Source organism: Notechis scutatus, chromosome 2, assembly GCF_049901735.1.
Source record: "Notechis scutatus isolate UNSWTSFEM ecotype Mainland chromosome 2, rNotScu1.2, whole genome shotgun sequence".
Lineage (NCBI taxonomy): Eukaryota > Metazoa > Chordata > Lepidosauria > Squamata > Elapidae > Notechis > Notechis scutatus.
In genome coordinates, this window is record NC_142010.1 from 37634555 (window position 1) to 37778733 (window position 144179).

Here is a 144179-nt window from a genome sequence, read left to right on the forward strand (position 1 = left end):
TTTAGCAAAGTTTCTTGTTTCTGTGCATCTTCTGCATTCTTAAAGGAGGCACCAAGAACTGCAAATTGCAGGGGAAATGTGGCTGGAAGTCTAGGGAGAAAGGCATAGAAAGAGGCACGTTGTCTATGTTAGAATCCATTCTCACAATTGTTATAAATGGAAATTATTATTTCATGGTAACAGTGCTCCCTGGAGTGACCTCATTGGTAATATAAGAACTGCATTTATGGTAGAGAAATGGGTATTTAAAAACAATGCATAATGTTTATATATGCAGAAACATGCACTTAATGCGGGCAGTTAAGAATATTAAACCGCTAATGCAGTTTGCTGGAGAGATGGGGAGAGAGATGTTGCTCAAGGAACTCTTTAGAAATCCTTATTAGACTGTTTTGTGAGCCTCCAGATGAGAACAGTTTTTCCACTCGCTCTAAAGAGTGGGGCAGATAGGTTTCTCCTGCTTGTTAAAGACAATGCATTAATTCTGAGGTTTGTGCTTTCTAAAATGAAAAAAAAATGGGAGGGGGGGAAATTGGGGCAGGACAGGGGAAAAGTGACAATCTTGATGAAAAATGCTAATTTTGCCATCGCTTTCAAATAGCGCTGTGTAAAAAATTTCAATTTCGTGAAAAAGGAATTGCTTTCCGTTTTTTTTCCTCCAAAGAAGAATACATGTTTGGGTTTTGGCATTTATCATAAGGATGTGTGTGTGTGTGTGTGTGTGTGAGAGAGAGAGAGAGAGAGAGAGAGAGAGAGAGAGAGAGAGAGAGAGAGAGAGATTTGTTGTTGTTATTTTTACTGGAGAATATCACTCACAGTTCAACAGAATCCCAAGTAAAAATGAGGAAAGAAGGTCTATAAGAGATTTTCTCCTTAATGTGGCTTTTTCAGCTCAAGAACTGGGCAGCAGAGACCCTAATCCAGGGGTGTGAAACTGGTGGCCTGTGGGTCAAATGCATCATGTGTAGGTCACACCCAGCCCAGCTCCATGAAGGGGGAAACATGGCGAAACATCACGTGATGGCAACGTGATGCTGTGAGTTTGACACCCGTGCCCTAATTCATGGTAGAAGAAAACTTAAGGCAAAAAAAAAAAAAAAAGGTAGTATCCTTTACCATCTAGGAAGATTTAAAAAAAAAAAAATCCAAGGTACCCAGGAAAAATGAAAAATTTCTTTAACAGGAAGAACATTTTTAAGGCAAAGTCTGCACAACACTAATTTCAATCATAGGGAAAAATATATGGATTCCCCTCCCCCCAAAGAATAAAAAGGTAAAGATGCTTTCAGTAACATGTCCATGTATTTTTTCTTGATAGTAATATAGAAATGATTTCACACTGCTGCCTTCTGAACTTTGTTAAACCTTCAGTGTGGATTCACTGTTTGAAGGCAATTTGATCCAATCTACAAACTGAATTGATTTTCTGAATCAAATGATCTCATGGAATTGGAAGTCTCCAGATTGAATCAGCATTCTAAATTGGTAGTTCTGCATCAGTGCCCTGCTAAAGAATTGATAATGCATTTACAGATAATTCTGTAATATAAAACCAGATGTCTCTCTTGCCTCCTAAAAGAGATACCCAGCTAATGTTGTAGGAACAGAATAGGCAGGCTAAGGTAACACGGTATCTCCCAGAAACTTTCAACTTTTATTTCCATGGGCCCCAGCATGACCAACGACAAGGGAATTGTGGTGCAAAATTTCTGGAAAATTTCAGGTTGCCTACCACTGGAACAAAATTGAAGTTTTTAATGATGACTGTTATGCTGGACATACATCAAGCAGTACAAATATATTGGGGAACAGTTACTGGATCCTACAAAAACTGGAGGCCTCATTGCAACTGAGATGTGAATTTTAAAAACTCTATTAATTATTTATTCTCCACTTTTTTTTAACGTTGTCAAAAACCTTCATTTTTATTCTCCCAACAACAGCACTATGAGGAAGGCTGAGCTAAGAAAGAATGACTGGCTCAAAGTCACCGTAGTGAGGTTCCATGTCTCAGAGGGAAACCAAGATCTCTGCAGACTTAGATCAGATTGAATTTATAATCCAAGGATATTTCATTTCATTTGAAACTCCACCTTAATTCTTATATAGTTCTTCAAATGCTTATTTTGTGAAATACTACTCATGGCTATTTGAAATATTGGCAACAACATATTAAAGACAACACACAAGTAGTCTGTTTAGATTTATTCTCACTTTTCCCACCAAGAATTCAAGCTGGCATTCATATCATTCCCTGATTCTATTTTCCTCCAAACCTACTTTTGTATAGTAGGTTGGGCTGAAAGAGAATAACTGGACCAAAAATCAGCTCTTGAACTTCCATGGCACATGGTGAAATAGAACATGGCCTCCCCAATCTTAGTCCAATACCTTAAAACTAAACAATTTAAGCATCTTAATCCAAGTAGTGCAAACCACTGGTCCTTTTTAGTCCAAAGAGGGCTATTGGTGTTCAAATTGATGGTGAGCTAATCCAAATATCCCTTAGGGTTTTGAAGTTGCAGAATACTTCATTACTTCTCTGCAGGAAGCTTAGTTCCGAGCAACGTGATAATAATAGCAATTAACAAGTTAGACTTTTCAGTTTAAATTAATTGTTCTGCAGTATTGTAACATCAATACCAGGATACAAAATGTGATTTCCTATCTCCATGCAAATTAGTTATATATATTGGCAATTTACCTTATTCAAATATAAGCAATCATAGAGCTTAACTATTATATAGCTTAATTAGCTGAACACAGAAATACACTCTCTCTTCCCTTTTGGCCTTCTTGGGTGATGAACACTGTGGCAAACCAGACAATTTCTGGAGATTTTATCTGCTGAAGTAGTTGGTACAGATTGTATCAACGTGGTTTGCTTATTTCTAGTGAAATATATTTTAATGAGTCTGAGTTAATATTCCTAATAGGCAGTCAAGAAAAGAGAAAAGGGATAGTAAATCAAGGAACAGATATTATTGTTAATTAATAATATGCATTGGATAAGGTTTCTAACCAATACAATATTAAAATTAGCTTAGGATGAACTGAGTTATAGGCTAGTGTTGATGGGACCAAATGCTAGATGCAGAATGCTGCTTTTCACTCAGGACAAAACAGTTTTGTATGACATCAGTTCATGAGTTCTGAAAGAACATTACTCAAAATAGCATAAGTGTTGTTTTGTGAAAATACTGAAAATGTTCCTAGTATTCCAGCCATAGAAAATAATGGGAGCTCAATATGACCTTCTTGCTCCTTGTTTCTCCTCACCCATTTCGCTATAGAAGCAAGTGGTATGTTTTGCTATCACAAACAAAGTGCTTGATAATAGATCAACACACATTCCTAAACTTGACCTGTTATACTTTCCCTTCTTCCTTAATGTTTCCATTCCTTAATGCAGGGATGCAAAAGAGACAAAGGAATGTTGAACCTTGATTTTACTACAGTTAGGACTTGTGTTTGATATTGTGTTACTGGAAATATTTCATGATGGTTTCACTAACCATGCTATCATAGATCTTCCTATCAGAAATTTGGAATTGTTGGAAGACTATTTTTGCAGTTTCTTGCAAAACCATCTAAAACAAACCCAAAGACTCAGTAGATAAAGAAAACAAAACCAGAGGTATTTACAACATACAGTGTGAGGTTTGGGGTAAAAAACTATTATATTGTACAAATAGAAAGAATATACCCATGAACATCAGTTGAGTCAGAAATCATAATGAAAAGCCATTAATTTCTTGGCTTACAGACCAGTTCAAACAGATTCAGCTGGAAAGCTGTAGGCATTTTAGATCAACCCAGATCAACCCTACAATGCAAATAATAAAATAAATAAATAAAAATCCTAGAATTGATAAATCAGACTTGTAGAAATAAACCTGTTAGGAATCACTCAAAAGGTTAAAGATATATGAAAGCACCTCATCCCTTACCACATATCTATGAACCAAATACATAAGCAAAACCAGCATCTAATCAGTACAATATGCACCTGACAATAATATGTTAATCAAGGAATAGTAAACTATACTACCAATCAATACATCCTGCTCAATCCATTCAAGGTGGTTAGATAATCTGCTATATCCAGGGAGGGCTGTTTTTCGCCTTCCCCATAGTCCGAAGGCTTCCCTTGAGCCTCTGGGAAGGCGAAAATGGCCTCCCCCGGGCTTTGGAGGCTCTCCAGAAGCCAGAAACAGACCCATTTCTGGACATTTGGAACTTCCTGGAGGGCCATTTTTCGCCCTCCCAGAGCCTCTGTGTGGACCCTGCATTTACCTGCATTCAAAATGGACCACATGGAGATTCCTGGGAGGGGAGGGGAGGGATGGGCAGGGCCAGCCGGTCGGTTCAACTACCAGTTCAGTGAACCAGATGTAAATTTAACATCCAGTTCACCTGAACGGGCTGAATCCCACCCTTGGCTATATCTAAACAGACAACAAACCTCACTTCCCTATGTTGAGTGTTGAAGACCTAGTATGGTTATAAAACATTTGCAAAAAGAACATAGAGTCTGACTCAGCAGCAGGTAGAGTAGACTGAATTTTTGTCTCTTCGGCTGCATAAGCAGGCAAGAACAAGATTCACCAATATATGGACCTATTGCTAAACACAAAGACATCAAAATAATGGAACCTATATCATGGTATCTGAGAGAATATACCAAAAATAATTAAAACAACAGACTATGATAATCTGATAATCCATAGGATGCTTTATTACATAAGATACTGCAGTACCGGACCCCTAACCCTTAAAACAACAGTTTAGGAGAAAGGAGACACTCTCTTTTAGTAAATACAGCTTATATAGGGTCAGCACATTTAACAGATTACATAATAGTTCCTGTTTTCCATACATAGAAGTTATAGAGGTTTTTATAAGAAAGACATGGGTAGTCTAGGTGTTTTTCCATAACTCTTCCCATGCATCCCGGGAAATTCTCCAACTTTCTTCAGTTCACCATTTATCTTCAGATTTCCTGTTTTCTCCTTACAAGATTACACAAGATATCATTAATACCCCTATAATGTCAAGATTACCTTCTTATTTATCCAAGCCAAGAACATATTATTTCACAACCAGACAGGACATTAGCAAAACAACAACTTACATAAATGTTCTGATCTCTAACAGGTCAAATGACGAGCAACATGGCTTCTGTCTTGCTCTTTATATTCTTAGGTGTATAAGCCAAATTTCCATATATAACAGTATCATAACAAGGACCAGCCTTTTATACTTAATTTGCAATGTAGAGACATTTGTTGCCCTGTGCTCACCAAGTAATCCAGAGCAACACAGAATCTTTAGTTGTGACATTTTTAACTCCACACTGGAAATTCAATGCAGCAACAGAGCACAAAAGCATGCAAGACTTACATACACATACCAGAGTTAATTCAAACCGGCATTTTTAGTAGTCTTTGCATTTATACAACAATAGGATTAGCAATAATATCTCTCTGTAAAATAAAACAGCACACATGGAAACATAAATTCTAATTGCAGGGCTTGGAACATGCAACATACCTACAATGAGGCTATTAGACATAGTTAGGTTTTGTTCTTGGTTGGGGCATTTCAGGATCAGAACGTTTTAACAAGGGCAATTATTGAGGTAGAGAGAGATGACTTCTCTATCTGTAAACAGGAGCAGGGATCCAAAAATGCTTTTATGTTTTGTATGGGATCATGGATTATCTTATTTTTATGTTTTTTTAGTCCATTAACTGCTCTCACAAGCATTAGTTTCTGCTGGGTTCTTTGTTAGTACCTGGAATGAAGTACAGTGATTTATATGATTGAACTATTAATCTGAGCTCACTGATCAGAAGTAGTTCAGGTCTCACTATGGACAAGAAACTGACAGGTACTAGGGATTTCTTTAGAAAAATACAGTAATTGTTGTATTTCAATTTGCTAGTAAGTGGAATAAAGAGTTAACACTTCAATAGCAAAGTTACACTGCCAAAGTCTTTGCTTTGCTTAGCATAGAATAAAAGCTATGTTTATAGTGCACTACTACACATTACTTAGATCGTGATATTGAGTTTTTAGTTATTTTATTTAAGGACAGATGAGACTATCTTAATGTGAGCATGTCTTGAGATTGTAACTGGCAAATACAATGTTTTAAAATGATTGTTAGATGTAGTTTGAGCCTCTTCCAGATTAACACTAGTAGTACAATGACATAGGCAGCAAATTTAAAAAAAGCATGCTTTCAGCTTCAGAAGCATTGTGTTTGCTCATCTGTAAATGTAATGAATGATTCATTAACCGAAACTAATGCAGTTAATTTAATCATGAGACACCCTCATTATTATAACGTATGGAAGTGTCTTGGTTGTGTTTCACAAAGATTTCAATGATTTTCCAAATCACTTGCAATGGAATCCTTTTTGTATGCTGCAGACTTTTGTGATGGTGCACCAAGACACTGGAAACTGGTCCTCTGCAGTGAATGCTACCTGAATTTGCTTAGATTTATTGGACTTCTACTGTGACCATTAAGATTGCTACTTTTTTCAAAGTAGTATTAGGTAGTCCTCAACCTATTTAGTGACTGTTCAAAGTTACAATGGCACTGAAAGCAAATTGATTTATGACTGTTTCTCACACAACTGTTGTAGCATCCCCATGGTCACATGACCAAAATTAGAACCCTTGGCAACTGGTTCACACATACAGCGGTTGCAGGGTCCTAGAGTCATGTGATTCCTTCTGACAAGCAAAATCAATGCGGAAGCCAGATTCACTTAACAACCATGTTACTAACTTAACAACTGCACTGATTCATTTAAAACTGTGGCAAGGTTGTAAAATGGAGCAAAATTCACTTAACTAATGTTTCACTTAGCAACAGAAAAGCTGGGCTCAGTTGGTGGTCATAATCGAGGACTACCTGTATTTTCCCTTCCTAATAATTGATGGCAGTAAATAAACATGAATCAACAAATAATTCAGTCGTATCAGATCTTCTGGAGTCTCGATCCTAATTCCCTTTGGCTGTTATTTTCTCTAATCTGATGCCTATAATCCATTTTGGCCATTCTGGTAATTCTGAGATTGGTAGTTCTACCTGTTTGGAAGACATCAGGTTGGCAAAGGCTGATTTGGAACAAGGATTACAACTCATACCTCTTGTGCTTTGAGAAAATACAACCGTATTCTAATATTAGCAGAGTCCGCTAATTCTCACTTCATCTGAGCCATAACTTCCACATTACTTGTGCATAAAACTACTGGTGCTGCTTTGTGTAGCCAGAGGAATCAGGCACTGGGTCTAGTTTCCAGAGTGGCATGTGCATATTGACTTACATGTACAGCTGGATTTTTTTTTGTCTGCTTGAATCATTGTAAAAACACCTCTCTTTTTCTGCCAAAGGAACTTAAAATAGGACTGAACTCATTTTACCTGTGATTTAAAGTGTCTACATAAATGACATAGTATCTTCTGTTCCAAAAGGTTTTTTTTTATTCCTGGTGCTATTCAGATTGTTTCCCAGATTTTTTTTTAAAAAAATTGCTCTGTCTTTTTTAAATTCACACACGCTATGAGGAAATAAAATCCATTTATCTCCAGATAGCAGTCTTCTACCATTGCTCATTTTATAGGATTGGCCATTAAATGGCTGATTAGTTCTGTGTCTTTTATAAATATTTCAAGAGTTGCAATCTTTTCCAAAGGTTTGCAGAGATTTGTGTCCGACGTCTATTATCTATAGTATTTCAGCATGCATCTGGATTTGCTAAGATTTGCAAGCCATTTTAATAGCATTTCAATGGTTTTGTTGTATTGGAAGGAGATCATTCATTGTTTAGAATTGTATCAGGGTATTTATATTGTTCCCTTATCCTTCTATTAGTATTTTTTATTCTTCACATCACGGGTGAATTATAAACAGGTGTTTATGTCATAGCAGACCAATTGCTTGGATCATATGGCTATTTTGCTTTAAAATGTAATTATAATAAATGTGCACACTGTTCTCATGAGAATAATTTAGGACTTCTTGAAGCAGAATTGAGAGAATGTTATCATTACAATTGTTAGATTAAAGAACAGACCGTTTTGAAGCTGAGCTGCTTGAGGCAGAAATATTGAAAAAAGGTGTATCAGACACCTCTAAGTCCCATTGAAGAGAAGTAAACTGACTCAGGCACTACGGAACAAGTTCTGGCTTTCCCAATGTCATTTCAGGTCTTGCAGGATCATTTCAAGTACGAGATCAGCATTTGTGGTTTGGGCAGAAGTTTCTGTAGCATTAAGAGAGAATCTTGAGCTGATCCAATAGACTTGTTTGAGAATGAGATTTCACATTGGGAATAAACTTCTTATAAAATGGAAATAGAAAATTAACAAGTGAATATTATAGTCACTTATTTTTTATGAAGATTGTGAGATATATTACACTGGGGTCCCCACCCCTGGACCATGGGCCACTATCAGGCTGCAGCCTGTTCAGAATCAGATCATGCAAGTGGTGGGTGAGCATGTGTGTTGAAGGCATCTTAATTGCATATTCAGTTGTAGCCATTTAAAAACCATTGTTTGTCCTTTGTTAGCATGAAAATTGTTTCGCTCTTTATACTCAATGTGCAATTATGGTCCTTGTTCAGCAATAATAGTGGGGACTGCCAAGTTAGTCATAAAGCAAAGTTGTCTCTAAGCGAAACTGGCACTATGCTTATGATCTTACTTCAGCTTTCCTTTGCTTTCCAGACCTGCGAAGATCAAAAATATGAGGATGGATGGCAAATTGATTTTTTTCATCACCATTGTAACTGTGAGTGGCTGCTAAATAAGAAAGTCACTAACCAGGCATTACTGGTTTAGTCCAAACTGAAATAAAAGGGTTTATCGTGATGAACACCAACCAAAACAATGAGCATCAGTCAATTGCCAAAAAGCTCACATAGGGATCCCACTGAATAGCCACAGGATGACCATTTCACCCACAGGATTCCCAACGTGTCCCTATGGATCAATTTAATATATAGGCTACCTCAAGAGCAAAGTCCCTGGTCACAAATAAGGCATCTTTCATTATCAATTGCAATCCCCTTAGGCTGGTTCTGCCATTGAGACTAATGACCTCAGTAATAAGTAAATAATGAATGAATGAATGAAGAGATTTTAGTTAATGCAAATTACCTTTTGCCTCATGCAAACATTCATTTATTTAAATTTACGTCACATCTAGTTCTAGGTGACTTAAAAATCTCTACATTTTGCAATGGTTATAAGGGAACTGGTCCTGAGGCAGCCAAAGTTTTGAAAAGTGACCATTCTTGTCATTTTCTGATGCAGCATATTGATCAATGGTAATAGGTGCCACTGCTCTTAGTGAAGGCAGACTTTATAGCTTTTACTTTCTGAGCAAGGCCATAAATACATACATTTCATTATGCTTTTGCCATTATTTGCTCATCATTCACCTGAAATTATCCTAAGTCTATGGTAGAATCCATTAGGTTTTCAGCTTATAGATCACATGATTACAAAGTATACCATAACATGGTCATAAAATGTCTTGGAGTAAGATGCAGCTATTTGTCAATATTGGTCATTTTCTTTCCTTTGACATAATGGCAAAACTCATCTTGGTGATTGTGAGAATGGATAATCTTCTCTCCTCATCAGTTAGAAAGCCTTTCCTACGGTGCAGGTTAAAATAACATTTTGCTTTGCAAGGGGACGAAAGCTGTCTTCCTGATGGAAATGCCTGACAGATGTTTCATCTGCTCTTTCAAACAAACAAAATAATTGAGATTAAATAGCTACAAATATTTTAAGTTGAACTTTGGACCAACAGGCTCCCATGTAGTAGCATTTGTATAGCAGGCCAGAGAGGGAAATGATCCCTGACGGTAGAGCACCAAACTTTAGGGAAAAAAGCATCGATAGAAAAATCACAAACATACTCTACACTCAAAATTAGTAAGTAATTGATGTAGTAATTGATGAAAAATGTGTTTTCTAATATTTTGCCCAAAGTACTTTTTTCCCATCAGCTGATGTTTAAAGAGGGCAATTGGAAAGTGTGCAGCATTTTCCCATATACAGCAGGTTATAAATAAGCAATCAAACTGGCAACTAATATCCTGAAGCTAGGTGATATACTAAATAATGCCATCACATTTTACTGCCTTTTCTGAGCGATCCATAGTGCCTCAGTAAATGTCAGGCTTTACTTTTCATTATGTTTTAGAATCAGAGGCAACAGAAGATTCTTATTTTTATTATTTTCATTCCTTACCTTCGTTCCCTTTGATACAGATTTATATGGTATCAAATAGATTTCTGCATAGCCGAGACTCTAGTCTGCAAATGTTGGTATCTAGGTAGCATTTTTTGCAGAACTAGCTATAATATTTTTATTTCCCACCTCCATTCAATTTTATGCTTTCAGGTGTCTCTGGTGCTTTTCCAACAAAGTGGAGTTGGATCTTGTTTCTGAAAGGTGGAGGAAATAATGGAAGGGACAGCTTTTTGCTGTTAGAACCTCAGCTCTGTAAATAAACAGACATGCTTTGCAGCAATCTGCGAGTGAATTATTTTTCATTCTGGAGCAATTTGCGTGAAATCTCACTCTGTTCTCACATCATCTTCAAAAAGAAAAATATCATAAATATGCAGCACTTTTATTATGAAGGAAATGGGACTGAAATTTGAAAGAAATAAATAGTTTGAATTGAGCATCTTGTGCATGAAGGAGGAAAAGGAAGGGATAAAAAAAAGAGAGGGATAGAAAGTTAAGGTGTTGGATAAATATATGAAATAAAGGAGAATTTTAAAATAGACTGTTGAAGAGATTATTCAGGAAGAGTATTATTGCATGCAGAATTCCTCAAAAAGAAGGCTTGAGTGCCAATAAGGTGTGAATACTGTGACAGAAAAATCTGCATTTTCATGTTTTTCCCATCTTTTTCCCATTTACTGTACGACCGACAGAGCCTGGGGGTGGAGTCAAGAGAGGAATTAGCCTGGAATCTTTTGTTCCCATAAGAAGTCTATTAGCCTGGAATCTTACGTTCCCATAAGAAGTCTAAGTCAACCCCCTCTTGGATTCTATTAACTCTTATGTAGCGCTAATTTAGTGCTGACCATTTGTTAACTAGAAGCCAAATAAAAGTATCAGTACTATCTTTATTGTAAGATTACATTAAACAGAACCTTGCAAGACTGAAAATAAAATTAGGGAAGATCCCTTCTGAAACATTTCCTATGTTTTTCCTCCACTTGCAGACTGAGCTACCTCTTATCACACCATTACCTTCTTGTCTCTCAAGGTCATTCCCAAATACTATAAAAAAAATTAGGAGCTGACCTGTTGATTCTTAAACCCAGTAGTTCCAAAGTTGCTTTTTCAAAAAACAACTGGATTTTATTTTTTGTTGAAGACATTTCACTTCTCATCCAAAAAGTTTCTTCAGTTCTTCTTAGATGAAGCTTCTTCAGAAGCTTCTTAGATGAGAAACGAAATGTCTTCAAGAAAAAACAAAGTCCAGTTGCCTTTTGAAAAAGCACCTCTAGGACAACCATGACCTGGATGACTGAGAATCTCCATAGACACTTAAATTCAGTACCTTCTTACCTCCTTCTCTCTCACTAAGACGTTTTGTGTGCAAACAAGCACTACTATGTGTTACTTCATTAAACTGATGTCCTTGAATTTCAGAGTTTACAACTGCTTGCCCTTGACTCTTTGTTCCATCATGCACAAATCTATTTATTGGAGCTTAGTGTAGTTCCATGTAGGATTTTACACATATGCAATTATACACTGCCCAAATTCATTCTGAGAGTAGATGAGCAGTATTAAAATTTGATGAACGAATGATGAATGAATAAATGAGACACATATGTCCCATGTTCAGAGAGACAAAACCACTTTGAACTGTCCCATTCCAAAACTGATCTCCAAACCAAAATAACTTTTTATGCTGATCTGGATCAGTCTTAATATTTTTCAGTTGTGAAGTCATATAGTTAGTCTCTGTTGTGGTGTGGCCCACTTTGAAGTTAATACTTTACCCAAATATTCTTATTTTCCTCTAGATATGAGCTCAAGTTCATGTGTTCCTCTTGGAGATCATTGGTCCTGATTACCAACTCCTAAAACTTTGCTCAGTTAGAGGCAACATATATCTAATGTTGGTGACATCAAAAAGAAAAACAGGGACTTAAATTGAAAATCTTCAGGAATAGTTAGGCTCAGTGGTAGGATTCAAATTTTTTTACTATTGGTTCTGTGGGTGTGGCTTGGTGGGCATGGCAGGGGAAGGATATTTTAAAATCTCCATTCCCACTCCACTCCTGGGGGAAGGTTACTGAAAAATCCCCATTTCCTCCCTACCCCACTAACCTGATTTCCAGCCCCATTCTCCTGTGCAGGGCAACAAAAGAAGACCCAGCCGATCAGCTGGGACTCAGGAGGCAGAGAATAGATGGAGCCAGTCAGAGGTGGTATTTGCCAGTTCTCCGAACTACTCAAAATTTCCACTACTGGTTCTCCAGAACTGATCGGAACCTGATGAATACCACCTCTGGTTAGGCTGCAAAGTAAGCTAGGAAGTTGAAAAAAATTCCAAATAAAGGCAATTATAAACTTCCCTTGTATTGTGGCAAGAAAATGGCATGAACATATCCAAGTATTTATCATGCATCAAGGTTAACTCAAGCATTATCTCTTTTAAATTTGCATGGGGATTAGAATTTGCCATAAAACCCCAACTCACTTCTTAAATTTGGCATTTTCTAAATTTTGGAGCATATTCAGCTTTGTCATGGATGATCAACAATATCAGCCATGATTAAGCAGACACATCTTGTGTAGTTAGTTCAGCAGCAACCCATTTGTTTTGGGGATCAATTGTATTTTAAAATCTGAATAGAACAGAATAGAATAGAGAATAAAGAATAACAGAGTTGTAAGGGACATATAGGAGGTTTTCTAGTCCAACTCCTGCCCAAACAGGAATGAGCTGCAATGTGAATATATCTCTACAGAATCAATGGAGGTTGAAAACTAAAGCAAGGTATTACATTGTTTTAATAATATTATTAAAAACACTATTATCTTAAGCAAGAGTTTTCTGCTACCATGTAAAATAAGTTTCACATATATCTTAATTTGGAACAAATGCTTTAATTATTTACCAATCTTGTGGACCACATTGATTTTAGACTTTACACATGCAATGAAAAATAGCTTCGTATTTCTTGAGTTTGGAAAATAAAACATAACCAAAGATAGGATATTTTCAGTTCTGACTTCCTTTTTTTGGTAATCAGTTAATGTCAACATTTGAACTTTATATGAGGCCATATTCTTGTAGAGTCCACGAATCTCAATATGGAACCAGTCATTGTGAAGCTTTTAATGTGATCTTCTCTAGAATGTGATTTTTTAAAAACAATTATTGTTGGATTTGCTTTTTTGAGAGGCCTTTGTTCAGAACCCCACTTATTAACAAAAGCATACTATGCTGAAGGATGGCTTATCCAAAATCTCAAAGCCAGCGCTCCTGTTGAAGACAATAGAATTCATCCTGAGTCACCAGTCTTGCTGTGACACCTGGGAGGCCCACTTTCCCATCTGATTGAGCACATATTGGAAGGGAAGGTCACCGAGAGTTCATTTTGACAGAAGTGCTCTTCCCCTATTCTTAATGGGGCTCCCTGTTGCAAGAGTCCACTGTAGCAATAAAACATAAAGGGGACGATTTGTCAAAAGAGTTGTTTCAAAAGTCCTTTGGCTGATTAGTTATCTAAAACCATTGTGAGAATGGCTGTCAAGCGAAGAAATTTGTCTCAGAGTGATGCTGATACTAGAAACAGTCTCATTCTCTCTAAGAATTAATGAAGCTCCTCAACTTTAATATTCAAGATATATTGCTATGTTTTGCTGCCAACATAGATCCTCAATGTAAAATAGATTGAAGGTGTGTCTTGTTGTTTCTCAAGGCACACCGTAATTAAGATGGAATGGAAAGAATGGGGATTAGTTTTAGTAATCAGTGGCTGGGCAAAACAGCACTTACTTGGAAGCCAGAGTATTACAGAATACAGAATAACAGAGCTGGAAGGGAACTTGGAGATCTTCCATTCCAAACCCCTGCCCAAGCAGGAGACCCTATACCATACAGGACAGATGGCTGTCTAATCTCTTCTTTAAAATCTCTAGTGATGGAGCATCCACAACTTCTGAAAGTGAACATTCAACTAATTAATTGTTCTCATTGTCAGGAAATATCTCCTTAATTTTAAATTGGATTTCTCTTTGATAAGTTGACATCCATTACTTCTTGCCTTGCCCTCCAGTGCTTTGGAGAATAGGTGGTCCCCTTCTTTATGACAGCCTCTCAAATATTTCTCAATTTGAGGGCATAGTGGCAATAATTACTACATTCAACAATTAGATGGAAGCTCTGATATAAAATGGTCAAACAGGTGATGGCTTCCTAGACCAGTGTATTATATCGAGTGAGTGCTGAGTCTCTACAGACAAAGGAAGGCTGAATTTAGAATAATTTCCATTCTGGCCAGCAGTATCTGCATATATTGAAATGTTGTTGTAGCAGCATTGCATAATCTTATATGCCATTTCAAGGCGACTTACTGATGGATGTTCATTTCTAGAAACGCACACCTCCTCTTCATGCTTTTTCCATGAGTTAAAAAATATAATTAGTAAAAGTGGAACATTAAAATGTTAAACAGTGATTCACCCCACCTTTTCTTTATCCTTTATAGGATGAACAGCCCCAAGAAAGGTATTGTTATGGAGTGACTATGTGACTTTTATACCTCCAAGAATGATTCTGTAAACCATTTTCTTGAATGAGAAAAAGTGATTGCTATCATATCATCATCACCACCACTATGACTACCCTTACAATTACTTTCTGCTCTGTTTCCCAGAAGGGAGTACCATGTATTCAGGCAATAAAATCCTGATACTAAAAGATTTTCTCTTACAATAAGGAATCTAAATTTCTGTAGATTGGATCGGTGGATCCATTTTGGCTACACAAAATGGGGTGGAAATAAATGGCCTCCCCCCCTTCGGGTTTTCAACTCAGAAATAACTGAGTTTTGTTACACAAATCTACCGTATTTTTTTTTCCCTTAGGCACTTTAAAAAAATGTATATTTCCTTTCACTTCACAATATAAATTGCTATTCAAAATATAGAGGCACAATTTAAAAGTCTTCATCAAGGGCTTTCTCATGAAAATTAAGTTTCTTTTGCTTAAAATATATGGGGATTGTGGGTTGCAGAGAAAATATAAGGACAATCTGACTTGATTTTTTTGTCATTCCAGCTGCGAAGAATTTAAATGTAATCACTTTTGTGGGCTAAGGGGGAGAAAGAAGGAAACACATACACTGTTCCTATCTCTGATGGTCACCCTTTTAGTGTGACAATGTCTTTTCTTAATTAGTTTGTTTTCCAGAGGGATCTGCCCCCCACCAAGAATTCTTTTGGAATCAAAATAAGTAAAGGAGCTTAAATTGCTGATGGGTTCCTTTCATGTAGCTCCCAGACATTTGAGCAGTTTTTCTAACAAAAATCTGGTAACCTCTTTCCAAAGGCCACTGAAGATCAGATTAATTTACATATTTTCTGTTTATCATCCTAATTAATTCTCCAGCCAGTAGCCCCTAGGCAAGTTGTGATTTCTAATATCTGATAGCGCGTGTTTTTATTTAAACAGGGCTGGCGGCACTGATGAAGAAGTTCTACTTTTGTGGACTCTGCTATTTTTACCATATATGAAAGTGAAGGCATGGTAATGTCAATGTTTTAACCCAGCTCCCAAACATGGCAACCCCCCTGTAGTTAAATCAATGATTCCTTTATTAGGAGCGCCAGCAGCCCTGGCAAAAAGCCCTCTCTCTCCCTCCCTCCCTCTCCTGTTCAGCAGGGAGATGAATAATAAGTGTCTGTCACACCTATTCATCTCCGTCCCCTGCCTTTTATCCTCAGAGCTAGGATTAGGCATCACTAGCAGCAGTGGCTCTTCTGTCCCAAGGATCAGCCCATAGATTTCCACTGCTCTCCTCTCCTCTGGCTTCTGTGCATCAGCTGGACCTAGCTGTTCCTTCTCTTCCTCATTAGCCATCTCTGGACCTGGAGGCTGCTGACTCTCCATCTGAGGGCTGATGGATGGCCCAGGCTCTGCCTCTGTTTCTATCTCTGACAGCTCCATTCCCTTTTCCCCCTCTGAGCTCTCAGGTTGCCTTGATGCTGGTCCTGACTCCCACACTGTCTTCTCATCTGATTCGGCTGCTGGAGGGGCCGGCGGCCAACAGGTCACAACAGTCAAATTTCATAGTTATAAAAATAACATACTGCCGATCAGGGTTTTTTATTAGCTAGTAGTGTCAGCATGTTAATGGAACTTACTCCCATGAACACTGTGTATGCTTAGACAGTAATGCCTAGAAGATTTGACAAGGTATTGGTATACCTATCATTTAGCTCCATGACTACTTAAAAGTAAGCCATTAAAAAAAAAAATCCAAATGTGGGCCTAGAGTCACTGGGAGTTCGGCAGTATATAAATTTAATGAATGAAATAATGAGACAAATATAAGATTAAATTTAACTTGAAGTGTTGTTCGCAAATTTGGAGGTGACTTCTTCGAAAAATACACAGAAGACAGAATGAGGTTTCCATCTGGGACTTCATGATTCAGAAAAAGATACTGAGGTAATTCTTTTGTTTATGTTTTCATTTGGTTAATCTGACACATAGAATCAGCTCAGCGGTTTTCTAATCCAACACCCTGCTCCAGGCAAGAGCCTCATACCATCCCAGTCTATTTTTGAAAACCTCCAGTGATGGAACACCCACAACCCTAGGAGGCAAGCTATTCCACTGATTAATTGTTCTCACAGTCAGAAAATTTCTCCTTGCTTTTAGGTTGGATTTCTCTTGAACAAAGTTCCACCCATTATTTTATCATGCAATATAGCCTCCAGATTTCTTATGATGTTTGTTGCTATTCTCTATACATTTTCAAGGATCAATATGAAGAATAGACCTTTAAAAGCAAAGAGTGCCAAAAGCAGAATTCTGCCAACTGCAGCAATAAACTCGGCTCAAAAATACAAACGAGAAAATTGAAAAAAAAAATATCAGTTTGAGAATATGCTCAACAAAAGAAACCTATTTTCAGAGAAAGAAGCTTCTGAGAAACTACAAGGTAGGTTGTGACACAGATCAAGGAGAGTTTCAACCTATAAATAAGGAAGAATTTTCTGAAAGTGAGAACAATCATCCAATGGAACAGCTTGCCTTCAGAAGTTGTGGGAGCTTCATCATTGGAGGCTTTCAAGAAGAGACTGCACTGCCATCTGTCAGAAATGGTGTAGGGCCTTCTGCTTGGGCAGGGGTGGTGGTTAGGACTACATGATCTACAAGGTCCCTTCCAACTGTTAATCTATCTATCAATTATTTCTAAACTCAATGTTTATTCCCAAGTAGGTAGATGCTTGCACAGTTTTTACCAATCCTAAGAATAAATCCACATTCAGCGATCACAGCTAGAGAAATCTCAATATTTTTGGATAAAACAATACAAGGCTCTGCAGTGACAGTGCTGGGAATAATGGATTAAAACAGGCGAAATAAAGCCTACCACGATTGAGTTGAAATATAAAACAATAATTTATTTTAACTTCATTTTACTTGTTAATAACTAGTCATGTTTCCCATGAAAACTGCTCTCAATTTCAATACATTCCAATCTACAAAGCTGACAGCTACTACAATTGGCATTTCAAATTACACAATTGGTTTTGTAACACCATTAGACACACATGCACATTCGTTCAACAGGCCATAGCCTTGGCAAACTTCAAAACCTTTCAGAGCTGCAGCATGTAGTAGTTGCCTTCTGCTCTTTCAAGTGATACCTACTTTCTTCCTTCAGAAACCAGAGAGAGAGAAGCTGAAAAGGTGCAGCTGTTAGCTAGAGTCCTAAACAGTCATATGCATAATATTTTCAGTACCTAGGTATTGCCTGTCCCCATATACTTTTATGGAAAGCTTCCTCCACAGTCTCTGTACTTTAATCCAATGGCCTATCTCTGGCTACTTTGTTGAAACAGGACTGTAGTTCCCCAAGTATTTATAGTAATCACAGTGAGATTTTAATATTACCAGTCCAGCCAGCGCAATCCAAATTATTCCAATTAGGCTTCAAATCTAGGGAGGTACATCAGGATTTATCCTATCTGCCAGCTGTATTTAATTTACTTATCATAGGTACCATGATGGACAGGCAAGCCAGTACAACTCCAAAGACACAGCTGGTGTGATATGTTACTGCAAAACGATTCTATGAAGGGTTTGCTAGTTCAGCTAAAAATATTGATTAAAACAGCAACCTCTGCAGAAAAAGGACCTACTAGCAAAGATATATTGCAAAATACTGCCTTGTTAAAAATACATATTTGAGGTTGTCATTGCGTTTCTGCATGTGTAACCTTTTTTAAAATAGGAATATATGAATAAAAAGATATTACCTGTGTTAAGTATGATTAATATGTTTTCCTGTTATTTTTAAAACACTTTATGCAAAAGGATAACAAGTTAAAAAAAAAAGGTACTATTGGTATTCCAAGTAAGCTCTGCCTCTTCAGTATTGCCTTCAAAGATTTGGGGTGGATGATGTCTCTCTCCTCTTTGAAAATGCTTGAGAAACCCAAATTCTCCATTTGGTTGGTAGATCCGATGAACGTGTCTTATATACAAACAAGGAAACAAAACAAGTGTTGCCACATTGAACGAGGCAAGAATCTCTACCCTGACGGAAGGGTTTTATGTATTTAGCTTTGGCACAGAAAAATTATACGGTAGTCACTGAGAGGAAAGAGTTGTAAACTTTTGTCCCATCTGGTGATTTTGTGCCATGGGTTAGGAGTTCCTGAATTGTCATCCAATTGTCAAATATCTTTTTGTTTCTTTTCTTCATCATTTTTTTGTGGCTCAGTTCTATGATATTCATTTCCTTCTTGTCCTCAGTCCCTTGTTGTTCCTTTAAGCATTCCAACCGACTTTGCATCATAAACTCACGCCGCTTTCTCTGCTCCTTGGCCTTCACAATATGCTGCTTCCGTTCCTCCTTGCTCCAGTAACGTCCCATCTTCATTTCACTGATGGCATCGTCATCTGTTGTCATGCCACTGCGCTCCTCTCTGATCTTTATAGCACGCTCTCGTAGCAGCCGGTCCCTGACCGGCCTCTTGGTGATGTAGCGAGTACCATCACTTCTCACCTTGACTTTCCATTCCATCCTGGGTTCACTTTGGTTTGAAGAGTTCCAATCTTTATACATGCTCACCAAACTCATTTGGCTCTGTGCATATTCCACTGCGGATTTCTGTTGGATCAGCTGCATGTAGCTCTGGTAGTGCTGGGCGTGGGCTGGAATATGGGCATGCTTGTATGGAGAATGCTGATAGGAAGTCAAAGAGGACCCACCAGCTTTGGGAGCTGGAATTGAGCTTTTGCTTTCTTCGTTAATTTTCCTTTCCTTGATTTCCAATGGCTGGCTAAGGTCAGCATCTATGGGAGGAGGCGGTTTAGCCAGGCTGGATTCCTGATCTTCTGAACTAGGCAACAACAATTTCAGAGTGCCTTCTGCCCCCTCCCTGTCTTGTAAAGCGAGAGCGTCTGCTGTCCTACATAAAGAGTTGTTTGGGGAGATGTCCAAAGTGAGTGGTGTGCTTCGGCAACTCTCACCAGTGTTGTATGCACTGGAGCTGTCCTTATCTGATTTTTCTGGGAGCTCAGTAATATCCGAGAGCTCATGTCGGCGGACATCAATGCTGGTATTGTAGTTGCGGAAGCCACTGTTATGCAGCATCCATGGCTCTCGAAACTGTTCCTTCAATTGCTGCATCTTATGGGCTCGGACAATATTAAGACACTCCAGCTCAATATTACGCAGCTCTTCATTCAGCATCTCCAGCTCCCTGTCCACACTCTCGTGGTCACTTTTACTCATATCCAGAGTACTGTTGTGGCAGTACAGGCTGTACGGGTTGGTGGATTTGACCTGGCATTTCAGCTCCAGCAGTTCACGAAACCTTTCGCACTCATCCACTGAGATGCCAAGGAAGTCTGCATCTGTGCAATCAGCTGAAATAAATGACTCGTTGCTAAACTGCATGTCACCACTGCCCAGCGTGTCCTGGCTATAGGCGAGTTTCTTCTGGCTTCCCAAAGTGTTTGAGGAAGTAACGTGATCATCGGCATTGTTCTCTTGCTCGGAGCTCTCATCATTCCGAGTGCTGTCATCTGTACGCCCTACACCACTGTCTTTTTCATGTTGGTTGGATAAAATGGTTGCCGTATCTGTGGTACCCCCATCCTCTTCATTTTTCTTTTTCTAAAAAAAAAATTAAGAACAGGGAAATTTATTTTTTAAAAAAGCAAAACTAATATGCAAACTATGGGTTTCTTTTTTCTTTTTAGCCTAATCTTTATATATGGAATGGGCCACTATTTATTAAGATCTTATGGTAGGGAAGATTAATTTAGCCTACCTTTCAATAGTGGAATGCCAACTACAAAAAGACAATTCTTTGGGCAGCTAAAAATTAAATTATTTTAGTATAAGACGTAACAGAACTTGTTCATTTTACAAATGCAATCTCAAACTCAGTGATGCAAACCCAAGGTTTAGCTTGCATCATAGACTTTATTCATCACACTATTTCTAGTCTTCACTCAGATATTTTTAGAAAATTAAAATAAAAACGGTAGCTACAAGCCAGTGTTTTCTATAGAAAGATGTTCATCCAATCTGAAAGGGATTTAAAACATTGGGTTAATGGAGAAGATCATTGGAAGTAGTGGTAATTGGGTGAGCAGTACCCACGACTTACTTTTGGTACACAGGTGTTTTGTGACAGGTTACACGCACCATATAATACATGCTGCATACCTGCAGCCTGAATTTGACTAAGTTCTTATAACACACTCTCCATACTTTCAATATGCTCATCAGATGTTTGGCCCAACAATGATTTTTACCTGCTGCAGCATATTGGCAGTAAACTGCATTGCTTGGTGGTGCTGTTCCTCCAGCATGTCCATATGTAAGTCATCCAGAAAATCATTTCTGTCATCATCCATCCATCCCTCATCTAGCTGTAAAGGAAATAAAACCAAACAGTGTTATTAGGAACATAAATTTAAAAATATTATAATTTTTTTAAAAAGTAAAACTTTCCCTTGCCGAATCATATCCAACTGTAGAGGGCAGTGCTCATCTATGTTATCTAGCTGTACTACTGTACATAAAATTTAGCAATGGCCTTTTGGCAAACATTATGCATTATTTGGAGTAATCTTGCCACAGAAGTCCTGCTAAGTTTCTTCCATGCTGTGAATCCCAAGTGCAGAATAGAAGCCTATGTATTGCTGTCATCCCGGTTTAGAACAGTAAAATAATTCTCCGCTAAGTTTCCTTCTCAAATTTCAGAATCTCCATCATCCCACTAATTTCTAGAAATAAATTTATAATTGGTACAAAAAAAATATATCCAGATGGTTTCTTACATGGACATGTGCAGCAGTAATATAGTGTTATTACCAACTGAGACTGAGATAGGACTGCATCAGTTCAGTGATTATGCTTTGCAAACTACATTCAGTAAGCCTCTTGAGGTGATAGAAGAAGCTTCTGGACATCTACAAAATCATACCTTTCAAAATAAAAAAAATCATACTATCTCACCCAATGGTATCAGCCCACCCCATTTGGTCCTACAGAAGGTCCCTACAGGACCTTGTTGGTCAAAGAGTTTTGACTGGTGGGTAGGGGTGGGATTCAGCTGGTTTGGGCTGGTTCAAGCAAACCGGATGTTAATTTTATATCCAGTTCTGCGAACCAGTAGTTCTGAAAGCCAACTGGCCCCGCCCCACCCTGCCCCTCCTGGTTCTGGCTCCCAGGTAAGTGCAGGGAGGCTTCCTAGGTCCAAAACGGCACCTCCCCACACCCCGTTTTGGCTCTCCTGAGACCCCAGGGAGGCTTCCTAGGCCCAAAACGGGGTCTGTATGTGTGTGCAGGACTGTACCCCCTGCACCCCATTTTAGCTCCCAGGCCCAAAAAGGGGCATGAGGGTTGCAAAGAAAGAAAGAAATAAAAGAAGGAAGGAAGGAAGGAAGGAAGGAAGGAAGGAAGGAAGGAAAGAAAGAAAGAAAGAAAGAAAGAAAGAAAGAAAGAAAGAAAGAAAGAAAGAAAGAAAGAAAGAAAGAAAGAAAGAAAGAAAGAAAGAAGGAAAGAAAGAAAGAGAGATGGGAGAAAAAAGGGAGGGAAGGGAGAAAGAAAGATAGAAAGAGGAAGAGGGAAGGGAGAAAGAGGGAAGGGAAGAGAAAGTGAATGAGATATGGATGGATGGATGGATAGATAAAGGAAGGGATGAAGGGAGGGAGGGAGAGAAAAAGGAGAGGAAGGAAGAACCATAAACCCTGGCCTTAGACGCAGCTTCAGAGGATGCTTTGAAACAGCACAGCAATCCAGGGCTGGAAGGGACCTTGGAGGTCATCCAGCCCAACCCCACGCTCCATTGTTAAAGTGAGTTTCTGTCTTTTGACCCACCCAGTCACATGACCACCTAGTCACGCCCACCCAGCCATGTCCATCAAACCATGCCCACAGAACCGGTTGTTAAAAAATTTGAATCCCGCCCCTGCTGGTGGGGCTCTAGAAGCCTTTTCTACCATGGCTCTTGCTCTTTGGAACATCTTGCTGCCTGAGATAAGATCTGCCCCCACTTTTCTGGCCTTCTGGAAGGACATTAAAACCTGGCCCTGCCGATTGGTTTGGGATCCTTATAGGGGCACTATGTTGGGGAGGTGGATGGCAGACTAGCAGAAGATGTCACCACCATATTGATCTTGTCTTTTGCTTCATATTTCTGTACCTAATGTTTTAAAGTTTTAGATATTTGATATTTATGATTTTAATTGTAAGCCACCCAGAGTTATTCTGCCAAGTGAGATGGGTGGCATATAAATTTAATAAGTAATTAATAAATAAATGTCATTATCATGTCTTGATGAGATCAACCACTGCCTTATCGATCCCATTGAGACAAAAAGAAACTACTGCAGATGTAAAATATTAATGCTATTGTCAAATAACGATGTTTCTCCCTGTCTACTTATTATATAAATAATAATAAAAATTATTCATGCCTTACATTTTTTGCATTAACTGTTTAGTCTTCTATTTCCTAGCCCCAGGATCTTTAAAAATCATTTCACTTTATATTTCTTTAACTATGTGCTGCCATTTCTGCAAATAATTTCTTTGTAGCACTAGTTTCTATCTTGACTATCCTATCATGTAGGTAGTACTCGAATGTCTCATATGTATTATTTGACTGATTAATTTATTAATCAATGATATCAACTTGGTGATGGCTCTTAAGTGTCCACAAAGACAGACCTTTTCCAGGATGACTGTCCCTTGGAATATGGCCATCTAGCTTTTCCAAGGGTACACACACACCTAGCTGTACAGTAATTGGCTTAATATATTGATACATGCAACGATATTTTTTAATATCTTGATCAACTTCCATTGTAGATAATATCATATCAGTGACTGAAATATTGGAGAATACCTGGAGAATTTCTGGTCTTGCTATGAGTAAGGAGACATTCTTGCTTTCTTCACTAGTCAAGAGAGCTACAGCTTCTTCTCGATTTTGTATCTCAATTCCATTAATCTGATGAGAGAAAATTAAAAAAAAAAAAACTTCTGTCACCCTCTCCAATCACGTAGAAAGTGCAGCAAAGCATGTTTCTAGAAAAACCTGCTGCTATATGGATATTTTTGACAGATATATTACTCTGATTGTAGACATTTATACAGCCTAAGGCATTTAATTTATCAGAACAACCTACACCTTCATGAAACAAATCGAACTAGCTGAGCTCAATTCTGCATTCCCCCAAACCACTGATTAAATATTGCTTTTCATCTTCTTTCTGAATCTCTAAAATGCAAAGAATTTACCTCACACCCACTTCCTATATTCTTCTTTTGATTCTCCAAAACAATTAAGCAGCTACAGTGTTTAATTTTTTGGGGTTGGGAAATAACCCCCCATTTTATTTTAAAAGCATCTTAACATGGAACGAGACGATTTTCCATGTCAAGGAAAAATCTAGTTTTAAAACTTTGTGCTGGAAAGATAAATACATCTTCTTGCCACATAAACTTTATTGCATCAAAAAGTAATGTGACATTTGGGATTCACGGGACTGTTGTGAGGCTGAATAAAATAAGGATTATAAATCTCTATGCCTGCTAAAAGTGCTATATGATGGCAAATTCAATAACATTACACCAGTGTTAAGAGACTGTTGGATTATCCCCTGAGGTAGTTTTTCACAAACATAATGCTGTCAAGTAACACTTTGCCTTTCGTGGTTGATCTATGAGAGTAAATACAACTGCATTTGGCCTAAAACGGTTCGCATCTGCCCTTTCACCAGGAGACTGTTTTGGTGGGATTTCTCCAGGGGAACTTTCAAAATATGATTGGAAAAATCTAGACTGGAAAAAAAAATCTCAGAAAGCAACAATGGCAAACCACTTCTGCCAAGAACATTTCATGCACAGGCCCATGAAGTTGTCAAAAGTGCTGTTCATCTCAAATGAAACTTTAACTTTAGTGGTGTACAAAATCAGCATGTAAAGAACTGTTTTATCCTTCAAAACCTGGTTCTTCTTCCAGCAGGATTTGGGATCCCAGGAAAATAAGACACCTTCACAGTGGCTGCATTGTCTGTAGGATGCTGGTCCATTTTCCCATCGCCTTATTTTTATCTGTTTTTAAATTGTTTATACTGTTCCTTTATATCTGATTTAAATTATTGTTTTATTGTATGCCACCCAGTTCAGAGTCATATCTGTGAGATGGTCTGATATATAAATCTGATATATAAGTAAATACAAAAGTTAATGTATGGTTTCACATAATCAGAAAGATGCTTGGATTAGAAAATCAGTCAGGGTATCTCATTATATAATTTTGACTTAGTGCCTCTCTCTCAATAGGTTTACTTCTGTGGATAGTATTGGAGAAAGAAATACTATACATATGGCTTTCAGCTCCTGGAGGAAAGATAAATATAACTATAAGCAATAAATGAATACATATTTTGAGAGCTCACTTGAATTATGCGATCACCCTCTCTGATACGGCCGTCCTTTGCAGCAATGCTGTTGGGATCAATCTATAAAACAACAAAAAGCAGCTATTCAACTGTATTCCCATCCACCCAGCATGCTTTTAACAATTAACAAATATTTATTCCCCTGCCTCAGGGTAATGTAGTTGTTAAATGGGATTTAATAAATTTTAAGTGCAGCAGTTGCTGATTTCCCAGACTGTATTGGTCTATAAGTCTACCTTGGTAAGTAGAATTTAATCATGGATCTTATAGACCAGGTCAGGCACTCCATTTAATCACTCACTGTATCTTAAGCAATCTTTCTTAAGCAAACAGCTAAAGTATATTCTATATTTTTTCACTTTTGAATATTGCAGAAAGACCTTCATGTGTTTCATATGAACATCTAAAGAAGGTCAGGAAAGCATTCAGGTGAACAAGTTTACTATCTTATTTATAGTTGGGAATCCTGATAAAACAACATTCACAATTGTGGAACAAGACTGCTGTGGCATTTGTGCACTGAATTCTTCTCCCACCAACATCTACTTGCCTGATAGAATCTAGCAGAGGGAATGCTATTTGTGTCTCCTTGGACCTTCTCAGTTGTCTCTTTTAGGGAATACAACCCCCAGTATTCAAACAATCCCCTCTTTCCTGGTCCTAAGGAATATGAAGGCCAGTTTAGCAATGAGAACTCTTCTGCTCCATGAACCATTGGAGTTGGTCCATTTTAACTCTTTCTCCTAAGAAGGAATTGATTTTTTTTCTTCTGAATATGCTTCACACTTTTATGTTGTCATACTGCATTATTTATTTGAAATTTGACTTGTATCCCAATTATATATTGGAGAATTGTGCACTACTCATTAGAAGTAGAAAAACACTTGTATAGGCCTTGAGTGTTATCTTGTATTCATAAATAAATGTTGGAACATTTTTGTTTATTGAACATATTTGTCAAAAAGTTGCATTCAGCCTCAGCAGTGCTTAACGTATCTATTTTTGTTAATACGTCTAACAAAACAAAAGTGTTGCTAAGGGTAATCTAACAATAGTATTCTAACTAAAACATCCCCTCACAAAGCAACTGAAAATTTCAACCACACTTCATCCATGCTTCCTGGATCTTTTCAGACAGAAAAACCAATGCATAAACTTTATGTGCTCCTACATCTAAGTAAACATATTATATACTTGCATTTCATTAGACTTCAATGCTTAAAATTGCACATCCATCCAATGCTACTACGCAAACTTATAATGACATTTCATGCATTTCATGAGGTGGGATTTAGAGAAATGTTTATTACTGGTTAAAGACCCACAAGACTCTGGATTTTTTTGTGTGCAACAGACTAACAGGCAACCATTACAAATTAATTGGGGCGTTCTGAAATCAATAGGGCTTAACTTAGTTAATCTCATTATTTTCATATTAACCCATCTCAATTGAAACAAAAATACTTTTAGTTGTGACAGTTGACACATTCAATTACAAAGTCATCAAGGAATCAAGCAGTTCATGAGTAAGTCCCATAAGTGTAGGAACCTGGTGTATTCAATAAGAACAAATCAATTATTTATTTCTATAATTAAAGTTAATAAAAAACAGAAGGAATACAAGCAGCAAGAAAAAAACACCCATATCCATGTTGGTGATTTTGGAAACAATTTTAGGAAGCCAGAAAGAAAGCACCCCACAATAGAAATCAACTCTGATAAGACACAACTTGCCTATTTAATTCCTGACCGAAGAATAACAACAAATAGGTTTTGTAATGAAGACTTGAATAGATACTTGAGCTTTCAGCCAGGACTTTTGTGGATATCCTTCTAAAACCACATGTGGAATGTTAATTAAAATTCATCTTTGGATGAGAAAGTATAAACGCTAGCGCACCAGATGATTTTTAAAAATAATATACCAATTTTCTTTCAGGGTTACATAAAGAAGTGAAACTGATATAACCAAAAACTTTGTTGCAGCCACAGTCAAAAATATCCTGCTGTTTATGGAAATTTCATCTCACCTCACTGATATAAATACCAATATCATCTTCATCATCAGTTCTGTAGCAGACAGTAAGACCAAATTTGTCCTGGCTGTTCACTCGATGTAGGTCCACTTCCTAGAGCAAAAGGACAAAACAAGGTAAAATGTCAGTTTTGTTCTTCAGACTAAGTAACAACATTTTACTTATTGTTTCTTTTTCAATGCTTAAAATGAGTGCATTAAATCAATTTACTGTCCTAGAAGTGATTATGGACATACAGTCAATACTGAAAGCAATTGTGAACCTTCATCAATATTAAGCCATATTGAAAATACACTCTTTTATTGATCACCTGGAAGAAAAATGATCTGTCTCTTATGGTGTGTCAAAACCTGGAAAGCTAAGAGTTCAGCTAAAAGACAAGAGAGTTTCTAAAACTTCTAATTTTAGCGCTGCAATTGTGTGTATACAGAAGATCCCCTGATATAAAAATTGGAACTGGTTTCTCTTCGGAACTTGTAAATCTTTTGGCTTTAATAAAGATTTCATGAGCATAATTAAATTATTGAATGAATAATGAATGCTAGATGCATTTTTCCTAGGGATGCATCTATAAGTATATTTCTTTGATGATGTATGAATTATAACTCTGGCAGATTGTGATCCAAAGACTTTAATCCCCAGATCATCCAACATCATTTAAATACCCTAGTGAAAGTTTGAGCCATAAACCAAGCCCATTATTAAATAATTTCATAGCAACTCCTAAGAATATTCTCTGGCTTAACTTTGAAATGCAATAATAACTGCTCTGCACAATTTCCTAAAATCCACAAAATAACAGACTGTTGGAAAAAAAAGTTTGGAAGCTTTACAGAAAAGGCGTTGAACAGATGATAGATAATATGTGTTTTTTTTCACAACAACAACAAATAGTTGTAGAAAAAGACAGAATTAAGTTTTGAAGTTTTGTGTCAGTGTGAGTTTATGTTTTTCTCCTGCATTGTATTTGAGAGCATATTTTCACTGGGAATATACAGTATACAGTATACAGCCTCTTTGCTGGCTCTTATGATCAGGAGGAGAGAAGAAACTAGTAGCATTCTGAACCCTTGCCTTTCCTATAGGAATGTTTTGAGAAAAATTTCCTGGATTTTTTTCCCTCCCCAGAGTCCCAAATCAGAGCTACTCCATCTTCAACCTCTATTTTTCTTTTGTTGGCTTCTCTCCTTATCCAGATTTGCTCTGGTTCTGTTGTGTCTTCCAATATGTAGGCCAACAGAAACCTGACTCTCTTTTCAAAGTCTATTTTTAATATTCTGTTCCACTGGAAGAATAAACAAGGTAGGGAAAGTTGTAGAACACAACTTCTACAATTCTTCCCAACCCCTTTAGTAGACAAAACAATAGGAAGCATATATTTTTTTATTCTGTGTAACCAAATAACATGTGGGCATCTGTGTGTGCACTTTCTCACTGGGCACCATGAATCATTGCTGGCGTATGTTTGGGTAATCATCATCACAGAATAACAGAGTGGGAACGGACCTTGGAGGTCTTCTAGTCCAACCCCCTGTTCAAGCAGGAGACCCTGTTCCATTTCAGACAAGTGGCTGTCTAGTCTCTTCTTAAAAGGCTCCAGTGATGGAGTACCCACAACTTCTGGAGGCAAGCTGTTCCACTGGTTAATTGTTCTCACTGTTAGGAAATTTATCCTTCATTGTTACTTCTCTCCTTGATTAGTCTCCATCCATTTTTTCTTGTATTGCCTTCTGGTGCTTTGGAAAATAGTTGACCCCTATTCTTTGTGGCAGCCCCTCAAATATTGGAACCCTGCTATCATGTCATCCCTAATCCTTCTTTAGTTATATTGCAAAGTTCTGGACTTTAAGAGCAAGGATTGAATTACTGGAACTCTTATCAGTTGTGAAGTCTACAGGGCTTCATTTCATGTGTGCTATTATTTAAATTTGTTTATCCCAAAGGTGCTTTTCCTAAAGGCAATTGGACTTTCTTGGTTTTTTCCTTGAAAACATCTTGCTTCTCATCAGAAAAGCTTCTTCAGTTCAGTTTTTCATGGATGAGAAGCAAAATGTTTTCAAGAAAAAAAGAAAATCCAATTCCTTTTTGAAAAAGCATCTTTGGGGCCAACGTGACCTGGATGATTAAGAATCTCCATAGACATTTATTTATTTAATATACTTACATACCACTGAATCTGCCAAAAATTCCCAATAGATTATAATTAACAATTAAAACTAAAACATTCATAGTATAGAGAACATACAACATCTACACATATTAAATACTGAAGTTATTTTATTTTATTTATTATTAAACTTATAAATTGCCAAAGATTACTCTTACATTTAAAATTAAATTTAAACATAATTCTATAGTTTGATGGTGCTACTATTGTTTAATCCAAAATAACAGCATAACAGCAGCAATAATGATCAACACAAAATATTACTTACCTACTGCTCTCTAGTAGAAGCTTAATTATGACAATAATCATTAGATTTCTCATAATTTTAGGTAATAAATTAAGGAAGGGGACAATTTAATTTTTAAAGAGAGGTTATTCCAAACAATTGAGGTCCTAACCAAAAGTGCATTTGTCATTAGCCACCATTGTATCACTGAAGTGGGGAGCAACCAACATCTTCTCCTGGGATAATTTATAGGGCAGGTCAGTTTAATATCCAACTTTATGCTCCAACCACTGATGCAGAAAAACAGGAGGCTGTGGAGAGTTATGGTCAAGTTCAATTTCAAACTGACAAACAGTAAAGCAAGTTCCGCTGCTTATTGTTTGTAATGAAATGCCAAGTTTGAAATATTAATGAGGAAAATATATCTGCAATTTATGACCTAGGAAAGAGAAACCAACTTCTTTTGTCTTCACTGCGAAACCATTCTCCTAGGAACCAGAATGATTCCTAATATACGGACATTATCATATGGAGTACACAGAAATTGAATTGAGTTCTCCTTATATTAATACAGTAGTATTAATATAAGGCGAACTCATGTATAACAGCAAATGCATAGCTGACTGGGGAATTGATCACAGATCACTCATATATAAGCACAAAGTCCAGCTATAGCAAGGACAAAGCCAACCATTTCCCATGATATAATCTTGAGAGTATAGTCCATTTTTAAGGAGAACATCAGGAATCACTTTGAAATTCTAAACCTTAATATCAGACAACCACAGAAACTATAAAATGAAATCAAACAATTTGTTAAGAATGAATGTGAAAAGAATGCCAAAGACCAAGAAACAGAGGAAAGTGAATTGGATGTTAGGTAACAGATAGTAGAAAATACCAAAAAGAGAAGGAAGCTAAACAAGAAATAGTATTGCTATGACATCTGTAAAGATAAAAGAAGCCCACCAAGGAAAATTCCAACCACAAAGTGTTAGGAAAAAGGATGCCAACAGACACATGGTGACTGATTCAAAAAAGACCAGATGAAGTTGGAAGAAATACACTGAAATTTTGTATAAATAAGAGTGTCAAATTCCAAGATATTTTAAAAGGTATTCTTTATTTTTAAGACCGTCTAATACTAAAAGATAAAATTATATCAATAGCCCAGTATTAACCAAATTAAACAATTACTGGAATTGAATGGAATACCTACAGAAATATAGTAGGCAACAAAAGAATTGGTACAGTTTTGAATCAACTATATCAACAGATCTGGAGAATAACAGGGCCCAAAATACTTGAAGAGGCCAGTCTATATACTAATGTATGAAGTTAAAAAAGAATATTTAACACAATACATACTTTCAAATGGCAGCAAAATAATAATAAAAAAGATTAGAGCCCTGCACGGAAATAGAAACATCAATATTCAAATTGGTTTTAAGAAAGCTCAAGGAAAAGGCCATTATTGCCTATTTATGTTATATTATTGAGAACCCCAAAGAATACCAAAAAGAAGTGAGAGTGTGCTTCATTGATTGTAGAAAGGCCTTTGATTGCGCAAATAGCATTAAGTTATAGATAGAATGTTCTTAGGAGAATAGGAATCTCACAACTTCTTATTTGCCTTCATGCAAAATGTATTTGTATGACAGGAAAACACACTCTAGTCTAGATGGCACATGATGAAAGAGACCGGCTGCAGGTTGCCAAGGAGTGAGACAATGCTGTGTGCCTCCTGCATATTCATTCAACTTACTACATTTTGAAAGAGGCTTGACACAAAATATTAACATGGTTTTAAAATTAGAGAAAGAAAATTCGATAACTTGCACTATACTGATGACACTACTCTAATAGAGAAAAATATGAAAGATCTGTAAGCTGTACTAAGAAAAGTAAAAGAGCACAGTGAAAATATAGTGAAAAAAATCTAGCTAATACAAGAGGCATAGCAACCAGTCTTAGAAGTGACAATTAAGATTGTGAAGTTGTGGGTATCTTCTGCTTTTAGGTCAACTATCAATGAGTTGAGCCGTGGTGATGCAGTAGTTAGAATGCAGTATTGCAGGCTACTTCTACTTCTGCTGGCTGCCAGCTGCCTGCAATTTGGCAGTTCAAATCTGTTCTGTCGCCAGTAAAGAGACTCGCAGACCGGAGTTGAATTCAGCTCTTTAATAATAACAGTAACTTCAACTGCAGTCGAACCGCAGCAGCCCTTTTTATAGCGGTTGCTCTATGGCTCTCAACCAATGACATTAAGTTAAACTTCCTGCTGCTATTGGCGGCCAATCAGGTACTAACGTTACTAACCAATCGTATCATTGCTTCTGTTAACCAATAGGAACATCGCCCTAGAAGTCTCTATTTAAATACACTACAACCCTCCCCTCTTGGTTCGTTCCAACGTAACGTAGTCACGCAGGTAGGCGGGGCAATTGTGAGTCCTTGTTGACCTGCGCAGTTCAGTCCCTGTGTTGGTTTCCACCAGTTCGGACAGGCCAGCGGTCCGTTCCTCTCTTCCCTCTGGAATCTCCTGGAAGGGTGCCTCAACCGTGCCGCTTCGGTCGTGTCTTGGGTTTGTTGGTCTTACTCTGCGGTCTGGGCTTGCTGGATGGGCAGCGTGGTCTCCTCGCTGTGTGTGTGGGCAGGTCGAGTCAGCCTGGCTGCTTCTCCCCCGAGGCTCCTTCAACTCCTCTTGTTTCTCCAAGTCTTCTAAAGGTAAGTGATTTTTATTTTCTTTATTAATTTGTTCCCCCCACTCTGGATTTTTCATTATTGTCTGGGGGTGTTTGGAAAAATGTTTGTTCTGCGTTTCTGGGAACGTCAGTGTCTCATTCGATGTGTCGGGACCGTAGCTGGTCGATGTGTCGTTTCCACGATCTGCCATCGGTGGTTTCTAAACGGTAGGAACGAGGGCCAGTGATTTGAGTAATCGTTGCCGGTAACCACAATGGTTCTCTGGTAAGATTTTTTGCATAGACTAAATCGCCTGGTAAGAAAGAGCGGTACTTACTGGACGAGTCTGATGGCTTTTCTGAGTTGTAGGTAGGGTGCAGTCTATCCAAGTAAGATCGCAATTTTCTTCCCATCAAAAGTTCAGCTGGGCTCTTGTTCGTAGTTGTGCATGGTGTTATATGTTGGATGGTGAGCATGGTGTTGAGTTTTTCTTGCATATCACTTCCGTCAAGCCTTTCCAGTGCTTCTTTCGTAAAATGAACCATGCATTCTGCTCTACCATTCACCGCTGGATGAGCTGGCGCTGTCAAAGCATGTCGTATTCCATGTTCCGCAAGAAACTGTTCAAAAGCCAAGGCTGTAAACTGTGGCCCATTGTCTGATACTACTACATCTGGTAGACCGTGGGTGGCGAAAAGTTTTTTTTAGTTGTTTGGTGATGGCTTCTATGGTTGTTGAACTCATGATGATGACTTCCAACCAGTTTGAATAGGCATCCACGACGATTAGGTAAGTATAACCTTTTGTGGGGCCGGTGAAATCCATATGGATTCTTGACCAGGGGCCTCGGGGTGTCTCCCATTCGAGGACTGGTGTTGAGGGCGGGTTGGGTCTGGAAGATTGGCATTTGTTACATGTTTTAACCCAGGCTTCAATGTCTTTATCTATTCCTGGCCACCAAACATAGCTTCTGGTCAGGGACTCCATTTTTACTATCCCGGGGTGTCCTTCATGTAGCATGGTTAGCACCTTTTCTTGTAACATTTTTGGAACCACTACCCTGTCTCCCACAAAATGCACCTTTTTTCCAGCGATAATTCAGTTTGCCGGTTTTTAAATGGTTTAAAAATCTCGGTTTTCATATTTTCTGGCCAACCCCGTCCCACCCAGTTCAATATCCGGCTCATCAGTGCATCTTTAGCCATTTCCCTGGTGATGTCTGATGCGGTGATTGGCCAATTTGGCATCGTTTCAATTTGTAGTGTCTGTGTGGTGGGAGCTGGATCGTCGTCGTGCCCTGGTAGTGGTGCGCGGCTTAAGGCATCTGCATGGGGTATGGCTTTTCCCGGGGGATAAATGAGTTTGTAACTGTAAGCTGCTAGAAATTCTGACCATCTAGTCATTCTTGGGGACAGGATATTGGGGGTTGCCCTGTCTCCGGCTAGGATTCCCAATAATGGTTTGTGGTCGGTAATCAAAAAAAATGTCCTACCGTACAGGTATTCGTGGAAACGTTTAACTCCCAAGATGGCTGCCAAAGCTTCCCTGTCTAGTTGGCTGTAGTTTCTTTCAGTTTTGGATAACGTCTTGGAATAAAAGGCAATTGGTGCTTCCCCTGCTGTTTGGTAGTGTGTGGCTGAGAATTGCGCCTATTCCGAAAGGCGAAGCGTCGCAGGTGACAGTTAGAGGTAGCGTGTTGCTGTATTGAATCAATACTGATTTCGATGTGATTAGATCCTTAATTTTTTTGAATGCTGTTTCTTCTTGGTGGCCCCATTTTCAGTTGGCTTTTTTATCGAGAAGTCTATGCAGTGGTTCTGCTACTGTTGCCTTCTGTGGCAGAAAGACATGATAAAAATTAATGAGACCCAAAAAAGCCTGTAAATCCGTTTTGTTTTTGGGTCTGGGGGCTTCCTTAATCGCTCGTATTTTTTTTGTGTGGGGTGGATTCCTGCTTCATCAATAAGGTATCCCAGGAACTCGACCTGGTTTGTGGCAAGTTGGCATTTTTCTTTTTTGACCTTGAGTCCTGCTTCTCTAAATTTTGTCAGAACTGCCCTTAAACGGTCTTTTAGTTGTTTTTTGTTTTCAGCAGATATTAATATGTCATCGAAATAGGGCACCACCCCTTTTAGACCTTGTAGAAGGCATTCCATTAGGCCCTGGAAAACGCCAGGGGCTACGCTTATGCCGAATTGTAATCTATTGCATTTAAATGCTCCTCTGTGCGTAATGATGGTTTGTGCCTCGGCTGTTTCAGGATCAACGGGTAATTGTTGATATGCCTGCGCGAGGTCGAGCTTTGCAAAAATTCTGCCTCTTCCCAATGAATGCAACAGGTGTTGGACTACTGGAACAGGGTATGCACTCTGTTGCAATGCGTGGTTCAGGGTGGCCTTATAGTCACCACAGATGCGCACGGACCTGTCAGGTTTTATAGGGGTCACAACTGGGGTCTCCCATCTGGCATGGTCAGTTGGCTCTAGAACCCCCTGAGTGATTAGTTTGTTTAGTTCTTCGTCAATTTTAGGTCTTAGTGCAAATGGTACCCGTCTGGCTTTGAGTCTAACTGGAGCTACGTTCGGGTTTAAGTTAAATGATATAGGGGTCCCACGGTACTTGCCTAAGGTCTCGTTGTTGCAGCAGATCCTGTTTCCAAATCAGGACACAAGACCACGAAAGGTTGGAGAATACAGGTTTTTATTTGTGCACAAAGGTTCAGAGCATTAGCATGGCAAATTCTGAACCCCTGGCTCTTCCTGAGGCGTCACTTTTATACATTTCATAACCTCAGCCTAGCCCGGGGCGTTTCTTATGTTAAACTATACCAAAAAGGAGAAGTACATATCTGTTATTTTCCAGACCCATCCTTATTCACTGAAACATGCTTACTTCCAGTTCCTTAGTTCAGCAATTTCGTGGTTTTGCACAATATTTCTATAAGAAGCAAGGTAAGGGGTCAGAGGATTTCTGGTAAATGCATATTTTGTTCTTGACCTTCCAGGTTGCTTCACCGTCAAACATGTCATGGAATTTTTCCATCAGGTCTTTTTCCCAGTCAGTCATGGTGTTGTTGTTTATTCCTGTCACCTTGATCCCGAGCGGTTCGAACCATTCTAAACCGAGTAGGCTGGGCCGATCTCTGTCAACGATGGTTAATGGCAGGATCTTGGTGTGCCTTTTAAAACTTACTTTGAATTGTCCTAGCCCTACTACCGGTATTTTGTTACCCTGGTAGTCCTTGATGATTAAGCTTTGCTTCTCAAGTTCTCTGCATTTTATATCGGGAATTAAGCTCTTTATTGTGTTCCATGACACCATTGATAAATACGAACCGGAGTCTACTTCCATCTCGCACGGCTCGCCTTCAATCAGGACGTTGATTCTAACCTTCTTAGTGTTTGTTGTTCTGGCCGTCCCAATTGTGATAGTTTGGTGTGTTTCTTCCTTTTCATCTTTCCGTTGACTTTTTCTGTCACAGTTCCAATGGCTTCTGGTTGTCCTTTCTTTGTTTCTGGGGGGGGGGGGGTACTGCCCTGTCCCCTTGAATTATAGCTCTTTTTGTTTTGGCATACCCTTGCGATGTGTCCCCGTTTCTCACAATTCTGGCAGGTAGCATCCAGGAATCAACACTCAGATCTCGGGTGGTTTCCGTCGCAACCCACACACTGGAACTCGGATCTTCTGCTTCGTCTCTCTCTCTGGTTTCTTTCTGAGTAGAGTCTGTTCACTTCCTCATCTTCATCATCTGAATCGGTTGATGATTCGATGTCCTCATGGTGAGAGGACGTGGCAGCGTGTTTTTGGGTTCCCTCTGTCTTCTTCTCTTTGTTTATGCTTGGGCTGCCTGCCATATTCATCTGCTTCATTTTTGCTGCAGATTTCTTTGCGGCTTCAGCGGCAGTTGCTTCAGCAATGGCTTCGTTGACGGTGATGTTTGGTCGGTTTAGTAGTTTGCTCTGTAAAGTTGCGTCTCTTAGTCAAAGGACTATGCGATCCCTCATGTTGAGGAATTCGCATGCCCCCCCAATGTCTCTTAATGCTGCTACGAAGTCTCCAATGCTCTCGCCTTCTAGTTGGTCGCGCTTGTAAAACTCGTGTCTCCTAATTAGGTTGGATACAGCCGGTGCGTAATGGTTCCTCAACATCCGATTCAGGTCTGGCCATGCCATCTGTTTAACATCATTTGGTCTTGCTAACACTTTGGCCATTTTAAAAACAGTTGGACCGCAATGTGTTAGGAATACGGCTCTCTTCCTTTGGTCGGTGATTCCTTGCAGCTCGTTGCTTTCTAAAAACATAAGGAATCTGTCAATGTATGACTCCCAGTCTTCTTCGGCTGGGTTGAACGGTGCGGGTGGCAAATTGTTGCCGGCCATCTCGTTGGTCCTTCAGCTGTTGTTGCCACGTGCTTATGGTCTTTGTCTCTTTAATCCCACCTTCGTCGCCAATGTTCTGTCGCCAGTAAAGAGACTCGCAGACCGGAGTTGAATTCAGCTCTTTAATAATAACAGTAACTTCAACTGCAGTCGAACTGCAGCAGCCCTTTTTATAGTGGCTGCTCTATGGCTCGCAACCAATGACATTAAGTAAAACTTCCCGCCGCTATTGGCGGCCAATCAGGTACTAACCAATCGTATCGTTGCTTCTGTTAACCAATAGGAACATCGCCCTAGAAGTCTCTATTTAAATACACTACAAAATCTCACCAGGCTCAAGGTTGACTCAGCTTTCCATCCTTCCGAGGTCAGTAAAATGAGGATCCAGATTGTTGGGGGAAATATGCTGACTCTGTAAACTGCTTAGAGAGGGCTATAAAGTGCTGTGAAGTGGTATATAAGTCTAAGTACTATTGCTATAAAGGAACAAGCATTCAAAAAACACACCACAGATAAGCACTTAACTGGGTAGCTTTGAAGATTAGGGATTCAAACGCTGGAGTGTGTTTATACCAAAAGATCAAATTCACGTATGCAATGATTTTCCCAGTGATACCATGGAAGCAAACGTTGGATTTCAAAGAAACAGAAGTAGAGTATTGATGCTCCTGACTGTTGGTGTTAGAGAAGACTATTAAGAATACTATGGATAGCCAAGAAGCAATCCAGAGTTTTCACTTAAGCACAAATGACCAAGCTCAGACTACCATAGTTTGGACACTATTTTTCTTGAGAAGTCTATAATGGCTGGAAAGGTGGAAGGAAAAAGAGAAAAAAATGACAGCCAATGGCAAGGAGGATGGATGCTTTACAATGGCAATGGTTGGACCAAGAGAAGACATGTAGGGCTAGCCTGGAAACAAATCATCATAAAAAGGTCTCTTTTTGTGGTTGCTGAAAGGACAGCTCTCCATTTTCAACCTTTGAATAACTTCCACTTTGTCATTTCATATATTTATATCCTTGTTAATTTAATTGTTTTCCCCCTTTAATCCTATTCTATTCAAATATATCTCATGGTTTCATTCTGGATAGTTTCTATCTGCTCAACATTTATTTAAATGCTGCAATTTTATACAGTAATTACATATACCAATTTATCTTCCAAGTTTCTTGTTTTCCACAATTTTGTTTTTTGTCAATAGAAACTGCAGTTGCAGAAGTCCCAATGGTGGGCACCATTGTTTTTTCTACATCCTAATATCCCTGATCACTAAATGATGGAGTGCATGGAATTGCAGCCCTTATCATTTCTTTTTTTCAGGAAGCATACAAATGAATAAATCAGATCAAATCAAACAGGACTTTAGGAGACCCCCAACGCACTGCTCATAAACTTACTGCTTAGAACTGCAATTAAGTGATATTTATTTGAGGATTATTTGAAAGAGCAAGAAATGAAAAGACAAGTTGCACAGATGCATGATGCTGGTCTTGAAAACTATTTACAAATTTCTACATGTGGGAAAAACACACCCACAGTGTTCAGAACAAGAATGCTCATTTTCCTTCCTGGTATTAATGCATTATAAGATCTAATAACATAATAGTCTGCCCAGCAAGAACCTCTCCATTTCAACCTGCTATGTCATTCACTGGGGAAAGACAATAAAACTCACTGACATGAATAATTTATTGGCATGTCGAGATGACAGCTGCCACGATAAGCAACCTCTTGTTATTTACTTGTCAACATGTGTAATTTGTCTTGAAAAAAAAACAGAGCAGTAAATGTCAGTGACATTTGAGGTGGTATTTAAATGATTTTCAATCAATAGGTGCAATTGTGAATGGCTCCACATTCTCTCCTCATGCTTTCTTTTGTTACAGAAAGGTTGATTGAACATCAGTATAATGGAAGAACTTTCCATATTTCTAAAATGATGCCATTATTTTTTTAGTAAAGGGATTGAGGGATGCTGTTCAATAAGGATGATTATGTAATATCAACCAAATACAGATGCTGGGTCACTACTGAAGATGTTACATACTAAAAAGAATTTAAGTTTTTATTTATTCATTTATTTCCTGCCTTTATTTTTAAAAATAATTTGAGGTGGTGAACATACCTAATATTCCTCCCTCTTGCTATATCCTCCATAAGAATAAAGGAAGATAGATTCACGTTGAGAGTGACTGGCTCAAAGTAACCCAGCTGACTTTCATGCCTAAGGCCTAAGGCACTAAGGTAGTGCCTTAACAGTCTTCTGGCTTCTAGTCTGGTGCCTTAACCACTAGACCAAATCAGGCTTTATTTAACTAATCTTAAGGAAAGGTAGATGCCTCCCACTTCAAGGTTTATTTTCTTATATGCATATTTATGCCATCTATAATGGTATAAGACATAAAAATCCATTTAAACTAACTAATTTAACAGATTGATACATAATTTGTTCTATATGTATGTCTAATCAACAGGAGAGAAAATTTGTAGCTTACTGTGCAGTAAGAACTGTGGAGTCCTTGGTGTCTCTGAACTTAATTTTGTTTGCTTGCAGACATTTCATTACTCAGGTAGGTAACACTTTCTATCCACTGAAGATGCTATCCGGTTGAATAATGAAACGTCTTGGAAACAACCAGGTTTAGAGCGCAATAGGACAACTCGCTGCAGCCAACTCAACCTGGTCAACTCATCATGGCCATCTTGCAGCAGAACAACTTACATGACCAATTTAATTACAACATTTTGTCATTCACATTTCATTTTGTCTCTCCTTTGGCGTCCTTTCTTTAACGATTCTATTCCACCTTGATATTAGTATAACTCTTATCCCATGGCGAATATGCAGTGATGAGTTGGCTATGGTGAATTGGCTATGGTGAATTGGACATGGTGAGTTCTCCTAGACCCCTTCAGAGAGCTCCAAGAACTCCACAGTATGTTTATTGACTGTGCATTATGTACTGTGATATATCACAGCAGCCTTTCTCACCAAGTATTTCATGATATGTTGTTAGGGAGATCATGATTAGGAAAAACAAAATGTTTTTTTTTTAAATTCACATGTCATGCAAGGTTAGTACTCAGAGTGGTGTGAATTTTTATGTGCCACAACCCAGCCTGCCATTTTTCTGATGTTATAAACATTATAAAACTTGGACCACATAGGGTAAACATAAATTGTATTGGTGAAGAATTTTTGCTATGTTTATGCAGAGATTCCCTAAGATCTGGAAATTATTTCAAGGGTTCCTCTGAAGGAAAAAGATTGAGAAAAGCTGTATCCAATAATGGAATGTAAAGCTAAGACAAGTACAATGCGATTTATGTAGAAATCCTGATGCAAACATTCACTTCATTTTCTCCTAAGTTTAAACTATCCTTAGGTTAAAAATTGACGAAGAGGGGACAAAAGCTACATGCAAAGACTCTGGGCTTTTATCCAAACACTGTAAGATCAAGTTCAGGGAAGGCTTTTTCCACTGAAAGAAATGGGAAAAGAAGTCTATGTAATATACATGGGATTCCTATGAAAATTAGTGGTTGCTTGGTAGAGGCAAAGGGTCAAAAACTCACAGGGCTATCATTAAAAATTTAATTGTCAATTCTTTGGTTTGGTCTATTTATGTTATCTAGAATATCACATTAACACTGATGATCAGACTAATATGAATTAACTTAAGGAATGTGTTTTAGGCCTGAGACCAAGTTTCATATTTCAGATGTTAATGGTTTGAATATTTTCATACTCCTGTATCTCAGCTGATCACCTGTGTTCTTCAGTATGATGCAAGTTCAGCCCACATCACTTCCTATTTCCTGCTATGCACTTTTGACAGACAATGCTGTGGTTAAATCATCAAAATAATATTTAAAAATGTATCTGAAGGAGTGGTGCTTGGACAAAAAGTACTTAGACAAACAAAGATCCTCTTCAGGACAAATTCTGAACAGGTGTTTAATATCTGGATTTTTATGAGTAATTATATGCAGATTTACCCTTGAGTACAATTGCTTCAGCCCTAGTTAGAAGCAGAAATAACTGGGAGTTGATGCTACTCTAAATATGATAATTTGGTGTACAGAGAAAGAATAACAGCTGTTTCCTAGTTGCTTGCATTTCAGAAAAGTTATAATCTAATCATAAACTTTCAAAAGTTGATGGTTATCAATGCTACTAATGTAAGACAAGTTATTCTTTTTCTTTTAAGCAAAACACCATCTAGATTTTCCAGTTATTTCCTGAAATAAAGCCCATAGAGTAAAAATGAAATAGAATAAAATTAAAACCTGGTTTTCAAGGAGGCAACTTATAATGACTTTGGAATGCAGATAGGATTGCAGTTTAAGCTCTGTCGTATTATATTGTGGTTTTGTGGGTTTTTATATTTATTCTTTATTTCTGTTCTATGCTTTTAATCCTTGTTAGCTACACTGTATTACAATTCATACATTTGGCAGCCATACAGAGAGTGAATTAAATAAATATCCAGAGGAGTATTGGGGGGGGGAGTAAATCATATTTGGCTTTTGGTCCCCCAACCAACTCTGCAGCAAGGATAAGAAAAGGGTGAATCTCATTCCTTTAATGGAGCCATATGGTTACCAAGCGAACAAAACAATTTGATATGACAAAGTGGAGGATTTATTCTATTGCATATTTTGACATGAAGAATTTAGTTCTGAGCCAAAAATCCTCCTTTGCACACTAAAAAGCCTAGAAAAGACTTTTGTATGAAATGCTCCTGAGAATAAAGAGATTGGTAGTGTAATATCTATAAAAACATATTCAAGAAAGAATAACATAGATTAACGGCACAGCACGGTATAAAACAGCTTCCTAGACTGCATTTTTAGACTACAAGAGAAAATTTTGTAGGGTCACTGGAATGACTGGAAAATGTACACTAGCAGGAATGTGTTTTTGGGGGGCAACTGGTATTTTCTAAAGATGATGCACATTTTACGAGCCAGGAATGGCCACTGACATAAGTTTGAGAGATAGATTACTCTTGTGTTATAGAATTCTTATACAACCAACAATATACAAATATGTGGAACACAATTGCATAACTGAACACAATTGGCAAATGATAAGGAAAGCTAATGGCATGAATCTTGATGATAGACAAGGATATAGTAATGTCTTATAAATTATTATGCCTATAGCTGCCTATAACAGTAAAATTCCAAAATAAAAGATAATAATGTATGAACTTCTGTCTGCACAAAGGGAAATTTGTCCTCAGGAGTTTATTGAACATTATTTCAGACATCCTTGTTAAGGCCAGTTTTAAACTTTATAAAACAGAGTTGTTCTTTTGAAAATGACAGAAAGGATCACTTTATTTTGGAAATGAAATGCTCTCTGGAGGTTGTAAGGTATTGAGCTTAGAAGTTTCCCTTCATTTGCAAGCATCTTTTGTTATTTAGGAATCTTTTAATAAAGACACCCACAATTGAAAAAGAGCTTTCTTGCTGGGCTTATCATGGTGTTTTCTGCAGCAAAAATTTAAAGCATGGATGATAATGGATACATACTTCTGGAGATTTTTAATCTAAACAGATGAACTCATCTATATTCCCAGGAGGCGCATTCTTGGCTTTAGAAAACACCTCTGTGAAGCTGTTAGATGTGCAGCAAATACCCATGTAGTCAGTTCTATGAAATTAATCCTGTAACTTTGCCACTAGTTTACAGACTGATATCCTGAACAAGCACATAAGAGGTCATAATGGGACTAATTGTCAGAGTATTTATATAAAGTAAACTTGGGTAAGAACCACTCACAATTAGTTGGGTAAAAACATTACATTACCCAAGATATTTAAATATGCATTGATATTTAGTTGATACAATTAATCAATATTTGAATAGTTCCTTCCTTTTTAAACTTATGGAAATGTATCAAGGTCTAGGCTTGGAATGGGAAATTATTCTGAAGAGGGAGCATCCATGTTATATTAGCTGTTGATATCTATTTAATCTTTTCGCAAAAAAAAGTATTGAAACTCTAATTTGTTTCATCTTATTGTGATTAATTACACAGTCAGCCAGATATTCAGGCTGGATTTGGCATTTTTATCCGCCTATCGAATCCTTCTCAAGGACCTGAGAGAGGCATATGTTGATGTTTGATGGTGGATTACTATTATTATTTGGATGCACTGTTTTAATCCTATTACCAGAGATAATTTTGTGAACAATTTTGAGTCTTCATGGATTTGAGCAGCATATAAATCCACATCAGCTATGTTAGTAAGTAGATAGGGGAGATAATGTCAGTGGGTTGGTTCTGACTTGCAAATTCCTTATCTGTGAAGACTCCCTGAAGCATTGAATTGATTAAAGAGTGGACTTGATGTATCAGTATTCCCAACTGTTGGACATTTTTATACCATTTGGAATAAGTTCATAATCTGACACATGGACTTTGATAAAATGAAACTCTTGGGAGTTTCTCTCTATGTGAAAATTCTGTGTATCTTTGGGTTTGATACTTGGCCTGGTGATTTATAACCTGGGTGAGATACAGGATTGGGCAGCTGGGGTTTTCGGTGCTCTTCATTCTCCTAGAGGAATAGGGAGGGCAGTACAGGAGAGGGCTCAATGTGGCAAAGTGAACGGATTGTCTGAGGGACCGTATTACCTCAAAGTAGCCTACTAAATTGTGGTTTTGAATATGGTTTCCTACAGTGGTGGTTCCCTACTGTGGTTTCCTACTGTGGTGGTGAAGACCTTTTGGGATGTGGGGGACTGATGAGGGTGAACAGAATTGTAATCCTTCTGGGCAATGGGAATTATGGTGGAAGTTTGAAAATGCTCTGTACCCAGAATATTTAATATCTATGATCAAGTTTCCATCCCAAGACCCAGGGTACCAGATCCTCTGAGCCCATGGGCTTTCTACAGCCTTAGGATTGAGCATCATACTATATTTGGCCACAACAATACAGATGAAGTAACAAGCAAATAATTTATAATTTTCACGCAGACACATGGAAGAAAACTTAGTTGGATAAAATTAGGGACTCTTAATCAAATTACTTACAGATCCAGAGTACCAAATATCTCCCTGACCCTCTGCTCTTAGTTAATATTTTAAATTTTTCTTATAATAACCCAAAGTTGTAGCATTAGCTGAAGATACAAATGGCAGTAAGGAAAGCATGGATGGCAATACTTAAGAAATGGCTTAAATCTCTAACTCCTTATGAAACTAGAGTCCTACAAAGTCAGCTCTTTATTATCTGATTTGTGTTTCCCTAAATAATTTCAGAAGCTTTTGATAGGCCCTAGCTCCATAATAATTAATATAAGATACAATATTAAAACATCTAGGAGCACACAGCTCTTTTTGAATGGAAATGAGAGTTGTCACTGACATATATTGGTTGGGAATAGATCTCACAGAAAAGTTACTTCTGAGCAATCATACACAAGATCTGGCAATGAGAACTTCTGGTGCGTCATTTTTGAGGATGGGCTCCAGCATGAGTCCAAAAGCTTGGAAGACTAAACCTCTGGTCCTGGTGCCTGACCCAGATTGGATCCTGCAATATTATCCTTGGACATATATATTTGCCCCCATTTGCACTTTTACTACTCTTATATTCTCTTTTTCCAGTCCTGGCTTTTTAAATGAATAATGTTCTATACATGAAGCTAAAGGTACATGTTCCAAGGTTTATTTCCAGTAAAGCAGAATCAAGCCTTGTTTAGCTGCTATTACTTACCGCCCTTTGTTTCCCCAAATCCATCACAAGCTGCCATGTATTTTACTACTTCCCAACTAACTTGAAGTCATACTAAGTTTCATAGAAAAGAGTATTATTGTTTATATTTTTTTCTGACTTTGGTCATTTTAAACAAAGTTTCAAAACAAGACCATTTTTTTTTAAGCTTAAGGTTTACCTTTTGAGACTAGTAATAGAATATCTTGCTGAATTTCCAGCAACTTTAGACTTCAGTTTTCAATCCAGAGCTATACTTGCTGCTGTTGTCTTTAATGAACAGTTCTTGGCAGTTACTCAATACTTCTGACTGCTATCAGCTTGTACAGATTGGTAGACGATTTTAGTGCATTTCACTGCATTCTAGCAGGAGTGATAGTCATTTACACAGGGGACTTTTTGACAATATCTGTTAACTCATTAATTGTGAATTAGGAAGGCCATAAAAGCCCAGATGATGGACTGGAAGTCAGAGGTTGTTTTATGGAGCAATGAGCCCAGGTGGTTTGGTTTGATATTTTACATTCTTTTCAACATTCCTGTCTAAGTCGATGAAGCAAGTGGCCCGGTGGTCTATTTGAAACAAATTAGTCAATAAGCAAACAATGTGGTTAGAACTGCCTGAGCATTTTTAACACTCTGACTCTTTCCATTGATCTTGGTCTCCTGGGCTTAGAAACATTCTCTTCAAATGAGAAACTCCCTTTAATCAGCAAACCTATCCTTGATATTTAGTTGTTCCTATTAGGGGGCTTTTCTTTCTTTCTTTTTTAAAAAAATAGAAACTTAAGAGCTTTCCTGAAGTAAAACGCTATGAATTGAATTAAATTGAGTAATATGTGTTAGACAAAGGGCCAGCTGTGAAAGTAGCTGCTTGTTTAATTTGTTCTGCAGCTGTATAATGGCAATAGCAATTTGTTGCACAGTTGCTAGATCTGGAAACCTGAAATATAGATGGAAGATGTCTGAGTAGAGCTCCTGGAAAAATGTTCTGGTACCAATGGAAGAAAACATTTGTGGCTCAAGGTTCAACTGTGGAGTCCTTGATGTTCTCCAACTCTTGGTGGTTTTCCTGCAGAAGTCCAACACAGATAAAGCTTGGTTGTTTTCTTGCAGACTTTTCATTACCACACTAGAATGAAATGCTAGAAATGAGTGGGGTTTGCTCTGATTTTTATATAGTAGTGGTGTGCATTTTTCAGTGTGGGGATGTTCTTGATGGTTCCTTGATTAGGCTGCTGTTTAGCTTGTATGTTTGCATTGGCATTTCCTTAATTGGGGCATTGTTTACTTCTTGTTGATCTAGTGCTGATCTTGGTGTTAATCTCTGCTCATATGGGTGTTGATAGCTGTTGAAGAGGTGTTTTGGTCTGTTTGTGTCTTTTTGAGCTTTTTGATTAGTCTTTTTGAGTGTTATGTAGATGTTATTTATCCCTATGTACCTACTGAGGGCTGATTCATCTGACTGCCAAGCCTCCAGGAATTTTCTAGCATTTTTGGACTTGGCTTTATCTAGGATGCCCACAGTTTCCCAGTTGAAACTATAGTTGAGTCTGTCCATGTGTTGTAAAATTAAAGATTTTCATTAAGGTGTTCCGGAAATTGGTGGCCTGATGTCTTCAGAAGGCACCAAGTTGAGACATGAGAGAAATTATCCAAAGTTCATAGATTATAGGGGCATTTTATACACCTGAAAGGTGATCGTCTTTGATATTAGAGGCCCAATTGCTAAGCAGGATTAAAATAATGACGCATTTCATATCACAATGATCAAATTACATTGCTGATATTGGATCTTATTGAAGGCCAACTGTTTCTTCTATAAAGAAATCTCTGGTTTTGCCAATTTGGAGCTAGGTAGTAAAACTATTTTTTCTCTGACAGGAGGTGATTTTCACAGTAGTTTGGAAGAAGAAGCTATGTATTTATTTCAGCATTTTCTGAAGTGAGTTTTCCTTACATCCCCCTCTTTCTTGAATAATGAAGAATAGCCAATTAATGACTACCAGTTTGGGACATAATAATGCTCAACATCACTGAATTTACATTATCATTTTTGTTTTCCATCGCAACAGCACTAAGTAAATCAGACCAGGAAATGCAGTCTGCAGGAAAGCTAGAACTACTCTTATTGAGATTGGCTATGCTAATAGGATCTTGCAAGTCTGACTGATTGTACTCTACTTCTTCCTACCCCATATACTACAGTGAATCAGGGTGGTGTTTGAGTGCAATGGACATGATTTGAGAGACAGAGGGAAGATCCACAGACTAAACAATGAATAGATGAGAGGCAATATAGCCTGCAAAAGCAATGGACAAATATATCAGAAGGGACTCTCCATAGTTTTTTGGACTGTAAAGGAGATGGGGAAAACTTGTACTTTTAGATTTTCAAGTTCCTGTTAATGTAACAATAAAGTTAGAGCTAGTAATTTTGGATGAGCTTCTTCTCTAGACTACCTCACAAGGCTGACACTGAGCCACTTCAGTAGATTATCTTGTTTTCCACGGCTTAAAAATATTTCTATCCCCCTTGCTTAGGTAATAGTCCTTACATATTTCCATCAAGGACAACTTCCTTATTTTCTTCATTTCCCTACAAAAATGAGGAGGGCTAAGATTTAGGATAACACATTTCAAAGTGAAAATCCATATATGCAGAGAAACATTATAAATGAATGCTCCAGCTTTCACATTTTATTACCAGTCTTTTCTTATGTGAAATACATAATGGAAAACCTGTGCTGTAAACATGGCTTCTTATCCTTTAATTATGTAATATTTAATTAACTGAATACCAAAGCAAATGAGCACTAATTTCCTATTCTTTGTGGTGCAAACTGCTGAACAAAATAGATTATTTAGAAGCATATTTCCAATAAGCTGGGATAATGTAATGCCTAATTTGATTGCAGCAGTAATGGTGGTGGCATATGAAAATATATTAAAACATTTGTATACTAAATGACTGCTTCAAGTTATTACTCATACCTCTAATTCTAGGTCCTCTCTGTCCATGTCTTGATGAATGCCTCCCATGTAAACATTGGGGTCATAGTATTCATGCCCTGATGAATGCCTGGGAAAATAAAGCACAGTTTAGGTTATCTCTCCTGATTCTAATTAGCATATTAATCCTCACCCAGTCACATGGCAGATCATCACTAATATGTCAGGCATGCATCCAGACAGATGCATTGCCTGTGATCAATGGCACTGAGGTTGTTAGCACATTAAACAATGACCCTCCCCCTAAAAGCAACCAAATATAAAAGCCGTCTTGCCTTCTTAATATAGCGCACAGCATCATATTATAATGGTCCCCTCCAGGTGTGGTTTTCTGTCACTAGACAGAAGAACATTTATTCCACAATGGTCTTGAACAGACTATCAGTAACAGTGTCAGCTCTGGAATTCATCGCTGCCACATTTGTGAAAAGGGGGGTGATGTTACTGAATTGTTCTTGGAAAAATCTAGGTGATAGTTCAAGGTTACTAAGAGTGGCCGTAGTAGAAATTTCAGCTGAAGAGTAATTGGTTCACGTGATTAATGAGGTGTAGAACAGTGGGTGGGGGTAAGCTCAATTGTGTGAAAGTCTGGGGGGATGATTTCAGTTCTGAAATTCAACAGTAGCTGGATTAATACACTTTGAGCAATGTCCCTCTTGGACAATCAATTCACAATCAAGCAAGATACAACTTCAGGGGAGGTAAAGATTGGGAAAAGATATTGCGTGAATGATAAAAAGGGAGAAAAGAGGAACGTGCATGAGACCGCTATCACAAGGGAGCAGGTCTATTGTATTGCAGAGGAGGCAAATGTGGATGATTGGGGACACATTTTCCCCCTTAAAAATAAAAAGCTGCCAAAAGATAGTGAGGTAAAGGCCGTGATTAATCATGTCACTGAAGATGATGGATATTTGTCTCTCCTTCTTTTCCATCTGTGCATTGGTCCCGAGTGGTTTAGGCTGTAAGATGCAGTATGCCAATTTGTGTCTTGGCATTGTTATTGTTGTGTTTTTGAAAAATCAATGGGAAATTGTGTGGTGACTGTTCAGCAGCACACTAACCTTCCATTGAAAAGATCATGAATGGAAAGTGGGTAACTGATCTGAAACCATAAGAAAAATTGTGATCATTTCTATCTATCCTTTGGTTCAATTAAAAAAAGACTTTGATTTTTTTTTTCACAGAAGAAGAAAATACTTGGAAGAATTATCATGCTTGGGGTGATATTGGAAGATTTAATTATGTGTTTTATTGCCTGTAAGCCATCTTGAGTCACTGTAAGGAAGTAGGATGCACAGAATACTGTTTCAGTAACCCATTGTTTTAACATTCTCAAAAGAATCCCAGAAAGAGGACAACATGGTAGTGCCTTGTTTGTATTTTACAGATAGTTGTGTCAGTTTTTAGGTTATATTTGAATAAAGGCAAAAATAAAGGCTGCTTCTATTGGGAAAACCAAGGGAAAGTGTAGAATACATTTTCTTAGCAACCACCCTTAGCAACCATTCTTATCATCTGCAAATTATAGGAAAAGGAAATTATTGGTACTATAGTCTGGAGATAGAGAGGGAAAAGGAGTAAGAAAGGGAGACTAAACAAGAAGTATACAATTGTTTATTTCTTATTTAAAACCATCATAAAACAATCCAGCTAAACTGAGCAAATGTTTGGATCCAGGCATTGATTACCTGTTGGTTTTACACTTTTCCCTTGTTTCCAACAGGATGACTTGTGCTTAAAAATAATGTACAGTATTAGAAAAAAAATCTTAGAAGATAAAATAGCAATACTGGTCTGAAATTTTTTTGAATCCCAACACTGAGTGGGGGTGGGAGTCGGGGGGGATGGCCAGGGTGGGTGTGACAGCTCTATGCCACTTGTTGAAGCTCCGTTTTCAACCACAACAGCCTCCTGCAACCCTTACCCTGCAAAAACGGAGTGTGTGGCCTCCCCGGGCCTCCACTTTTGCTGGCAGAAGGCTACAAGAGGCCATCACAGCCAAAAATGGAGCCTGTGTGAGCCTTGCACGGCCTCCCTGAGCTCCGATTTCTCTGGCAGAGGCACTATGGGCTCGTCTGTGGGCGTGGCTTGGTGGGCGTGGCAGGGGAAGAATAATGTCAAATCTCCATTCCCACCCCACTCTAGGGGGAAGGTTTCTGCAAAATCCCATTCCCTCCCCACCCCACTAACCTGCTTTCCAGCTCTGTTCTTCTTTGCAGGGCAAGAAAAGAAGACCGAGCCGATCAGCTGGGACTTGGGAGTAAGAGAATAGATGGGGGCGGGGACAGTTAGAGGTGGTATTTGACGGTGTTCTCTGAACTACTCAAAATTTTCGCTACTGTTCTCCAGAACTGGTCAGAACCTGCTCAATACCACCTCTGCCCTGCCCCCCCCCGAGATCAAATACAACCCTGATACGGCCCTCAATGAAATCGAGTTTGACACCCCTGATGTAGAGTTTCTTTAGTTACTTATTTAGTAGTGAATACAAAACTGCTAAAAATTATTAAGTAGATAGATGGTGGTTTCCTTAGTTTTGTTTACTTATCCATATAAAACCTCTAGCGGCAATTAAATATTTTTATAAATAAATTATACTCTTTTACTTATGTCTAGGCACAAAGCCATTAGGCCTACCACATCTAGACTACAGAAATGACCACTAGATGGCAGGAAATACTGTGTAGCCACCCAGATTATTTCAGCACATTGTGGGCGAGTAGTAATTAAATTCTAGATATGTTTATGAAAATCCAACTAGGTGAGCATATTGTTTCAGTTAGCAACAAGTTTTCAACAACAACAAAAATCAGCACGATGTTTCCTACTCATGAAGCGGTAAATTGTTAAGTAGTATTGCCTGAATGATTGCAGCTTCAAATTAATCCTGGGAACTCCACAGAACTATATTTTTTTCATATCGACCTGCTTCCATTGTGACATTGGCCCCCAAAGATGTCTCTTCGCTGTTGTTTTTTTCAGTAATTGCACCCAGTGAAAGGTTAGTTTATCCTTCTTTTGCTCTCGTTTCAATTGCCAAGCAAAGAAAATCTTGTTGAGGCTTTTAATTACTCAGTCTTTTAAATTAATTTGGATGACTCAATTATAAGCTGCTACTGCTATTTCTGAGTTGCTGTGATTTTGCTTTCATTTAAAAGTTCAATTGCTAATTATAACCTAATTGGCCATTCCTAATTTCATTGAGTGTTATGGTAAAAATGATTATTTGGAATAGAAATTATTGTAATAATTATTTTAATAAAATGTAATCATATATATATTGTGAACACATTCAAGGAGAAATATTTTGTAATATGATTTATAATATTTATAATATAATTTATATTATAATATAATATATAATTTATAATATAATTCTATATAAATCCTTCTACATATAATCTCCCTGAAGATTTCATAGAAATAGCTCTTTAAAAATCTTTATCTGAAATAAGAACATCTTCAAGAACAAATTTGTCCACACACAAAAGTATCACTTTATAATTCAATATTCATTCCAATGGTTTTTGTAGTTATTTTGGCTTACTGGAAAAGTGGCAGAAATATTTCTACCCATCATTACTTTATACTTGGGACATTCTTAATTGTTACTCAGAGAATGATTGTCTCTCATTTATAGGTCGTCACAGAGGAACTGGCTTAAAGTTCCATACTAATATGAACATGAGTATGACATATTATATTACTTTTAATTGGCTTGTTACTGGGCAGACTGTGGTTTAGAGTTTATATATCCAGTTACCTGACCTGGATTGCTAAACTGAAGGATTTAAGCAAATGAAGAAATGTGATTCTTTCTTTCCATCTAGTAAGCCAAATGAACAGGCCCCAAATTTGCAGAGGAATGCACCAATATGTCTACTGGGAGTGATGCCATAAGGATTCAGGGTTTTTGTTTATGAAGAGTGCAGATTTAAAGGGTAAAATAGCCTAATAGATAAACTCATGTTTTTTACTCTTTGGGGTGTGTCTCTGTGGTGTATTGTGAATGGAAAATCATGTTGCTGAATTTAATCAGATGCAATCTGATGTTGCTTTTAGGGATGTGAGATAATTGCTGGCTTATATATTACCGATACATACAAAAACAAGATTGTTCAGTTAGAGGAGGCTGAATACAGTTAGATATTAGCATTTCAGCTGCTGAGGACACCAATATATGAAATTGAGCCTTCTGTGTAATTAACTTGATTTTGGTGAGTTATAGCACCCATAGCATTAGCTGAAATTCCAGCATTACAGAACATAGTACTTACTCCTCAGGTAAGAGATATGGATCCAGGACTGGTGGGGTAGGTGAGCCCATTTTGGTTAGAGCCATGATATGTTCAAAGGTAATCTCAGTTTGAGTGCCTATGTCTACCAAGAGACACTCATGAGAAGGACTGAAGATCTTGGTGCGTGGAGTTCTTCTCAGGACTTGCACTACAATGGGATCTTTAGCTGTTTTAAAGGCTTCTACGGCTTGATCGTGAGTTGCCTTGGACAAATCTTTTCCATTTACCTGTGGAAGGAGACAACAACAACAAAAAAGGCAAGTAAGGACATGGCTTTCTTTTTACTGAAAACTATTTGTGAAATAAACATTCTTTCCTGTCTTCCCATCCTTGTAAAGATAAATGGACAAACTTTGATTTTTGAACCCTTCTACACCCCTGTGATATGCAATAATGATGGTTGGGCTAAACCTTCTGCAACAAGTGTTTTTCTTCTGCTGGCAAATGTCTAAGTCAGTTTCCCTTTTCAACAGTGAATACTGAAGGCAGTGGAGGATTAAGGCTCTCTGGTGTGCCCTAAGCACTGACAAATCTTGGTGGCCCCCTCCTTTGTATATACAAGATTTTTTTTATTTTATTTTTTACAAATCTTCATTATTTTTCTTTCTTTCTCAACGTAGCCCCCTTGTTGTGTGACTATACAAGGGTGTAGAGGGGGGTCCCAACCGCCGGTGGCTCGGGGGGGGCGGGTTGTTGGGGGGGGGGCCCCTTCGCGGGGATTTTGTGGGGGTTGGTTGTGGGGGCATTTTTGGTACAAGTGCTTCGGGTGGGCTTTCGGTGAGCTCAGGGCGGTTTATCAAAAGATGAGCGGTGCGGTCGGGAAGCTTTTCGTGATGCCCCTTTGGCTTCGGTGCCCTAAGCACATGCTTAGTCTACTTAATGGTTAATACACCACTGATTGAAGGGATGAATTAAAGCATCTCTTGCACTTTTGTCTACATTGTCAGAGGTGAACATGTTTAAGCTGCTTTGGTTTGGGTTTGATTATGGCACAAGAAGAATGCAATATTAAAAGGTAAAGTAGCTGTATCCATTCATAGATAACTGATAAAAGCCTTAATAGCTTTGGAACTTCCAGATTCATTTTACACTTGCCATGGAAAGTTATTTTTGTAGCTGATCAGTTAACCTGTCAATTATAATATTAATCATCCCTATGTTTGTGGAACAGAGAATAATTAAGGTATACATAGTCTAATCTTCTATATTAGAAAAATTCCTGATATTCACTGAGGGGGCTGCAACTGCTTTTCTCCTGGGTAAGAATTCTTCACATCTGAAAAACACTAAGGTTGGAGAAGATCTTAGGCCATTTAAGTAGCCTATTCAAAATTGCTGGGTTACATTTTTTTCCTTTTTAAATAGCACTTATCAGTAGGACTTCAGACTTATATACTGCTTCACAGTGCTTTACAGCCCTCTCTAAGCAGTTTACACGTCAGCATATTGCTCCCAACAATCTGAGTCCTCATTTTACCCAACCTCAGAAGGATGGAAGGCTGAGTCAACCATGAGCTGGTGAGACTCGAACTGCCGAACTGCTGGCTGTTCAGCAGTCAGCAGAAGGAGCCTGCTGTAGTGCATACTAACCACTGCGCCACCATGGCTCTTAAATATTCCTTTGCTAATTGTTTTGGCTCCTTGTCAAAACATTATGCCATTTCTATCTCAAGCCTCTTTGAGGTGAAAAAGTGTTTTGTTGTGATACTTACTCCTGTTAATTCATAGTGAAAACACACTTCAGAGATACTCCACTAAAAAAACCCTAAGCTGCAGGAACATCTGGTGCATCAATTAGTGGAGGCGATGCATGTCAAATATCATGTATGGCTCTGCCTGCTTTCCTCCATCATTTCAAAAGGTGACTTAAGGCTCCTTTTCCCATATCCTTTTCTCAGGATATTCTACATTACATTTTTTTTCTCTTAATATTCCAGTACTTATCCAGGGATTATCTGGATCATGTTTGTCCCAAAGGTGCTTTTCCAAAAGGCAACTTGGGTTTTTCTCCTTAATTTTTTTTTGCTTTTCATTCAAGAAGCTTATTCAGTTCTAACTTATGTTTGGTATCTATAAACATTCCCTCCATTTAGTTAGAATTGAAGAAGTTTCTTGGATAAGAAGCAAAATGTTTTCAAGGAAAAAAAACCAAGAAAGTCCAGTTGCCTTTTAGAAAAGCACTTTTGGGATACTGGGAATATGTTCAAATGCCTCTAGTCTCTCTGAGAATTAGATGTATTCCTCGGGGATGTTTATCAAAAGCAGTCCCAATTTACGAAGGTATAAGACAAAGTTGCATATAAGTTCCATTACTTTTTATTTTATATTTACATCCATAATCCAAGCACTTGCTATTTCAGTCCATCATCCATTTATTTTAGATGATTGTGCGATTATAGCATTACAGTATGCCAACCAACAAAGTTATTATTGTCTATTTCACAGATGGGAACAAGAAAAGCACTTAGAGCTCTAGCTTTATTCTGTGCAGTACAAAAGCTATCAATAAACTATCAGAAAATCAAAGTTTTAGTGCTATCATAAAATTCACAAGTGGCAAATAAATGGGACTCAAACTGAGCAGGTGTGATCTATAAATATCTTAGTACCATACTTCTTTGTCCTGGATTTCTCTTTGTTTAATTGGGCAAGTGTCAGAGTGTCTTATCTCAGCAGCTATTGTACGATTTTACCAATCAGAAGGAGCCTATTTCTCAAGAACAAGAAACCAGGAGCCAGAATAGAATTCAAAAATACTACTTTTCATGGTACTACCTATAAAACAGAATCTGATCTACTAATTGTCAAGGCAAATTGGTGCTAGATAAGGGTCAACAGAATTCATGGGGGGCTGGATTTAGGTCTCGGGTGGTAGTGTAATGCCTTCAAATTTACAATGACCCTGCTCTCAGATTCAGCCTGATCATCTCCTACACATAGGTAGTATTAAACAGGTTCGCACCAGTTCGGGTGAACCGGTAGCGGTGATTTGGCATGGGTCGCTGAACCGATGGTGACCCCTGGCTGGCCACGCCCCGACCTAATCGCGTGGTCACTCACTTCCACTGGTCGCTCTCCTAGCTTTACCTACCACGTGGTGGCCGTGGCGCAGTCGGGCGGATATCTCGGGGTTGCTGCACATGCGCACTGCGTGTGCAGCCACCACACATTCAGTGTGCATGTCCAATGGCCCCAGGACATCCTCCCACCTGCCCACCTTCCCGGAGCATGTTTTCTTCCTTCTTCCAGTGCACGTGCCTCTTCCAGCCTGGCCTGGCAGTAGGTGGCCACGTGTCCAGCTGCCCCTTTTTCAGTGCAAGAAGCCTCTCCCAACCAGATGGCTGCTCTCCACCTTCTCCTGTTTGTTTTGTATGGCCGAAGAGCAGGAGAGTAGCTGGCCGGTTGGGGGAGACTTCTTTTGCTGTGAAAGAGGTGGCTGGAGACCGAAAAAGAGTCTCTTTCAGCTGCCTCTTTTGCAGCACAAGAAGCCTGTCCCAACCATCTGACTTTGAATCTCCAGCAATCAGTTGTATTATCATTTTTTATATCTAAAGGTTTCTTTAAATATATAGTGTGTTGCAACAGTGCATGCAAATATGCTGTCTCTACATCTAAATGATTTATAATGGATTTCTCCTTAGTTGCCCACACTAATGCTGCTCGTAATGTAGTAGCCTTTAGACTAGGCGCAAACTCCTCATCGTAGTCATTTGCTGTCTGATTGAACCCTTGTGCTACTAACCTGGCTTTATGGGTAACAGTCCCATCCACACCTATCTTAAGTTTATAAACCCATTTACATCCTATGGCATGTTTGCCTGGTGGTAACCTGACATTTTCATATACCTCTAACCTTTGTAAGGATTTCAGTTCCTTATCCATTGCTTCCTGCCAAGCAGCCTGATCCTTAGCAGGATACAGTTTCAGTTCATTATAGTTACCAGGAACTGTATTCACTTGGCATACAACACTTGCCTGATATCTATCAGGTGGTTGTGTTACTCGGGTTGAACATCTTGGTAATACAGGTGGACTTTCCTGTTCCACCTGCTCCTGTTCTTCTACCTCCTCCTGTGCCTATTCTTCTACTTCCTCCTGTGCCTGTTCTTCCTCTTTAATGGCTATTGGTGGTTTAATTATTTCATTTTTAAGGACTACTTGGGTGTCAATTACAACATCATTGCTGGATTCCTGTTCCAGTTTATTCCACCCAATGTGCTCAAGAAATTTAGCACTAGCGCTACAGTAAACATGATCTCAAAATCTAAATGATCTATGGTTGGCTTCGTAACCTACGAAAAATAATTTCCTAGCTCTATGTTGCCCTTTCAGTCTTACTTGTGAGGGAATATGCACCCATGCTGGAGCTCCAAATGTGTGTAGATAACTTAAATTTGGTTTTCTGCCATGCCAACGAGTGAATGGCAATTCACCAGTTGTGTTCACTACATTGTTCAACACATGGTTGCTACACATTATGGCCTCACCCCACAGTGTTTCAGGCAAACCTGAATCAGATAACATAGTGCGAGCCATGGCTTGTAATGTTTGCCCTCTTATGTTGTGGTCTGTAAGGTGTAGAACATTTATGCTCAGCACCAGCCAATTTTAACATAGTTTGGAATCTAGTGTTAATAAACTCAGTCCTAAGTTGTTATAAACTGAATTAACCATCTGCAACTGGTCATCATGTACAACATATAAATCATTCTCTAAAGTAGCAGTAACACATTTACCCTCTTTCTCTTTTATACAGTTATCTCCCCTAAAGGTTACTACATAACCAATATTAACTAAAATACTTACTGATAACAAATTAAATTTCAGTTTAGGTACATATAACATAGATAAATGCTCATTTACACATGAACAATATGCAGTACTTCACCAGACGCTTTCATCTTCTATCCATTTGCCAATGATACATGTTGCTTACTCATGGACATCTTTACAAACCTCTCTCTATTTTTAGTAATACACTGTGATGCTCCAGTATCAACTACCCACAAATCATGGTTTACAGTTGAATTGCTAGACATAGCTAAACTAACATTCTTCTTAGCCTTCTGGTGATTACCAGAATTCTGTCATTTCCCCTTCTTACAGAATCTAGCTATATGTCCCCTAGCCCCACAAGAAAAACATTTCCTAACAGTATAAGCAGTTGAACACAAATCCTCTTCTTGTGGTTGTTCCTTCCTCAGTTGGTCCCTATCCTGCTGTCTTCTTGCCTCTTCTAACAATCTTCTGGTTATGTCAGTCAATGTCAGTTTATCTCTGGGCAGAAGATACGTAATCATCATAACTTTCATCCAATGAGGAAAGAATGATGTAAACCTGATGCAGCTCTGAAAATATCAGTTCCTTTTCATGTAGCTCTTGAAAAGTTCATTTCATGAAGTTCAAATGAGCTAACTTATCTCCACCTTTCAGAAGATGTGCTCTAAACAGTTTACGTGTAAGATGTATGTGTGCACCTACACTGTCACGAACATAAATCCTCCTCAAATTCTCCCAACACCTAGCAGCAGACTCTTCTCCACGAATATGGACTAGCTGCTGGTCACTCAGTGTTAGTCCAATTATATAAAGAGCTCGTTCATTGTTCCATTTAAAGTCAGCAAGCTTCTTGGCATCATCCTCATCATCTGGATCTCAAGCATTTATATCCGGTGGATCTTGAACTGCATTCCATAACCCTTCTCTACGCAGAAGTAGACTGCACTTCATAGACCAGGAAACATAGTTTGTTCCATCCAACTGGGTTATCAGTGATAGACTTTTTGACGGGTCTTGTGCCATCTTTACCAGGACAGTAACCCACAATTAAACAGTAAACAGCTGTCTGTATACGGTACTGTGCACTCACACCAACTCTCATTTATCTGAGCCTGGTATGGCCTGGGCCCATAACCAGTATTGAGGTAATTCCCCATTAGGAAAATGAGTGCACACAGGGAGACGTAGTGAGAGTGATGTTGAATAACACATGACCAGCACACAGATACACTGAATAGTAAAATGTAGGTTTTACTTCCAGTAAACAATTAAGCAAAGTCCAATAAGCAGTCCAAGTCATACACGGTTAAAGCAGTCAGTATTCAGTCCAGGGATAATCTAAATAACAAAGTCCAGTATCATGAACAGTTCAGTAACAGACTTACAGCAATCCAAGAAGAACGACGATCAGCAACAGTCAATAGGGAAAAATGCAGGAACCAAAAACAGTGAACATCAGAACATCTAACAACTAGCAACAACAGAACTAACAACTCAGGTTTCTGGATCCATCTTATTGCCGTTTGAGGAACCACACCCAATTACAATTTTAGCATTCCCTTAAAGAGGGATGTCTATTCTATTTAAATGTCTATTCTGGTTTATATATTTCCAACCCAACTATTCGGTGACTATCAATTCCTAACACCATCTAGTCCAACCACCTGCTCCAGCAGGAGACCTTATATCATCTGGAATCTGGATTATTTTGGTGCCTCTAACAGACAGGAAAATTGGCAGAGGAGTTTACTAGGATAAGGCTGCAATGCAGAGGAAGGCAGAGATAGTCCTTTACTTATGAGTACAATTGAGCCCAAAATTTTGGTTGCTAAGCAAGAGCGTTGTTAAGTGAGTTTCATCACATTTTATTCAATTCATGATATCTCTTGGGTCTAACAGTCATATGCAGGCTAGGTTATGTGAAGGCATGTGCAATGTTCTAATGCACAGAAGTTATAGTTAAATGTGTGGCAGAAAGTGGACTATTGATGTGTTTTTCCAAATGCAGTGAAGTTGAATGTGTATAGTTTTAGAAGAGCTGTGTCTCTGTGTGTGTGCATATACACATACAGTATATATAGTAGATAATGTATCTTTTTGTGGGCCTTTACACACACTATACTATACAATATGTATGTACACATATGGCATGTATACATAGGATTAAATAAGTGTATTTTGGATGTTCAGTAATAGTAAATAAATAGAGAGGGAAATTGTATCTCTTTGAGGCCAGGCCAGGCACCACTTGATGCGAGTGATGTCAGTTGGCCACGCTCACCCAGTCACATGACCACCAAGCCACACCCACCCAGTCACATGACCACCAAGCATACCCACCCAATCACATGACCACCAAGCCACGCCTACCCAATCACATGACCACCAAGCCATGACCACCAAATAAGCCATGCCCACAGAACCGGTAGTAAAAAATGTTGAATCCTACCACTGCTCCTACACTATTATATCCTTGCAACTTGCAAGGTTTTCCAAGTTAAGGTAGTCCCTCAGCTTCTTTAACACTACAAATTTGCTCTTTTGCAAAACTTAACATTCATGAAAACTAGACATGGTTGTTTGTTTTTCCCCCTTACCTTCTGACAAAAAATATGGCCACCTATCTGAAGTTGCTTACTAAATAATAACTGACTATAGTCAATGATGCATGCACATCAATAGTCTCCTTTTCATAGTTATTTAAAAGAAAGACAGCATGTTGAAATGGATTATATTCTTTTTGTTTAAATTATTTAAAAAATAAATCACACTGAAAAGAGATCTGACAACACTGCAATTTAGTCAGACATCAGGGCAAATATTTATCAAGAAAAATGGGTATCAAAGCAAATCTCTCACATTTGATTTTAATTTCTTTTAAAAAATAAAGGTATTTTAATGCATGCAACTAGATAGAGAAACATTTAAAGAAAAGAGTAAAGATGAGGAGTATATTTGATTAAGAATCATTGTAAAGCCTAATTTTGGATCTTCTGCTGACTATCCTTACGGCAGAAGTATAACGTTACATATATGCTGAGTATATCTTAATATTTATCACTGCATTCACTTATACCTTGGTAAAGCAGTACATGATGGTGCAAATATCTTTCAATTCAACAGTGCCATATAAACCAGTTTTATTCATCCAAGATTTATCTGTTTTGCAGGCTAAAGATACTTCACTGTCCAATGGCTATTTTACACCAACCACTCTGAAAGAGCATGATAATATATAGCATCTTTGTAACAAGAGTTTTGCATTGTTGCAATGCCAACATCATTAGTGAGGGAATGACTTGCAATACGTATGTACATGTCAATTCTTATTCCAATAAATATTATAAACACTATTGATAAGAGATTGATTAAATCACCTTTGCTAAAACACTTGGCTGATCCATCTGTGTGTATATTTTGATTAATTTCATAATTTACAACCATGTAGATCAGCTTTCATTTAACAGGTATGATTTGGTGATGTAGGGTATGAAATTCCCAGAACTCCTTTCCTCTAATCTGAAACCTTCAGATATGTTGGGTTTGCCAGCTCTGATAATTTTGTTTCCCTAGCCTGATACATAAGTGGAATTTGGCAGATCTCAACATTTACTGGCCAGTAAATATCTGGGAAACCACCAGCTTGGGGAAAGCCAGCATGCATATCTTTTCTTCACATTTTGGCAAAAGTGCCTGCTGCAATTCAGGTCTTTGGACAGAGCTGCAACATGGTACAGGAAGTCATGTTTCTCTGTCAATCTATTAAGGGACAGAAAGCCCATCCAGACATCATATTGTTTTAATCAGCTAATGGGCAGAACCTGAAAATAGTTTTCCATAGGGTTTCATAGAAGGGAGGAAAGGGGTGCTGTTGGGCTGGCAAATGAAAGAGTTATTAAATAAATAAATCTCCCTCCCTCCCTATCCCCTTATCTCTCTCTCACACAAACACACACAATTCTGAAGGAGAACATAGATATAGAAGGTGCCACAAATATGGAAATGAAATAAAGTCACTTAGCTTCTAATCAGCATCTCATGAAGTGCTACAAACAGTTTTAACAGTTTGTAGACAGAAATTTTCATTTTATCTTTTATCAGAAACAAGAAGCTTGGGTACCACTTGTCCTGATTTGAGAGGGTCTTAATGTATCCCAGCAAACTAATTAGAGCTTGCTCTGAAACGAGGACACAATGCCTGACTTTACCACTCTTGCTTTAAGACTCTTCACCTCTTTCAGGAAATGGGAAGAGTTTAAATTCATAATGTGTCAGGAGCTCAATTCATATTCCTGACAATGCCATTCCCACCAGCCTTCTTCATTTTATCCTGACCATCTGGGTTCACTTGTCCTAAATGGCTTTCGAGTTGAATATTTCTGACCTGCCTGTGAACTTTGGCAGAACAAAATAGGATAGTCATGAACACCATAAATGTAGCTTCCAGAGTTCCTGTACAATTAAAATGCAGCTCTGATCCTTGGAACCAGGGCAGGATACAAATATAATATATAAGTACTTTTATGATTTGTGAGCACTAAATTACAGCAGAAGAACAAAGCATCTTATGGCAACATAAAGGCTAACAGATTTATTGTAGCATATGCCTTATAGGGTTGTGCTTTCACAAAACTTCTGTCTCAATAAATCTGTTTGTCTTTATGGCATCACATTTTATTCTTGTTGCTGTTGCAAGATGGCTGCTTCTCTGGAACTAAAATGCAATGATCACATTCTCCATGTGATACTCTTCATACCTCTGTTGACCACAAAGCCATGCATATTTCTGTTCCAGTGAGATAGATATTCAGTTGCTTTCAGCAGCTTGAGTGTTTATTTATTTTTGTATAGTGTGAATATTACAAATATATGCTTGGAAACATATCTGAAAATGCAAGTAATGTTTTGATACACATTACAGTATGGTTAGCTTCAGGTGCCTCTCAAGTGGATTCAGTTGCAATCCTCATTTTGCTGTTATTAATTCATTCTATTAATTGTTATCTCTTATCTCCAAGGAGTTAATGATCACATGCATGGATTTCTATTCCCAGTATCTTCTTTATGACCTTTTGATGTAGATTAAAAGACAGTGGCTATAAAATCTCCATATCAGCGTGATTTGAATTTGAGTTACTCAACTATAACTGGTAAGTAGAATACCTCTAACTGAGCTCAATGATTTCCTTGGCTTAGAAGGTTGAACAGAGAGCTAAAGTGCAAATGGAGGAAATATCATAGCAAATCAGATTTTTTTCCCCCAGGCCCATTTGAGATCTTACTCTGTGCCCATGGATGCCACAAAAAGGTTTTAAAGAGTAGTAATGTTATACTTTACGATCCAATACCATCTTTACCAAGATATTGTGTTCAAGATCTGAAAGACTGATTTGCTTCACCTGGAACTCCAATCTCGGGACACTGGGACACATCTTTATTATCACTTGTCGGGTTTATAGAAACACTTATAGAAATAGATCTCAAAGATATAGACAGGTGTATGGAGAAACGAAGACCACTGCTCATTTACTCACTGCTTCATAGTGCTTTACAGCCCTCTCTAAGGATTTAAAGAGTCAGCATATTGCCCCCGACAATCTGGGTCCTCATTTTACTGACCTTGGAAGGAGGGAAGGCTGGGTTAATCTAGAGCCTGGTGAGATTTGAACTGCCAAACTGCAGTCAGCTGGCAGTCAGCAGAAATAGCCTGCAGTACTGCATTATAACCACTGCACCACCATGGCTCCTCATGGTTATCAACCTTTTCTTTACACTGACCCCTTTAAATACCATGGACCATGGCCACGGACCCCCAAAACTTAAATCAAGATTTAAATCATAATATTTTTGTGGACACTTTGTGATGACAACGTGGGGTCCCAGAGGTATGCAGACCACAGGTTGAGAACCATTAGGGTACAGGGTTTCCAGCCTCAGCAGTGGTTGGACTAGAAGACATTCAAGGTCCCTTCCAGCTCTGTTATTTGGCCTTTCCTGGGTCATTAAAATTAGCCAGTGGATGGGAATAATACCATGGTTAAGGTGCGGGGGAGAAAGGAGTAGTTAACCAAAGCTTTCTTGAGATAGGATACACTTTTATGTGCCTTTAAGAGATAATGTATAAATAAAAACTTTCTGCTGATTCAAATGACCTTTCTAGCTACTGTATAAGTCAATCTCAAATGTTTCCTGGACCAATTTCTATTAGGATTCTGTTCTACTGAAACTAACTCTCTCCCAGTGGTTTTTCATACCATCAGCAATGGTATCTTTCTAGATCATCTGTCAGGATTGTTTTGCATTGCTTCTGTGTAGATTGTGAACAGAAGATGATGCTAAGAAACTATTATTCAACACCCATCACCTTCCCTGGCATTTCTGGGTTCTATCATGGCTCCTGTACAGAGGTGGTATTCAGCAATTCTGGAGAACCAGTAGCGGAAATTTTGAGTAGTTCAGAGAACCAGCAAATACCACCTCTGACTGGCCCCTGCCATCTAATCTCTGCCTCCCAAGACGCAGCTGATCAGCTGGGTCTTCTTTTGTTGCCCTGCACAGGAGAACGGAGCTGGAAAGAAGGTTAGTGGGATGGGGAGGGAATGGGATTTTGCAGTATCCTTCCCCCAGGAGTGGGGTGGAAATGGAGATTTTGCAGTATCCTTCCCCTGCCATGCCCACCAAGCCACGCCCATCAAGCCACACCACATTTACCAAGCCATGCTCATGGAACCGGTAGTAAATTTTTTTGAATCCCACCACTGGCTCCTGTACTTTTTCAAGTAGCTGCATGAATCTGTGAGAAACGTAATTCAGAGCTCCAAAGATAGGTCCCTTTGCTATGGCCATCTCGATTTCTCCTTGGAACTTAAACCCCAACAAAGTCATTAGCACCCTTTAATGTTGCTTAATTTCGATAATAAACTGGATGAAACAGAACAAGCTGAAATTAAAGCAGCCTCCCAAGAAGATCGAACTGGCCTTGAAAAAAAATGACTTTGAAGAATGAGGTGGAATTTACCCGGAATTGGTTTACACTCCCTCAGAATTAGCAAGTCTACAGTTGATCTCTAGCTGTCACATGATCGCCTCCCCACTCAGCTTCTGACAAGCAAAGTCAATGAGGGAAACTGGATTTTCTTACTGGCTGCATGATTTACTTAATACCACACTGATTTGTTTAACAGCTGTGGCAAAAAGTTTTTTTTTTTTTTTTTACAAATCTGATGTGACATACTTAATACCCACTTTGCTTAGCAACAGAAAATCTAGTCCCAATTGTGGTCATAAATTCTTGTCTGTATGCCATTTTTATTTTTATTATTTCTCCATGGTTGCAGCTCCTGCCTGGTTTTGCACTGCCATCCCCTTCTTAAAGCTGTCAATACATTCATGGGACAAGTGATTTTTTTTTTATCACACAACTTGCTTTTTTAAAAAAAAATTAAGGCTAGGAGGGAGGGACCAGTCAAGGTTACTCAGCTGCCTCAGGGAGAAGTAAAAGATAAATTGTATAGGTCCCAGTTTAGCAACTTAACCATATACCAAGCATCATAACTATATTACACTGTGTCTCTGCCACATATACATGTAATTGCTTACTATGTATAGTACCTAAATAGAATAAAGAAAAATGGAAGGAGTAAAGAAATGAGGCATATAAAAGACAGGTTCAGTTAGATTTGGAAAGAGGGAAGAAAAATGAGCAAATGAAGGTAAGGCATGAGAAAAAAAGATGCATGAGAAGAAGGATGAATGAATGTGAGGAATGGTAGAAAAAATATTTCATTTCATTTATTTTTCATTTTTTTGAATTGTCAATTGCTTACAAGATAATAGGTATAAGTATAAACATGAGTAAGAATACAGGAAATAGGTACAAATAAATGGGGACAATAGACAATAGGCATTGTGCATATATACATTCCCCTTGCACATACGCACGCCCCTTTATATATGTGCAGAAAATGCTGTGCTATGGCAAAAAGAGAATGAAAATTGGGAAAATGTGAGAAATTAATAAAAAGAGATATCTGGGTCAGCTGAGGCAGTAGCACTGCCCTCTTAGATTAACAGAAGTGTATAAATGACTCCCAGAGTGACCCCAGCTGGCCACTTCTTATCCAGAATGTGCAGCCAACCTGGGAATTAACATTTTTCTGTTTTGCTACATTGGTGTTGGTTGCATTTGCAAAAATATAAGACAAAAGCATGCTCAATTTTGTTCCGGTCAAATTAAATGTCATTAACTGACTCAGTTGAGCACATTACTATTTGTACTGCTGTAAAATTAAGCCCAATTCAGTTAGTGGAAGAAATGCTGATTGTGTCCAAAGTTTTATTATTTACCATAAATGAAATGTGAAATGCTAATGCCTGAGGTTTAGTCATGAACTTTTCCTTAAAAGACTAAGCAATTAGGGTGACAAAGCAATCAGAGTTAAAGCATACAGAAACAACCCATGTTATATCGAGTGTAACATCCTGAGATCACTGTTAGCAGAAAAACACTTAAATACTACTTGGTCTTAAAGTTAATGAAAACTATGAAAATATTCTCTAGCCAAGGCTTCTTAAAATAAACATTATGCAGGAAAATTCTGCTATAGATTTCTTTTTAATTTTTTGGGATTGGCTCATTAGAGAAGAATTTGCTTTCAGAATGATTGGTGGCCTCATAAAAAAGTTGCACTGAATCTCGTCCCCATTTCAATAGCTTTTTTGACTGAATTTGTTTTGTTTTTAATTGGGATAAGTCACTGGCATTTATGGATTAAGTAAACAGTATTGCCACCATTTCTTTGGCTCCAATCCAGGTTAGAGATGGGAACAGCTGTGAAAAAACCTGGAAAAATGGGGAAAAAACAGGGTTTTTTTTTCATTGTTTTCCAAATGGCTTTGGAAAAAGCTGGAAAAGAAAAAAGAAAAAAACACCCTTTCCCCAATTTTTTTCCTCTGGCATTTCCATCTCTATTCCAGGTATGTGTATGCATCTGCAACATGCATGGGTATTGGAATTCAAGAAGAATGTTCTGTACTGGAATGATAACATTACCAAACACAAATGAAAATTTAATAAAGTAGCTTTTATATCTGTAAGTGAACAAGAGGTTTCACCATAGTTTTACTAAGGTTAGTTATGGAATATCTACCATTATTATTACAACTCATTAAACTAACTCATATTCATTTCGGAACCATACAGGGCAAAGAAATTGTTCATAAAAGTATACAAATGTATTAATCATGTAAGTGATTAGATGGGGAATATCACATGGTGCTTTCTTTGAATTCACTTGGTTCCCAAGCTGGAGTACCCTTTACTACTGAGATTATAATTCCCAGAATTACCCAGCCATGTGAGGTTCAAAAGACTTTGGAAAACATATATAGGAAAAGTCTAATTTACAGTGAGGGCCACATGAACCTTGGCAGTGGAATAACTATAGTTATGAGGAAAACTGCATGTGTGGAGTACGAAGGTACCTTGAAATATCTGAGCCTTGGTTTTTAGCAACTGGAAATAGACAATTCTAGCCATATGTGCAGGCTGTCAACCTTCAAAATGTTCAAAAACATCATTTTCTCACATTACCACCTTTTTTCACAGCAGTAAAAAGATCTAAGTTTACACTGGTGCGTTGCTGTTTTTCCTTGTTCCTTCTTGTGTTCATTTATCTCCCAGTGAGATATCAATGGAACTCGTTATTATGGAAGCTTTCATTCTCTTTTCCCATTGACAAGAGCATGCTGGATGTCTGACACACTAAATGCATATTAGATTTATCACATGGGGATATTTGGGATGACTGAAACCATCATTCTAGGGATGGAAATAAAATCAGTCATGTGAATCAAGTACAATCCCACTGCTTTCTTGGGAGTTATTTAGATTTATATTAATGTCAAAATCATTGACATCTTGCATCATTTCTTACCAGCAAGAAACCTCTGAACACTATTAGTGAGAAATGAGGTATTTCAAAATGTCTATCTTGCCCAAGGAATCCAATTAACATGATCACAGAGTGTAAAGAAGATTTAATTTATTTATTTATATCCCACCTTTATTATTTTTACAAATAATTCAAGGTGGCAAACATACCCGAAGCACCTTCCTCCTCTTATTTTTCCCACAACAACAACAACCCTGTGAGGTGAGTTGGACTGAGAGAGGGTGACTGGAAATGCATATTCAGACCTGTAATAATTTGGTAAGTTAATTTTTTTTAATAAACCATTTATCATTTCCATGATCCATAAATATTTATTTATTTATGAAATTTCTGGGCACCTTACAAAATGCCATAACAAAAATAGAAAATTAAAAAAATACATTGTCAAAAAGTGGACATCCAGAAAAAAAAGCCAACAACCCTACATCATACTCTGATTCAAAGTCTTGGGATAGGCCCAGATTTTAAAGTCTTATTTAAAGAGGGGCAGGACAAATTTTTTTTTTGGGGGGGCATACTAAAAAATGGCAAATATTATTATTTGCACCCTATATATGGGGTTATTTTCCACCTAAAACAGGTTTTTGAAATTGCTAGGCCTAGTCGTAAAGATGAATAAGGATGCATGGATGTATGGGAAGCTCTTGTATTATGAAGTTCATTGGATCTGTATGCATGAAATGACAATGAATTCAGCTCCCTAGAATTTCTGGCTGTGAGGACCAATGTCAATGCAAGCAAAAGGAGTTTAATTCCAAAACAACATACTTTAAGTTTTTCCATGAGTCCAGATCAAAGAATGCAAAGGCTGCTAAAGCACTTTATCATACATAAACTTTTCAACTGGAAAAAAGATCTGTTATTCTGTACTTCATCCTCAGAGAGGTTTAAAGGTAATCCTTGATTTATAAGCATAACTGGAATAGGAATTGCCATCATCAATTGTTGCAATCATATGTTGAGTTGGACCTGATTTTACAACTTCTCAGGTAGCTGTCAAGAGAGTTTTGTGGTTGTTGAACAAATCCATCTTCCCAAATGGGCACTTGATCACATGACTGCAGGATGCTGCAACTGGTTGTAAATGCAAGCTGGTTACAAGTTCCCAAATTGCGATCATGTGACCAGGGGTGGTGCAACAATCATGAGTAAAAATACAGGTCATAGGTCACTTTTTCTGAGATTGTCATAGCTTCGAACTGTTGCTAAATGTATTCATTTTAAGTCGAGGACCATCTGTATTGGAAAGCATCTGTTCCAGTTTGTTCTATTCATATTCTGTCTTTCCTGTTAGCTAAAGGAAGTCTTCCAATTGTAATCCAACAATCCAAAAATTTAATCACTATATTCAGAATGCTATATGGCAATGGTCTCCAACCTTGGTAACTTTAAGACTTGTGGACTTCAACTCCTAGAATTCCTTAGACAGCATGCATTGTTGAAGAATTCTGGAAGTTGACATCCACAAGTCTAAAAGTTGCCAAGTAGATCTCTGGTATATTGGGAGACTGGGTGAAAAGATGCTGTCTAGGGAGCAATCTGATTAGAGGGAGCATAGCCCACAATTGCATAATGAGTGGAGTAGGGCTAAGGTCTTTAGCCCCTTTCCCTAAGTTATAGGGCTATAAAGGTGATAGTGGGAGAATTGTACTTCAATCTTTCAAGAATCTGTTATAGCTTTACAATAAACTGAAAAGATCTTATATGGTCTTGTTTCCTATCTGGTCTACCTGGTAAGGCTGACCTTACCAGGTAGACCAGATAGACTCATTGGTTGCCCTCTTAATATGGGATTGTGAAGCAGCTGGACACATATATTTTAAAGTTAATCCTTCACTATCAGACAACTCTGGCTTGATAAATCTTTGCATTAAATTGTATTATACGAATAGTTTGCAGAAATTGAATTGCACTGTAGAAACGATGTGTAGTCACATAATCAGGGGTGGGATTCCATCGGTATAACAACCAGTTTGGGGATCGCACGCTTTGCGCGCGCACGTGCCAAATGTGCACTCCGCATTTAAAAAAGCTCTAATACTTATCTTCTACTGCAGTCCCTGTGAATAAAAAGCTGAGGCGCAGCAAACTCCTCAGCCATGCGAATCAGCTGTGCTCTAAAAAAACAAAACAAAGCACAGGAAAGAGCAGGGGTGGGCGGGGCCGACATGCTCGTCACAGCGAACCGGTTCACTGCCAGCTGATCTTTGGAGCAAGGGGTTTGCCTGAACTGGTCCAAACCGGTAGAATCCCACCCCTGCACATAATCGTTTAAAATTGAAACAACATACATAGATGGAAGGGAGATTTGATCTTTACAGTTTCTTAAGAATTGTGCTTGCTCTCTGATTGATCTTGTAACAAGAAAACAATAAATTAATAACAATAGAATAGGCAATTGCTTTTTTCACTGAAAGTTCTATAAAATAAAGGAACTCAGATGGAGTGGAATTCAACAGCACCAAATTATGCTTAACTTGTTAATGCTTCTTAGGGGTTTGCAGTCAGAAAATATTCTTCAAGAATTATTGACCATGTACCTCAAATATACCTGCTATAATTCAGTAGCTGAACCCATACTTTACATGCAGAACCTCCAAGTACAATTAGTTAAAAAGGTCAGGTAGCATGCAGTGATTAGATAGGGCTGGTCTGCATTGGATTTATAGCTGAGAATAAGTCAGTTCAAACTAGCATTTTGTGTCCTAGTAATTTTACAAATTTATCTAATTGTGAAGCAAGGTTCAGAAAACAGGTAATGAAGTTATGAAATTAATTTTTAATACAAAATGTATATCTCCAGCATTATTTAAAAGCACAGTTTATGATTCTGTGCTGGTTTGAAAGGGCTGCAAAAATCTGGATGATCACTAGATTAAAATAAAGAGAGAGATACAGAAAAATCCAACTTCTTGCTACTGCCAACTAATAATCCTGTGTGCTTGGCTTTTTTTTTTATTTTGCAGCTGAGAAAGGATTATGTTAAACTCAGAAAGAATACTGTAAAGGAGAAGACTCAGAGTGAAAAGTAAGTAATTCAAATGGTCAGTCAAGAATGTAACACAAAAATGAGCTATCTATATGTAACAAGACATCAATACTATGAAGCCATGACTGAGAAACAGAATGATAGAACAGACCATTAAGGCAATAGATGATGAATGTTCCTAATCAAGAAAAGATGACACCATGAGATGAAAAATGGCAGGCCTAGGCACAAATCCAAATGGAAAGTCTTCCAAGCAAGGGAATGCAAAGGACATCTGAAACACATTAATCATGTGTGTGGAATTTTTTTAAACCCCTTATGTTGTGATGAACCAACAAGGACAAAAGGCAATAAAGGTTCACAAGTATGTTGTGGCTGTTGCACCACGCCTATTACCATATCCCTCTCTGCTATGACCTCTTTTAGGTTAGGTATTTCTATTTCTTCCATAGAAGGCTGCTACTAGAAGGTGATTACTGTTTGGTCAAAAGTCTAGAGCAGGGGTATCAAAATGGATTTCTTCAAGGGCCAGATCAGCATTGTATTTCTCCTCTGCAGGCTGGCCAGGAGGGGGAGGTGGGAAGAACAACGGGATGGATGCCTCCTGCAGCACCCTGCCAGGCAAAATGGGGTGTGGGTTGGCCGCGTGCCCCCCCTCCCCCCCCGTGCCTGTTTTCAGCTTCCACAGACTCCTGCAACACTCTGCTGACCAAAAATGGGCTGCGGGGGCCTTGGCCTCCTGGGGCCTGTTTTTGGCTGGCAAAGTGCTGCAGTAGGCCATGGAGGCCAAAAATGGACCTCCAAAAACAGGCCAAGGCCCCCCCGATAGAGTGCTTCAGGAGACTGTGGAGGCCAAAAATGGGCCTCAGGAGCTGTATGCAGACAGCAGAGGTATTGCAAGCCACTCCTTTGATATTTCCAGGCCTATAGCATTTTTCCAGATGAACCTTCTTAAATGCAAACATAATTTCTAAAAAAATATCTAAGAAAAATCACACATTAGTAAGGTTGGGGTGCCAAGTAATTTACATAGATTTACATAAAATTCTTTTTAGAATCAAATTAAAATTTATCCAGGTATTCTGAATTTTGAAAATGAAGCAATTAACTTCTCTTTTAGGTTGATAGACTTTTAATGCACATTGTATAGTTTCTATACCTCTTAAGTTTCTACAGTTATGTTATTAACAAGCTTTATAATTTTAGGTACTCCACCTGAATATACTAGAGACGATAAAAGTGAAATGTGGAAATAGAAAAAGTGAAGTAACAAAACACTGATCAAAGCCAAAAGAACATTTGTGTTAATGCATGTGAAAGGCAAAAAAGAATGAGTATGGGAATGGACAATTTCTACAGCAGTGTCGACAGCAAACTCAAGTCAGAAGAATTGTCATCACCCAAATGATACCTGTTAGAACATAGAAGACAGAATCATAGGGCAGGAGGTTGTCTAATCCAATCTGCTGCCCAAGGCAGGAGCCTTATAGCATCCTGGTTAAATAGCTGTCCAAACTCTTCTTGAAAACTTCCAATGATGGAGCACTAACTCCAGGAGGCAAGTGAGATATTATTGCTGTTGTGAAGTAGGTTCTGGAAAGGAAGTTAAGGTTCTCACATATCTCTGTGTGTGGGCTAAACTGTCATCTACAAATGGAGCTTTTCAATTCTGAAGAACTTTGATAAACATGGGTGACAGTATACTTCTAGAAATATGTATGAACCAGATGTTTATGTTGGTTCAATGGAATGTGTCAGCTCTCAATTCTTCAAATATTGAATTTTGACTGAGAGGCAAGGCTGGATAGTATTTAGTTTTGTATAGTCTTGGCCCAAGGCAAATTTTAAAATTTGAATTGCAAAGATTTGCAGATAATTAAAACATTTGTACTGGAGATATTAGAATTTTTGTTTTGTTCCTAGTTTTTCTTTTTCTTTTTCAATTATTCCACTCCCCCCCCTCAGTTTGTTTTAAATTTTTCCTTTTATGAATTAATCACTTTTTACAATATCAATATGGTTTATACATACTTACAGATTATACATTATGGTTTATAAAGCTTGTATAACATAACTGAACAAACGTAAGAGGCATAAAAACTATACAACCTGCGTTAAATCTATCAACCTAAAAGAGAAGTTAATTGCTTCAGTTTCAAAATTCAGAATGCCTGGAGGTATTTTAATTTGACTCTAAAAAAGAATTTTATGTAATTCTTTGTAAATCTATGTCAATTACTTGACTTATATACATATTTATAGGTGTTGTCTGAGGCAAATGTGTAAGTAGTAGCGTTTGTGTAAAGCAGAGGTCTCCAAACTTGGCAACTTTAAGACTTGTGGACTTCAACTCCCAGAATTCTCCAGCCAACATAGCTGGCTGGAGAATTCTAGGTGTTGAAGTCCACAAGTCTTAAAGTTGCCATGTTTGGGGACCCCAGTGTAAAGGCATCACCATTTATGTACAGGTAGTCCTTGACCATGATTCAGGTGCCTGTCTACCAGCTCACACACATGACCATTGTAGAATTCCATGGTCATGTGACCCTCTTTTGCAATTTCTCCTGCCATCTTCCCACAGGCATAGTCAATGGGAATTGTCAATGGGAAAATTGGCAGGGAAGGTTGCAAGTTGCTTCAGTAAGTTTGCTTTTTCTCCTGAGAAGTCCTACTACAAAGTGCAAGATCCTAGAGATCTCATACTCCCTGTCAGCCCTGCATTCCATAGCACATACCAGTAGCCCCTGCTGGTCTGGTGTGGCTCTATAGCACCTGTCCATGGATGCTGCACCGGTGGCCCCCACTGACTCATCCATAATCTGTAGCACTGCCTTCAGCACTCCTCCCCAGTAACATCTCTCTCTGTGCTTCTCACATCTTCCTGTTAATAACTTGTGCAGTTCTGGGGTTACAATGGCAATCAGGGTTACTGTCACTAAGTGATCTAAGTGGCATCACACTTTACAGCTGCTTCACATAGCAACTGAAATTCCAGTCCCAATTACCGCCATAAACCATAAACTACCTGTATTGTCATTTAAGCCCTATCGGGTATCAATGTATATTTACAGGTGTTGACAGGACAACACTAGATATTTTACTACTTAATAAACAGAACTGTCTTAATTGTCCTTAGGGGTCCAAGGTTTGGAAATCACTAGGGGTACCCCAAAGCAATTACAGAGATACTAAAAATGATGTGAACTGAGGAACTTTGGGAAATTGCTTTATGGGATGGGAAGGTAAATCACAGGATCCAGAAGTACAGCTGAAAGAATTAAAAGTGTTTTCTATGTCATGTCATGTCACATTAAACTTCCTATTTCTAAACTGATCATCTTCCTCAGAAAGAGTTCTTGGTGGTGTACAATATTATACTACACTATACTTTATTATACATGTAGTCCTTAATTTACAACCTTTTGTTTAGGGACCATTCAAAATTACAACACTAAAAAAGTGAGTTATGACTGTTTATCACACTTATGACTGTTGCAGCAACCCCATGGTCATGTGATCAAAATCCGAATGCTGGCAACTGACTCATATTTATGATGTTGCAGTGTCCTGGGGTCATGGGATCAATCGTTGTGACCTTCTGACAAGCAATGTCAATGGGGAAGCCAGATTCACTTTACAATCATGTGATACTGACTTTACAACTGCAGTGATTCACTTAACAACTGTGGCAAGAAAGGTCGTAAAGGTCCAAAACTCACTTAGCAACTTAAAATTTGGGTTCATTTGTTGTCGTAGGTTGAGGACTACCTGTACTATGCTAACCACCCAAGTCAGGAGTCTATTTTATGCCTCTAACTAGAGAATTTTGTTTAATCAACATATCACAAACTGTAAGTTATGCAACAAGGAATCAGTTACTCCTTACCAACGCAACCTCTTTTTTGTTTCTATAGAAAGATACTATGCAGAGCAGCAGCTTCTAGATTCTAGACTAACTTTCTATAGAAGATCTTATATATAAGATCACAGTTTTACTGTTACTAATATCATGGCTCTTTATTCCTTGGAGTACAAAAGAACATCCTCCTAGTACTATTATTATCTATTTGAGGAACAATGGAATAAATAGAATAATGACATCTCTGTTTGAGAACTTTGATCCCTGAGGAATGTGAAAAGAGTAAGATAGAGCAACAAAGGCATAAGTCATAATACAGGTTCTGTAAAGAGATGAAGAAAGCAGAACCATTTGTGTCACTTATATAGTGCATCAAAACATTCTTTTCCCCAGAGCCACTGAAAGTATCATGATGGAGATGTTATTTTGACTTTTAAGCTTCACTTTATACCTACTAACTGCAATATGTGTAGCACGCTTCCCTATCTGAATATTTACAAGATGGGTCAAATTCTATTTCCAAGAGTTCTCATCAATGACCATACTGGCTGGTGAAGTCAGGGTGTAAAGATTCATTTATCTGTAAGGACTGTAGGCTTGGGTATTATAATGTGAACTTTTTTATGGTTCAATATGAAGTGTCTACCATAACTTATAATTATGCACCTCTTTAATCTTATATACCCTTACAAAGCACTCATTTCCTAGTACTGTATTATCCCCATTCAGTGACTGAATGAGTATGTGTGGGGCTGTCTGACTCCATCCTGACACTTGGGAGAGTACACCATGAAATAATTAAGAATAAAGTAATGCAAAGACTATACAAAACAGACACCCAGAAAAAGAGAGCCAATGCCATGAAAACATAGGGATTACCAACTATTCTACTCTAAGGCCTGGAGGAAGACTCAGATCTTTGTTAAAAAAAGAGTTGAAGGAATCTCTGAGGGGGACATTGTTCCAGAGAGGAGGCAATACAATAGAGAAGACCCACTTCTTGGATCCCATCAGGTGACATAGTCTAATTGATGACACCCAAAGCATACATACTCTGCCTGATTGTATGTTTTTATTCTCATCTTCTAGCAGTGGTCCAATCTGACCTGGATAGTGTTGGCTTTCTACCTGAACCAGTAAAAGATGGCTCTCCCATCTTTTTGCTATTAAAAGTTCTCCGTCTACTTCTAGCTGGCTGACCAATACAAACTACCCATAAATACATTTGAGTTAAGACTTAGGATAACTTTGTCACTTTAAATGCACACTAAATGTACATAAAATGTAATTTTGTTGCATACAAAGCTGTCAAAATGTCACCACCTCCAATATACACTACATAAATATGACAAATAAATAAGTAAGTAAGTAAATAAATAAATAAATAAATAAATATGCAAGCAAGCATATACCCACATATATTATATATGACATTATATATGACATAGAGAAACCACACAGTCTAGTTCGGATGTATATATGTACATTATTGGTATCTACTCTGACAGGGAGCAATACTACATGGTTCCAGATAAGAATGCACATGGGGTCCTATATGAAAATGCTGGGAACTGGATTTGGGATTTTTTGGGTGCAAAATGCAAGGAAACTGAGCTTTGTCCTCTGCTACTCTCCAGCTTTCTTATAAATATATATTGCTTATATGAACAGCAACCGTTTGTATGAGTAACACTCTTATTAATAAGGCTGTTAACAGCCTACCCATTTACTTGTAAGACTATTAAACTTAGAGGGATTTATTCCTCTCTGAGTAGACCTAATAGGCCTAGAAAGAACTATAATGTTCATTACTGAAATGTGATTTAGGTTACAATTTATCCACATTGCTCTGTGAGTAACATCCACTGAACTCTAAATGAAGGCTAACCTCAGAATATGATAACTTTGTCCTTATGAAAAAGCAAAGAACTTTATATAAAATCATAGTAATTTGAGGATTTGTATTATAAAAAATGTCAATTCTGTTAAACTACAAATGTCTGGATCCCTTTACGTCCTGGTTCAGCTACTTTAAAAGATATCTGCATTTTGAGGAAGGAAAAACACTATAACTTTATTACAAACACAGCTGGGAACAACACCTGTTTTCTAAATCTCTTTTTCTCCCTAGGGTAAAGAGAAAAGAGGTTCAAAATTAAGGTTAATCCCTTTTACAGCTTCATTTAATTTTTTTAAAGAAAGAAATTCACTGGAATGGACTGTATTTTTAAAAAGTGCAGCTGCAGTTTTGTTTAGGAGTAGGTTTCAAGTATCTGTGCATGTGAGCCTCTATATTCCCTTTTCATCATCTATAAATGGAGAAGTAGTAATACCAAGACTAAAACATGTTTTTAATTGAATGAAACAACATTCACTTGTTAAACATATTTAACTTTGCAATAGTGATGAATATCTGTAGCTCAGGTATTGGATGAGGGTGAAGGTTCATTCTTCAAGCTTGCGGTCTGGTTTCTGAACATTTGATTACCAGGCGAGGGAACATCTTCAGCAGAGCTTAGGGGATGTCAGGGTCAGTGTTCTTCTGTTTATAAGGGCTTTAGGTGTGGGCATGTCAAGTGAGGTTTTTGTGATGGGTCAGGTGTGAGTCATCAGTGAGTCTTTTGATGAGTATTGTGATCCATCACATGAGATCAGAGTCATTGGGAGGTGAACTACTGGTGTGTGTGTGTGTGGGGGGTTGCGTGGGTTGGTTAAAGGTTGGTGCTGTATCTGGTGGTGGATTTGGATTCTTAGGGGTTCGTAGGCTGGTTGTAGGTCAATGTGTCTGTTGATGGAATTGTTTGTGGAGTGCCAGGCTTTGATAAATTCACGAGCGTGGCAGACGATTTTTGTGTTGCTCCAATCGAACTGGTGCTGTTTGGTGTCGGTGTGAATAGAGATTAAGGATTTGGGAACACGATGTTTGACTGCCAGCTGGTGTTTGTGGATCCTGGTTTTTAATTTTTGTTTCTCCCAAATAGAAAGGGTGTTGGTACTTACCTGACACGCCCGTTCTCTTTGAGCTGTGAAGAGCATCCAGTAGTGGGAGGTGCTTCAGTCTCCGCATATCTAGGCTGGGCTTAATTTGTGGAACGCTCCTCCTCCTCCATGGTACTCCTCCCCAGTGTTCCCCAGTTTTGGATATAACCGCCCTCGTCCTCAATGCCCTAGCAACTCGTTGGCCGAAACAGGACCCCACCAGACGGAAAAAAAGGGTGGGGCTGGATGCTCTTCACAGCTCAAAGATAAAGGGTGTGTCAGGTAAGTACCAACGCCCTTTCTCCCATGAGCTGTTCAGAGCATCCAGTAGTGGGACATACCAAAGCTTGGCCTGTCCTACGGGAGGGACTCTGGGATTCTGGCCTGGAATCTCCTCCTGGTCCCTGTGGACCCGTTGCAGAACTCTTTGCAATAACTCTGTTGGAAAACTTTTCGCTCTTCAGACAACTCTGCTCAACCTCGAGACAGTCAGGTGCAACCATTGAGGGTCCGGATGTTGAAGGGGTCCCTGGGTTAACGAAACCCTGGCTGGCGGAATTTTCCATGGTGTTGATACAGATAGACTGCGGAGGTCTGCAAACCACGGCCGTCTGGGCCAGTAAGGAGCTACTAGAAGTACTTCCGCCTTCTCGTCCAGCAGTTTCTGGATGACCTTGGGAACCAGTGGAAGTGGTGGGAATGCATACAGAAGTCCCGGGGGCCAACGACAGCGGAGCGAGTTGAAGTTCCCCACTCCTTGCGAGGGGTACCTGGAAAAAAATCTCGGGAGCTGAGCGTTGAGGGGGGAAGCGAACAGGTCCACCACTGGCTGTCCAAATGTCCTGACCGCTTCTTGAAACAGAGACAGATGGAGGCGCCACTGCTCAACCAGTCTGCCTGTGTATTCGACAGACCCGAAATGTGCTCTGCTCTGATGGAAAGTAGGTTGCTCTCCGCCCAACGACACAAGCGTTCCGCTTCTCGCATGAGATGTTTCGACTGTGTGCCCCCCCCCCCCGTTTATGCGAGCTTTGGCTGTTACGTTGTCGGTCAATATTTGTATGTGCTGATTGCGTACCTGTGGAAGGAAGCTGAGGAGAGCCAGGTGTACTGCTCGAAGCTCCAGCCAGTTTATGCTGCATGACTGTTCTATGGTGGACCAGCAGCCTTGGGTTGTGAGCGATTGAACGCTACCCACTTCAAACCCCTCCGACGCATACATGAAGCGAACGGACACCCAACATGAAGATGTGGCACGACCATGAACGCGAAGCCAAACAACAGGATCACAGCTCACCAGCTCAAATCCCCCGGCAACTAAGACTAACCTGAGCACAACCAAGCCTCCACCTGAACAGAACACACCCCCAGCCAATCAGAACACAGCCAAACCCCCAACCAATGAGAACACACCCCCAGCCAATCAGAACACAGCCAAGCCCCCACCCAATCAAGTCATGCCCCCACTAGCAGTTAAAAGGAAGAAGCAGCTGCAAGCTCACATTATTCCGAGAAGCACAAAGCCGAAGACACAAGCCTGAATATGATGAACGAGACTTCATCGAAACGTCGCCTAGATACTTCCAATTTTACGTGGGAGAAAACCCAAATAACCAAAGATATATATATATATATATATATATATATATATATATATATATATATATATATATATATATATATATAAATAAAAATAAATATATAAATATAAATAATATAAATATAAATATAAATAATATAAATATAAATATAAATAATATAAATATAAATATAAATATATACACATACATATATGCAACTTGCACCCAAAAGCAACTTGCACGAAGAAGAACTAATAGCGCTGCAAGCCCTAAAAAAGGATAGCAGCATAATCATACTTCCAGCAGACAAAGGGAATGCCACAGTAGTAATGGATAGAAAAGACTATGGAACAAAATTGGCAGACCTACTCCAAGACTCCACATACAAACCCATAAACACGGACCCAACCACATATCTGGAAAAAATAACCAAGAAGAAAATTATAACCAGCCACATGAGCAAAGAGATCCAACAGACGATCATCCCAAGAGAAAAATCTCCCAGATACCCCAAACTATATGGCCTCCCAAAAATACACAAAGAAGGCATACCTCTCAGACCCATAGTCAGCTCCAGAGGAGCACCACTACAAAACCTAGCTAAACACTTAGCAAAACAGCTACAGCCCCATGCTGAAACAGCAGCTTCACATGTACAAAACTCATACCACTTCTTGGAAATGATCAAAGATCTACACGTGGAACAAGAAGATCTGCTTGTAAGTTTTGACGTGGTTTCACTATTCACTCAAGTCCCGATAAAAGAAACTCTTGAAATCATCAAAAATAAATACCAACCAGCTAAACACCTCATGGAACTAACAGAACACTGCTTAACCAACACATATTTCATATACAAAGGACAAAGATACAAGCAAATTGAAGGAGCCCCTATGGGATCACCACTGTCACCCGTCATTGCAAACCTGTTGATGGAAGAATTCGAATTCAGAGCCCTGGCTAATGCCACCCACAAACCCAAATTATGGTTAAGATACATCGATGACACATTTGTGATTTGGCCCCATGGAAAAGAAAACCTAAACAATTTCCTAACACACCTAAACAGCACACACCCCAAAATCAAGTTCACCATGGAAACGGAAACAAACAAACAACTACCATTCCTAGATGTACTAATCTACAAAAAAACAGAAGGCACACTAGGACACACCATATACCGGAAGAAAACACACACCAACCGCTACCTCAACGACCAATCCCACCTCCACCCAGCACAGATAAACTCCGTGGCCAAAACACTAATCACTAGAACCAAACACCTGGCAGACAAGACACACATAAAGACTGAATTATGCACCCTGACTAAAGTACTGACAGCCAACGGCTTCCACAAAAGCAAAATCACCGGCTTGATCCACAAAAACACACTGAGACATAATGGAGACCTAGAAGATGAACAGACCTATGGAACAGCTGTCCTGCCCTACATAAGAGGTACTACAGACAAAATCAGTAAGATACTACACAGGCATCACATCAAGACTGCCTTCAAAACAGACAGAAAAATAGCAGCCATCCTTAGAAACCCCAAAGATAAAATTGACCTGGAAAACCAAGGCATATACAAAGTCCCCTGTGCATCATGCCCAGTCACATACATTGGACAAACCAATAGAAGAATTAGTACCCGCTTGGATGAACACAAAAATGCAGTAAAAAAGCTGGAACACACTTCCTCACTAGTCCAACACATGAAAGCCACAGGTCATCGCATCAACTTCAATGGCACCAAAACCCTAGCCACTATAGAAAACCCCAGCCACAGAATCATCAGAGAAGCCATAGAGATTGAAAAAAGACCTGAAAGCATGAATAGAAGAGATGATTCCACCAGACTGTCAATTATTTGGAAGCCTGCACTCACAAACAAAAAAATCTCCACACCCCTAGCCAGGCAAACACCTGGGCACAAACAGTTCCCCCCTGATACCTCCATCTCAAACACACCCCAACCAGGCACCCAGATGAAACCTAGCTTCCTAACAAATAGCCATCCATTTCCATTTAGCCAAGCTGCACTAAAAGCCTCCAATACAGGAACGCAATGTTGCCAGCCAATCAAGACACAAAAAGAGCCACAAAACAGACAGAAGATATTAGAAACACCAATCAAGCAGAACACAGCAAACTCCAAGACCAATAAACACAGACCAAGACTCCCAACCAGTCAGGATGAAGAAAAAACCATTCTGGCACAGTAATAGGCTGCCCCAAATTTAAAACTGAAACAACTGTAAAAGTCTGACTCACAGACGAACACAACACAGAAGCCTGATGATGGCAGATGAGATTCTGCCGAAACGTTGCTACAACTTTAAAAGCACAACTACAATGATGTGGGAAAATACCTGAACAAAGCTGAATACCATACATGTAAGTACCTAAAATTTAAGAAAACAAATATATGTATATGTATATGTATATGTATATGTATATGTATATGTATATGTATATGTATATGTATATGTATATGTATATGTATATGTATATGTATATCTATATCTATATCTATATCTATACTATATCTATATCTATATCTATCTATCTATCTATCTATCTATCTATCTATCTATCTATCTATCTATCTATTGGGGAACTTTGTGGAAAAATATCTTCTGGTGGTATCTGAATCTACCATTGTCTTCTTCACCATAAACTTTTCTCTTGGGCAGAATCTGGTTGAGTGGCCAAGTCAGAAAATAGGGATCAATGCTTTACAGTACTACTCTTCAGTTAACTCAGTTTCAATGTACACAGCTTTACTGCTGTTTTGGTGCTCCTGAAAATGAGCCATGACTTTCCTTTTTATTATTAATGAACATAACACAACCCATTTATTAAACCTGTACTTTCCCCTCTGCTCCTGATGCCTGTTTTTTCTTCCAGTATTTGACATGTGACAGTAAAGCTTCAAGTAAATGTTCCCACTGCTTCCTCCCCTGTGAATTCTTGCCACCTGCTTCCTAGCGTTGAACAGATGTATATATGTAAAACATAATGAAACCTATTCATTCAATCATTTATCATTTTAAGGAGGAAAGATGCTTTCTTATAAGCAAAGCACAATAGCTATACCATCTTTGGTTTAATATTTTAGCATAACTAAAAATGCTACAATTCTTGGAAGGAATATCAGAGAACAGAGAACATCTATCAGCCATGTCAGTTTAGTCTTTATGATTACTATTATTTTTATTTTAATGTATAATGTAGCTGTTTTTCAATATATGCGCACATAGCCATGCATACATAAAATCCTATCATGAAATGTAAGGGAATTTTTTTGTAGATAATTGAACAAAAATATTGCATTATTTATAAACAAATGAACAGTAAAAAAAAATCCTATTGCCAGTTTCCTGAAATGTTCTAATTAAGAATGGATTTTGAGTCACAGAGAGGCATGAATATCATTATGAGCCATTTTTCAGAAAGTTACAGCTCTCTCAACTGATGAAAAGGATGGGCCACTTCATCTGCAGAAAAATGTCTACAGAAAAATCATTGTCTTCAGCACCTTGTCTTTTATTATAACATTGTCCTTTAATGAAAAGTGTATCCATTTTTCAGGTGGCATTCACTGCCTTCTCAAATTCCCAAAATGTTATTATTTACCAACCCTGCCATAAAGGCTGATGATAGTACATTAAATAATATGTCCAAGTTTTTAGTACTCAAAGTCGCTAATACACGAATGGGCTATCAAAATATATATTGTATGCTTGGAACTCTTAAGTTTGGAGATATTCCTCTGGCTGATGCATCAACATTTATTTTTTACTTTCTTCTCTTCTGCAAATTTTGTATTGGACTTATCTAATAAAATGCATTCATCAGTGAAAACTCCACACAATTCTGTACTCATGAGAGGAAGCTTCACACAATATTGTGTACACTGGAGAAAATGGCTCATTAAAAATATCTATGAGAGAAGAAAAATATATACCAAAACTGCATACAAACATTTTGCATGACCGAGTAGACCAGACTAAGGAACTTATGCTGTGTAAATCTAAAACTACTTTTATGAGAAGAGCTGCAGTATATAGGTTGTCCTCAATTTATGACCATTTGCTTAACAATGGTTCAAAGTTACTATAACCTTGGGAAAAATGAGTTATGACCTGGCCTCCCACCTCCAGAGTCACATGAATGCAATTTGGTCAATGATAATTGACTCACGTTTACATCACTTTCAGCATCTTATGGTCACATGATCATGATTTACAACCTTTCCAGCTAGCTTTGGACAAGCAAAGCCTTCTGGGGAATCTTGATTTGCTTAATGACTGGATGATTCACTTAATGACCACATGATTTGCTTCACATGATCTGTTAAAATGATTGTAGAATCTCATGTCATGACTTGCTTAAAGACTGCAAGGCTTAGTGACCAAAACTTTGGTCTAATTGTGATTGTAAGTTGAGAACAACCATATCTATAGTAATAGAATCTTATAAGTCTGATTGTGCTTCCCTCCACCCGCACTTTATCTTTGTGTGAATTAGTGGGGAATCCTATCTAAGGTATTTCCTCAAGTAAGTCTTTTTGGAATGGGCTTAAACTGTGCTTCTCTGATTGTTGCCTTGGTACCAGATCTTCTGACTGTCCTTCAAAGTCATTCTCTGTGTCCTCTTTATTGGCCACCAATTTAATATGTTTTATTAAATTTATTTACAAAGCCAACATTATTAAAAATAGCTTCGCTGACTAATCTGGCCAGAATTGATCAACTCAGTGAATAAATTAACCAATAGCTGGAATTGTTCATACATATACACATGTTCTTCCCTTACAAATGATGGCTAGTATTACATTGTGATATATGTGTATAGTCAGAATGGGAAACCAGGAAATAATATGATTGATAGATTTTTCAGTCATAACATGACATTGATGAGTTGAAAAGTCCTCTTCAGCCAAAGTATCGCCTTGGTTTCTCACAATTGATGATAATAAATCAGAATAATTCCTGGGAGGAGTAAATAATAAAATGTGGTTGTGGGCTTGTGTGTTCTGAGGAAGATATGCCAGACAAGTCTTACCATACATGACACGTCTTATCAGAGGAGCCAGATGCGAGGGTTGTAAAGCACTATGAAGTGGTATATACGTGTAAGTGCTATTGCTATGCAGTTTAAACAAGAAAGGGTTGTAGAGCAATATGAAGTGGTATATAAATCTTAAGTGCTATTGCTATGTACAGTAATTTACAGAAAGACATACTGGATCAGTTGTCATAGAGGTCAACAATGACCTTGCTAGGTGTTGGAGTTCCTTGACATCTGATGACAAATGGGCTACAGGCCTTAGGACTGTTGGCTGGGCAACCAGGGCTAGCAGCTGTAGGACTACTGGAAGAAAAGTTGTTTACCTATTGAAAATATTCAAAGACTGAAAACAAAGATCTGAAGGACAATGAAGATGCACTGAAACTAGTATACTAGTTTGGCTTACTGACTACTGGAGATATCAAGCTGGTCTACAAGAAAGACCAAATGAAGAACACAAAAGAGACACGACATGTCAAAGTATTACTAGGTCAGTACATAAACAAAATAGCAAGCAAAGCAGATCTGTCAATTGAAGAAAGAGACAGAGAGGCTAATTCTGCCTGCACAAGACCAATCCTTAAGAACAAATGTATGCAAAGACAGAATTGAGAAGATAGTAACAGACAGTAAATGCAAAGAAACTGAAGAAACAGAGGACCACCTAGTTAACTGCTGGAAGAAAACTGGAAAAATTGACTATAAGTAACAGTATGTTATATTGGAATATCTTGAAGAATTACTCTTTGCCTGCAAGCAAGAACTGATGGGGTTACAGAATAGACAAACTAACAGAAAATAAAGTCACTAAAGTGTTCTGGAATTTTAGAATTCTAAAGAGAAGCATCTGTCACATAACACCTCAGACTTAACAACTATTCATAAGAAGAAGAAAAAAGTCTGGAATCTAGATAGTGGATATTGCAGTACCTGGAAACAGTAGAAGAGAAGAGAAAGAACTGAAGAAAATAACAAAATACAAAGGCCTGTGAACAGCAGTAGAACTATTATGACAAAAGAAAGCGAACACAGTAGCTACAGTGATAGGCTCCTTGGGTGCAATTCCAAAACTTATGGAACACCACTTAAACAGCATGGGTGTTGACAAAAATCACAATCAGCCAATTGCAAAAGGCAGCTTAACTTGGAACAGCTTATATCTCCTATGATAATACCTTTAACACAATCAAACATCTCTCTATATCTGGTTCTTGGGAAGGATCTGATAAGAAAATAAAATGTCATATGGCTGCTATATGATTCTTTCATTAACAATAATGTACAGGTAGTTCTTAATTTATGACTGTTTGTTCAGTGACTGTTCGGAATTAGAAGAATGCTGAAAAAAAGGGACTTAGGACCCCTGCCCAAAGCTATGGCTGCTGAAATATCTTTCAATCACATGAACAAAATTTGGGTGCTTGACAATCTGCCATCCCTTATGACCAAGTAAGTGCAGGAAAACTTTCATTCTTGAACTTATGTTATTGCGTATGGACATGAAAGCAAGTAGTATTTATATACCATGTTACAATTTAATGAAAGTGTGTTAGGTTAAGTCTATTATCTGCTTATATGATGTTTACAACCTTACAGTTCTAAAATATTAAATAATTAAATTAAACAATAAATAAAATGAAGTCATTACAGTTTATCAAAATATCTCCACTTTTAGGTTTTACATGTGTGCGTACACACACACACACACACACACACACACACACACACACACAAAGACCCATTCACTGTTTCTTAAAAAAAAAAAGATAAACGATTGCTATTCACTTTGAAATTATGTCATTGGTTATTATTTTAGTTTTTAATTTTCTTTACATCATTAGTATATGCCACTGGATTACATTTGTTTCAGATAGTATTTCTGTCCAATAATTCTCTGGTAATGAACCAGCCCTCCACACAACCACTAGAGAAACTGTAAAACAAACTTCTCTCCTCCCACTAATGTTTTGATAAAGTTGAAGCAGCACATGAAAGATCAAGGAGCGCACTGTACTTGAGAGAGAAGAAAATTCTTCTCTTAGAATATAATAATAAGCACATCCCAAAGTAGTAGGTATTTCTTCTCTTTTTCCTTTATTTCATGACTAACTGGTCTAACCATGGTTTGCTTTACCCATAGGTTGGCTGTTTGTAAGCATCCTAAAAATTGCTAAATAGTTTGGGGAGCTAACAATAGGAACATTAATGCACTCTAAACAAAGGACAGGACCTTATTATTACCCAGTGCATTCCTTTAACTTGCAGTGCATAAATCACTCATTATGCTGCTAAACCTTATCAAAAGGCTCAAGACTATTATCTTAAATCCACCAACTTAGAGGGTTTAAAAGTTACACTATAAATTGTCTGAAGCCCATGAAGCCCAAGTACTTCATTTTAACTAATTGTGGATCAAATTGCTCAATAAATAAAGGGGGAAGAGAGGAACCTTGGAAAAAAGTCTACTTTGGGAAAAAATGTAATGCAAAAAACCCAACAAACCTGTATTGTTGCTTTGGGATACACTTGTGATGTATTGTGCATAAAACTGTTTTACCCTTTATAGCACATTTCTCATCAAGTTTCCCAAATCTTATCCAGAGGTTCTCTCAAGTGTCTGGAGCCAATTAAGATAAGAGGCTTATAAGAAGGTTATACACAGGAGGAGAATCTGTTGCATTGAAAAATATTGTTTCATAGCCAAAGTTGAAGATTGTTCGGCATATTATATGAGTAATAGATTTAAAAATCCTTATAGCATGAGTTTCATATGCACGGCCCAACTGTAAATATAAATATATGATTGATGTGTTTTCTCCTCAGTGTGGTCTATATTTGATATCTTCAGTATTCCAATTTTGTGATGCGAGGTTTTATTACCTCATTAGCTGCTCAGAGTCACTCTACAAGTGGGTGGCCCCTATAAATGTAAATAAATAAGTTTGCTCATGTGATGTAAGGACTTGATACTCTAATGTCCCCCTAAAGGACAAAAATCACACCTTCCCTGAAATTAATAATCATAAAAAAATAATGGTTCATTTAACACACTGTCTGGGAGAAAGGATATTTGCTATTCCCAAGAGTCCGTTAAATATGGAAGGATGTCATTATGGTGGTTTACATAATTTGCTTAATAATGTTACTATACAAATCATGGAAACTGGTACAAATAACTATTTGCATCAACATGGCTGTTATAAAATTAAGATAAAATTAACTGTCTTGTCCAACTTATTTGTATGCAATGGATAGCTCTCTTATTTTGAGGAGAATACCTAAAGGATCAAAGCTTCATTATATTAATCTACATTTTCTATCTTCTGAAGCCGGAATGACAGGCAAAAAAATCTTACTTTAGTTTAAAACATAAGATATAAGATATTCTTATAAAGGGACGTAGACTGCTTCTGTAAAAGATCCTGACAATGTCATGTTTGTAGTTACAAAATCATTTCTTGGTTAATTGCATCTTTCAGGACAGGCAATACATCCATATGAGGGTTTAAAAAGCAATTCTATTCCTTTTCTATTTCTGTCAGCAATAGAGCAAGATCTATTTTATACACTACATTGTGAATGCTATGAAAAATCACCTTTCTCAATAATTTACAATAACACCCTCTGCTGGCAAGTATTAAAAAACCCTCCAGATTTTGTATTTAACAATACATGCAGCATTGTTGCTAAACTACTTAAGTGTTTTCATTTTGTAAAACACTACTCTGTAAGATAAAAATCAGTGCACATATTACTTACATACAGATGAGATGTATTTCTAAAGGTAGGTTTTGATCTGTCAAAGCTTGTAAATATTTTTTATAAAGAGAAGTTAAAATAGTTTCTGCTATCAAATGGCCTTTTTTCTTTTCACAATTATGATTTGACAGCATCTCCCTTTATCAGGTATACAAATCTATAGTAGGTTGTAATGGATATTTCAGAAGGAACTTAACAGGCAGAGTAACCAATATGAAAAGAAGAGAAAAAGACCCAGAAAGGATTCATTATTATTAAAAGCTTTGTTTCCTCTTTATTGGGAACTTGGGATAAGCAATTTTATCAAATGGTATAAAAACAATTCTGAAAGAACTAGTCATCACTGACTCACAGATTTGTGGAATCCAATACTTACAACTTGGGTAAGTATTTGAGGAAACATTTATTCATTTTATTTATAGAGCCATCTTTCCCACAATTTGTGACTCTGACATCAGTCACTGATCTGATTCCTGTAGATAACTAAATTAATGCACCTGTAGAAATAAACACCACAATATTGGTAAACAGAAAACTCCCCTTGTAGTCTGTCAATCATAATTCATGCTACTCCAAAGTTGTTCAGAGAGCTTACCAAAGCTCAACTGGCTGAGATGTTTTTTTAACCTGCCAGTGGGAACATTCCACAGTGTGTTACATTTCAACAAATATTTAAACTTCTGTCAGAAGGCACTTGTAACACACTTGGCTATTCGGGTGCCCAAACCTTTCCTTCTGCCAAAACAAGATGCCCAAACCTTTCCACTGAAGTAAGAAAGAAATCTCATCGAGGAAATCAATTAAAATTCCCCATTCATTCCTTCACCCTGTACTAACAACCACTACCACCAGTTATCACTAGGATAAGTTAATATACCCTCATCCTTGCAACTGGAAGCGAAAACAGGATTACCTGGCAAACTTCATAGAGTAATTTGTATTGTTCTTCTTGCTTCTGAAGAGAGCACAAGCTGCATCCCATGTTTCAGAAAAAGATTCTTCCTGATTTGCTGTGAGAGCCAGAAAGTTGTTTCCAAGCATGCAGGCAAATACTCCTCTGTCACACACAAGATAATCAGATGAAACTGAACCAGCTCGGAGTGGAGATGCTCTGATCACTTCTCTGCCTTCTTCCTTAACACACGCCCTCTCACGGTACACAACCCTCCCTCTCTCCTGCTTTAGTCCAATGCACACACTATATACTGCTATTCATGCATATTAATCAGTTCTCATTGACTATTCATAACAGGCAAGATACAGAGGCTATAATTGCTGCCTATGACAGCTGAAATTTCTCTAATTAACAAGCAAGCACTTCAGTAGCAAGGCATAATAAAAGACACTAACAATTCTGTAAACCATTTTGTAGCAATTACAAATAAACAAAACTGCATTTTACTGTAGTCCCCAAGGATAATTTTTAGCATACTTGAGCAGATTAAAAGTACATTTTAAATGTAAGTCATATCCCAAACACTTCTGCTGCAGAAACCCAACAATAATGGGCTATGTTAACCTATACAGTGAAGTTAAAGAAAACAACAAATATTTAAAATAATTCAGCTACAACTAAAGAAACGTCTGTTGTGAAGAGGCCAGATGTTGAACAAAGGGATTTAAGACCTTCTGGAATAATGTTTCTTGACACCGGCAACTTTAAGATGTGTGGGCTTCAATTTCCAAGTATCCTAGTCAGGATATGGGGGAATTCTCAGAGTTAAAGTCCACACAACTTAAAGTTGCTAAGGTCAAGAAACACAGTTCTGGAAGCTATGAAAATTGGGAGGAGGTTATTCTGAAACCTTTTTAAGGCACATTATTACCAGATAATCCCATAATAGCAAAGTTTATCATACCTGAATTCCCATTAGCATCATAATAATTAGAATGTGGTTATAGCACCTAATGATATCAGGTAATATTGTATAGCTATGCTATGTTTATGTATATATAATACAGAAGAAAGATATTGCAGGTTTCTTTAAAACCCACAATATGTGTTCAAAATAGATAGTGACTGTTATAACTCCTCTTCGAGCATTCAACCTATAAATTAGAATTTCACTTGTAACACACTTGGCTATTCGGATGCATCAAGACATACTGATTTACTGCCTTCATCTGATAAATACTTCATATTGTCTTTTGTCTTTTCCTCAGGTTAAGCACTGACAAGAAATAATTAGAACACAATACCTATGCTACAATATACCAAGGATTGGTTCATATGTTATATAATTCTTATTCATAAGTTAACCAGAGAGATGGTTTGATATTATAGTTACAGAACTAGACTTCATGACTTTAGGCCAGTGGTGGGATTCAATTTTTTTTACTTCCAATTCTGTGGGCGTGGTTTGGTGGGTATGGCAGGGGAAGGATACTGTAAAATCTCCAGTCAGAGGTGATATTTGCTGGTTCTCCGGACTACTCAAAATTTCCGCTACCGGTTCTCCAGAACTGGTCAGAACCTTCTGAATACCATTTCTGCTTTAAGCCAATCATTATAACTTCTTAGCATACAAGTTTGTTGTGTAGATAAAATGGGGCACAGAAAAATGTGGACATTCTAGCAATTAAAAAATGTTCTGAACTAAAATCTAGTTTACACCTCTGCTAAGTTCTAGAGCTCACCCAGAATCTTCCAGCACCACTTCTTTTATTCCTGAGATGATTCATCCCCCTGAATATGTAGTGATGACTTGCAAGTTTATTTCTTTGTTAACACACATGGAGGACTAGTTTTTTTCAGATATACCACAAGATTGCAACAGATAAAAGCTTGTCCCAAACTGGCAATAAACTTCTGAGTTTAAAGTGGAACTTTCCCACAGTATTCCTTATAGAAATGTGATTGCTAGCTTAGCTCACCAAATGATATTTTATATTCAGTATGAAAGCCACATGAAATGTGAATAATCTAAGGTTGTGCAATGATGTACTTTCAAATAAACATTTATATTGTAAATATATTGCATCATATAAAGGACAACTTTCAGCTGAAATGGTCCAATGACACCCATATCTTGCTTCTACCTATGCTGATCTCAGTCTCCAGTGGGTCAGAAGACACATTGTGATGATATGTTAAAACAGGGGTGTCTGGCAGCCCACGGGCCAGATGCATCACACACAGGCCATGGCCACCCCAGCTCTGTGAAGTGAAAAAACATTGCAAAATGTCACATGAAATAAATAAGTAAAAGAGGACCTGACCTGGGGTGCTCACATTGCAGCACTGGTCAAAAGGGCCCAGCAGAGATTATACTACCTGAACTTCTCAGAAAACAACAACTGAATGAAAAACTGCTGGTGACCTTCTACCGCTGCACCATATAGAGTATCTTAACTTACTGCATCTCTGTATGGTTTGCCAATTGCACAGTGGCAGATAGGAAAGCACTCCAGAGGCTTAACATCATTGCCCAGAAGATCATTGGTTGCCCTCTCCCCTCTTTGGAAGAGCTTTATAGCTCCCACTGCCTTAAGAAAGTTCAAAACATTCTCAAAGATCTATCTCATCCTGGGCACCCTTTTTTTTTTGAACTATTACCATCTGGTAGACGATACAGAATAATAAAAACAAGCACAAATAGGCTGAAAAACAGCTTCTATCCCAGGGCAGTAGCTCTTTTGAATTCTACTGTATAGTGCAGTGTTGGTGCGGTGTTGCAGGTTTTCGGTTCAATGTGTGGAGTGTGAAGGATGTGTGTTTGTGTTTATTTTCATGGTCATGATATGCACTGAAGATGGTGTTTGATTTCTGTTGTACAAGGTGCAATGAACTAAACTAAACATGACAGCAACATGATGCTGCGAGTTTGACACCCGTGTGCTAAAAGTAATGAGGTTGGGTGTTATGGTACACTTAACATCTTCACTTCTCCAAATTTCATTTTGTATAAAGATGAACATTTTGTCATTTTTATAAATGTGATCAGCATGCTTTGAGATAATTTATAGCAGTGGTAGGAAGACTCACAATCTCTAGTAACCTATTTTTTTTTAATGCAAAAAAGGAAATAGTTCTGTAGGAGAAATTTCTCTCTTAAACATTGGAAACCGTGAGCATGGAAAAATAATACTCAGTATAACAAGTATTGGGCAAAGTGCTAAGAAGACAGTATTGAGAAGACTTGTCTAGTCCTGCACTTACTGAGTCTTGCATTCTTAGGTAGTGACCTTACAAAGCTACTCTGTGCTCAGTCAGATATATTAAATTGCATGCTAAATTTTCTCTCTCTTGTGTTACAGTATATATGCCCTTCTGCACTTGCGTCATCACCATGTAGTTTCAATATCTACCTTTCCAATGGTAAAATAAGAAGGTTCTGAATGACATTGTACCAGTTGCAACTGAAATAAACCATCAATTTATTCTAGCATTATTGAGAAAATGAAACAAAATAGGAATCACATGTAAGCAGCTCCTTAGAAATACGAAATTAGAACACCAGAGTATACTTTTAAAATGTTCCATAATATCAATTGGGAGGATAAGTCAAGAAACTTGACACTTCATGTTCTTGTTAACAAATATTCAATCAACTATGCAACATGCATGAAATAAGGTCCACACAGCTAGGAATCAAGTCAGTAATTCAAGCAAAAAAGCATAAATAGATTTGGCTTTTTGTTTTGTTTTGCACCCAACTCTTAATCTTAATGCATTTCTACTTCCTAAATTAACTCACATTATAATATGTATGTTCCTTATGAGGGTTTGCGGAAAGTGGCTTCATATATGTTGGGAGCAATGTACATTTGCCTGACTGTATCAATAGCCTAATTAACTCTCTTTCATTCTGAACATTTCTTATATGAAAAGAGGGCAGAACATATGAGCAGCTGTTCCTTTGTAATAAATCATACCATTTATATATGCTGAGTTCATTTAATGATGATGACCACTCTTGGAAACAAAGAAAAAAAAAACATGTCTTTGAGCAATAGCATTTATTTCTTAATCTAGATTTTTCATTTCCATACAAAATTATTTTTAATCAGCCACAGAAATTGGGCAACCTAATCAACTCTGAAATAACTATAAATCCATGTGAAGAATGTATTGCACCATCAATAAGGCTATTTATCAGGTCTTTCCTATGCTCATAAAACTCTTATGACTGTCATTAGAGTTTGGCTCTTTATAATTAGAGACTAGTCATTTGTGAAGATGGAAGGGGTTTTTTTTGGCTTATGAATAATTGGAAGCACTGGCAAAATGCAAGAAAAATGACACCAAGGGCAAATTCTATGAAGATACATCTAATGCCAATTTTTGTCCTCCTATGCTGAACAGAATTTTCATATTCCTCTTAAGTTGTACATGGCTACAAGATTTGGATTGCAAATATCCTAGTGGATAATATGAAGATTACTTCATTGCCATCTAGTTGCAGCCCCATTCTGATATCTTACTATCATCAGTTTAATTATCCTCCAGTTCCTACATTTCCTGGCTTTTGTGCCCTCATCACATTGTTGCTGTCATGTCAATGTTGTTCAGTGTCATTTCCATAGACCACAAATTTGTGTGATACCAGCAGCAGCCAAGGGACAATTGTTCTATGGACTTTTTGACAGCTTCTAGTAGAGTATACTACAAGAGCCTCTTCACTGTTTTCACTGTAAATTGTCCTTAGTTCCTTATTAAGTTGATTTATTTGTTTACTTACGTTATCTTCTTTGCCTATTTGTGATCTCATCCCAGGCTCTTGATGGCTATAAAAATCAGTCCTTTCCTATCCTTTAAGCTGATGGAAGACAGTCTCCAGAAGCTTTCAATATTATACAATTATAAATTTCCATGCTTTGGGAAATTATATTTAAAAGAAAGTTTTCTGCCCCAGATTATTATAATTTGCAAAGTAAGAACAGGGACTTTTTAAAAAAATAAATCCATCTACAAGGAGAAAGGAGGAACAAATATAAATAAATAAATTTAGATGGCACTTTCATCTAAAATTTGCATGAAATCTTATCATCTTGAAACCAAAATTATGTTAAAATTCCACAAAACGGTGCAGCTTTAATGCTAAAATAGTTACCACATAATAATCTCCTGTAGACATAGGAAAGAGATAATAGTTTACTTTTCATAATAGAATCCCAGGTTCAGACTCTGGTTTTAAATCAAAGTGGAAAAGATCAGACTGAAATCCAGAACAATCTTACAATAACTGGCCTAATATTTATAGATAAACCAGCTTGATTCTGTAGAAAACAGATATTGCATGAGTTAACAAAGATGGAACAACATTTCAATCCCCACAATGGACAAATTGCTGCAAAAGTTGATGGAATTGGCAGAGATGGCTACATTGCTTTGATCAAAGGGGAAAAGAAAACACTTCAGTACTTTTGTTTCTATTTGGAAACCACTTCTGGACTTTGTGCTTGAGGTAGAAAAAAAAAATGAATCTTCGATTCTGGATTTTACTGATTAGATAGATTGTTATAGAAATGGCTACTTTATATTATTATGTAAAAGTAAAAAGTTGAGGTTTTGTGTTACGGTTTTATTCTACTGCACCAGAGGGAGTCAGACATCAGAGTCTTTTTTTTTTCCTTTTCTCACTTTTTTTCCTACGCTTCTCTCCTTTCCATTTCCTTCCTTATTTTTCCTACTATTTGCTTTCATATTTTTTTATTTTATATTATAAACTAATAAAACTGTAAAAAGTAGATATTGCATGAGTTAAAAATCACAGTCTTTAAGTGCTATACATGCTTTCAAATGACACAAATGATATCCTTCAGAATTCAAAGAAGCAATAGCAATAGCACTTAGACTTATATATTGCTTCACAGTGCTTTATAGCAGGGGTCCCCAACCACCGGTCCCCGGACCGGTACCGGTCCGTGGAACAATTTCTACCAGGCCGCCGGTTTGCTGGGTGCCACCATCTTGTTTTGATGAAAAAGTGCTTCCGGTGAGCTTTTCCGGGTAGAAAGCGGCGTTTGGGTGCTGAAAGAATCCTCGCGCCTTAGTTTCATCGAGGGGGGCAGGCGGCTTCAAACAAAACTAAGGCGCGAGGATTCTTTCAGCATGCATGGCAAGGCGAGCCGAGCGACCGTCCCGAAGCCGTCCCGAAGCCCATCGACACAGGTACAAAGGAGGAGTTGAAGGTGGCGGGAAGAAGCGGGGGACGGCTGGCTGGCCGGTCGCTCGGCTCGCCTTGCCATGCATGCTGATGCCGGTACCGGGCCGTGGATGATTTTGTGATGCCGGTACTGGGCCGCAGCACAAAAAAGGTTGACGGCCACTGCTTTATAGCACTCTCTAAGCTGTTTACAGAGTCAGCATAATTTCCCCCAACAATCTGGGTCCTCATTTCACCCATGTCGGAAGGATGGAAGGCTGAATCAACCTTGAGCCTGGTGACATTTGAACTCCAAATTTCAGGCAACCGGCAGTCAGCAGAAGCATTGCACTCTAACTACTGTACCACCGAAGTGCATAAGACCTCTTTAAAACAGATGTATCTTTTTTCAGACTTCTGTTTCAGCTTGAAACAAAGACATGGCTGCTTTAAACAGATGACTCACTAAAAGCAGAAGATTCAGGCAAAAAGCTGAAAAAAATTAAAGTTGCTCTTGCACTTATGCTCATATTCCAAAATATCTTCACTGATTCACTTTTTAACATTGCACAGCTCTACTGTTCACTAATTAAATGGAAGGTTTGTAAAAAAAAATCTTTGTTGCGATATTCACAGTAAGTGGAATTTTTTAAAAAAGAGTGGAGCTGACAGATTTGTTCTTGTAAGAACTACAATATTTCTGAAATCTTCTGGATTTGACACATGCTATGTAAGTAAATGACAGCAGTTTTTGTTAAATTTTATCCTCTTTGATATGCTGGACAGGAATACTCAAAACCATGTGTTTGAGTTAGTCACAGTGCAATCAGATTTAAGTAGTTTACTGGATTAGAATCTAGCAAAAATCAAAGGCAGGATGCTTTTCGCAAACAGTTTTGGCAAATAAATATTTGAAAAGCATTAAAAATGAATATTCAAAACCCTCAAGTTTGTTTTTGGATTATGGGGATCTTCAAGAATAATATTATCTCCTGTCCCAGACATTCATTACCTTCATGCAAAGCTACAATCTCTTTTTCAAAAGGATATTTGAAATACAGACTACCTGACAAATCCTTCTTATTCTGTGTATTGTAGATGTAGGAATGTTGTTTTATTCTGAATTAACTGCATTAGTTAATTATTTTTCTACCTGAAGGAATTAATTTATGTAAAATGAATGTGTGTATGTGAAACAGGCAAACATTATTCCTTCCATGGAACAAGTCTCATTACTATCTAGTGCGACGCTACTGCCCTCTATTGGAATGATTTCAGTTTTAAGTGAAGCCACCAAGAAGAGCAATCTTGACTGCATTCTTCTTAAGTGAGAACACTTCCTAGTATTTACCCAATATACTTTCTTCAACATATGGGCTCTGAAATCTTCTTTCAAATAATTTTGATAGCAGATATGATGGTTGAATCTCCCTGCACACCCTACAAATCTATTTGAAATAACCATAACTGAAGAATTATTTGTCTAGAACAATGGTGGCTAACCTTTTTCGGCTCCTGTGCTGAAAATTGCATGCGCGCGCATGTGCCAGCATCCAGAAGGCAATGCATGCTGGGGCCCCCCCACCGTCTGCGCCTACATGCATGAACAATCCCCCCACACCATGCATCTCCACGCATGCATGCACGATCCCCCTCGCGTGCCATGCATCTCTGTTCATGTGTGTGCGACCCTCCCCTGTGCCCTTGCATATCTCTACGCAATTATGTGCATCTCCCATGCACGCCCTGTCCCCACGCATGCATGCCAGATACAGGACAATCAGCTGTCGGGAGGTTGCACACACACGCATGCACAGTGGGGTTCTTCTGGGTGACCTCTCGCATGCTGCCAGAAGTGGCTCTCTGTACCACTTTCGGCACGCATGCCATAGGTTCACCAACAAAGGTCTAGAAGCATTTATTTTGATCTTAAGACACTGGCTCGCAAATCAATGAGACACTGAGTGTGTTTCATGTTTGGCGGTCAAAACTCTTTTGAATCAAGAAAGATTGTGATAAAAGCTGACTTGAATCCAATCAATCTGAGGCTCAGAAACGGAGGGCTGAGGTCTTCACATCCTACAGCATCTTACCTGCCCTGCAGAGGTGAAGCTTTTCATTATGACTATAGTTCTGAAGTGATGCCTTTCAAACCACAGTTACACCAAGCAAATGGCCTCCATCCAACTACAACCAGGACTTTTATTTCCTGGCTGGTTTTAAAGCATTGCCTATAGGAAAGCCAACCTTCTTTGACCTCAATATAACTATGCACAATTAAAATCTTCCCCAAGGAAGAGTTTTATGTTTACAGTTGTCATTGACAGTGACTAAAGGAGTGCATTGAGTTCCTGCTGCTATTTTGTTACAATTCAGGAATTACAACTGCTATGTGTAAGCAGATCCATGGTATTTCCATCTCAGGACCAAACCCCTAGCTGTTTTGGTCTTCCCATGAATACAAAGATGTTCTCCACAGTTTAGTATACTGCACAGCTGAACACTCAGCTGTTGATAATGTATTGATAATGTAACATTTTGGCAATTTCTGAGTGGGCAACTGGAAAAAGATCATTAGATTTATTTACACATGCATTTATTTTAAATAAACAAACTGTCAATTATCAATCCGGGAGCTGATTTTAGCATGCTAAGAAATGCCAGGAACAAGCTGCTGTATCTTCATGAAAGCCAGACAAATAAAAATGGGCACTCCTACAGTATTGATATAATAGCCTAGGTCACAGCTGACAAGATAGTATCCTTCAGGATCTCTGGTTGGCCCCTCATTTCCTGTATGTCATCCAGAGTTTCCAAGGTTAGATCTGCTATTCATTTCTATAAGATAATTAGCTACTGTGGACATAATATATTTAGATTTCAGCAAGGCATTCAACAAAGTAGACCACAACCTACTTCTTGGTAAGCTAGAAAAAAGTGGAATAGATAGTACCACCACCAGATTGACTCGCAACTGGCTGACAAACCATACTCAATGAGTAGTCCTTAATGGGTCTAAGTTTACATGGAGGGAAGTAAGCAGTGGGGTGCCACAAGGTTCTGTCTTAGGCCCAGTACTCTTCAATATCTTCATTAATGACTTAGATGAGGGAATAGAAGGGGAACTTACCAAGCTGGCAGGAATAGCTAACACCCAAGAAGATAGGCTCAAAATCCAGATGGATCTTGACAGACTAGAACACTGGGCCGTATCTAACAAAATGAAATTCAATGTAGAGAAAAGTAAAGTCCTACACTTAGGTAAGAAAAACCAAAAGTACACATATAGACTGGGTGAAACCAGGCTCAATAGCAGTAACTGTGAGAGGGATCTTGGAGTCTTAGTGGACAACCAGCTAAATATGAGCCATCAGTGTGCAGCAGCAGCCAAAAAAGGTAATGCAATCCTAAGTTGCATTAACAGCGGGATACAACTGAGATCAAGTGAGATACTAATACCACTCTATAAAACCTTAGTAGGACCACACCTAGAGTACTGCATTCAGTTTTGGTCACCACATTATAAAAAAGATATTGAGACTCTAGAAAAAGTACAGAGAAGGGCAACCAGGATGATTAGGGGACTGGAGGCTAAAACATACAACGAACGGTTACAGGAACTGGGCATGGCTAGTCTAGTGAAGAGAAGGACCAGGAGAGACATGATAGCAGTCTTCCAATATTTGAGGGGCTGCCACAGAGAGGAATGGGTCAAGCTATTTTCTAAAGCACCTGTAGGCCTGACAAGGAATAATGGATGGAAACCGAACAAGGAGATATTTAACCTGGAAATAAGGAGAAACTTTCTGACAGTGAGAACAATCAATGGAACAGCTTGTGTTCAGAAGTTGTGGGAGCACCATCACTTGAGACTTTCAAAAGGACATTGGACTGCCATTTGTCAGAAATGGTGTAGGTCTCCCGCTTGGGCGGGGGGTTGGACTAAATGACCTACAAGGTCCCTTCCAACTCTGATTATCTGTTATCTATTATATTTCCAAAGAATTAATCAAATATTCTCATCTTTTCTCTGGAATCTTATGAATCAATTGTAATTATAAAAATTACCCTTTGGAAACGTGTTGGAAACATTCTTTTTATGTTCACGTCACAGAAAAAGTAACCTGCCCAACTTCCCGTTAGCTTAATTTTTCCAAGAAACAAATTACATTACAGCAATCTTATAGTATTTTCAGAACAGTTTTATAGAAAGATCATTACCTATACTGAAATAAACAAGAAGGGAAAACAATAATTGAGATTTTGGTATATTCAATATATATTGTAAATGCATCATAGGTTAAAAAGTTGTTGCAAATATTCTATGAATAAAATATCTCAGATGATCTTATAGACAATTATTATTAATACCAAACTATAAAAATCTACTACAACCTAATAAAATAATGACATTTTAACTTTAGTAACAATTTTTGATAAGATTTACTATGCCATACTTTCATCTATAATTCCATGATTTCAAATTTATCTTTAATATTAATAAAACTTTCATATAGATAATTTGACCAGTTCTATAGTTGTTCAGCCCTTCAAGGTAGATCAGTTTAAGAAAGAGACACAAGAAATATTAGAATTCTAATGATATTTTTTATTGAAGTTTACAGATACAAAGATAAAAGTTAATACAAACAAATTTATTATATTTTAATATAATAAAAATACAGAAAAAAGAAACACATATATACACACACAGTGACGTCTCCCTCCATCAAGACAGGTACTAATACATTCAGTAACCGATAATCTCTAATACTTCAACAAAAGTTTTTTCCCCCTTCCCATATCTCTTGTCTCATCAATAAACAAATTATAAAGCCTTGTCATTTAGTCCTAATCAGCAAAAGTCCATTAAGTAACCTGGATGATTTTGGACCAACCACTCTCTCTCACCCTAACCCATGTCACAGGGTTGTTGTGGAGAAAATACAGGAAGAAGGTGTGTTGTGGGTATGTTTGCCACCTTCAGTTATTTGTAAAAATAATAAAGGTGAGATACAAATAAATAAAAATAGAACATAAATAAAAATAAATAATTGTGCTTCAAAATAAAGTAGCTTGTAAATCACTGGTTTTCAAATATTTGAAAAAAATTATATGGAGAGAACGAGTTCAAATATCATATTAAGCTCCAATAGTCTTGTTGGATTTTGGCTATGTTGTGCAAATCAAGCCTCTGTGGCATATAAAGCATATCTCAAGAGGCTTAACACCGATTTTCCCAACCTGAGCAGCGTGTAGATGCATAGTTTTCAATTTCTAAATCATCAGTAAGGATTCAGACGAGATGGGGATTCTAGGAGCTGAGATTCACAAATGTACAGGGCAGCTAAGGATGTAGAAGATTAGTTTCTTGTGTTGTAAGAGCAACAAAAATTATTAGAAAAGTGGAGGCTAAAACATATGAAGAACGGTTGCAGGAATTGGGTATGTTTAGTTTAATGAAAATAAGGACTGGGGGGACATGATAGCAGTGTTCCAATATTTAAGGCAGGGGTGTCAAACTTGTGTTGTCACGGCACAAGGGGACTTTTTTCTGCTTCACTAAACCGGGTGGGGGCAGGGCCAGCACATGATGCATCTGGCCACGGGCTGTGAATTTGACACCCCTGATCAAAGGGGTTGACACAAAGAAGAGGGAGTCAAGCTATTCTCCAAAGCAAGGCAGGGGAAGAAGCAATGGATAGAAGCTAATCAAGGAGAGATGCAATCTAGAACTAAGGAGAAATTTCCTGACAGTTACATGTTCCATCAGCGGAACAACTTCCAACACTGGAGGTTTTAAGAAGACATTGAATGACAATTTTTCTGAAATGGTGTAGGGTCTCCCGCTTGGGTGGGGGGTTGGACTAGATGACCTATAAGGTCCCTTCCAACTCTGATTATCTGTTATCTGTTACCTCCAAGGTCCCTTCTAACTCTGTTACTCTGTTAACCTATTTTGCCAATCATTTTTAAACAAATCTTGTTTTGGTTCAATAAGTGAATCAAGATACAGAGACATTTGAAAGAACAAAGGCAGACTGTTCCAGCTATATTTATCTATGATATTTTATATTTGTGGCCCAGGTTTATATTATTACACCATATCAACTTATTAGCCTTTCATGTGGATTTCCCAAGTCTTAATGAGATGAAAACATCTTGAGTAATTATCCTTACCATTACTTTTCTACTATTGAATTCTCCTGCTTCCTTCTTTTTCTTAGGGCTTTGATTCTCTATGTGTACTGTGAAAACCAATGGACTATTAAATTCTTTTTTACTCCATGTTAGGGGTTTCCATACTTCAAAGATGATTTGAAAAACGTGGTTTTGGTGTTGTCCATGTACAGTATCTGTTTTTTTTTTTAAATTAAAGTGGATACTTTTAAACCTGCTCTGTGAGTCTGAAATAAAAGGAGTCACTCCTTGAAGAAGCACATTCACTTTAATGAGTAGATTTCTTAAAGCAAATGCATATATATTTTGCAGTCTTATATTTTAATTAATAGCAATGAGGTGATGTGTACTCATAAGTGGCCCAAAGCACATCTTCCAAATTATTTTTGAAAAGTGTGCAGCCCCACTGAATATGTGATCTTAGAGCATTTGATGTTGAGCACATTATTTTAATCATTTTACATACATCCATGAATGTATCCACAAAGTAAAGAGATCTATCAATTAATAAATACACTTGCTCCTTCCCTGATTCTTTAAAAAACTCTTTTAGTAATTTCTCTGTCTTTTAGGATAGGAGTTCAATAAATATTAAAATAAATGGGTAAAGAGGGAATATCTTCATCAGAAGAGCTTGTGGACTTCCTGTTCTCTTATCTGGCAATCAGCATTAAATTATGAATCGAGTTTGATGTTATATGATACACATCTATATGCTCAAGTGCTGATCCTGAAAGGATTTGAATACTATGGATATTGCAGTTAATGTTCCAAGTGGCTTGTAAAGAGGGAAGCTTGTTTATGTGTGATATACAATAACCGTTTAAATCATAACCCAATATGCTGGGGGACAACAAAACAAAGAGATATGAGGTTTAAGGCTGGGATCTTAAAGACGTACACCGAAAGTGAGCCTTCAATGTGCAGGCTGTTTGAAGAAGCAGCTTCCCAATCTGTGTTTAATAATCTCTTTAAAAGTATACAGATGAAGGCTAGCGACTACTACATTTTATCAAAGGCTTGAAACATCTAACTTGTGTTTTCCTTTCTGTCTCTGAAGGAAAGATAAATGTGATGGGAAACTGGATATCATTACTGCTAAAAAATATTCTCAGTTTCTGGTGTGCTTAACAAGTGAAACCACCAGTAATGATGTAATTTAGCTTGTCAAAAAGGAAAGAGGGCACATAGGGAAAACAAAAGGATGAGGCAGAAGGCAAGGTATAACTAAGGGGCACAAACGCACTGTGTCATCTTCTAATTAACTAAGTGATCCTTTATCTGTCAAATCAAGCAGGGAGATCCACAGACTTGTGTCTTATTGATATTCACATTATGGCACAGGGAGCAGCGGTTCTTGTCCCAGTGGTTATAGTTAAACATTTTCTTTTTTAAAAGATTGCTTTGCGTGGCCCGAGGTGGTCACCATTACCATTCATAGGGAAATGAGCAAAGGCCACCCGAACTTCTACCAGGAGAGAAAAAGGTGATCTCTAGGGGTACATACTGATTTCTGAACAATTATGAGGAAGAGCCTATTTAAAAAGGCACACCTCACAAAACAACCCATACTATTATTGTCTTCTTTCCAGTTTCCAGTCTTTTTTTTTTTTTTAAACAGTTTTATTTTTGGCAAAGGATTATTTTCCTAAATTAGGAAAAGAAACATGAAGCACCAGTTACTCCATTTTTAATTTCATACAAGAGGTAAATATGTATTTAATAAAGCTCCGCCATGAGGGGGGCTGGAAGGAATTTGTTCTAGCTCATTGATTGTGAGCCAAGGCAGTTGTTACAAAATTCTCAATCCCACAAGAACAATAATCCTTAAAGATCAATAATACAATTATCTCCTCTCATTGGAGAACTGCTGGGTCCCCCCCCCCTCAGGACTTACCCCCTCATTTTCTGACACCAATAAGATCAACTAATAACACAGATAAGGTATTGGCTCTATTGTTGCTGTTCTTAAACAATTTAAAGTTACTAATGGCTTGTTTTCAAATACACAGATATAAACGTCAGTGTCAATTAATCCACTGCTTGGAAATGCTTTTGTGTGCATCTTTCACAGAAAGCTAAAGATATGAAAGCCCAAAGCAGTGTTCACATAATCCAGTAGTGTTTATGAATATGTGCACCTTCGAATCAGTGTTGGCAATTGCCTGGACAAGTCCCTGCAGTTTTCTTGGCAAGATTTCAGAAATGGTTTGCCATTGCCATCTTTCTCCTAGGGCTGTAAGAGACTGACTGGCCCCAGCCTCCCAGTTTCTAGCCTGGTGCTCTAAGCACTATACCAAACTGCCTGAATTATTGAAATCTTCAGTCACCAGTTGAGCTCTAGTGGCTAAATTAAACTAACCCCCCACCCCAATGATTTTTAGTTTTAAACTCTGTGTGGTATACTTCAACAGTAAGGAAGGCTTGTTCAACAATTATCTAATGCAGAATATCGACTTTTAAATAAAAGAACAATTGGGTTTTACACAACTGGCTGCTTGCCAATAAGCAAACAGCTTTTTTTTTCTATTTTGAATGTCTTTCCAGTACTCTTTTTCCAAATATTTTCTGGAATGCTAGGATTTCAACAATAAATGGGTATGCTGTTTTGAGAATATTACTAAATATAAAATTCTTAGATATTAACTTAATCTTCTGGTTGTACTGGCTTGCAAGACCTGGATGAGAAAAACTACAACCTAGTGCCTCCAGGTGGGCTACCAACCCCATTAATACTGACCATTATCATGATGAGTGATCCAACTTTTCATGCTGTAACCATTTAAAGTTTTCAAAATATTAGTGGCAGACACACATTTCAGCAAAATAACTAATAAGACTCTGCAACGAATGCCCAGAATAGGAATGTATAATGTTTAGCCCTTCATACATGGCTGAACTACAATTACTAGCAATCTCAGTGAACCTGATCAATGGTGAAGGATGCTAGATGTTATATTTCTGCAACATCTGGAGCACCATCTCTTGATCTAAAGAATTCCTCAAGCACAGATGTAAAGTTTTTTTTTAAATTGGAACTTGCTTTATGTGTAAAAGGATGGATCCAATTTCCCTCCACAAGCAATGGAACAGCCTCTGCAGAGTTTAGCTCCCCAATACTTTGAGGATTGCTCCAGTTTCCCACTCAGATCTATTTTTGCATAGATCTACAAGATCTGTAGAACCTTACATAAATCTATATTATCTAGAAAACGGAAGAGGGAGAGCATTATTGCTAAAAATATTTCCTTCCTAAGGGAAGAGGCAAAACTGGATGGAGTTGCATCATGGGTGTCAAACTCATCGTGTCACATTGCCATCCTGTGACGTATCATGACTTTTTTTCCCCTTTGCGGAGCCTGCGGACAGCCAGTTTAACACCCCTGATTACATTATGATCATCTAATCTATTGTAATGTATGAAATGCAGCTCCTTTGGAGAATAGTTACTTCAGTGACTAAAACAGCCTACAGGTTGATGAAGAAAATTATTCCAGTTGATTATCTATGCAACACACAATATTTTTTTTACCTTTTTCTTTTTTCTAGTCTACCTTCTATTTTATATCATTCAAGACTATATGCAAAAGAAGTTGGAGATTGAACTTTGCATGAATTTTTGAGAATGCACACATCAAATATCTTCCTTTGACCACAGCTAAGTTCAGAGGACAGTTAATGAAGGAGAATTAATGAAGGAGAACCATGGACCTGACAAACAGATAACCTTTTGCTTGACTTCATAATTATTTAGATCAGGTAATGCTTTGGTTAAGTCAGGATTGGTATTTACTTGAATTTATTTGAATCTGAAGCCAATCTCAAGGACTTTACAATATGTCACCAAGACGGCCATACCACTCAGGTGTTAAATCTTCTTCCTGAGCTTCAAGATGCAGATTCTAATTTAAATAGCTGTTTTGTGTGATTAAGAGTAATTTGAAGCAATTAAAGAAAACAGTTCATTTGTGACAGGTGGCAGAAAACCAGAAGAGATAATTACTTTTTTTTTCAGCCATCTGTGTTAATTGCCATTAGCCAAATTAAGCTGAGATGAACCTCTTTTGAAATTCCAGGCAAAGTCCTTTCCTCCTTCAGCTTGTAATACAATACTGTCTTAAGACTAATTAGAAAAAAAATAATTTCATCCTACAAGCCATAAAGCATCTATTTATTAATTTCAGTGAATGTTATAAAACATGATAATTAAAATTGAACTATTATGATTGTGGAGGTTGTTTCTGGTGAGCATAAAAAACCTCAGTTGGAAGCAACTCTAAGAAAGTTGTTCTTTAAATAGAAATGAGTCTGAAAAATATTATTTCAGGGTTTTTTTTGGTAGGCAAAAATGCAGGACAGAAAAACTTGTTCTATGGAGCTTGGTGTCTTTTGGATAAGGGAAGGTCTCTTGTTTTCTCTATTATCTTCCTGATTTTTTAAAAATAGCAAAGTCTCTTTCATCCAGCTTCATATTCTATTTCCTTTTCTTTCCCAAAATCACGCCAATCAGAAAATGAAAAATCTGTATAGAATATGCACGTATAAATTGTCAAAAACCTAAGCATAATGCCCACTTCTTCCATTACATTAATATTGCTTTCACCTATTATTCATGAAAGGGTCTGCCTCATCTGCTTCATTGCCAATGATAACCCAACGGTATATAAGATGATATGTGTGCATAAAAGTCCATATCATCTTAAATGACATGACAGCTATTGTCTACAGCCCCCTTCCCACTTCTGGGAGGGATTCAGCCATAGGTCTGCCAAAAGAAGGGTCATGATTCAATTTGACAGGGGAAGGGCTTAGGCATATTTTTCCTTAATTGCTTAGCTGTCATCTTAGATGCTACCTTGGGTGACTTTTTCCAGTTGGAGCAATACGTAGTATATGATATATTCAAATGCCCCAATATTTCTTTTATTTGAGTTGTTCCTCATGAAGAAGACAAATAACTATTAGTCATTCTTTCTTTAACCTATCCGGTGGTCATGATGGCAGAGAATGATTGAAAGAATGAATGAAAGTGAGACCATTTGGACTGCTTTCATTTGTCTTCTGTTCCCTGCAACAGACGTTTCACAATTCATAATATTCACAAAGAAGAAGCAGGTCTTGAAAGAGGTCCTGAGCTGCATTGTAAAGCCATACAGTAGCATCCTTTTTTTTTCTTTTTCACAGCAGGAAGTGACTTAATGATCCTTTCTGATACATTTTTATCTCCTTGCAAAGATTGTAACTCTTTCATGGAGGAACATAAAATGTACATGTTAACATAGCCTTACAAAAATGGTATGTGCTACCCTTCAGCTGAACATATCAAGAGAAGAATTTAAGATGGATTCAAAACTAGATTTAACAAAAATGTCATACTTTCACCCATTTTCCACCCGTAAAAACTGTCAGATACATCCAGTTTATATGTTTAAAGACAATTACACAGGGTAAGAAATTATATTGCCTTAATTTATTTTCCTTTTTTTTTCAGTGTAGATAACTCAGTTTTAGAAGTATTCTGGAAGGCTTACAACATAAAATTAAATAAGGCTTAACATTTAATAACCATGGACAACACAAACAATATAAGAGACACAGCATAAAACAGCCAGTTTGGTGTAGTTGTTAAGATGAAGTCCTAGAAACCAGAAGACTGTGCATTTTAGTGCTGTGTTAGGCCCAAAAGCCAGCTGGATGACTTTGAGCTAGTTGCTGTCTCTGATACCAGTTGTTGTGGAGAAAGCAGGGAGTATTATATATGATTGCCACTTTGAGTTACTTATAAAGTAATAAAAAAGCGGAATAAAAATCTAATTTAAAAAGTCAAGAATTATGAAGTAAATTAAATGTAGCAAACCAAAGGAAGGCAAACCACAATGCTGGAACATCTCTGTTGTTAAGGAAAGACTAGCGAAAATATGTGTAAATGAGAGATAGAACAGAGATGAACAATAGGGGTTCAAAATAGAAGACCCTTAAATCATCCAAAGAAGTAGCATAATGGAAGAATCCTGAGAAAACAACAATCTGACATGATAGATGCCTCCCTCTTGGTCAACAATGGTTGTCAAGAAGAGGGAGAAGTGAAACTCTCTGCCTTTTAATCAACTACTGATTAAAATCCCCTGAAGTCATATTTTTATGACATTTTTGAAGGATGAATAAGCAGTGCTGCCTTTTATCCATAACAATCACTCCAGTGGGTCTCTTTAACTGCCCTTAAATTGTGATTTTTGCCATCACCAGTGATAGACACAAAATTGAGCAAGGGGAAGGCTCCCCCCCTCCCCCGCCCTATATTGAGGTATTCTGCTTTAATGTATGGGGAAATGGATTTTGTTTCACTTGTTCATAGCAAGCTCTGTTAATCCAACATATTGAAAGTATAACTCTCATTAGCCATGAATGTGTCTAGCACTCAGAAAGTTGGTGTCTCATAAAAAGCTTCAGTGCAGAAGTACCAATGTAGTGTCACAATTATTGTCCATCACTCAGTGCAATATCCTCAAGCAATGCTTTTATCAAATGCTTATTGATTAAAACCTGGTGTTCTTCCTCGGTCTAAAGGATTAGGAAATATTACTGTTGATTTTAATAGTGTTTAGTAGACAAAAATCAGATATAAAGCAGTGTTTACACAGTATCTGTTTCTTTAAGGCTGGATCTTCTGAAACAGCCAACCTTAATTTAGAATATTTGAAATATTTCAAAGTATTTTAAAAGTGATTGGATTTAGATTATGTTTCCTTCCCTTAGAGCTGTATAGAATGATAAGATTCTTCCTTAAATATTTTTTCCCTGAAGGATATTAAGCTATGTATAAAAATAAGTACAGTTTTAAAAATATATTAAACAGATTTTCTAGAAGGCAGGCATCTATATTTCTCCTCTGCCTTCTGGGGCAAGGGAAATAGAAGGATTATACAGTATATTTTGAAAGATACCATATATGTAGGCCTCCTGTACACCATTTGTAGGGTAGGGTAGGCTACAGATTGGTGAATTTAAAGTGTGTTCTCCCCATCCATAGTATATTAATTATTTTTTTGTTATTATCATTTCAATATATACATATATACATACACACACACACACACAAAGCAGTTGTTACTTCCACAATACTGAGGTATGATAAAAAGCATTATGCTCTATATCTCATTAAAAAAAATGAATAGATTGCTGAAGATCAGGGCACACCTTCCAGTTAAATAAAATAAAAATTAAAAAATGAAAAGTGGTTGAAATCTTGCAAGGCTGGCCAGTCTTGTGAGATTTACAGTAGACTCAGCTAATATCTTATTTGAGAATATCAGCAAGCGGGAAAAAAAATTAACATTCTTATAAGATACCTCACAAAGTGACATTACTAAAATATCAAAAGGTTCAGCAATACTGTGAGAGTTTAGGCCATTTGGGAGCTAAGTTACAGGAACTTCTAATCCCCTGTGAAAAGAAACAATTATATTTCATAATCTCAGTCTGCATTAGGGAGAATCCAACTGCAGAGTTTAACCCTTTCAAAATGCCAAATTAAGTGCAATATTGTACAATTTTCTACTTTACATGTGAACAATCACGTGTTATTAGTCTTTTCACACATGTGTCAAGATTTTTCAGCTCAAGGTTTACTATAGCTATAAATTCCTACCCTAAATATTTATAATAATCATACCTCTGCAGCTAAAAATCAGCATGCCAGATTTATTCAATTACTCAACTGAGATAGGCTTTACATCTATGCTTGCAACTGCTAAGCGAACCCTTAGTACAAAAGACTTGAAAGCTGATGAATAGGAAATTCAGTCAAGCTTGCTTTCAAATAAGATCTGTAATTAAGATTTCTTTCAAAAATAATGGTCGAGTGTGGCTCAAAGGTGCTCCAAAAATATTTTTGTGGGTTTTTTCCCCCAGTAGTGCCTTTCAAAATTTACTTAAGAGATGCATCTCTCTACATATCACCAAGGATAATTCTAAATTGTGAACAAATAAAAAAAGACTTGTATGAAAGCACTTCTCACTCACAGAACAGGGAAATTTTATTAGTTGATATTTTACCTTGGCCCTGCATCTCCCATGTTCAGCTATAAAACGAAGGGTTTCATTTCTAGGTGTCCTTCATACAAAATTGGCTCCCAGTTACAGCAGCCATTTGTCAATGGCTAAAGAGCCTGAGGCTAGAAGTAGACATTTACTTAAAGGACCTTCAGAGTCTTTTAAAGAGACCGCTGGGACCCACCAACTGACCAGCGTGTGACATCCACCCTAACTCCCTCCTCTGTCGCCTTCACTTCTTGCTGTGCTATTTCTTTTAATTGAGTCAGCTCAGTGTGGGCTGTTCCAAATCACTTTAACCTAAACATGCCCCCGGACTGAAGCTCCTAATGACCTTCCCTTGGCCCTAAACACATATGGCTGAGACAATGCAAACATCATTTGGAAGATGAGTAAATTCAATAACTCAATTACCACTGTACCAAAGCTACATCCATCAATGCTCGACCACAGGAGCATGGATTTTTAGCTCCCTGCCTTTCCGTGGCTAAACATTTGGGCAAGAGCAACTAATCAATTTAGAAATGATTAAACAGAAATTTGTAACACTTGGCATTATTAAACCTTCAATCTTCATTATGGCCTGTTAACAATTACATCATGCCAGTCCAAAATAAATTAGCAGAATCTGGCAACCTTTTTGACATCATACATACTGGAGGAGGGGGAGAAAATTTATTACAGAATCTTGCAGGTTTACTAGCTTATACTACCATACTGGTGTTCTATGGGATGGAAGATTTATTCTGGATAAGGCGTATGCTTAGAAAAGGAACACATCTTTAAAAAAAAAAAGTTTGCCTCTATCTCAAGACTCAGGACAGATAGCCATTACCAACAAATCACAGGTAAAAAAATAGTCAACTCTAACCACAAAACATTATCAGGGATAAAATGCACCATCCACTATTTATGTCAATCTCTTCTCCAAAGGTCTAGCAAAAGAAGATCATCACCTGCTTAGGAGAAGGACATTACTCAAGGCTGGGGAAGCCATCAAAAATATTTCTTCCATGATCCTGTCCCTTAACTATCTAGGACAGGGCTGTCAAACTCACGGCCCACGGACTGGATGTGTCACTTGCTAGCCATGCCTGGTTTAATGAAGTGTGGTGGGGGTGTCATGATACGTCACATGATGCACCATGATGATGCGAATTTGACACCCCTGATCTAGGGAGAGAGAATCAGAAGCATAACATTCCTGATAGAAAAAATTTACTCAAAGTTTGGGTTGGTCCTACAGAAATGAAAGATTTGTATCATAAATACAGGAGTCAGTAGAACTGGTGTTGGCCATTCCCAGGAAAGTAGGGTATGCTTACTTTATATGATTAAGTTTTCTTAGAACGGGAGAAGGGAGTAAAGGAACACTCTGAGGAAGTAAGGTGCTCAGTTTCCCAGTTTAGTCAGGAATATAATAACTGGTTAAAAATAGCATAGAAAAAATCCAGCAGTAGAGATTATGCATGGGGAATCTGATCTGATCTAGGTCTCTTGTAAAGGGTGACAGGGAGGACACTAAGACCTTATCTCAGTGTTAAGATATTCTACAATTACGTTTAAGAAAAAGAATAAACATAGTATATAGTATTTTTGTAAAAAATGGTTCATGTGATTGACATGGATGGAAACAAGGCCAATAAAGAATGTGTATGGGTGTGTGTATGGGTGTGTTTGGGCATGAAAAGTAAATCCTAAAATAATCTACACATTCTAATTGTTTTTGTTCTCTTTAGATGCAGCTACTTAGAGAGGGATTGTTTAAAGATACATATTAATGTACTGTGAAAACAAGGTTTCGTGTTTGTAATTTTAAGTAGCACAGTAGCATACATTTCCAGTAACAAAAGGGAAACCTATCTTGATCTTATAAAAGGCAATACTATTAAAAGCTAGGTTTTAAAGTCAAATGCATCAGGATATGCTTTTTAGCAGATTTGTATATCTACTTTATGTACATTTAAAGCAAATGCAATGTTCTGTCTGCTGTAGGATTAAATCCAATATATTACTTGGTTCTTTCCTTCCTTCCTTCCTTCCTTCCTTCCTTCCTTCCTTCCTTCCTTCCTTCCTTCCTTCCTTCCTTCACTCCTTCCCTTCCCTTCCCTTCCCTTCCCTTCCCTTCCCTTCTCTTCCCTTTCCTTCCTTCCTTCCTTCCTTCCTTCCTTCCTTCCTTCCTTCCTTCCTTCCTTCCTTCCTTCCTTCCTTCCTTCCTTCCTTGCCTGTTTTTGAAAATGATTACAATGCTGGACTTTGGAGATTCCTCTTCAAATACCTACTCTGGAGTGGAATTCATTTGGTGATAGGAACAATCATTATTAGCCTATGCTCCTTCACAGGTTTGTAATGAAAATAAAATTGGAGTGAGAAAGACTATGAACGCCACCAGGAGGTCCTGAAGGAAAGATGAATATAAATCTTTCAATTATTTTAATAATAAAAGGCTCATCTTTTGATTTGGATGTGAATTTGAAACATACAGTGGAAACAGGATGGAAAATATAGTCAAAACATTACACTACCTTGCTTTAGGACCTATTTTTATAATAGACGCTAGAGAACTGTGAGCTCTACAGTCAGATCTTCCTTGTTGAATCAGATCATATAGTATTTGAATGACATGATAAAACGGAGAATGTCCTTGTTTTGTTTGAGAACTTCACTTATTTAGATATAATACTAAATTTCATTCTAATTATTTATCGCAAATAAATTTACATATAATTTTACGAATTTCTATCACATGCTTTTATTTGACTTTTTATTCCTTTCTTGTCTATCTTCCAGCCAACTGTACCATAAGTTCCAAATTTCACAGTATTCTGACTCCTCTTTGTTTCTGAGTTCCATTTCTGAGTGCACATTTTTCTTTATGATCATAAACTCGGGGGGGGGGGTGTTTTCACATTTCCAATTTTGGGCAATGTTAATGGGCTTAAAGTCACAAAGTTTCTTTGAGCTGAAACCCTCATTTGATCTTTGAATTGTATGATTAATACATAGCCATAGTTATCCCTAAATATAGAGCATCTGTTAATTGTTTTAATACTCTTGGACTCCATACAATTACCGCAGAGGTGGTATTCAGCAATTCTGATCAGTTCTGGAGAACTGGTAGCGGAAATTTTGAGTAGTTCAGAGAACCGGCAAATACCACCTCTGACTGGCCCCACCCCCATCTATTCTCTGCCTCCCGAGTCCCAGATGATTGGCTGGGTCTTCTTTTGTTGCCCTGCACATTTATACAGTTAGAAAGTCATTGTGGCAATCATGCCTATGATGGCTTAGCAATCATGTAGTTCCTGAATGATAACAACAACTGAATTCTGAAAAGAACAGTGCTACTTTGCAAATTTTTCAATAGTTTTCCTGTACTCTTTGTGGGCAGTTTAATAATAATAATAATAATAATAATAATAATAATAATAATAATAATAATAATAATAATAATAATAATAATAATAATAATAATAGTTTTGCTTCCAAATTAACTATAGAAACCTTAAGATCAGATAAAGGCAACAAACATGCCTCATTTCTTATCAGCTCACAAGATAGTAGTCTCTTATGAGGACTATGTTATCAAGTAACATAGCTAATGTTAGAAATAATTTTATCATGCTATGGGGAAAAAACAGCAATCATTGAAGTGATCAGTTCCACTTTAATGGACAAGCCAGGTACCTGAGTTCAGTTTTCCACTGTTCCCTATTGTGGGCAGGTTGCAATCAATTTTATAAAGATGTAAAATCTTGGCAGACATGTAGAACAACTTTACAAGATGTGTTTCAGCAAGCAGAATAATGGCAGCTAAGTGATACATCCAGTGCCACAGAGAGATTATAAGGGAAGAAATGCATTCTGTGCCCATAAATGTCTAAATGTTTATGGAGCACAGAAAAATTTATTCATATAGTTCTCTCTCCAAATTCAACAGAACAATTCTGTTCTTTTTCATTCCCTTCTTTCTTCTGGACATTTGTTGCTACTAAGCTGTGAGGAAAGCAATAGTTTGTCATCTGGATGAATCTGTGCACAGAGATTAGAACAAGCACAACCTCCTCAACTTAGTGCTCTCCAGATGTGACAGACCCATAATTCCAAGCAGCATATTTGAAGCCTCTAAATTGGTGGGAGCCACTATAGTGATAATCCAGAATCATTTATGTAATTATTTATACCAGAATGAATGCACTTACACACACAGGGGAGGGGAAGGAGAGCACGAGAGAGAAATAATGACCTTTAACTAAATCTCCATCTTCTCCCAAAAAGTTTATACAGAAATATTTATCTAGAAGCTATCGAATACATTAGAACAGCCTGTGTAAATTCATTTTTCACTATTTGCATACTATGCAATATTCATATTACATAGTGTACTACACAAGGAAAAAACTGTCATGTTGGTTGGTTATTTATTTTTCTACTACAACTTCTATGATGCCTGATACTGTTTTTTCTTATCTAGATCCACACACAAGGTCAGGATCTCCACCATGTCTCTTATTAGACCTGGGATAGACATGTATAGCTGCACTATTCACATTTTGATGACACCATATAGCATCGCTCAATGGTGTGACCATGGACAATACCTTGATTAAGGACTAGTTATTCACTCCCCAGTCTTACAAAGAGTTTAAGATGCCATAATAAATGGTATGGAAATCTGCCAAAGTGTAAAACTACAGTACATTCCAATAATTGGGTCCCATCACAGATTATCTGTCAGGACAATTAATGTTGCTTCCATCTTGTCTGTATCCAGTCAGTTCCAATAAGACAAAATCACAAGTATCCATTCCTAACTACAGGTAGTCCTCGACTTACAATAGTTCATTTAGTGACAATTCAAAGTTACAATGGCACTGAAAAAAGTGACTTATGATCATTTTCCACACATATGACCATTGCAGCATCCCCATGGTCACGTGAACAGAATTCCGACACTAGACAACTGACTCATATTTATGACGATTGCCATGTCCCGGGATCATGTGATCACCCTTTGTGATCTTCTGACAAGGAAAGTCAATTAGGAAGCCAGGTTCACTTAACAACTCTGTTATTAATTAAACAAGTGCAATGATTCACTTAACAACAGTAGCAAGAAAGATTGTAAAATGGGGCAAAATTCACTTAACAAATGTCTCATCTAAGCCACAGAAATTGTCAGCTCAATTGTGGTTGTAAGTTGAGGACAAACTGTATAACTAACATCAAAATAATAAAATGCGCATTGTGACTTTACAGCACAAGGCTTCCTGCTTCATACTTGTTTTATGACATTGCATGCAAGCATATAAGTGAAGTTTGTTTCACATGCAACATGTTAAGCCATATTTTGTCCCTTCCAAACCCTATTCTCTCATCTCCCTGTAGATGTCTATGGACAATAGTAGACAGATACATGATCTTACTCTGGATAGCAAGGATTCTTTATTCCTACACTGTATTTCCTGATTTTAATTTTGAAATAAAGCTACAGAAAAACAGAACCAAAAGGAAATCAAGTTCTTTAAAGTATATTTTTTAAAATTCATAAACATATTTCATTCATTTTGGAGACATTTTCTGATATGGTGTTTCTGGGCAGCAACCACAGGCAAAACAACAACAATAATAGAGATAATGGAAAATAGACTTTATCGTATTAAAATTTTATCATATTAAGTCCTGGTACCACTCTATTTGTATCAGTGTTGGAGCAAAAACTGTATTGCTGTTCTAACACTATGTAATCAAATCTAGGCAATACAGATCATCCTGTAATTTAATAAAACAATGGTCTTGTTAAACCCACAGTTGTTTATTTCAATCCAAAATATCTGAATACATTTGAAAGCTTACATTACAAAGAAAGATTACATTAGAAACTATGCTGCAGAATCCCTATGGTCGGTCATAAGGGCAAATTACTATGGTGCACGGCAGCAGCTGTAACCTTGAAACCAGGTTATAAATAGCTTTTGGGGGAGGCCCATTGTAACTTCACTAAGTGACTGGTTATAAATCGAGGTCTACCTGTATCCATAAATAAATGACAAAGGAGAAGTCACCTATTCCTACTTTACTGGCTTTCCGTTGTTAAAGCTTTTGCTAAGCATTCTCTTCAATTCCTTAATTTTGTAAAATGTTTCATAATTCAAGCCTATCCAGTTTATCATAAACTTCATCAAAATTGGCAAGCATAGTTTCTCAAACATACCTGCTCATTCACACATTTCTCAATGAATTGCCGAAAAGCAAAAATTTGGAGTGCATCCCAATTATCCGTCGTAAAGTTGCAACATACTTTCCAAATTTTATTTCCTGATCCTCCCCTTTTAATCAGAGTTCAAATCTCCCAAGTATTTTAACAAACTGATTATTATATATATACTCTAGCCATCTTTGTTTTATAGAGGAGAACAATGCAGTCTTCACAAGTTAAGTAACCTTTACTATTTTCAACATGACTTCTTTGTCATATTTTTATATTTATGTATTCGTTTCAAATTCACCTTTGATACAAATCTCTAAAATACTCCTTCCAGCATTCCCCCACTTTTGTTCCATTTCAAATCATTTGAGCCATTTTTTTTTTAAAAAAACTTCATTTTATTGCAGGATCTTTGTTCATCTACTTCCAAAATATTTTTCATTTCCATCGTAATTGTTCAATTAATTTATCTATCTCTACCTATCTTTATCATTTATCTATCTACTCATTTTGTAGTGTTCTTTTATCTGCAGGTTTTATTCATCCACAACTTCTTTCATTTGATTATTCTAACATGGATCATTCCCAGAGTTGTTGGAAATTGGGCAGCATATAAATTTAATAAATCATCATCATCACCATACCAAATAAATAATCATGATTATGTCCTATAGTTCATAGCAAAACATACATTTCTGCAGCACTGTTGTAAAAAAACTCTCTTCCCTGTATGAGATATGGCTTTCATTAACTATGTTAAGTGTTATTGCCATATACATTTTAAACCAAGACTATTTTATTCCAATTCATGAGATTCATGGGGAAAAAAAAGAAATAGAAAAATGAAAATGTGGAAATCAAGTCAGTTAGCCATGGCTTAAGAAAAAGAGATGGTATAAAGGCTCTGTCAAATTTTTCAACTTTCAATTTCCAAACATTAGGGATGCTCAAACATTGTGACATGCCTGGGGGAATGTAAAGATATTTTGGTTACTTTAATATAATTTAGATGGTTGCTTGGTTAAGTAACTACATAAATATCATAACTTTTTAACATTTTGTTTGTTTCATTTGCATATTATTTTAATCGTACATAAAATATTTAAAGAATAATTCCAAGTATGTTTTGTGTGTATTTTTGAGTATGTTCTTTGAAAGAGATACATATTATCCTAAATTGGAATGATTATTTCCCTGCAGGCTCTTTAATGTTTAAGTTGGTTATATATTGCCACTTTCTTCACATCTATGCCCAGAAATGCACAATGGATGCAGAGATGCTTCACTGAATCTCAGACTTCCTTAAATTGGGAAAGTGATCTGCTATTTAGGCTCAAGACTAGGTGTCAACTCAGACACCTAGGCTATATCTAATCATAGGTGAAAAGGTAGAAAAAGGGCAAGAGTTATAGAGAATTTATCTAAATGCATAGAAGACTTCACAGAGTAGAAAACAGCATCATTACATTGACTACCTCTCCTGCCTTTGACTCCATTCATTCATTTGGAAGGAGTCAGTTTGGTCTAATGGTTAAGGTACCAGGTTAGAAAAGGACAAACTATTAGTTCTAGTCCCATGAAAGTCATCTAGATAACTTTGGGCCAGTCACTCTCAACCCAACTTACTTCACAAGGTTGTTAATGTGGGAACAATAGGAAGAGGAAGTTGTGTTAGGGTGCGCTCGGTGAAGGAACTTTGATTTAGAGACGAAGAACTGAACAATTACATTAAGACTCTTTAAGCCTTTAAACTCTGTTGATTGTAATAATTATTTCTTGATACCAACTCAACTAATTTTCGAATGTGGTAAACATTCCTTCCCAAGAGACAAATTAGGAATAATTTAAGAATATTGCTAAATGTTTTGGAATACTAAGAAGCCCATCCAGAAAAACAAATAGCCCTTGTATTCTTGGATGCACAGAAGGCCTTTGACAACCTAAATTGGCAATTCCTATTTCAACAAATTTACAATATGAATTTAGGCACTAAATTTGAAAACATTGTGACTACAATTTACGACTCATAAAAGGTGAATATTATAATTAATGGAGAGTACACACACTCAATAAAAATAGAGAAAGGAGTTAGGCAGGGATGTCCACTATCTCCCCTGCTCTTCATATTATCTTTGGAAACATTGCTTACACGAATTAGACAGAACCCAGGCATAAAAGGACTAAAAATTAAGAAAGAAGAATACAAACTCCAGTCATTTGCAGATGATATGTTTTTTTTCACAGAGGAACCAACTGAAACAAGTCAAGAACTACTGAAAGAGTTAGATCAATTTGGGAAAGTTGCAGGACTTAAAATCAATAGGGAAAAATGAAATTAATAATTAAAAATCTAACAGAAAAACAGAAATTAAAACTGGAAAGAATAATGGGATTACAAATAGTAAAAAAAGTTAAATACTTAGGAATTTGGCTGATGGCTCAATGCAAAACTCTAATGGAAAATAATTATAATAAATTATTACAAGTCAAAAAAAGTTTAGAGATATGGGTCAAATTGCAAATCTCCTTACTAGGAAGGATTGCCACTATAAAAATGAACATTCTGCCCAAATTTATTTACTTATTCCAAACAATACCAATAAAAATACAAAAATTACTTTGTGGAACTTAACAATATAACCTCTAAATTTATTTGGCAAGGGAAAAAACTGAGGATAAACCTAAAGGCAATGCAAGATATGAAGAGCAGGGGAGGTATGGCACTCACAAATTGGGAAATATACTATAGTGCAGCCTCCTTACTTTGGCTGAAAGAGTGGGTAAACCTGTTGAATAAAAGAATCCTATTTCTAGAAGGCCATGACTTACAGAGGGGGGCTGGCACGCATTTTTATGGGACACTGGAAAAATCAAACAGAATTATTTCCACAGACATATAATTAGAGACTCCTTATTGGCTAATAGAAATAAAATAAAATAAAAACCATTATTTAAAAATCCCAATCTGGATCTCAACAATGGAGGTGATGATACATCCAAATAATTTAGATCTTAACAAAATGATAAAATACAAAGACCTTCTTGATGCGCAAAGAACTTTAAAATCATGGCAAGATCTCCAAGAACAAGGGCTACAAGTAGATTGGTGGGCCTACCTGCAAATTCAAAATAGATACAGTCAGGATAAGAAAAATTTTGGAATTTATGCTAAGGCACAACAATTAGTTAAAATCCTACTAGGCCCAGATAAAAAAAAATAACTAAAATTTATAATTATTTATTAGAGATAGAATTAGAAGAGGAAGTAGTCAAAGGCAACATGATAGCTTGGAGTACAAACATAGGACGTTAGCATTACATTATCAGAATGGGAAAAGGTCTGGACAAGGAATAATAAAATTACAAAATCAGCAACATATAAAGAAAATGCCTATAAAATGTTTTATAGATGGCACCTCTCACCCTTGAGAATAGCGAAGATGTCTCCTAACATGAATCCTAATTGCTGGAAATGTAAAAAGAAACACGGAACATTCCTTCACATGTGGTGGTCCTGCACTGAAGCCCAAAGATACTGGCACAGAATAAAAAAATGGTTAGAGGAAATAACGGCGGAGCAAATTGAATTAAAACCAGAATTCTTCTTACTGGGGATATTTAATAGACAATTTTCTAAAAAAGTCAAATATATAACACTATACATTCTTACTGCAGCCAGAATAACCTTTGCACAGTGTTGGAAACAAGCAGCCATTCCACCAGAGGAAATGGTCATTCAGAAAATAACAGCCTGTGCAGAGATGGATAAATTAACCTTAGAACTTAAGGAAAAAGAAACATCAGAATATTATAGAAGCTGGGAATGCTGGTATGACTGGATAGAACAAAAATAGAAAATATATTAGTAAATACTGTAAAATGTAAAAGAGGTAGTAATTATATACTCGTAATAAGATGTATTTGTAAATCTGTCACCAATATTGTTAACAAACAAGGAACCATAGACTGTCAATAATAGAATTGCTAGTTTTTAATCATTTTTTTCTTTTTCTTTTTTTCTGTGTGTTGTGTATGTGTTTGTTTGACATTTTAGTTGTATAATTAATAAAGTTTGTTTTAAAAAAATAAACTGTACATGTTCTAAACTAGAGTTTTAGTCAAGCAGAGTCTTGTTTGAGTTGCATTCGGACAAAAGTGTGTTCAATCCTTCTAGCAGCAAGCATGGTGGCTGGAGAGAAAAAGAAATGGGGCTACAATGCCAATCCCAATCTAGTATTTCCATGTGCTCAGAAAAATGTCTTAAGAGGATTTTTGACAGCAGGCCCTGTGTCAGTTCTGCATTTCTAAAGGTTTGAAACTCAGCAGGTGTTTTCTGATGAGTTAACCTTTCTGGTTGATTTCAGCATAGCATAGCTATGTTTTATGTATTTAAAATGGATGTTCTCTAACCTGCTTCAAATACAAAGGTTTCAGTTAATAAAAGTATCTTATTAAATACTGGACTAAACTACAAAGCCACTCTGAGATGAGCCAGTTAAATTACCTCTTTAACGCCACTGTTGACTCCTGGATAAATGCCCCATCTGGCTTTACCCTAATTGTAAGAAGCAAAGGTATGCCTGCTACTCATTAGTACAAGCCCTCTTGCATTTGAGGCTGGTTTATAATGGCATAGGTCAAAAAAGCATCACTTTAATGAGAACCTTGGAGGAAAGAGATAGACATGAATCATTTCTCATCTTCACCTTGATTTTGCAAACAAAATCTCCTGCATGCAGTGTTGGCAATAGACATTGTCACTATTATTGGAATCCTATTATATACTGTATAAACCAAATGTAAGATTAAAATACAACAAATCTGGGATAATTTAAACTGAATAAGCTGATTTAATTCCCCTATCTTGTTCTTTTTTTACTATGGAAAATGCAGCCTATTGCTGCAATAGGGGCTTTTCTTACCAGAAAATGTCAAACTCGTCCTAAATCTTCTGAAATAGATTTTTTAAAGAAAAATGAATTATCTGCTCAAATATTGGGACTTTGAAGAAAAAAATATGTCCCTTTCTCAAGCATTCTGAGTTGGGAGAAACTGAAAGCCATTTTTCATATTTTAATTTTCAGGACTGTAATATTTGATCCATTAAAAAAGGACTTCTTCCAGGTTAAGAAGATGAAAATCCATTTCTTAGGAACCAATACCTAAAATCCGTATTTATAGTAACTGGAAAAATCAAATGGCATGAAGTCAGGCAAAAGGCTATGAATGAACTTGCATTAAACTTCCCTGTACAGTGTTCTACTTAAATACCTTTTTATTTATTAATTACATAGATTTCCGGGCAAATTTTGACCACAATCCTAAGCAGCCTAAACCCAGCAAGGAGAAATGTGCATGGTGATAACCAGAAACATTTACTGCAGTCTCAGTCTGTTTCTCGGTCAAGACAAACTACCTGTCAAGGCTAAATAAAACAAGTTGCTTGTTTAGCCATAAGTTTAAATGGAACAAAAAAACAACAAAAATCCTTTCAAAATATAGTTACAGTCTGTTAAGGTATTCCCTGTTAGGAGAATGAGTGCACTCAGGGAAACGTAGTGAGAGTGGTGAGGAATAACACACAACCAGCATACAGATACACTGAATAGTAAAATGTAGGTTTTACTTCCTGTAAACGGGTAAACAAAGTCCAAAAAACAGTCCAAACCATACATGGTTAAAGCAATACAATCAGCAAAATTCAATATTTATATAAATATTTATAATATTTACATACAAGCCATGCCCAGCCAGTCACATGACCACCACGCCACAAATTAGGCCACACCCACAGAACCAGTTAGTGGTCCCTGTGATCTAAAATTATGAGTTTGGTGGTCCCTGAGGTCCAAAAGGTTGGTGACCCCTGCTTTAGTCAATATCTTCACTGAACATGCAAGCTAGAACAGCTAACTCCACTTACAAAAAGAAAGACAGAAACTTTCTGATCATAGAATCTTTCTTGATACAATATTCCCCTGTTGAAGTGTTCCCAGTACCCCTCCTGATACATGTGATTTGATCTTAACAAACTGCATTTCTCCTGTACCAAACTTTGGATTCTCACCAGAACTGGCTACCGTTATTAGATTATAAGACTTGAAGTTCAAAACATCTAGAGGCCACCAGATGTATATGGGCTCTTCAGTATGTTTCTTTAATGATTGAAATGTCAAGTTATTGCCATACTATTTTTCTTTCCAATGCAAATACAAAACATGCAAACCATTATGGGAAGAGAATGAGAAAGAATTTTAAAAAGAAAAATAAATGCAAGATCTCAACTTCATCCCCTGTTAACTAGTGTATCAAGTTAAAGGGAATGTGAATTATAATTTTTGACCACAGGAAAATGTCACATTCCTAATGAGTCAATCTTGATAGTTCTGAAGACTGAAATGATACTTTTGAATTAAATCATTCTTAAAAAGAGGAGAAAGATGAAACTAATTTGCAATCCTCCTTTATTTGATACTAAATTTTATGCATATAAATTTCCAGTCAAAGAATGATATTGGATAATCCCTTTCAATGCTGAATAAATGTCACTGTTTGCCATGACTAATCCATGGTACTGGAGGCGAAATTCTACATAGGAAGCCATAAAGGGACATATTCTGTTTCTTTATTATCGAATGTGCCCTGAGTAATATAATTTGTTTTGTTTTTTTTTTAAAAAAATAAGAATCAATTTACTAAGATGTTTTCCAGCAGGCAGCCCTAGGCACTTAAGTAAAAGGAAAGAGGAAGTGCTTTGTATCACCAAAGCAAATTCTGTTAACCTGATAAAGTCAGAGCAATCTTCATTTGGAGAAATCTTCTAATTAAATGAATAAAATTATTTTCAAAAGATGTTCAGTGAAGGATGCTAAATAAGATTATTCTACCTCATCAATTTCTTTCTTTCTTTTTTTTGATGTTGAACGAATCTGTAATGCCAGGTAACATTATGGTTTTGTGCTCACTTCATGCTCGTTAATGGGATTATCAAGTAAAATCTGCTATAAAAACTGGAAAGAAAGCACAAAGGATTTTTGTAATACAGAGCAAACTTTTAAACAGATTACTTGAAAATAAGAATGACTGAAAAAAATTGCAGAGCAATGTCCTTTTATCAAATTACCTGTATGGAAATTATTTAAGTCAGGGCATGATTAATTCCCTTTATACGCTACCTACCTCTGTCTCTTTGTCTGACTTCCCATCCACATATTTATATCCTCCTCTCTGCATCTTAATTATCTCAATCCTGCCTCTCAAAGTTATATAAAACAAAATTTAAGAACCCAAAGAAAAAGTAATATTAAAAATTGAAGGGGGTATTAAAAAATAACACAACCAATAAAAACAATACATTAACAGCAACAGAAGTAGGCATTAAAAGCTTAACATTCTTACACATCCAGGAAGAAATTAAAAGACCTTCCATTAAAAGCTTGAATAGACCTGTCATCTGTCAAGAAAGATTGTCGTATCAAAAAGATTTTCTCTCCCTTTTTTTAGCCAGATGTGGGTGGCTACTCTAAGCAGGATTTCCAGGGAAGATCTTAATATTTAGGAAGGATCACACCAATTTAATAGAGTCACCTTGTTTATTTGCCCAGCTAAAGCCTTCCAATTATTAGTGCTAACTTTGACTTAATTGTAAATTGCAGAGAGGCTCAGCCAAAATGCATCTCTCTTGGTGGCAATCAGGACAGAGCTTGTTGGCATTAATTCTCTCTTAGAAAATACAACAAAAGGGTCAAAATGGGAAATACTGTAACTTTGAAGTCACTGAATTAGCACAGTGTAAAATTCTGGTTTGGCAGCTTAAGAGGAGATGAAATCTTCTGTTTCAAAAACTGTGCTATCCTGAATAGGCATGTTCTATCTTTTAAAATTAAAAGGCAACACATTAAAAAAAATTGGACAGCAGTTACTTTGTTCCATGCCCAATAATATAAGAAAAGGGAAAAGAGAATAAGATTATAACTAGAATGTACTTCCTAATAAAATCTTCAATGCATCTGTCACTCATAGCTAGTTTATAAGATTATAACATAGCCTTCCCAAAATTAATGGCTTTGCTGACTGAGATTTATGGGAATTGTAGTTTAACACATTGGGTCTGAAACAAATGGTCATTAAATTCTAAAATCTCATCAGCTTAATATGGACAAGGCTATATGCAGTATTTAAAATCTCAATGGCACTTTGCTTTAATATTTGCACAGGAAGCATTATAAACCACTATCTTGATTCAGCTAATCATATCTACACATTAGTGTTTTTCAATATTGTTCTTCATAAATATAATAATTGGGACAGGTATTTGTGTTGATAAAGTGTGATTTCTGTTACCCCAGCAGTGACTATACATCTATGCTTCTTAGGTGTTATCTATCACTTACTCTGTTATATTCTTCTTTGAGGTGAATGCAATATAAACATTACTTTGCTTGAAAGTGTGCCAAGTATTATTATTAATGATCTATTTGCAAGAGAAAAACTGTTACAGCACAGAACTAAACTGAGAAATTGGGGGGGACATCACAAGAAGGTAGTGCAAACCATTTCTGTAATTTTGCCAAGAAAATAACATAGATGAGTCCATGTAATCCCCAGAAATGAAAAACTATACAAATGATTTTTTTAAGGAAACAGTTGCCTATTTCTGTTGTTTAATTTTGTAATACTGTCATCATATTAAACCAAAGTAAAACTATTCTTTTATTTATTTTTTTGCTTACACATGTGTGTTTATAGATAGAAGGGAATTATATGGTTCTGCAATCTATGCTCTGATTTCTAATTTACCTTAAACAGGTAAATTTAATTCCTAACATCTGGTTATTTTAGAGATGAGCTGGAAATTCTCTTTCAAAGAATTATGGCATTCTAGTGCCATCTAGTGAAAGTTTACAGCACACTGTATTGTTGTAAGGAAACTATATCGTAGATGCTACCTAAGTAGTTTTCATGGGTGTAATCATTTTCCAAAAATGCAGTAACAAAAGAAGCAGAATATGAACTCTCCAAGAATCCTATAACATGTATTTGAAGGTGGACTTTCCTTCTCTTAACACTGTATTATATAAACATTTCATGATCTGTTTATATGATCAGCAATTTAGAAATACCCTAACTTGATACAACTGTGGATTGTGTATACAATCAGGAATTAATCAGGACTGAAGTGAACTTAAAGAAAAGAAGCACACGGATATCCCAGATTTCTTCTTTTTTTAAAAAAAAACACCTTTCAAGTAGAATATGATTTACATTTGTATATCTCTAATTTCAACAGATTTATTGTGTGGTTGTCAGAACTGGATGGAATTTGAAATTTGTAGAACTTCATGTGCTATTTAACAACAAGGAACAAGAGTGTCCTGTTCTCCTGGGATAAATGCTACCTTTTTTTACACCTACATCTCAGCAATCTTCCAATAATTGCTTATAATTTTTTTCTTTTGCACAACTTAACTAAAATCTGGTTTTAACAACTTGGGCTCTTGGGTCATGGTGGCTTATTATCACATGGCTTTTGTAAGAAAGCAGATCTTTCTTAAGAATCTTTTCTCTCTTTCCTGGAAGCACGTTTACAGGAGCCAAAAAGAATGTGGGGATGGTATAGGAAAGAGAACAATGAAAAAAGAGGTACAAGAATGAAAAAAGATTAGTAGTTCTCCTCATAACTTGTTTCAGCCTTATTTCTGATTAGAATGTGGCTCCAAGCAGATAACTCTTGAACAAATGTGACTGTAAAATAGGGGGGAAAAGCTTGCTAATGAGTCATGGTGGTGCAGTGGCTAGAGTGCAGTACTGCAGGCTACTTCTGCTGACTGCCAGCTGACTGCAGTTTGGCAGTTCAATTTTTACCGGCTCAAGATTGACTAAGCCTTCCATCCTTCCAAGGTCGGTAAAATGAGGACCCAGACTGTTGGGGGAAATAATGCTGATTCTGTAAACAGCTTAGAGGGGGCTGAAAAACACTGTGAAGCGGTATATATAAAACCAAGTGCCTGTGAAGTGGTATATAAGTCTAAGTGCTATTGCTATTGCTATCTTGCAATATATATTTACTTATAAAAGCGATATTTATTTTTTCAAAAATTGTATGATGTACTTTTTGTATGTTGTATTGTTGTTTTTGTATGTTGTATGCCATATTTAAAATACTGTATTCATTAACTTTTTATATAGTAATACTTAATTATTTTAGTTTCTAGTTTATCTGATTCTTGTGATTAGGACTGCAGGTGGAAAATATTGCAATGAATTGAAGAAATAAATTCCCTCTTCCACAAACCTTTGTCTTAATTTAGAACTAATATCAAGAGTATCCATATTACAGATAAAATAGTACTTTATTAAGGCAGTGTGTTAACTTTCCAAGTAAATAATATAAGATAAACAACTTTATTCAAGTTAAATCATCAAATACCACAAGGTTTAAAAGCAAAAAAAACAAAACACTTTTACTTTTCTTTTAGGTCTTCATACAAGTTTTGATTTTTTAATATGTATTTTGAAATAACTGTTTAATTCCAAAAATCCAGAATAGGTTTTTGTGGTGGCAGCAATTTAAAAGACACAATTCTTCTTTTATTTACACCATACTACACTGCTCTATTCTGTTTTCAATTTTCTTTTTCCTTTTCCAAAGCAATAATTAAGTCATATTCACACCATTGTGAATGTAATGATTACCAGATTAAATACTCCAGGTGCCAAATCCTTATAAATAATATATATTTGCCCTTATATAGTAAAGTACTGTTTGAATAATATCTTAAATATTGAATGATGGATATCCCTAATTACTTGCCAAAATATTAGCTGCTACATGAACTAACAATATAATTTAATGCTCAAATAAACTTAAATGCTACTTTAAAAGCATTTAGTTAGTTTCCTCTACTGTCTACAGTGGTTATGTGGAATCAAAGAACATTACATCATTTGTATCAAATGTTAGAATTTTTAAAAGCTAATGTGTAAAAATTGAATCTAATTCAATGGCCATTAACAGCCAGAAAACAAATAATTACTGATTAAGAAATACATTAAACACTTTATTAAGTTGTATGCAAACATCTTTCAAAAACTCAATGTTCCTTGTAAAGAAGAGAATAATGAAGTTTGGATTTGTTCTCAGGAAGACAAAACTCTTTTTCTAAGCAATAGAAACCTTGTTTGCTAACTGACCTGGCTATTATTTGCACAGGTGATTTTTCCTTAGTATACACATCAAAGTAAATGTGCAACAATGTTCTTTAGGATTTCAGAATGGATTTCCCCAACAATATATCTAACTTTAATTCCAGTGTAATTAATAGGATATTATTAATTAAATTATACGTATATTTCAAATTGGTTCATAGGTTATAGAACATTTCTCTCATCAAGTTCTGAAAATATTTTAACTAAAGGTGAAAAAGGAAAGCCTGCTACATCTTTGATATAAAACAAGTTATGCAGATGATAGATACTAAGCTGGCAGGAATAGCTAACATCCAAGAAGATAGGCTCAAGATCCAGATGGATCTTGACAGACTAGAACACTGGGCCATATTTAACAAAATGAAATTCAATGTAGAGAAAAGTAAGGTCCTACACTTAGGCAAGAAAAACCAAAAGTACACAAATAGACTGGGTGAAACCAAACTCAATAGCAGAAACTGTGAGAAGGATCTTGGAGTCTTAGTGAACAACTAGCTTAATATGAGCCAGAAGTGTGCAGCTGCAGCCAAAAAAGCTAATGCAATCCTAAGTTGCATTAACAGAGGGATACAATCAGGATCAAGCAAGGTACTAATACCACTTTATAAAGCCTAACTAAGACCACACTGAGAGTACTGCATCCAGTTTTGGTCACCACACTACAAAAAAGATGTTGAGACTCTAGAAAAAGTACAAAGAAGAGCAACCAGGATGATTAGGGGACTGAAGACTAAAACATATGAAGAACGGTTACAGGAATTGGGCATGGCTAGTCTAGTGAAGAGAAGGACCAGAGGAGAGATGATAGCAGTGTTCCAATATTTGAGGGGCTGCCACACAGAGGAAGGGGTCAATCTATTTTCTAAAGCACCTGTAGACCAGACAAGGTATAATGGATGGAAACTGAACAAGGAAAGATTTAACCTGGAAACAAGGAGAAATTTTCTGACAGTGAGAACAATCAACCAATGGAACAGCTTGCCCTCAGAAGTTGTGGGAGTGCCATCACTTGAGACTTTCAAGAAGACGTTGGACTGCCATTTGTCAGAAATGATGTAGGGTCTCTTGCTTGGACAGGGAATTTGACTAGATGACCTACAAGGTCCCTTCCAACTCTGATTATCTGTTATCTGTTATGTTTCAATTCTGCAACATAATCTTAATCTCTAATGAAACTACTGTCAATTATCAGATGTTATGTTATTTGCAGCTCTGTCTTCTACAAGCATACTCATCATAAACCCAACTTGTTTGGGTAGGGCACACTCCCCCCCCCCCAAAAAAAATACAATCAATTTGGAGCTTTGCATTAGGTCAAAAATAAGGCTTAGAGAGTGACACGATAGCAATGTATCCAGTATCTAAGAAACTGCCACAAAGAAGATGGAGTCAATTTATGCACTGAAGCATCTGAAGGCAGAACAAGAAGCAATGGATGGAAGCTAATTAAGGAGAAAACTAAGGAGAAATTTCTTGAGAGTTAGACCAGTGGAACGGCTTGCCTCCAGAAGTTGTGACTGCTCCATCACTGGAGGCTTTTAAAAACAGTTTGAACAAACATTCATCATCCCACTTTTTTTAAAGAAAGAAAGGATGGGGATGACAATATATAGTACACAAATGGGAATGAAAAATGAACCAGATCAAGAGAACTAGTTCCCCCAAAAGTTATGTTACTTGGGAGATCTTCAGATGTAAGAAAACACTGTACAACAGTGTTTCTCAACCTTGGCAACTTGAAGATGGGTGGACTTCAACATGGCTGGCTGCAGAGGTGATATTCAGCAGGTTCTGACCAGTTCTGGAGAACCGGTAGCAGAAATTTTGAGTAGTTCAGAAAACCAGCAAATACCACCTCTGGCTGGCCCCGCCCCCATCTATTCTCTGCCTCCCGAGTACCAGCTGATTGGCTGGGTCTTCATTTGTTGCCCCGCACAGGAGAACAGAGCGGGAAAGCAGGTTAGTGGGATGGGAAGGGAATGGGATTTTGCAGTCACCTTCCGCTGGAGTGGGGTGGAAATGGAGATTTTACAGTATCTTTCCCCTGCCACACCCACCAAGCCACACCCACAGAACCAGTAGTAAAAAATTTTGAATCCCACCACTGGCTGGCTGAGGAATTCTGGTAGGTATGATACTCATGTATCTTTAAATTGCCAGAGTTAAAAAAAAACAATGCTGTATATAGTTTACCTTTTCCAGTACTGTCCTCTCAGGATCTATTAGAAGTCTTGAGTATCTAAATAAATGTATTATTACATGGAGTGGGATGTGAACTATACGAGTTTATCCATCTGGATGTAGTATATCACAGAGAAAATAGGCTTATCAATTCATTCAGCTACTATGAGGAGAATGGGAGGCCGGGGTGGGGAAGGGGAAAGAGGGGAGGGGAGAAATGGTAAAATGAGAAGCAAATATTTGAACTGTGAGAAAATCCTGAAAACAAGAATATCTTCTCACGAGTTCTAGCTATATTTCTGTCTGAAGAAACAGATTTTAGTAATTTCAGTGTAAAATTGGAGAAACAGTATGTTTGCATATTTCAAAAGTAAGGAAATCAATCATCATGTATTTTATTGGTACAGCTGTCTTAGATCCTATAAAACTCAACATCTGCAGAATGCTTTTATCTGCATATCTGTATCTTTTCCTCTTGGTACTATAGACAGTGTTTGTAAATCAAGCCAGCCTTTTTCCTCTTCTTCTCCCCATGCATAACTAAGAGATTTTGGATCCTGATTGAGACTGTTCACGATTTCTAAACTTTTTGCATTTTTTTTTAAATGAACTGAATGTATTTCAAAATGTGAGATACAAAATATTAGCCAACATATAAACGACCACTAGATGGCTTCCTTATAATGAACTTAGAGCTATAAAAAATGACCCTGGCTAGAACTATAAAGAGATGTGGCTGATGAAAGCTTAGATGCTATTCTTATGAATAACAGAACTTCCATTACACAATGTCAAGTACAAAGAATTAATAACTAAGCTTTGTTACTTTGTCACAAAGCTTACTGGATACCATTTGATCAGCATCTCTTTTTTAAAATGAAATATCTTTACTGAAATATCTTTAAAATTTCAGTAAAGCTAAAATATCAAAAATTTTGTTTTTGATTATTGCTAAATGCAGCAAAAAAAAAAAAATAGCATGTAAATCTTTCATTAAAACAACATGAATGTTGTAACATTGTCTTCTACTACTTGCTATCACAATTATCTGAGGAGTTTTTTTGTACAATGTCCCATTCAATTCCAAAAGTAGGGGACCGAAACTTAGGAGTCACAACTGAGAAGGCATTTGTTTCAGTCACCTTTTTATTGTGCATTGACAGCAGCCAGGAAAATAAGCTAGCCACCCATACAGATTTCAACAGCAGGGCTGTTCCGTTTCAACATTTGAATCCCAAACAGTTTACACTAATTTGAAGTATCCGCTTTATAACGATGAAGCGATTAACATATTACATCCAGCTACATTGGTATCATCACTGATACAACTGAAACAACATTTCAGCCTTTAAAAGAATTGCTTCTTTTTAAGCAGAATTCCCCAGGAAGCCATCTTTAAGGAGTTACAGCATAAAGCATCCAGTTGTTCTGAATGCTTATTAGCTGCATGTTATTTCAGTTACATGACTTGGCTCCATTTAGTAATTCTTGTCATTTGTGTTTTGCTGAAGTAGACGCAAAGTAAAATATTTCATAGCTGCATATTCAACCTATAGAAAAAGCATGCTCCTCTAAAGAGGCTGAAAACCAAACAGCCATTCCAAACTTCAGACAGGAAACACCTGGGATCTTGTGGTAAAATAGCATCACTATAAGCACACTGTTAAGTTTTCAAATAGACTGGATTGAATTCTTATCCATTCAGTTTTTATAAAACTAACAGACACAGAGGCTTAAAATCTATGCAGTGCAAACTAGTCCTGAATCTTATATTAAACTATTTCGCAAATGTTCCATGAGTGGAAAATCTGCAAAAGGCCTTGAGAAATGTTATTTGTGACTATATTCTATTTACTTAAATGATATGTACCAGCCTGGTCCCTAGGATATCAAATAGCACTGTGTTCACCTAACTTCAACTTGACAAGAAGAACTTAGTTCAGGACAAGCCCAACAGGAATATATGAATGTAGCCTATGCTGTGGCAATGGGTAGATAGCCTGTACAGCCTGAGTGTGTTCTGAATCATAAAACATTGCCATTAAGGGTAATGATAAACAAATCATGCAAGCACCCCACTCACCCCTCCCCTTCTTTATTTCTGTGAGCCAAGTTAATATTTAAAAGCCATCTATTTCTAAGCAAAAGACTTGTTTCTAAATATTGTATGCCCTGAACCACAGACTGGTCAAAGCCAACAAAACAAAACACATTATTACAAGCTTGGACAGAAAATCTCCCTTTAATGCTGGATAAATAGATACAATTCCCCTGTAATATGCATTGGATGCATGTGTAGGAAGCCCCCTCCTCCCCAGATTAAAAATATTCTTTATTCTTAATATTGAAAAGAGGCAGGATAGAATATTTCCCCAAAGGAGAAGTGGAGAAAAGCCTTAACAAAGGTAGAAAGCAGCCCCAGTCTTTCTGCCATAGGAAAATAGTTTCAAACTAAGAAGCTTGAAGAGGCTGGCCTTTAGAAATGCAGATTTTGTATTCATTCAGGAAGACTGGGCCAATCTATTCATAAGCAAAATGCCTTCAACCACAGCTCCCCTAGGCTGGAGGTGATGGGATTAAGAATTTACATTCCCCCACTCAAATTCTAAGAACAGGACATGAACTTTTAAAACTATTAGGATTAATCCACTACTATTGAGATAGTAAAAGACACAAGGCTCAAACATTGCACAACCTCCTGGAACATCTCAATCACAAAACTCCAGAACCCTACAAAGATCCATCTGCTCACTCAACCATTTTGTCAGCCACCCCAGAAACATGCTGCTGTCACTGAAGTTTCTGGAAACCAAATAAACAGAGACCTTCTTTCCTTGTAGCCTCCATTTATATTTTTTCACCCAGCTTGGTGTCGGACAGGATTTTTCTTCCAACACATGTAAAGGAAATACACATAACAAACACTGCAGCAAAATTGAAAATCCCTACTTCACCCCTACATGTTTTTATGGCACATTACATTTGTGTATCTTTACACAGATTCCCACACACTTCTGCTTTTCTCTTTAAACTTCTTAGCAAACTTCAGATGCATTCTGTAACACCTGGAAAGTTCCAAAATATATTGTATGAGTGCATTTAGTATTTCATATTTGATATAATGCTCCACAATCTTCCTATTATTTCTGTTCCAAAATCTGAAAGAGATTTTTCTTCAAGTACAATGGAGAGATACAGTGGGGCTTTAGGGTCAACAGAGCAGATTCACAGTATGGTTAAATAGACCTGATCATTTTGAATGTTCTTGTATAATGTCCCTTGAATGACCAAGGCTTAAAAGTATAAACTTTGTAATATAATTTAAATGCCTAGATGGATGGGTGCAGGGGAGAGAATTCTGAAAACATCACACTGGTAAAACAGTTTCTTCTATTCATATATACTATATCTTTTATAAAAAGACATAAATATGAACAAGATTAAGTCTTCTTTCAATAGAAAATAATAAAAGCACACTCACACACGCACGCGCACACACAATATACTAGAATCGTACTGAATCTATTGAGATATTATAATTAGGTCTCCCACTTCTGGGTAGCAAACTGTTTAAAGTTTCCTATTTGCAGCCTTCTAGTAGTTGTCCAGGGTTTTGCAATCAACATTTTATAACTTTAATTATAATATTAATATGAAGTGAACTGGAGAATAGTTTAAAAACCCCAAATTTGCTTAAGGTTTATGAATATAATATCAAATCCACAGAGATATTAGAAAATATGTTGTTGCAAATTCTTGAATTAAAACAGGAATATATTATAGTATCCTCAAAACAACCTTTAGAGTTTATAAAATATTAGTTATAATTTGATTTAAGGACTTTACATGAAAGGTTTGAAAAGTAATCCCACCCCTATTAAATTTACTTTCCTTTTTTGGGAGGCGGGGGTTACTTTTGTAGGAAAGGAAACTTGGTATAGCTGAATCTGATTTCATAGCAAAGAAGAATGAGAGTTTGCAAAATAAACCTGAAATTAAAAGCTCACAGTTATTCTTAAAAACATTTTGGCATGTATCACCTGATGCTTATCATCCAATATTATAAATTTTACTGTTATTATTGCATCCACAATATCATCATCATCACATTAAAACATAATTATATATAAATGTATAAATGTATTTCAAGTGAATAGGAAAATATCAAGCTGAAAAAAAAACCTGTGCATAATTGCCAAGGAAGTATATGGTAGTTTTGACATATTACAAAATGCAAACAAATAGCTAATCATAACAAGAAACTAGATTTTCATACTATGATGTCCAAACACTCAATTTCTGAAAGAGAGGAAGAGGAAGAGAGAACATCACTTTAGAATAGATATCTGCAGGTCACAATCCAAAATAATTGGGTAGGGATAGGCAATCAGAATTGTTTTTCATTGGTTCCAGCTGCTGCTCTGCAAAGGATTGTGGGAGCCATATTCCAAAGTATCTAGAAGGCATCAAGTCACCACTCTCTATTTTTAGGCATCAGTAATACCAGATATTATGAACTCAGGTAAGTGAGAAGAGTATTTGAAATATAGTGGTTTTTCTAAATTAATAATAGCTATGCAAGTGAAGAGAAGAACTGAAATGAGTGTGGTAAATATTGATGTTGAAGAAAAAACTGCATGAAAAGTAAGGCGTAAATTATACTGAAAAGTGGAAAGGCTTCTGACATACATAGTGTAACTGGAGAAATGTTAGATGTGTTTGTGGCTGTGAGATTTGTTGAATGTGTGTGTGGAGAATGGTGTTATTGTGCTTTAAAGGAAAGATAGCAAATGTGAAGGGAAAAAACAGAGACATTACTTTGGTATGTGTGCCTGGAAGGTATAGCACACATTTCTGATAGAAATGCTCAAAAACTGACAATGTGAAAATTTTGGGAAGTACACTGATAATGCAAACAGCCATAAATGTGGCTGGGTTGCTGTGCAGCTATTTGACCAGGGGAAGAGTTGACTGCCAGAACTTTGGAGCCAGGTTTTAAGTCTCCCCTTTTAGGTAGCTCATAGCGTTAGACAGTCATTATGCAACCGGTTGTAAGTTGAGAACTACCTGTACTGTCAACTGATTGATTTGGGTTAAGTGTATAATACAGTGAATAGATTTGCATTATGGAAGTTGTGGTATAAACATGAAGTTGAAGACTGGTTGCTGGTTGTAGGTAAGAGCAATACTTGATAGAAGTACATGAACATAATCAGAATGCTTAGCAAAAGATTTAATATTGAGCAGGGAGTTTGAGAAATTAAAGGATTCCCCATGAGAGTCAGGTAGATCATAAAATGAAATAAAGGGTTTGGATCTGAGCATTATTGCATGAAAAACCAAGGTAATTATGTTTGACAGGGGAAATGAATAAATGGCAAAAAAACAAACACCTAAACACACATCTGTTGAATGTTTACTATAGATGGGAAAATAGATAGAGAAATATGAAGTCATGGTGGAGAGGAAGTGAGGGATGTGCAGTCTGTTAAAAGGAATGAATGTATGGAAATGAGGATTCAAGATGTCAATAAAAACACAAATGTAAACTGAATGTAGGAGAAATAGCATACTTAAGAAATGTACTTCTAAAATAGGAAACAAATAAATGTACAGTGGTATCTTGGTACTCATCATTAATTGGCTTTGGAAAGTGCGATGAGTACCAAAAACGATAAATACCCAACAAATATTTCCCATAAGGAATAATATAGTGAATCGCAAGGCAGCTGATACTGACACATTCTAGCTTGTGTGTTGAGTACCAAACAAATGATGAATACTGGACCAAATATTCACATCAAAACCTGTTGAGTATCAAATTTGATGAGTTTCAAAGTAGCTGAGTACCAAAATATCACTGTAGTTTGAATATAAAAATGAGTGAGTACTTAAGTGAATTACAATAAGGAGATCTGGTCATATGAAGAGAATGAATGAGAACTGAATTGCAAAACAAAAGTATGAAGAAATCACAGACTAGATGAGAGAATGGGAGAATAAAACAGTTGTGGTTAGTGATCCTTAAAAAGAGAGAGGATAAAAATTTAAAGAATAAAAGGAGTGTATGAATTATTGTATGGATGCAATAAAAGCAAGAATGGATTGAAAGAGTAACAAGGCATGAAGAAGTATGTAAAAAACTAAATTTAGATGTACTTCCTCCTTTATTTTCCATCTTGTATCTGTAACTTTGGCATAGTCAAACCCCCCAAACTCTAGACTGTCTACCATTGCCCCTTTCTAGGGTAAGGGGGAGCCCGTCTTGTTTCTTTTTTTTTTATGACTCCTGTTCACAACATGTATACACTTATACTTATTATCTTGTAAACAATTGACAAATCAAATAAATAAATATAAATATAAATATATTCTTATACCATTCTTCTTACTCTGGAAGGAATTAGGATTGGTAAATGTATGTTTAATTACAAATACAGTTATTTAGATATTCTGAAATAATCCATTTTTGGGTTTCATTTATTGGACACACAATACCAGATATATTCTTATTGTTCTTCTGCTGCATTGAATTCTATTGATTTCCACTTACTTGGTATTCTACTAAATAATATAACCTTCTATATCACCCACTTCAGCTGAAATTCTGTCATAGTTAATATTTAACTCTTGTAATTTCTTGAAAGGTTAATGGTCCAGGGATATGAAATGGGTTTGACTTGAAAAGGCAATGACAACAGGATTCCAAAGAACTGGAAAAGGCAAAAATATTCAAGTGAATTAAGTTAAGGATATAATTTAGAAGCAGTTCTCATTAAATTGCTAACAAAATGTTATTGTTGATATTACAACTAGCTTTGTTCTCTATTTCTGCAGTTTACAACTGAAGCAGAACATTAAGGGTGATTGCCATACAGTCTGAGCACAAACAACAGAAAAACACAGGCAGACATGGTATAATTCCAGGTTGGCAAATTGTGTGTGTGTGTGTGTGTTGAATACTCTAAAATCTTCAAATATGTGGACAAGCATCTTGAATTCTAAACAATGGATATATTATGTGGGGGAATTTGGGAAAGTGAGTCCATACCCAAGATAGCAAAATGTTACCTTAAGAAAGAATTTTTCCATTAATATCTCATAATAAAAAATAGCCAGATGAGAACTGTAAGTATTCAACTGGCTGTGGAATGCTAACTGATTACAATATTGAAGATGGAGAGAACCGTATATGGAAGCATGAAATGGAGCATCTTGGAATATTTTAGTATGGATAACAGTTTTAAACCTTTTGAATAAGAACACTGTAAAGTAGTACTTTGGTATTCATCGTTTATTGATTCCGGGAGGTACTACTACTAAAATGAGTCCCAAACAAACCACTGACTTACCACATCATCCTTTGTTTGGGCAGGAAAGGACTTTCTATCTGTCCCTTTTCATATGCCAGTGACCTACCCAACATGACTGACTTCCTGTCCTCCCTCTGCAGCCATCCTCCTCTTCCTTTAGCAGCAACCTTCCCAACATAGCTGACTTTCTGTCTGTTCCTCAAGGTGTCCCCCTTTTCCTATCACAGCATGTCAAGTACAAAACAAACTACAGGGACAACATTTTGCATCAAAATGCATCAAGTACCAAATTCAATGCGTTTTGAAGCAGTTGAGTATTGAGATACCACTGTACTATGAAATAAGCAATTCCAATATGTGCTGATCAGATTGTATGCAGATTGAAGAATCACATTATTAGCATATCAGTGGAAGCAATATGGATCATCTCCATGTGATTCAGGCCAAATTACATTGGACAAGAATGATAGATCAGGAAAATCCTTCCTGAAATTGTCCTTTGAGATTTAAGTCAAAGGGGAAAAACTAGAGCAAGAAAAAAAAACTGAAGCAGAAAAAAAGACAATAAGACCAAATGCAGTCTCCAAAGCCATTAGTGTGCCACTAAAATTGTCTTTTCCTTTGGAGATGGGACATTTGAAGATGATTTCTTTTCCAGCAGGTTCAATATAAATGATTTCAAAAGCCATATTTTGGTGGGGGGAGCAAAGTTTACATTTTCTGCTGGTCACAAAGAAGTAATAAGTTTCCTCAGATGAACAGGTGAGTGGTTAGTCATACCTATGTAGACATAGGCAAAAAAGTGCAACCTGCTAAATGCTGTTCCATGCAAGACTGCTTGAAATAAACACAGTTCCGGCTGGAATGCTTTGTGGATTGCATCCAAAAGAGTGCAAGGTAAGTCAAAAAACAGATGCTGCTGAGCAGAGGTCAAGTGTCTTTTCAAAATAGCACTTTATTTTTTCAAGAACCTCTTAAAACATATACCTGCCATTTGGAAAACCTTGGAATGTCCTGCTTTGAGCTGATGTTTTGCAAAGCTGTTTTCTTCTCAAAGCCAAGTCTGGACCAGATTCATAAACAGTTTTTCAAAGAGACATTTCCAACTTAAAAGCAGAAATTTCCTTGGAAGTAAAATATGATGATTGTTGCAGTCTCAGGCATACATCCAGATGCAATTGAGAAGTCATTTCTGCAGACTATGATCAGGGAACATAATGCAGACTTACAAGTTTCTTCTGGATCCTTCTCTTTCATCTCATTTTACACAACACTTGGTTCTCCAAGGATTGCAATGGCTGAGGCATGAACTCAATCAATTATGGCATACTCAATGAATCACAGTTAAACAATCTAAGGTTTCCTATAATTATGCCAACTTCAATAATTCAGTTATTCTTATCCCTTTTACACAGACAAAGTTGCAAACTTATGGCAAGAGTCTAGCACTGTATGTCTGAAGAGGTCCCATTGCATTACAAAGAAGAGGTCAATCTATTTTACAAAGCACCAGAAAGCAGGACAAAACCCAAAGGATGAAAAGTAATCAAGCAGAAAACCAACGTAAAACTTAGGAAAAATTGCCTGACAGTGAGAACAATTAACCAGTGGAACGGGCTTGTCTACAGAAGTTGTGGATGCTCCAACACTGAATGTTTTTAAGAAGAAATTGGACAACCATTTGTCTCCTGCTTGAGCAGGTAGTTAGACTAGAAGAATTCCAAGGTCCCTTCCAACTGTGTTATTCTATTATAAATTGCAGTAATAAATATATTAGTGCAATGGAGATATATTCCTTTTCTCCCCCCAAAATAAATAAGAATTCTATTGCTGCAAAAGTGAAATTGAAGTGTTCACATATTCATAGAAATAGAATCTGTTTTCCCATCCTAGGAGTTTTTGGGGATGGGTTCAAATGCTCTGACTGAGAGTGGCATAAGAAATAATAACCTCACTAGGCAACAGTGCATAAATTCATGCCACCTTGTTGGTGGCACGGCATAAATAAAATTGCTTTTTATTATTATTTTTTAACAAAACAGCTAAAGTTTCGAAATAAGACATATGAGCTCTATAAAGGTTTGTCCATCCAATAAGGAGTCATCTATTCTTTTTTTATTTTTTTAAATCACTTTATTTTGGAGATCAGTGGGTACTATCTATGAGGGTCACAAATCATGTCACTTTTACTTATCTGTTAAGTAATTGAGAGAATTGCTTCTGAGAGTGAATAAGGATTTTATTTTACTATTACACCAATTACATATAAATGATATATTTCACATCGCTCACATTATCAGGGAGCTTCCTTAGTAAATTGTGGAATGCTGTAGATATAACTTGACTCCAGCAAACGTTTGTCATAGTGCCACATTATATTCCAATTAACAAGTTTGTTAAATGTAGTCTGGATTGCATGAAGCCTATTAGGTACATCCCTGATTTAGAAACCGTAATCAAATTGGAACATTAATAATTATTTATCAAATAAGAGTATAGCATCATATATTTTGATGTTAAACATGCAGATTACATAAAATTAGATGGGGTAACCAAATTCTGGAATGTCCTGATATGTTAAATAGGATGAAACAAAATTTTCCATTTAGGAAACAGAAATAAAATATATAGAAAAAGAATGAGCTCAAAATAGTGCTCCGGGGGAAAATGGAATGGTTCTTAGTATAAATTGGTTCAGTGAGCCATCAGTTTAAAGAGGCTACCAAAAGAAAAGAGAGAGAGAGATGCAATTTTTGGCTGCATTAAACAGAAATCACACACAGTAATGGTTCCACTTGATTCTACCTTGGACAGAGCTTACCTCAAGTATTGTGTCTGGTTCTGGCACCTCACTTTAAGAAGGATTTAGACAAATTGAAACAGGTTCAGAAAAAGTAGTAAGGGCGATTAGAAGATTAAAACTGTCCCATGGAGAGAGATGGAAGGAATTGAAAATGTTTAGCCTAGAAAATAGAAAAATGAGGGAATACTTGTAGCATTTTCAAATACTTGAAAAGAAGTCACATAGAAGAAGGCTAATGCTTCTTCCTTATTATTGCAGAAATGAAGACAGAGAAACATGCATATAAGTTATAGGAAGACTGATATCAGATAAGAGTTGGGAAAAAGATCCTTAATTTGTCAGCAGAAACACCAATCAGAGACATATTGCATGCACAATATCAGACAAAGAAACAGGAAGTAATGAGATATGCATAACAACATGTATTTATTTATACAACAAACACATATATTTATATGGCTATCCATCTTGTTTTCAAGAGTCTAGATGGTTGACAATACATTAAAATACCCCAGTCAAGGAACTACAAAACTCAGACAAACAACAGTTAAAAACAACCTTATCAAAGAGCCATCAAGAATACTCCTAACAAAACTGACAGGGCAAGTCACTCATACTAAACAGAGAGCAAATCTCACTCCCTTCTAACACTGATTATATTACCTAGTTGGGTAATGAAATGTTTGCAAGAAAACAACCAAGCTCAGAAAACACCAAGGATCCCACAGTATAATAAAAACCCTGATGGAATACTCAACACCAGAAATGTAAAAAGAATGGTAAAAAAAACATACAGGGCAAATCAAACAACATACAATGTACCAGAGTGATGATGATGATGATGATTATATTATCTCTTTTATTCATTAAACATGAATAAAAGAGATAATATAAAGTCAACAGAACAAAATGTGTCACAACTATCAGTGACTAGCTCGATACCCGTGCTTCGTTACGAAACTATGTGGTTGGGCATAGTTTTTAGGGAATGTATCAAATGTGGTAACACAATTATGTCATTGGGGCTTTTACATAATGATTTTGCTGCCTGCACATCATCATGTTGGTGTCACAGCAGTTTGTAATGTTTTCTGGTGGACTCATTTTCATTTGCGGCCTGCAGGCTGGATGCATCATGTGCTGGCCACGGCCAGTTTAGCAAAGCAGGGAAAAAGTCCTGATACTCATGTGATGCTGCCGCAATAACAGTATAACATAGAAAAGCAGAGGCACTTGGAAAAAAATTAATAAATTTCTCAAAAGTCTAATTCCCCTCCCCCATATACATATACACATATACATATTAAAAATATTCCCCTCTCCCTCCTTAGAAGGCAGCAATTTGAGGCACATTTTTGTTTATATCAGGATTCAACAACCTTCCCAAATACAGGGAATAAACACACAGATTTCTACCTACGCCATTAAAATAATAACAATAGCAGCAGTGTCAATAGATGCATCTTTGCAAGGTGGCCCATGTTATGAGATTTCAATGCTTTCTTTTTGAGATTTGGGGAAAGTTAAATTACAGCATTCTGGGGGTCTAGAAAGCCCTGAAACAGGGAGGAATGGCACAAAAATAATTGGTGAGCTTGTAAAGATGGAATGTTTGCTTGCAGTTAACCTATAATAAAAATTAAATCAGCTCACAGAAAAGAGAGAGGAAGATTATTATTCTTAGCGTGAAGATATTTTAAAGGAAGGTGCAGACATGATTAAAATTAGTGTCTAGGTAGATAGAAATTACAAGTCCCATTAACAAAATTAAGTGGCCAGGCTCTCCCCTGCTTTCAGAGCAACTTACAGATTTTGGACACGCAGTATCTCTTAACAAATTACTCCTGTTGATCCAAGGTTGGTGAGGTCAAGGTTATAGTTCAAATCTTTCTGCATCAGGGTCTCCCATTAAAAACCAACAAAGCATGCAGCTTTGAAGGGCTAGCATCATCTTCTCACCAATCTGGGTTCTTTAGTTTACACATGAGTGAAACCTGGGCCACCACTTTGCAGGAGGCACAGGGCTTAAAGTGCCGGTCAGTTAATCCTTCAAACAGCACAGCTACCACTTTCATGCAATCTAGGAAAGATTAAAATGGCTTGACTCTCTTTTTGAAGTTCAGTTGAAACCAGTCACTTCCAAAGCTTGTAATTACATGCTGGACTTGAAGAGAAACAAATACAGGGAATTTATGGCTTTGATGGTTTCAAGCAAATACCAAGTGATTATTTAAAAGGGATTAAAGAAAGTATTAGATCAATATAGATTATATGATTCTTACACCCAGAGCAGTCTGCCATAAGGGTGATAAATTAGGCCTCTATTTTCCCTTTAAAGCTGCTACTATTTAAAGCCGATAATATGTGAGCCCCTTGTCTTTTAAAAAGAAGAAAATATGCAACACAAAATTCCTTAGCAGCTTATATCCTTGGTAAAAAATGGCATTAGCCATTTACCCGCATAAATTTACCCACATAACAGTAGGCACCAACTTTTTGACACAAAGGTGTGTATGTATGTATACTAAGGAATAATAGAGATAATAGTTCACTGGAAAAATCAGGAATAATAGAAACTGCAAAATCTAATACATTTAGCATTTAAATAGATATATAGGCACTCCTTGACTTACAACCATTCTTTTAGTGACATTTCAAAGTTGCAACAGCACTGAAACAAGTGCTTATGACTGGTTTTCACCTATTCCTGTTACAGCAAACCCATGGTTACATGATCAAAATTTGGGTGCTTAGCAGCTGGCATGTATTCATAACATTTACACTGTCCTGGGGCCTTGTAAATTTCCCAGCTGTCTTCTGACAAGCAAAGTCAATGGGGGAAGGAAGATGTGCTTAATAGCCACATGATTCACTTAAGTGATTCATTTAACAACTGAGGCAAAAAAGATCACAAATGGGAAAAAATTCACTTAACAACTACCTTGGAACTAATTTGGAATCAAGAACTACCTATAAAGCCATAATTAAACTAAAGTTGTTCACCTGGAAAATCAAATCAAATCATTTATATTATACAGGCTGAGACCAATTAAGTTAGGATTAATAAATCAACAGAAAATGCTAACATCTGGCTGTGAATACCATTAGCTATGCTGGACTCCGGCTGAGCATTTGCCTTCATCATTAATTGAACCTCGTAGATCCTACTTGTTAAACAGCAACAGATTCATTCATTCCTGTGAATCTACAGGAAATCAATAAGATCTATCTGGGTCGCCATTCCTCTCCCCTAAGCCCTAGGTGGCTCAGATGATTATTTCATCTACTTTCCTTCATAAGAGGGATGGTGGGAATTCAACGAGAGAATTCAGCAGCCACTTTTATGTTTCTCTGCTTATCCCATTCTTCATTGTTTGTGTAGTTTTTAAATTACTTGGGAAGGCTACTACCAGCAAGGGCTTCATTAAAATGATTTTAAGGAAGCAATGGCCTTCTGCAAAGTAAAGCAAAGTAAACCAGTTGTAATACATCATTTAAAGAAATTATTATTTAATGGAATTTTTCTAGATCCCTCAGATACTCTATAGCAGAGATGTCAAGCACAAAGCCATGGGCCAGATATGGCCCATGATGTAGTCAAATATGGCCCATGGAGCCGTCCTGGAAAATGTAAGGAGCTGGCCTCCATCACTTCGGCCTGGTCTACCCAATACAAAGAGGAAACATGCCAGCATTTTGGGGAGTGGTGTCAAGCTGGCCACACCCACCCAGTCAGCCACACCATTTCATTAACAGATTGGCCCCCATTCTTTGCAACCATCTTGTAACAATGTTCCCAACCTATTCTCAAAATTCCCTTGTATCTACCCTGACCAAAACAGTTATCATCATTCTACGTAGAAAATATAAAAATCAAAACTGAACTTACTGAAGGACTGTTGTTATGGAATATAAATAGTATTCCAAAGCTTATACATTTTTCTGATCTTATCTATACATTATAATGTAAAGGACCACGGAGAAGCAGACTTTGGTTTACACTGCCAGTTTAGACCAATTTGTACTCAAAAGCAGAATATAAACCACTTACAGCAAAGAAAGTGCACATCCTTTCCAAAGTGTAATGTTTTTCTCAAGTCAAAATGATAGTCTGACATATACAGAATGTCCTGGTTTCACAAATACTGTCCAGTGCAATTGAAAAAATCCAGGTAATGCATGAAGAACAAGCTAAAGCTTACAGAACTAATAAACATTGTAATAGGGCTTTTTATCCAAGGAAGAACAGCCATGTTAATCAAACCTGTCTTAATGAATCTTACTGCAACCTCAGTCTTGAAGGGTAGCAAGTTTATTTTAATCCCATTACATTAACATCAAAGAGAATAAGATTTCTTGGCAGAGTTAAATGAAGCAACAATGAGGGATTTATAAAAGGAAGGTCAATCACCTATCAGCCTTTCTGTCTTAATTAACCTTATTATTTGCTTAACACTTTTGGCAAGATTTAAAGTCAGAAGTAGCGGACCATCAGAGTTTCTCTCTCTCTCTCTCTCTCTCTCTCCCTCCCTCCCTCTTCCTCTTACACACACACACACACACACACACACACACACACACGATTTCAGCACTGAAGGGAAGCAAGAATACACAAAATTTTGACACTTTGATATATTTTTGATATGCAAAATTACTTGACATTCAACAGTCAAATAATTGTTTTTTCCTAGCCCTGTTAACTTATTTGATTTCTATTTCTCAACAATCTAACTCTTAGCAGCTTGCAAATACAATAAAAACTAGACTACAAAAAGGCAGATATACAGTGAGCACCCCAAATACAGTACCATCCACTACACATGCCAAACCAAATGCTCTTCAGAAAGGCTTTGCCAATTTCTTCTGGCAGGTGGTTTGGATAGGACTTGATCTCATCTCACAAAAAGGTCCTAAAATTATACAGATTGAGTTTCTTTCAGACATGATGGGAAAAGTATCTTCTGTTTTGAGGAAATGGGAAGGAACAGCAGCCTTCTGATAGTTGTGTGTTATACTAAATGGTTGCTAGGACTGGAAACTGAGAACTGCAGAGTTATCTCACAGAAAACAAAATCATTTTTTAAAAGGAAAAGGTAAAATAAAAACACTTTAACTTCAATTACTAAAATGCAAACACTTGATATTGAAGGAGCTAACTTACAAAGCTCTTATGTTCATGGAAAATATCTATATCTAAATATAATTTAGGTAAAGGAAAAACTAAACCCCAAATAAAATATAAGGCTCCAGACAAAATGAAACAAAGTTGTCTTTCATCTTCTTTGAGAAGATACTGGAGAGGTTTCAAGTTACCAAATTATGGAAAAGTCTGTGGAAATGTCATAATTTCATGAATGCAGTCTGAAGAATGGAGTAAAAAGAAATGAGCAATGAGACTTTAGTACTATATAAGAGAAATTGAACTTAGCACTTTGTCTAAATATTGCACTTTTTTTTTGCAGACACAAGCCTCCTGAAACAGATGTTTCCTTTGCTTCGATTACTGGGCTTGCTAGTGGGAAAATCTGAGTTTAAGATGAGTCTGATGAGAAGATAGTAACCTCTACTTTTTCTAGTTTCAATTCCCAAGATTTTGGATCTTATTTGAAAAGACTAAACCTATCTCCAATTGAACAGCAGGCTGTGATATTTATGTTTGATCTCTCTTGCAGTTGTGGACATTACTCAATGATTTTCTGGGTACAATGGCTGCATTTTGGCAAAGAGGTTACATCCACAATAGACACCTTGGTTTTTAAAAGAATAATTGGTGTATATATGTGAGCTGCATTGGTTGCTAATCTTTTGGAGTCCAACTCAACCTTTATTAAAGCCCTTTATGGCATGGGTCCATGGTGTCTAAGGAGTTTTCTTTCCCAATGAGACTGGCCTGCCCCAAACTGTTCTGACAGAAGGAGCCATTAACCAAGGAATTTCCAGCTATGAATTCTAAGAGAAGAGAGTCTTTTCTGCCACCAGAGGTGAGATCTGTCCCAACCCTTCTGGCCTTCTGGAAGGGCCTTAAAACCTGGTTCTATATTGAGTCCCAATCAAGATACTTTAGGCTAGAGGTGGCTGGTGCAGTAACAGAGAAGGCACTACCATTAGAGCCTGTGGAATTTTAGTCTGCATTTAATCCTTGTGATTTTAATTGTTCTTATATTTATAATTCTTTTTATATTTCTATTTTACTGCATTGCAAGATGTTCAGAGTAGTTTTGGGTAGGGAGGTGGTCAACATATAAATTTGATGAATAAATAAACATTTAAAGCAACTTTGACTCTTGTACAGAGTCAAAAAAGGGGACCTTTGGGGAGTAACTAAATAAACATCAGCTAAAGATCGTTTCTTGTGTAGCTGCAATCTGTTGTATGACAACTTG

The 144179-nt window shown here is 37.2% G+C and overlaps 1 protein-coding gene across 1 annotated transcript; it reads right to left on the reverse strand.

The window, feature by feature from the left end:
- Nucleotides 1-17690: 17690 nt before the first annotated feature.
- On the reverse strand, nt 17691-87940 carry PDZRN3 (PDZ domain containing ring finger 3). The gene is made up of 8 exons (XM_087954588.1): nt 87677-87940; nt 51769-52016; nt 47471-47558; nt 27276-27374; nt 25243-25305; nt 23685-23789; nt 21085-21201; nt 17691-20437 (listed from the first exon to the last, which is right to left on the reverse strand). Exons 1-8 carry the CDS (start codon nt 87743-87745, stop codon nt 18893-18895), a joined length of 2334 nt encoding a protein of 777 aa, XP_087810714.1. The 5' UTR covers nt 87746-87940; the 3' UTR covers nt 17691-18892.
- Between the last annotated feature and the right edge of the window lie 56239 nt (nt 87941-144179).

Coding starts and splice junctions, on each gene's coding strand:
- PDZRN3 (XM_087954588.1), bottom strand. CDS start 87,745: ATGGGATGCAGCTTGTGCTCTCTTCAGAAGCAAGAAGAACAATACAAA. Junction 25,306..27,275: donor TTGGTATTTATATCAGTGAG/GTGAGATGAAAT, acceptor GTTGTTTTATAG/ATTGATCCCAACAGCATTGC. Junction 21,202..23,684: donor CAAGACCAGAAATTCTCCAG/GTATTCTCCAAT, acceptor TTTCCTTTACAG/CTAGATGAGGGATGGATGGA.